Source organism: Dipodomys merriami, unplaced genomic scaffold, assembly GCF_024711535.1.
Source record: "Dipodomys merriami isolate MVZ:Mamm:240054 unplaced genomic scaffold, mDipMer1.0.p SCAF_4, whole genome shotgun sequence".
In the NCBI taxonomy this organism is placed as follows: Eukaryota; Metazoa; Chordata; class Mammalia; order Rodentia; family Heteromyidae; genus Dipodomys; species Dipodomys merriami.
Genome location: NW_027205603.1, coordinates 50,770,497 through 50,895,615, shown reverse-complemented (window position 1 = coordinate 50,895,615; position 125,119 = coordinate 50,770,497). Strand labels below are relative to the sequence as shown.

The window sequence follows — 125,119 nt, the reverse complement described above, 5'->3', positions numbered from 1 at the left end:
CCCTTTGAAAAGCAAGGCCCTGTCTATTTTCCTCTAATCTTTGCCTTTCTCCCAGCCATTCTTAGAAGATAATATCACATAGTATGTGCTCAGCATTTATGGAATTACTAAGATTATAAAAGCATGAACTGAAGGTTTATTAGAGAAATTAGAATTCAATCAACTACAAAAAAATATTTGGAAAGAAAATGTAAGTATTGGGGATTGATATTCTGAACTGTTGTACTAGTAACTGAGGTAGAGATAAAGAGTGTAGGACATTTAAGACCACAGGAAAGATCCAGGTTGGGATATGCTGAATTTGGAATATTGTAAGCAAACCAGGTGAGACTCTTCAGTGCACAGGAGTAATATAGTAGTCCAAAATTCAATGGAAAGGTCTTAATAGAACTGAGCTCAGAATAATAAAGAGGTATTCCTTCTCTTTATTTTCTTTTTTCTTCTCTTGCCCATTATACAGTGGTAAAACACACACATTAAGAAGTCTTACTTGTTAGCAGGACTAAAAATCAAGAAAAGAAATGCCTGATTCCACATGGGCCATAGTGACAAGCATCGTGGAAATATGCCTAATGGGCTCAACTGTCTTATGCAGTTAATTTACTTTTCATTCAATGAGTAATTTATTGTCACTGAAGATTGTGGCAATCACACAGTAATAGCATAATACAAGTTTCACCTATGTTCTTTGCTTATTTTAGTAGTATATTGTTTTTAGAGCTAAATTTAAGAGACATAGTAGACAACAAAATGGAAAGTTTGTTCTCACTAGTAATCAAAGAAAAACAACCACAACTTCAAGAAAGCTGTCTGTTCAATTGCAGGAAATTTATTTAATGGTGTTTGTAGTGCAGTAAATGATCTCAGTGAATTGCTGGTGGAACTGTGTTAGTTTATTTATTTAAGTTATTCTTGTCATTCATGGGCTTGAACCCTGGTCCTGGACACTATCCCTCAGCTCTTCAGCCCAAGGCAAGCGCTCTATCACTTGAGCCACAGCGCCACTTCTGGTTTTCTGATGGTTTATTGGAGATAAGAGTCTCTCAGACTTTCCTGCCCCAGCTGGCTTTGAACTGCGATTCTCAGATCTCAGCCTCCTGAGTAGCTAGGATTGCATGTATGAGCCACCGATGTCCAGCATGAGTTGGTTTATAAATGGGAAGTGGACCTGGCCCTCGTGACTCACTCCACAAATCCTAGTTACTCAGCAGCTGAGATCTGAGGATCATGGTTCAAAGTCAGTCCAGACAGGAAAGTCTGTGAGACCCTTATTGTCACTAAACTACCAACAAAGCCAGAAGTAGAGCTGGTGCTCAAAGTGGTAGAGGACTAGCCTTGAGCAAAAGAAGCTCAGGGACAGTGCCCAGACCCTGGGACCAGTATACACATACATGCATGCACACACACACACACACACACACACACACACACACACACACACACACGGAATGAGGTGGGGAGAATTCAGTCATAATTAAGAAAATTGAGGGAAGGGGTGGGTTGGCAAGATGGAGAAAAATAAAATAACATTTCTGGAGCTAATCTGGCAACATAAACTACTAGCTGCTCCTAATGCTCCCATCCCTCAACCCAGCAATTGCACTTCCACAAACATACAGATATGCATGAGGTGTATAACGATTTGTGACAAAGGATATGCAATATACTTACCATAAATACCTCAACATTCAGTTTCTAGGAATAAATATTTTTTTAATATTGTAAGGCATACAAAAAAGTAAGCTCTTCATGAAGCAATATTGCAATATCACACCATCAGCTGAAACAAGCAGGTTACAAAACTAGCTTTAAATTTATAAGTGAAAAAGTGTTCCTTTGTAGAAGGAATAAATACAGTAGTAGCTATGGTTATCCCTACCTGATGAATTAGGAAAATGTTTTTCTTTTTTGTGAACCTGTTACAAGTATATTTTACTTTGTAATTTTGAGAAGTTGTTTTGCACTAAAAATTATTTTAGCTAATAATTAATATTATATTGCCCACCTTCTGTTTAATTTACAGCAAATTCTTCAACATGTCTCCTGTTAAAGGAAGAAAATGACACCAAAATTACAGTATTGGACTGTGAGCATGTAATAAGCAGAGCTCAGACTGTAACACAGTAATTACTTATAAATGGGTAGAACTTGATATCCAATCTCCTACACTGACTACCAGCATTATCGGTCATCAGCAGTCTCTGTAAAGCTGAACTACAGTGTAAATAATTTCTTAAACTGATATTATAACCTTAATTAATCAAGCCCTTCCATTCACTTTCCCTGTATTATAAATGGCAATGGCAAGGGACTCTCCAGTTTAGAAATGGATTGTATTGTAACTGCATTTTCAAGGAACACATTCAATAAATGGCAATGATTAAACTACTGTGCTTTTTGAGTCTAAAAAATACTGGAAATTCGTATAATGTTTCCAATAGGATAAAACAACTTTGAACTAGTAAGTAAGCATAAATAAAGCAATCGTTTTACTTGGACACAGCGCTTGAGGGAAGCAGTTGAGAGACCAAAGGAAGATGAGCCTTGTAACAACTCTAATGAGGAATTTTAAAGTGAACTAGCCCAAACCCAAAGGCTTGACATCTGCTAAAAACGTATGTCCCTCCCCCACAGTATAACCCCTGCTTTCACTATATTTGATGTCAGTATAACTTGTGGAGGAGATGGGGGAAAACCAGTTGTTTAAGGATACAGGTGGACCTGTTGCAACAATGAGAAGTACAAGTTGTCATGTCCAAAACGAGCTTTACAACGTCGGTGTGGGGGGGGGGGAAGGAGAAGGATTGGGATTGGGGGGAGGGGGGAGGCTGGGAAGGGATGTGAAGGGTAAACAAAGGAGGAGGCTGCAATGCTTGGTAAGAAATGTACGCATTATCCTGCCCATGTAATTGTAACTCCTCTGTACAGTATGTTCACAAATAAAATTAAATTAAATTAAAAAAAAAAGATGAGGAGGATATGAAGGCAAAAAAAAAAAAAACCTCCTAACTCTGATCACCCCATCTACATATGCCAGCCCACCAAATGCGACAGAAATGTGTGTGCCTTAAGGATATACACAAGTGAAGGACGAAGCTTCCCAAATCCTCCCAGGGTCTTCATGTTTACCTCAGCCAGCTGAGGCTGGTGGTCACTGCAACACACACACACACACACACACACACACACACACACACAGGATCATAAGCGTGCCACAGGTGGACTGTAAGTGTGGCAAAGTGTACCTCAGTGTATCTATTCAAAGGAGTAAAGAAGCCCCTTCTCCTTCCTCCCTGTTAAATGTGCTGTTAGGCTGAGTGAGGCCACCCAGCTCTGAAGACTCTGTCTAGAGCACAGAAATGAATTACCTGTCATTCTGTCAATTCTGTGCCTGTGTCTTCAGACCGGCAGTAAGCTAGGCCACAGCCTGAGCAAGAGCTTAGGAGAGGTGCTACGAGGTTGGTCTTTCTGTTTGACCTACCTCTGTTAACCCCTATTCTGGTCCTGGGAATTGAAGTGAGGGCCTCAAGCATGCTAGGTAAGCTCTTTATAACTTTAACCATGCCTGCACCCCTTTTGTTTCTGCTTTAATTTTGAGATGGGGTCTCCCTATCTTTGTCCATACTGCCTCTTCTTCCTGAGCAGCTAGGACTATAGGCATGCACTACCATACCTGGCTTCTTATTTATTCTTATTAGTCAAAGTAAAAGCTACACTTTTGCATAAAAGGAAATAAAATTTCCTATAGTAGCTGGGAGAGAGAAGACAAGAAATATGAATTTTCCTTCAGATGAATTAAATAATGTCTGGTAAAGGAAGAGGAAGAGGAGGAGGAATGGAATGAGGAAGAGGAGGAGGAGGAGGAGGAGGAGGAGGAGGAGGAGGAGGAGGAGGAGGAGGAGGAGGAGGAGGAGGAGGAGGAGGAGGAGGAGGAGGAGGTTACACCAGAATGAAAACTCAAGCAATGAGAGAGCAAAAAGGTGACCAGAGAACAAAGGTGGATGAGTGTGAGTCAGAAAAAAGAAGAGGGCACTCAGTCTGGAGGTTTATAATTCACATCAACAGCCATTTATTCGTTAAACACGTAGTGGCTGGTATATTGTTTAGCAGGAACTTGAAGGAATTCCTTTTATATGTGAACAACTTTCCATTCAAAGTGAGACTTGCATTCTATGTGCTGAAGGATATAACATGTTTAAAACTCATTTTTCAGATTGTTAATTATTAAGGTCTGATATCAGTTACAGGGACAAATATTTATAAGATCTTGCTTGGAATACATTTTAAAAACCTGTTGGTGTTTACCTTTCCGACTTTGATGGCTACAAAATGATTCTTGTTTTTCTCCATTGCCTAGTAGATCAAGTCCTTTCTAAGCTTACCTTCAACTAATTCTAATTAAAATTAGACTTTCATTCTTTACTAATTCTAGACACACTTTAAAATCAGACAGACCTACGTTTAATCTGAATTCCATTTCTTTCCGAGGAGGGACTCTCAGCTGGCATTTCTGAGGTAGGAAGAGCGGCCACCAAGCGGGCCTGTTGGAAGAATGCGGAAAGTTTTAGAACATGCTGGAGAGAGCAGCCCCATCGACTGTGGTGCAAAAAGTAGCAGCAATGGATGCCAAGCAGATGCTGGGGCCTGCCTGCTTTCTGTCCCCAACACCTTGTAATCTGTACACAGTCAAGCATTTAATCCGCAAACATGCCTAACCGTCTCTGTGAGGTCAGCCATGTGTTTCTCCCTGTCAGATGTCTATGCTTCACCCAGTGCCCGCTGGCTACACTTACAGAGATAAAACAGTTCAGTCACAGTCTGGAGCCAAGCAGAGAAATTCTCCTGCAATACTGAGTTACCCATATTCAGACCTCTGTAAGCTTACTCAGTGATGGCAGAATAGATATTTTCATGGTGATACTTTTTTTCTTTTTCTTTTCTTTTTTTTTTTTTTTTTTTTTTTTTTGTTGGTCATGGGGACTGTTCTCTGGGCCTGGGCGCTGTCCCTCAGCTCTTCAGCTCAAGGCTATCATACTCTACCACTTGAGCCACAGCGCCACTTCCAGGTTTTTCTGCTTATATGGTGCTGAGGAATTGAACCCAGGGCCTCATGCATGCAAGGCAAGCACTCTACCACTGATCCACCTTCCCAGCCCTCATGGTGACACATTTTGAACAACACCATCTTGAACAATAAATTGGAGTTTTCCTTATCACCTTTCTGAGTCACTGAGCATACTGGCTCTTTTCTGCTCATGGGAGTGTTCTAAATACTTCCCCCCCCTCCAAACTTTGACATAGGACATGCTCTCCACATTTTCTTCCTGGAGAAGAATCACACCAAAGTTTAGCCAAGCAATTCTCCACTTCCTAGTTATGTGGCCTTTCCAATATATTATGTGTCATTCATGGAAACTCCCAGATTGTTTTATGTGAACTGAAAGTTAAATTGCAATTTCCCACCAAAGAACTCTTGATACTGTGGAAGGACACAAAGAACTAAATGAAGCTGACTTATTCATGATCAGGTATCAAATTATTTTAAATTTTACTTCTATATCCTTTTTGCTTTTGGTTCAACTCTAACCTTTAACTGTATCAAAAGAATGTGTATGTTGATTATGTGTTGTTGAGATATAACAATATGCTATGGACAGCTCTTGTTATTTTCAAGATACAAAATAATCACCATGACTAAAACCATGTATCTTTGTACATGTGCTTTTCATTCGATTGCATAGGGAAGTTTTTGTTTTTTGTTTTTATTGGGGAGGAGTTGTTTTGTTTCTGTTTTCTTTTTATTTGGGGGTCTGGGTGTGTGCAGGTCCTGGGGCTTAAACTCAGGCCTAGGCACTGTCCCTGAGCACTCTACCATGTGCCACAAGCTCAACTTTCCGGCTTTAGGGTAGCTTATTGGAGATGAGTCTTATGAACCATGATCCTCAAATTTCAACCTCCTAAGTAGCTAGTATTACAGGTGTAAGGCACCAGCACCCAGTACAAGGAGTTTTTAACCTTAAAATATCTTAAAGTAAACATTTGAGCAACTTTATTCTACTCTTTTTTTCACTAGTTTTGACTAAAATTGAAGTGTATTCTCTAAGCAAGTCAACTACATTTTGCAACATGAAGTAATAATTCCCTTCCATGCAACCAACACTCAGGACATGTGAACATTTCCATCCTTACATGTGGAATTTCTGAGAAAATGGTGGCAATTAAAACATAAAATGTGTGCTGGCCTTGGCTTCTGCCTACAGAAAGATCTCAGAAACATTTTGGGAATGAAATCCTTTTTCTCAACACTTTGTAATCTATAAACATACAAGCATCTAATCCTCAAATATCACTGGCCATTTCTGGGTGGTGGTCCATGTGCCAAGGACCAGGACATTGGTGACCCTAATTCTTCTCCTGTCTCCTCTATCAACCAGTCCTCCCTAGGAGCCCTAAACTCTGCACATGCTCTGTCTCTTCTCCGTATGTGAGGGACTAGCTCCACAGCACCTGTTCTTTCCTCTTGTCAACTCCTTATCACCTTCAGTCTAGGCCCAATTATCCCCAATTATCCCAGCACCATGTCAAGATATTCTCCACAGGACTCCGCATGGGGCTTCATAGACATCTAACACCTATAAACACACCAAAACCAGTCTTGAAAATAACATTTTTAATTGAATATTTGGAACTCTTTACCCCAGCCAATGAACACTTTATTATCCACTCACAAGGAATGAGGACCTAGAAATTTAATACCTAGCAGCACTTCAGAGAGCAGCCAAACCACACTGACACTCAGCACTCCATTGTACTCCATTCCTTGCACTGGGGTTCCACAGGTCTCCTGCAGGGGTGTTGTTGCCTGACCTCCTGCAGAGTTCACCTCATTGGACTCAAACCTTAGGACGTTTATACCAGAAGGTGCCAGGCAAATCTTCTGCTCCAGATTTTACAGATGAAACCTCAAACCAGCAGAGCTAAGAACACAAGGAGTGACAGAGCATGATAGGAGACAAGGCTCTTTGGCTCCCTACTTATTCTTAGTTCCTTACAACTCTCTCTTGCTTTGTATTACAGATATATAAAGATTTCATGGATGGTGGGTTCTAGGCCTGATCTGTGAAAGAGAGTTTCACCAGAGCTGAAGGAGGGAGAGTTCTCAAACCACCACTGATTCCGGATTTGAGTTCTACCTTTTGGGCTACGTTAATAGTAAGCCACAAGACATGTTTGAAGGTTATCAACCATTGGTCAACAACCTCCACCCTGAGCCCACGCACCTCCCTGCAGTCAGAACTGCTGCAACCTGAGCCAGCAGCTCTTATGCTCCACAGCCTCTAAAGGAAGGCCTTGCCCTGAGCCCACCAGAGCACCCTCAAGTGATACAGACGCACTATGGACAGGGATAGACTGTGTGAGGCTGGGCCTTGAGGGTCAGTCAGCAGAACAGAATGCCTCCTCCATGTTAAACCCCAGCAGACATAGACAGTGGGTAAGACACTCTCCCATCCTGCCTTGAAGCAAGCAGAGCTCCTTCATGGCAGTTTCTCTCCTCTCAAAGACCCCTGTCTCCACAGTCCATACTCACTTCCGGTACCGGTTTCTGAAAACGGATCTTCGCTCCTGCTCTTCCGCTTCAGCAGCCCAGGGACCCCAAGGTTCTTCCTCTTCTCTGTGTCATAATGAGACATGGCTGGGAGTGAGAGCAATCAGTCAAGTAGTTGATCGTTGGCTGTGACTTCAGTGAGTTACAGGCACCCACCTGGTGCAGATTCACAGCAGGACAGCATGGTTAACTCGTGCCATTCATAAGGGGATTTTGTCCTTTCCCACTGGGAACAAATAAGATGAACTTCCACTTCGGATCAGTCTGCAGAGATTCCTTCCAAATTCGGGGCAGGACAGACTTCCAACACTCAGAATATGAGGTAGACGAATAAAAAGGAGAAGAGGGAGCGCATGCACTCAAGAATTCAAGATAGAGCAGACAAAATTAAGAACAAAGAGAGAAGGGGTGAGTAGAGAAGAGATGGGTGAGAACGTTGAATGGGGTGACGCTGATCAAGATGCATTGTATTCATAAACCGCTTTGGTAAGGGACGACTCCTTTGTACAACTACTTAAAGATAATTTTTTAAAACAAATTTAGAAAATGAATGGAAAAGTAGTAGATAAAGGTACATGTGCCTATAGAACACACTTATCCTTGGTCACAGGCCCGGGGAATAAAAAGTTAAATAATTGCAGGAAGTGGATGGTTGCTTGGGAACGTGTAAAATGATACTTTTAAACTCCTCACCTTCTTTAGGGCAAGTTTCTCTCAGGACACCAGTACTACTTCACTCCACGTATTTGTTGCAGCAACTCCTTCACCCAACTATATATAGTTTTCCACATTTTATTGAGTGCATACTAATTGCAGTGTGAGAAGAGGCCATGAGCCAGGGCATACACATGGCCTTTAGAGCTGGAAAAGGCCAGTAAACAGATCCTCCCCTTCCCCCACCCAGAATGCAGTACTATCCATCCCTTGATTTGAGGCCCCTGAGATCCAGTGTATTGGACTTACACCTACAGAAATGTAGGATGGTGGCTCTGCGTCATTTTATGCTGCTTTTTTCAGTAATTGATTTCACACTAGTAGAAAATTAAATACACAATCCAATTTCTAGCCATTCAGAATCCAGACTGAATCTCGCTGAAGTTCCATTTCCTCATGTACAGAAGTAGGAAATAATAAATGCTCATGTAAGAGGAATCTTGCAAGAATACAAAGAAGAATGTGGACACTAGGACAATGCCTCGATCCACTGAAGTAAGGAAAGCTTTTCTCTGAATCAGTTACAGGGTGAGATACTACTGCAGAGTTATCCACCAGTGAAGAAAAGAGCCATTCACTCTGGGACTGTTAACAAGCCACCTCTAGTCTCCTGGACATGCCTAAACAAGATCATTGGTCTTCTACAAATTCCTGGAGAACATAGTAGATCTTCCAGTAGATCTAATCATCTCCCTGTTACCATATCCCTGACTACCTGTACTGAGGAAAACGGGATCACTTGTTTTTCTTTTTTGTTAACTCTCCTATTGTTTGTCACCTGAAGTCTCCCTTTTGTAGTCTGCAGGTTACAGTGGAAGAAGGAAGCAAAAGATGAGGTTTCCCACGACTGCAGACACTGACTCCATTAAAGCATATGGCCGGCTTTCTGGCCTCATTTACAAACAGCGATTCTCCTTCCCCCAAATTTCAATTACTAAAATCCAAACCATTATCAATTTCCCCACAGGAGATAACTGCAGAGAAATTTTGTTGGTGCCACCTTAACATTTGCTATGGGTCTACTCTGCCGCCTAGTGGCAAAGATCAGTAATCTCATCCCATTCTGTAGCCAGAGCCAAAAACTACCAAGGGAGTAGGCAGGAAGCTAGCAATTGAAATTGCTAACGTGTGAGCAAGTGACTGACTGGCTCATTTTATGGGCTTGCCCGACCTAAACAAAATACATTCCAAGAGGATTTCTTAAAAGCATGATAACCTCACTAAAATGCTACACTAGTTAAATCAGAATAGGCATCCCAACTTCTACTCCAATAGCCTAAAATAGAAATATATTTCTTTCATGGAAGAATATTTTAGTGAGCTCCTCCTTTTTTACCTCCATAAGATAAGAACATTGAACACGGAACATCGAACCTTTATCTCAGTTACTTTTGCAGATCTGTGACCAAAATATTTTCTGAGATAACTGGAAGGAGGAAATGTTTTCGCTCATGGTTTTAGAGACTGCAGTCTACAGTCCCAGAGTCTTCGTTGCTTTGGGGCAGGAGCTGAGTCAGAACATCAAGGTGAGGTAGCAGGGGAAGGAAGAGGTTGCTCTCCTCATGGTGTCAGGAAGCAGAGAGTGAGGGAAAGGCTTTGGTCCAGGAACGACCTTCAAATACACACCCCAGTGTCCTATTTCCTCTCCTTGTGCTCTACTTCTTTTTCCGTTTCCACTAAATCCTGAGGTTTTCACCATCTTCCATGTTCCTATCACCTCCCAAAATAGTTCCACCAGGCATTCTACTCTAGCCTGAGAGGAGCAGTTCATATGTAAACCATCATGTCCAGACTATTGCTTTAGCAAGAATGTTTGAGCTTTAAAATATTTTCAGTTAATTCACTGCCATGTTTAACTTCTTTTCCAATAGGGAGCCAGCTATGCTGTGTTGGCATATGCCTGTTTTTAGCAGGTGTTAATAATTCTCTCTCAAAACTAATGTATTACTAATTTCTTTTCCTCACATTCTTGGTTTTGTGTGTGTGTGTGTGTGTGTGTGTGTGTGTGTGTGTGTGTGTGTGTGTGTGTGTGAAAATCTTACTTTTGCTTTGGTTCTATTCCTTTTATTTTCTCCAGCTAATTTTCTAAGAATGGTATATATATAACTTTTATCACCTGATTGAAAGAATAAAATTCTTGTTGATCCCTATCTTCCTTCGGAGGGAAATTTTGATACTCTGAGAGAAGTGTCTTTAGTTGAAGAGTTTTAAAGATAAAGGTGGCTGCTTAGTTAGCCAGAAATAAGATATATTAACATATTACTAAAACTTACAATAGAACCTTCCTAGATTCTCTCTTTATATACATCCTCTTGTTTGGTTGCAATTCACACTAACTGGCTGTTCACCAGTTGTATTCTCCTCTGTTCTTCTCTCTGCAGTGCTAACTCCCTGTCTCTAGACTCTGGCTCTTCCACAGATCATCCTAAGTGAACACTTCAGTTTCAGTCTTCAAAACCAAGTTGAACCTCTTCTTTCCACCTGAATTTGCCCCTGCTCCAGACATTGCTCTTCTCATAAAGAATGCCACACCTGTGCTAGGGGCCAGTGGCTCAGGCTTATAATCCTATTTATGAGACTGAGATCTGAGGGTTGTGGTTCAAAGCCAGCCCAGGCAGGAAAATCTGTGAGACTTTTATTTCCAGTTAACCACCAAAAAAGGTGGCAGTGGAGTTATGGTTCAAGTGGTAGAGCAAAACACTCAGAACCTAAGTTCAAGCCCCAACATTGATGCACGTGTGTGTGTGCACCTCCCCACACACAGAATGCCACCCGCCTCTGCTGCTGAACCACCTGGAATTCCAGGGGACACCTAGAATTTCCTCTCACCTTTGGCCTCTCCCATTTCCCCCTTTCAGTACCTTTGCCATGATGATGCTGTATCCTCTTAGCTGGTCTCCTGATATTCCCTTTTCCATTTTCCAATCTATTCTCTATTTGTGGAACAGACTGAACTTTATAAAATGTAAATAGGTCACCATTCAAAATATTTCATTGGCTGGAAAAGATATATCATGCAAGGAAATTCAAAAAACAAACAGGAGTAGGTACTGATATCAGATGAAGTAGGCTTTAAAAATTTCATAAAGAGCCAAAGAGGGTCATTATATATTAATAAAATGGTCATTTCTACAAGAAAATATAGAAATTGTAAATACATATACCAATACAGAACTTCCACATATATAAAGCAAATATTTGACCTAATACACTAATGCTGAAGAATTTCAATATTCACTTTCTTCAATGGACAGATTATCCACACATAAAATCAACAGAGGAACATCAGAAATGAACCATACTACAGAATAAATGGACCTAACCTACATTTACAGAACATTTCACCCAACAGCTGTATAATATGCATTTGCCACCTTAGTGCTCAGAATATTCTCCAAGTCAATTCTCAATAAATCTAAAAGCATTGAAATCATAGCACATATCTTCTCATACTACAATATATTAACACTCCAAGTTGACAGAAGATAAGAAAGTACACACCAATGTTAAATGGCAGGCTCCTATATGACTAATAAATTAAAAGAAAAATCAAAAAGTCTACAAGTTAACTAACACGGCACCACACTGTTCCAGAATCTGTAGACAATAGCACAGAACAGCAACAAAAAATATATGAAATCACTGTGGACAATAGTGTACTTTAAAAAAAAATTAAAACAAACGACAATGCCCAAATGTATGCAACCTGTCAAAATTGAATCAAAAATGTTTCCAAAAATTAGGTATAGATATATGTTAAAATACTAAAGGGTGTATATGAAAAATTCACAGCCAGTATCATACTGAAGGGGGAAAAGGTGAACACTTTCCTTCTAAGATGAGGAATCAGACAGGCATGCACACTAACTACCACGACTCTCATCTAATTAGTATTAGAAGATGAATGAAGCAAATTGGAAATTATGAAAGTTTAAATTATCTGTGTTTTCTGATTACAAGACTAATATGCCATCAAAATTGTCAGAGCATATGAATTCAGTAAAATAGTCGAAGACAAAAATCAGTATACAAAATCAATAGCACACTAGTTGCAGCAGTTCAAACCTATTATCCTAGCTACTTAGGAGTCAGCAATGAAGGACTGGAGTTGAAGGCCAGGCCAGGAAAAAAGTTCATGGATTCCATCTCAACCACTGTTTAAGCACAGTGGCTCACACCTGTCATCTATGAAGAAGCACACATAGGAAGATCTCAGCCCAGGCTGGTCTAGACATAAAGAGAGACTTTACCACAAAAAACAAACAATTCAAAAAGGGGCTGGGGGCATGGCTCAAGTAGTAGAATGCCTGCCATTCCAGTGCAAAGCCCTGTGTTCAATCCCTAGGGTTGGAGAGTGGGAGAGAAAATAGTAGCATTGTTTTCAAACTGTTTAAAAATCCCACTCATTGGGGCTGGGAAGGTGGCTCAGTGGTAGAGCGCTTGCCTTGCATGCTCAAGGCCCTGGGTTCGATTCCTCAGCACCACATAAGCAAAAAAAAAAAAGCCGGAAGTGGCGCTGTGGCTCAAGTGGTAGAGCGCTAGCCTTGAGCTGAAGACCTGAGGGACAGCGCCCAGGCCCAGAGTTCAGGCCCCACGACCGGACCCAAAAAAAAAAAAAAAAAAAAAAAAAAAAATCCCACTCATTATAGCTACACAAAAATTAACATTTAGAAAGAAGTGATAATTTTTACCATTAATTAAGTAAATTACAATAAACAGAGGAAAGAAATTAGAGAGGACCTACACACTAAAAAAAGAGTAACTTATCCTTTGTTTATGGATTGGAAGAACATTGTCAACATGTCCAAGCTATTTAAGGTGATCTATAATTCAGTGTAGCTCTCTTCAAAACTCTCGTGACATTTTTTTACAGATACTGAAAAATATCTTAATTTACATAAATACAAGCCAGGTACCAGTGGCTCACACCTATAATCCTAGTTACTCATGAGGCTGAAATCTGAAGATCATGGTTTGAAGTCTGTAAGATTCTTATTTCCAATTACGTACCAAAAAGGCAGAAAGTGGCACTATGGCTCAAGTGGTAGAGCGCTAGCTTTGTAAAAGCAGCTCAGGTACAGCACCCAGGCCCTGAATTCAAGCTCCAGGACTGGCACAAAAATAAAATTACGTGAAAACAGGGCTGGGAAGGTGGCTCAGTGGTAGAGCGCTTGCCTCGCCTGCATGAGGCCCTCAGTCCGATTCCTCAGCACCATATAAATAGAAAAAGCCGGAAGTGGCGCTGTGGCTCAAGTGGTAGAGTGCTAGCCTTGAGCTGAAGAGCTGAGGGACAGCGCCCAGGGTTTAAGCCCCATGACTGACAAAAAACAAAACAAAACAAAACAAAAAACAGACATGAAAACACAAAAGATCGGGGCTGGGAAGGTGGCTCAGTGGTAGAGCGCTTGCCTTGCATGCCAGAGGCCCTGAGTTCGATTCCTCAGCACCACATAAGAAAAAAAGAAAAAAAGCCAGAAGTGGCGCTGTGGCTAAGTGGTAGAGCGCTAGCCTTGAGCTGAAGAGCTGATGGACAGCGCCCAGGCCCAGAGTTCAGGCCCCACGACAGGACCCAAAAAAAAATAAAAAATAAAAATAAAACACAAAAGATCCAGAATACTCAAGCCATCCGAAGGTGGAAAAAAATTACAAATGAACAAGCAACGCTAACAAAAAAGAAAGAAAGAAAAAGCTTAGAGGTAGCACAATGCCTGACTTCAGACACATCAAAGGTCTACAGTTATTAAATCAACATGGTAGAGGCCTAAAACTGACTCAACAGGCCAGAACAGAATAGTGAACCCAGAATTAAATCCTCACTCCCATCCTGCCAATAATATACTATAACATGGAGAAAAGATAGTGGTGCTGGCAAAATTGGATCGGTATATGCAGGAGAATAGAACCAGATCCCTTTCTTCCACCACCACCAACAATCAACTCAAAATGGATCAAAGAGACAAAACTTAAAAATGAAACTATACAAGTATTAGCAGAAATCATATCTGAGAGCTTTGTGAAAAATAAACTACATAGAAATTATGAAGCTGGAAAACATAATAATTGAAATGAAAATTTCACTAGAAGGTATGATAAGAGCAGCGAGCAGGCAGAGAAAGAATCAGTGGACTTGAAAATAAGACAAATAAGATTATGTAGTCTACCAAGAAGAAAGACAAAAATGAGCAAAGCCTTAGAGACCTGCATAAGAAATATCAAATACCCCAACATATACATAATATTAGTCCCAGAATGAGAAAGAGAGGGAGGGATAGAAAGAATGACTGAAGCTATAACAGCCAACAACTTCGAAATTTGATGAAAAACATGAATATTACCAACTAAACAACTATTTCTTTCATCTATAAGAAGAATGAACTCAAAGAGACATTATATTCGAAGTATCAAAAGATGGATATGAGAGATGTACAAGACACCATGTTGAAAAACGAACTTTACAATTTAGGTTGGGAGGGGGAGTAGTTATGGAGGAGGGAGGGAAGAGATGGTAAGGGAAAAACAAAGGAGGAGGCAACAATGCTTGATAGGAAATGTGCTCATTACCTTGCTCATGTAACTGTAACCCTTCTGTACAGTATTTTCACAATAAAAATGTATTTTTTAAAAGATGGATGTAATGGAGCTAAATAATAGAGCGTGTCCAGGAGACACAAGGCTCTGAGGTCAACCCCCAGCAAGGAGAACAAAATACTGACAAAGAGAATTTTTAAAGCAGGAGGAATGAAAAGACATCTTGTGCAAGACTTCCTCAATAAAAATTAACCATGAATGAAGGTCCAAGGTCTTGGCATTATTAGCAAGTTGGTGTCTAAGAGAATATTTCACAGTGCCCCCATGTGGCAGAAAAGGGAAGTACTATGTTCTCAAATGTAAGAAGGCAAAAGAGGATAATGGTATGAATACTATGTACTCACATGGCATGAGACTTGGAAGGATAAGGCCGTTCTCCAAGTCTTATTTTAAAGGTGATTAATCCTGTTTACAAGGGCAGATTCCTGATAACATAAGCACTTCCCAAAAGGCCCCAGCATCTCTTAACTATCACCAGAATTAAGTTTAACATGAATTTTGGAGAAAGATACAGACATTCAAATCATAAACACAGCAAGTATTTAATATTGATTATGCAAGTAAGTTTCTATATGTGCTCTCAGTCATTCCCATAGAAGTGATGATTAAAGCTATATTGAAGTAAGATCTACAGAGACTAGAAAAGGGAGGGGGCAAAGAACTAAATCATGGAACATATGGGAAAGATTCATGTTTATGAGGCAAGAGAAAGAAAACAAGATATATATATATATATCATATATCATACACACATGTGTATATTGAATATACAATATTACAGTACTTCTTCTTTATGGGTGGGAAATAGGCTAAGAACCCCAGTGGATACCTGAAAGTGTGGATACAATCAAACCCTATATATTCACACCATTTTTCCTATGCATACCTGCTTGAAATCAGGTTTCATTTTTGTTAGGCTCAATAAAAAATTAGCAATAAGAACTAATAATGAAGTAGAACAATTATAACAATACAACACCCTATAATAAAATCACCATTGCTGCTACTCTTGCCCTTGAGACCATCATGAAGTAAAATAATGGTTATTTGGATAAGAGAACTGTGATGCTGTGACAGTTGGCCTTAATAATTAAGATGACTAGTACAGGTAGGTACAGGTAGCCTCTGTAGCCTGGATACACTGGATAAAGATGATTTATATCCCAAGAGAGACAGAGCAAGATAGCTCTGTTTTATCATGATACTAAGAACAGCATATAAGTTAAATGTTAGGAATGATTTCTGAAATGTTCCCTTTAAGATTTCTGGACTATAGTTGACCTACAGACATAATTGAAGATGTGGAGAGCAAAATCAAAGAGAAGGTGGTGATATACTTCTGTTACAAAAAGAATCAACCACGTACATGCCATCCCTTCCACACTCCACAGAGCCCCAAAACTCAAGTTTTTCTGCTGCAGAGAGGAGACACTTCACCCTCCTGACATAAATAATTGAATGACATACTAGAAACAATCCAAAGAATCATTCCTAATCAGAACCATGTCTATTTGTGCAGTATTTGTACATCTCTCTCTCTCTTTTAAATAAAACTTGGTCGCTTCGTCCTTCTTAACTCTTTAATGTATACTGTCTTTTTCTTCTGAAAAAATAGCTCCTGTCTTTTACATAGTGTAAGCAAGCTTTTAGTAAGCCAAGAAACAAGTGATATAAAGGGAAGCTGAAAGTGGCCACAGATTTTTTAGCTACTTAAAAAAAACACTTTCTCCAACAGAAAGATTAATGCCTACCCCTCTGTACACTATTTTTACAATAAAAAAATAAAAAAGGAAAGCAAAAAAAGAAACATTAATGCCTGTCTTAAATTAAGTAATTAGGAGAAAGAAAGTGAAGCGATGGGATAGAAATTGACTAACATTTCATCAATTCATCTCCTAGGGCTGTAGTATAATGGTACCAAACCAAGTTATCTTTATTAGCCTGTCTTATTTTGAGTCCCCTTCCTTTTTTTTCTTTGTACGGACTTGCTAATTTTGATTCATTATCCCATTTGTTTACTAAAACTCATACCCTGCTGATCTATAAACTATTTCCAGCTCCTATTTTAACTAAAGAAGTCAGTGCTAAAACTCTGTTTGACAAGAAGGAAACAATGTTGCAGTGAGGATTAAATATTCTCAGCTATTGAGTGGACATCGATATTTTTCATTGATGGGTGAGGTTTTAGGCGAACATCTTTTGTTGGCTCTTCATTAGGTAGGATCACCTTGATTTCAGCACTTTAAGTCCCTTCCCTTCCTGCTTTTCTTTAGGAGGGTCTAAATGGCTCGGTAGATACATGAGCCAACTTTTTATTTCGTTTCATCTATAGTACAAAATTACTTTCTAATGTTTTAGCATACTTCATACATTATCTGCACCCTCCTTGATAATGAGGAGTTTGTCCAGGATTAATCAGCATAATTGTAAATAATCATGTGAGTGATTTCTCAATAGCTATCTGTTTAAAAAGAAAAATGAAACCTGAGATAAATCTCCAATCATACATTTTATTTAACAAAGTACATCTAAATTGTATTCCAATATGTAACCAATATCAAATTACTAATGAGGTATTATACATTCTTTTTATTGTACTAAGTCATTGAAATCTAAAGTGTATTTTATGCTTAGATACATACATCAGATGTAAATTTGCTCTAGAAATCTTGATCCAGGACTGGGTGTAATGGTTCATGTTTGTAACTCCACCGCTTGGGAGGCTGACACAGTAGGATCATGAGTTCAAAAACACCCTGGGCCTACATAGTTCCCCATCTCAAAAACATCACAAAACAATAAAAAGTCTTGGCTCATACATAGATTTCATAAATTTTACGGGAGCAAAAGCAGATTCGCATACCCACATTGTTCAAATAATAAGGTTTTCTAGTAAATGAATCAAGACCCAATTTTTAAAACAGCATTTTGAAATTAAAAGAATGCAATCCTCCGATTTATACTTCCTGTGTAGCTGGGATAACAGCTACATGGTCACCACGTTCAGCCTTTATTGCTTGATAGGGAGTCTCATGAACTGTTCTACCAGGGCTAACTTCAAATCATATTTCTCCTGAGTAGCTACGATTACAGGCATGACCCACTATACTCGACTTGAGAGGGTATCAAAAACGAAAATTTATTTAGCACAGTTAGAAGCTGAGAAGCCCAAGTTCAAGGCAGCAGCAGATTGGTGAGGGCGCACTCGCTATTTCACATTCAGCACCTTCAGCTGTGAGCACGGTCTCTTGGCCTCATTTGTGTGGGGGGTGTGTGTGGGGGTGAGTGTGTGTGAGTGTGTGTGTGTGCGTGCGAGCGCGCGCTTGAATGCGTGCAATCCTCAGACCTCAGCCTCCTGAATAGCTAGGATTACAGACATGATCCCCTCAGAGCCCAGCTGAGCCTAAATTTTATAAGGAAATATCTGCATTCCTGAAAGATCTGCCTTCCTGACGTTAATACTTTTGGAAAGGCCCCACCTCCTAATGCCATCATCCTGGGAATCAGGATTACAATGCATTCATTTGTGCAACCCAAAGCTCCAGGTCATAGCTCACGCTTCCCACCCCCCCCCACACACACACCCCACCCCCGCAAAGCTACCTCCTCTGCAGGACTTCTGCCTCCAACTTTCCGCAACTCAGCAAGCAAACGGGGCCATCTGGGTTCCCCTTCCCTACGAAGACAGAGCCAGGCACCGACAGCGCTCACGCCATTGATTTCCTTCGCTTAGGAATCACCATGCAGTCATTATCATCGAATATCTGAAAACGGTTGTTTTATATCAACTTTGTCCGGTTTCTGGTTATTTAAGAGCAGAGGTAAGTCTAATTCCAATTAGTCCGTCAGAGTCCAAAAGATATAAAATTTAATTGTGGTTCATTTAATAAATATGGATTGAATGCCTGCTGTACCTGAAAAATGGCAGAGAACTAGGAATGAACTATTGAACTACAAAATAAATGGTGTCTGCCCTCAGGTTACTGCAGCCTAGCAGAGAAAAACAACAATAGTTAAGTAATTGCTCAAGTGAATATGTAATATAAATCATGAAAAATGGTCTGAGAGGGAGCAGAGTGCTGTGAATAAAATATATAGTGGGGATATAATATATAATGGGAAGACATAACTTAGACCGGGAATCAAGAAAAGTTTCCCAAGAAAAAAGGCGTTTGAACCAGGATCTAAGGAATTAGAAAGCTGTGGAATTAGTGATTTGTAGGGCAGGAAGATTCCCAAGAAAACAAAACGGCATATGCAAACCACCTAATGGAATCATTAGAGGGTCATCAAGTCCACTCCTTATACTGTGCAGTACTAAGACCAGCACTCAGGGAGTTTATGGCATTGTGCAAGTGGCAAGACAGGGACTGGAACCCAGGACTCTCAGACTGAAACCTTTGGGACTAGTAGTCTTTGTATTCCACTATCACTAAATAAATGGATAGAATACCTGAATATTTTATATAACAACATTTGTAATTGTATGCTCATACATTATAGAGGGTAAGTCATTTTATAATTTATTTTCCTTGAAAAAATAATCATGGCCAAAATTTTAAGATAAATGTTTAATTGCCAATCATTTTATATACATTACAGTGTGTATTCTGTGAAGTATTAAAAAATGTACAAGAGAACACAAAATAGTAGAGAATGAACAGGCACGATGAAGCCAAAACAGCATCATAATGGCCTCAAAGTGGCAATACAGCTCCTAAGTGGCTCAATTACCCCCAGGAGAGTCTCACTCAGCGGTGGAAACCATTAGAGCTTTCAGACATTTTGGGAAGTGCATCTATTGCCCCATTCCAAGCTTAATTGGCATAATAAATGTCAATTAGAGCTGCTTTAAGATTTTAAACAGCAAAACTCAAGTGAAGCTATGTATGTATAGACTCATACAAGACTTCTATACAAGAAGCCTCTTCTAAGAGAGGCTAAAGAGTCTGTTCCCGGGGTATTTACATTACCTGGGGTGATAGGGACGCACTTGGCAAACTTACCTTCACATAGAAATTTTCCCAGCTATCCTTAAAGTATGCTGCATAAATGGCTTATAAATTGCTATATGTCTAATATATCAGCAGAATTAAATTCCTTTGCACAAATATATACAGAATATCAACTATGGACCAAAACCAGAAATTCCAAACACCCTGCCCCCCATCCGCATAAAAGGCTCCTCTCCCATCCTACTAGGAAGTCCTTTCCTAACTTTTCCTTCTGAAGCTTAAAAAACAATATTCACCGAGGATGAATATAAAATAAAGTCACTGTTTACTTTTAAATTTGGCAAAACTAAACAACATTTTTTTATGAATAATTGGTTCATTTTGGCATCCAAAGGAGAAGAAAAAAAATCCATTGTAGTTTAAGTAGCCCAAGCTGCCAACTGTTTGAACTCATCATCGTCTTCTTCTGCTCTCCTAGACGAGGCTGAAACATAAAAGTGATGTTTAAAAATTAGTCATTAGTATCACTCATAGTTTCACCATGAAAAAAAGCAGGTACGAATTACATACAAAAATACATTTATGAAAGCTGGCACCAGTGCCTCACACCTGTAATCCTAGGTATTCATGAAGCTGAGACCTGAGGATTGAGGTTCAAAGCCATTCTAGGCAGGAAAGTCTATAAGATTCTTATCTCCAATCAGCCAGCAAAAAGCTGGCTAGAGATGTGGCTCAAGTGGTAGAATGCTAGCCTTGAACATAATAGCTCAGAGACAGCACCCAGGCCCTGAATCAAGCCCCAATACCTGCACCAAAACAAATTTATTTAGTAAGTCAAATATAAGTAAAGTGATGGGCTTGGTTATATTGAAGGAATTATGGGAACCTAGGTAATGGTGCTGGGGAGCAGACCTGCTCGGGATGATGGATGTGCAGAGGAGGGCATACTGTGCTTTCTAGCTGGCTGTGCTGGAAGAGAAGAGGAAGGCACATTTGGAAGCTGGATATTTGTCATCTTCTGATTTAATTCCTCTTGCTCCAATTCTTCAAGCTCTGCCATCAACTCATCCTGAACACAGGAGAAAGAAAGAATTACAGAGCTAACGTTTCAAGAAGTGGGTTTCCCTAAACACAATAATGAGAACATCTGCTACCCAATTGATATGTGAGAACCCAGTGAAATGGAATATTTATTTTAAAACTAAGTCTTTGTTGCAACACTGAGCAATGATTAAAAATGAATATTTGAGGTTGTGCAAATTTGTTGTAGTTAATCTTATAATACTTCAGTAAACAGCCATTCAAGTAATTTGTGCTAGCTGAATATATAATCTCCTCAGTTTCTGAGAAATTTACACCTTGCCTGTCATTATTGCATTACATTCTTTTCTCTTCTCCTGATGAGAACCCATGAAACTAATTGGAGAAAATAAATATTTTTATTGGATTAATACTACTAAAATTAAAAAAACATCCAAGCACAGCAAAACTATGATGCATACAAAAAAAGATTCAGAGATATTGTGGTTCCTTTGTAAATCATCAAAGTCAATATAAATTGTACTTGTTTGGGTTCATCAAACACTTCTTTAGTTTCATAAATTGTGTTTGTTTGGGTTCATCAAGCTCATCTTTCCAACAATGATCCCAGGGTTTAACCTTAAACAATTCCCTATACAAACACAGTATCCAAACAACAGTCACTTGAGAACTTCCAATACCAGGTCTGAGCTAATGTAAGCAGTTCATATCTACTGAGCTCTGTAAGCCCTTGGGTGGAGATCAACTCCCCTCAGAAGGAGATTGGGTATCAAAACTGAATTGACTGTAGATGGATCATAACAAAGAAAAATTACTTGGCCTTACAGGCCATACAAAAACAAGCCACGAAGCCAGGCCCTGGATCATGCCTGTGATCCTAGCTCCTCAGGAGGCTGAGATCTGAAGATCACTGTTCAAAGCCAACCTGGGCAGGAAAGTCTGTGATACTCTTATCTCCAATTAACTACCCTCCAACAAAGCCAGAAGTGGAGTACTGGCTCAAGTGGTAGATCCTTATTCTTAAGCAAAAGAAGCTTAGGGACAGCTCCCAGCCCCTAAGTTCAAGCCCCAGGACCACTGCATGCACACACACACACACACACACACACACACACACACACACACACACACACACACACACACACACACACACACACACACACACACACACACACACACACACACACCAAAAATGAAGAAAAGAAAAAAAAACTGGCCATAGGATGATTTGGCTGACACATTCTATTTTTGCCAAACTCTGGTCCATACCATTTTACATAGATGATAACTGTCATTTTGTAGGATTACATGGAGTCACACTTTATTTGCTGGATGTATTGTGTTTACTATCACATAAAAGCAGAAACTTGGATTCTTTGCTGTGTTACTGGAACATTTGGAAAGGTTTCTAAACATGTCCTGCTCCTACTCATGTGTGCTTTGAGTACCAGTGAAATTCACAGTGCAAACACCACCATTTAATTACAGTCTGCCTGTACTATTAGACTGATTAATCTAAATGGAATATGTGTGTTAATAATAACACTCCAAGCCTATCTTGTTTCACAGTCTGCATAATAAACAGAGGCAGTCTACCCTCTAATTTAGCAGACACAGAGCATAATATGTCTATTCCTTGCAGTGACACAGCCTGCTTTCCTTGTCCAGATGTGTGAACACAAGATGCCTCATAATGGGGCCATTTACACTCTAAACACTAAAAGTCACTAACTTCATATAGTCACATGCTGGGTTTTTTTCTTAATAGCTGAAAACTTAATTAGAAGGCTGTTTACCAAACTCTATTAATCTTTTCTTTAAATCAGAGCTATCCCTCCTATGGGAAGTTTGTTTTCAACAAATAGCATTCATGCTAGAAGTAATTAAGAGACCTGCCTATTGTATAGGACAGGAGCAAGCTACCCTTTATTGCAAGGACAATACTTCCTGAGAGATACTGTCCCTTTTATATCATCACCCACCTCATCAAAGCCATCGTCAAATTGAACCCGTTCTGAGAATGCTTCTGAGATTTCTTGGGCAATATCCTGTTGCTCAGTGATGTCTTGCATCAAGTCATCTATTTTGTTCAGATCCCTAGGAAATAATAGTTTTTGAAAATGTTTTAGAATTTTCATGTACAATAATGAATCTAGATATAATGTCATAAAAAAAGAATCATCTTAACATAATCACTGAGTGATTTCTGTACCACAACAAAAAATCTTGATAATAGTATTTATCAACTTTGATTATAATTTGCATTTCAAAAAACTTAACCCTGAATATGCACACATATTTTAAATATTAAGTAAGTACCTATTACCTTTGAGAGTCACTCTCTACATGATAAATTATTTTTTCATATTCATAGACTCACTTGAAATTTTGTCTAGTAGAACATAAGTAAAATTTAGATATATTCTGCTGTACATCAACTCTGCAGGGGATTTGCCTGGATCTCTAAGGACCACCATGACTCATGACTAAGATTAACTTTTTGGGGGGGTGTTAGTCATGGGACTTGAACTCAGGACCTAGGCACTTGTCCCTGAGCTCTTTTGCTCAAGGCTAACACGCTACCCCTTTGAGCTACGGCATCACTTCCTTTGACTGCACTCAAAAAAGCAGCAACTTCAGCAAAAGATGCAGGTAGCCACACAGCCAGGATAGACAGCTTCTTCAAAGTCCATTTCTAAGCCGACCTCTGAACTGTTTCTTTAATAACCTGAATCATTCCTTCAACTCTGGACCGAAGTGATTGCGTTTTTTAAAAACGGACTATGTCCCTTGTTATTAAATGATCTAATGATTGAAAAACCTGAGCCTAGTAGAACTAAAATTTTATAACCTCAGACTATATAAACTAGAGAAGCTTAGTACTTTAACAAATTTTTATGTGCTAATAAGAAATAATGCTTTGGCTGGGCACTATTGGCTCATGCCTGTAATCCTAGCTACTCAGGAGGCTCAAATCTAAAGGGTTTAATGCCAACTCAAGCAAAAAGTTCCTGAGATTCTTACCTCTAATTAATCAGCACAAAGGCAGAAATAGAGCCATGTCTCATGTGGTAGAATGTTAGCCATGAGCAAAAAAGCTCCCAGATAGTGCCCAGGTACTGAGCTGAGTTCAAGCCACAAGATAAGCACACATATAAAATAATAATAAAAATGCTTTTACCATTCTCCACTACACTCTATCTCCAATCCTTATTATGTTATAATAAATACATTTATTACAAAAAGCATAGGACATTTGTGTAAAAAAATGTTTGTAGCTGGAAGTGCCAAAGGAACACAATGATATGATGTTACTATGCTATGGGAAAGGCTGGCCTGGCAATACATTTTGGTACCCAGTTTACAGTCACAAGAGAAGATTTTGAGTTTGATAATGAATCTAATGATCTCTCAGCTGCCCAAATGGCAGCTGATTATTAGTGAGCTACCAAGGCAAGAAAATGTTATCAAGTTTGCTTTCACTGCCCATCTTTTTCCATCCTACAATAAAATTTGCCACCCATGCCTCAGGCATCACTCTTGTGTTCCCTTGGTCAGGATTCCATGATCAATATCCGTATCAGGAAGGACCAGTCCCAGGCATTTATTTCCCATTGCAAAAGTAAGCCAAACTACTGCCAATTCCACTACCTCAAGGAATATTGATTATTGAGTGATTACCTTTTGTTCCAGGAACAAAGTGAGAAATCAATAATCAAAGTTTCAAAGCTATCAGCACAACTATGTTTATTGCATCATTATTCACCATAGCTAAGATATGGAACCAATCCAGATGCCCCTCAGTAGATGAATGGATCAAGAAAATGTATACACACACACACAATGGAATTCTATGCCTCCATCAGAAAGAATGATACCACCCCATTTGTTAGGAAGTAGAAAGACTTGGAAAAAAGTATAGTAAGTTAAGTGAGCCAGACTGAAAGAAACATAGGTCCCATGGTTTCCCTTACTTGCAATAACTAGTATACATCTAGGATAATCTTACCAGACAAGCAGGAAAAGTCAAAAGCTATGTATAATACATATGACCATATAAGATGATACTAAGTGAAATGAACCCCAAGATAGGGACATAAGAGGTGTTTTTCTTTGTCACTGTTGTTTTTTTATGAACTATGTGATTTTTTTTTTTTGCTTCTTTTATATGTTCTTCCCCCATGTTTTCACTGTATTTGATTCCTGTGTCCTACATCATATAATACATCTTTCTAATATGGGGAGAAAGGGAAATAACAAAATGCTGAAACAAGGTACAGGTTGACTCATTTTAACAATGAGACCTACAAGACATTATGTTGAAAAAGAACTTTGCAATTTTGCCGGGGAGAGGAGGCAGGGAGGAGTTGGGGAGGGATAGTAGGAGAAAAACAAAGGCGGGGAAAATAATGCTTTATAGAAAATGTACCTTACTCATGTAACTGTAACCTTCTGTACAGTATCTTTACAAAAAATATTTTAAAAAAGTAATCAAAGAATCTCAATCATTATCTCGATTATCTCCATATGAACTTAAGTACCACTTGTTATTTCCAAGTTATAAACAGAGAAACCAAATCAGGGTAAGCAATTTATCCAGGGTATAATCAGCTGTGCAACTAAGATTATAAACTAAAAAACAAAAATATTCTTACTGGAGGCTAACGGGAGGAAATAGGAAAGTAGACAAATGAAGGGAGGAAGGGGGAAAATGCAGCCATAATGAAGTAAGGAGGTCAGGTCTGGCACCATATTGGCCACATGGTGGATGATAGGGTCTGGCACCTTGTCTTCAAGCTGGGGGAAGGAAACACCCCACCCATCACCTGCCTCCCAGGTGATGGGCATGCCCAGATCCCTGGAGGCAGGGGCAGGCACTTGTTTGATAGGTTACTGACTCTGTCAATCTAGTGTCTGGGACTGGGAATTTCCTGTGGACCTGCTTCCTATAATGACCTATTTAGGCCCAGACCAGCACAGGTGCCATTATGCCATGCCACATGTGTCTCCATGATCATGTGCTGTGTCCCTTCTCTTGGCTGGTCTTCAGTCATCATGGTGCCCCAGTTCAGCTCTCCATCAGAGCTGAATTGGTTTGTTGGTATTGTTTTTGTTCTTTCTTTCTCTCTAACCTGTTTCTGAGCTGTGTGATGTGTATTTGGGGACTGCAGGCCTTTGTAATAATAGCTGCCTGCGGCCTGCTAACTGTATAATAAGACTCCAATATTCCATCTTCCAAAACGTGGCTTCTGGGATAATTCACCTTACAACAATAACATTCAATATATATCCTGTGAATATCCTGTGAAACTAGGAAAGTGAGGGGAAGAACTGAGTTGGGAGAGATGGGGAAAATGATGAAAGGGGTAATATCAATTAAGATGCATTGTACTTATAAACTGATTTGTTGAATGATAGCCACTTTGTACAACTACTTAAAGATAATATAAATATAATTTTAAAAGCTATGAAATATAATTCTTATAATTATTATTTTGTGTAAGTGGTTCACACATATTAGCTAGAATGGGCTAGGGAACTTAGTTAAGAAAACAAAACTGGTTAAGAGTTTGACTCAAGAGGTAGAATGCTTGCCCTGGGTTCAATCCTTAGTACCAGAAGAAAAAAAAGGAACACTTGCCTAAAAACAAAAAGTACAAGCCTTATTTTTTAAATTTAATTAAATTATTATTATTATTATTTTTGTCTGTCGTGGGGCTTGAACTCTGGGCCTTGTCCCTCAGCTCCTCAGCTCAAGGCGAGAACTCTACCACTTGAGCCATAGCATCACTTCCAGTTTTCTGAGTGGTTATTTGGAGATAAGAGTCTCACAGACTTTCCTGTCCCATCTGGCTTTGAACCTCAATCCTCAGATCTCAGCCTCCTTAATAGCTAGGATTACAACGTGAGCCACCGGCGCCTAGCCAAACCATATTCTTTTTTTTTCTTTTTTTTTTTTATTGTGAAAATATTGTACAGAGGGGTTACAATTACATGGGCAAGATAATGAGTATGTTTCTTACCAAGCATTGTAGCCTCCTCCTTTGTTTCCCCTTCCCATCCCTTCCCATCCTCCCTCTACCCCCTCACCCAATCCTCCCCCCCCCACAAAGCTGTAAAATTCGTTTTCAACATAACAACTTGCACATCTCATTGTTGCAATGGGTCCACCTGCATCCCTATTTAAACAATTTGTTTTTTCCCTTCCCCTCCACAAATTATACTGACATCAAATACAGAGAAAGCAGGCCAAACCCTATTCTTGAGCAAGGAATCTGGGCATCTACATTCCCTTTGGCATCTCTCTAGATGATTCTAAAAAGTCTACCGATGTTCTCTGGCTCCAAAATCCTCCCAGATGTTGGCATTAAAGTCATTAAAATTATAGAATTAAATTATTTACAAATAGAGTTCAGACAATCATAAGGGAATTGAAGGCAAAAATGAACACATTTTCATTTCCCGGTTTTTCTTCCTCTCTCCCATATTCTTCCCTCCACTTTCTCTCCCTTCCTTCTTTCTTGCTTTTTGTCACTTTCCATCAATAGATTTTTTTTTAAAAGCCTCAAGTAAGTGAGACATGTCTTGCCCAAACCACCACATAATTTCAGTCTCTTCCCCATACTGCTGGCAGCCACCAGTCAAAGGAGAGCGGCTATCACTCACATGTTTTCATGAACTGCCTTCATGGCTTTTGCTGCATAGCTCATGTTCCTCAGCACCTCGGTGTTGGTGTGGGAGTTTTCCAGGGCTTCTCTCTGGAACTCAATGGTGGACAAGGTGCCATCAAGCTGAGTGAGCTGCTTCTCAAACCTCTTCTTTCTCTTCAGTGCCTGTAATGCAGCTAAATAAGGAAGAGGCCACATTTGTAACAGAAAAAGATCAAGACTCTTACTTGAGAGACATTTACTCAAACTAACCAGGGATTGGAATTGCTATGTCTTAAGACAAAGCAAAGGGTCCATTAACCCTGAGAAACAACTCTCACCTCTCATCACAACACTAAATGTTCCCTTAAATATTTTGTTATTCCCACATTCAAAGATCTGGCAGCTATAAGAAGAATGGGAAGTTACTTTTCATATTCCACAAAATATGCCACAGAAGATAGTTCTGTGCATACTTAATTTTGGAAAAAGAATAGGTATAAAAAAGGAGTAAAAACTATGCAAAACAAAAATAAATATGCACAGGAGGGCAGTACCTTCATGGCCTGTTACCTTAAAGGCAAGTTTAATGAAACCCAGGCCATTGCAGTAGCTTATTTAAAGTTAGGCAGCTAGTGGCAGCCATAAGCAGAACCTAGAGTTCTGAGCTGTATGTCTTCATCTGAAATGCTTATAAAATGACCATTAAGGTTAAATACAACGATAAGGTCCCTGAGCCCCAATTCATCTGAAGTCACACTTAAGAACTACATGGTACATGGTAAAAAGAGCATCACCTTTAGAGCAAGAAGATCCATATAATTCTCACATTCATTTTAACATGATAACCTTACTTGCTTCCCTCTGAAGGCACAGAACTACTAAGAAAGTCCCTTGGAAGGCATTCCTCCACAAAAAAAAAAAAAAATACCTAAAATGTCCATTTTAACAAAGCTTTAGGAAAAGTGCAAGTAAGCACAGCAGCAGAAGGATGCAAGCATAATGACAAGTAATAACTGAATGGATTTGGCAAAAGAACTCAGATGGTTTATAGATTCAGGAGGAAAATTGCCCCAAGAGATTTCTGAGAGCTGTCTCCTTCTTACTCTAAATTATTTATATTATTTCTAACTAACTCATTAATCCCAATGATTTTCATTGGTATACCAAGACCCATAACTATTGTATGTTGTGGGTGGATTTTACTAGTAATCAAGATAGCTCTTTATCCTCCCTCACTGACTACCAGAGAATTGGCCACCATCATGAGCAACATGGTAATAATCTAGACTAGGAAGCACACGACCTACAGAATTCCTGCAGAGGAAATGACCCGAGGTTAGGAGGACACTGTCTCAGTGGTTTTCAGCAGTGAGTATGTCAAAAGTTTAAAAGAAGTATTCTCACATCTTTGTAGATAATCTGTTCTGTTTCTCCTCTAGAAATATTTAAGATTTTGGGTTTTTTGCCTTCAAGTTAGGAAATTTCACTAGGACATGTATCTTTTTTTTTTTTTTTTTTGCCTTTATTCAACTAAACACTGAGTGAGTACTTTTATCCTGAAGATTCAAGTTCCTTTAACCTGGGAAAATAACATTCGATTACTTATTCTATTCTTTCTCCATTATTTCTTTTTTTCTCTTTTAAAACATTTTATTGTAAAGGTCATGTACAGAGGCGTTATAGTTACGTAAGTGAAGTAATAAGTACATTTCTTATAAAGTGTCACCCTTCCCGATTTTCTCCTAGTTTTTCTCCTCCTGACCTCCTTCTTCCTCAAGTTCTATAGTTCATTTACAACACAGTGTCTAGTGAATGTCACTGCTGAGTTGGTTCACCCTTTGCCCCACCATTTCTGTGCTTCTCCTTCCCCTCCCCAAACAAGAAAAATGTATATACAAGACAAAGGGTACAGAAATCAAAAACAGTGACAAAAGGGAATATAAATTGAAGGGGGAAAATAACTGCAAACAGTGCAATAATATACCTCTTGCTTCCATTTCTTAGAGTTTATTTGATCAGCATCATTTCATATGCTCACATGCACATAGCTGCTGTTTCTCCATTATTTCTGTTTACCTTCTTTCAAAATCCCTATTTGTGTTTATTTAACTATCCATACCAAAACCCTCTCCATAACCATCTTTTCTGTTTTCTTTCATCTAAAAAATCCCCATATGACCTAGGGAGTGAGGATGAAAGATGAATGGAGAGGATGAATGAGAATGAATAAATTTAAAGTGTTGTATATACATATTCAAAACAAAACAATAAAACTAGCTGAAGTTGTTTTAAGAAGAAAAGATAAGAAGCCTGATCAAGGGGTGAAGTAGATGGCTACACTGTCCATGTGAATGGAAATGTTACAAGAAATCTCCCTTGCATAACTAATGTATGCTAATAAAAAATCCTTATAAGATAGACAATTATCTATTGAGGGGGCTCTATCTTCTATTAATTTATTTCTGTCATTTTGATCTCTGCTCTGAAAGAATATCTTAACTTCATTTTCTAGATCACTAATTCAGTCTTCAACTATGTTCATGGAATTGTTTCTTACCCTGTACATGATTTTTGAGATTATGGCGTTAATGTGTAAGAACTTTCTCCTGAGTTCTAGTTACTGCATTTTATGGCAGGATTCTTATCTCACAAATGTAATAGTCTTTAATCTCCCACAGCTGCTAGCATGGTTCATTTTTAATATGGTTTACTTCTGACATTCTCTGCTATTGGGTTCCACTATTTCACTTGTCGTGATGTTTCTTTTCCTTGCAATTGCCTTTCTTCAAAGTTCTTCTGACCTTCTATGATAGGTTCATTGCTATAAATGAGAGTAGCTATTGTAAGTAACTTGGTATCCTGTTGTTATATGGGCCAGTTTCCACTGAAGCTTTCCTCCTGGCATAGAGGGCTGCTGCATCTGGCTCTGTGTGAGAAGTAGAGTCAAATCCCAATAGACAGGCTTTCTTCCATGAGAGCCAGTACATCACTGGTCATTCCCACACCTGCTGAACAGGCTTTCCCTTGGATATGGAATAATTTCACCTCCCTTGTGAATGATGATCCTCACCCACTTGGAAATGCAGAGTTACCTCAGATGCTGATCTCCATCTCTCTTTAGATACAATTTGAGTCTTTGTTTAAAAATATTCATATTTTAATTATGCAATAGTTTTTGTTTGTTTAACTAAATGTGATTCTTTTCTTGAGAAAGAGATCAAAGCATTTTTTAATCAACTGGTTCCAAGTCTTTTTGACAATATCACCTTCAAGGGATGCGCACCACATTAATGACGGAAGTATAGAGGATTCCTTCACCACAGAGGGAGAAGGGTCAGCTTGCTCTCCATGCTGTTTCTCTTCCTGTGAATCCATAGCTACTGTTATATCTGTCACATTATGCTGTACCTACTATAAAATCCATTCCAACACACATCTCTTGTGCCTAATCGCAAGTCCTTTAAGCAAAGATGAAGTATCTTACAGCCCAGTTTCCTCATCACCCTGGTCCAGTTCCTGGCACATACCCAACAAGATACATTTTTAAAGCCCTAGCATTTATTAAGCATCTTCTACAAGTTAAATTATGAATGTTTTATGTATTCCATGCATTATGTGATTTATGTCATTAAGCTCTCACAGAAACCTAGATACTATCAGTTATTGTACAGAGGAGGAAATGAATGAATGAATATTAAACCAATAAATGTACGTATTATAATATGCACAGAAAATATACATAGTATATAGATATAACAGCACAGTACAATAGAAAGAGTAGGTATGATCTACAAGGCCAGAGTACAAGCCATTCTTCTAAGACTTACTAGATGGGTGGTGCTCTTAGGCAAGTCACTCCCTTGCTTTGAGTTTCAGTTCACTGCTCTGGAAAAGGGGATTATAACAAATTGAGGGGGGAGTATTAAAATTAGTGACAATTTATGAAGATTTTTATATAGTCTCTACATTTTATTTTAACAAGTATCATAAATAACAATTTTTAGCAAGTATCATCAATAACAGAAACATATAGCATTCTGAGTGAGACTGCATATTTTATTTTGGACAACAAACAAAAACAAATTATCCATTTTTCCAGTGATAGATCTTCATCAATGTACCCAAAAATGTATTATCAGTTGTAGCGCCTCACTATTTTACCAGTCAGGTTCAGTGTATGTAATTATTTAGCATGCAGCAGTACTCACTGACCCAAAAGCATTGTTTTTCTTCAAGAATTTTAAGTTTTCCAGTGAGAAATATATTTCCTAGTAGAAGTTAAGTAAAGACTACTTTTTTGAAAATCAAGAAATACAGCTTGTTATAAAAGAAGCTTCAAAACCTAGACCTATATTTAATCCTACAACCTAATAACCTTGGCATGTAATAACTTTTGATGTATGACTTATTTATTCTTCCTGGTTTTCTCTCACCTGAAAAAAAATAACCACCACACCCAGAAGACAATAGAACATTGTTCTCTGGAGTTGTTTCTTTTCAAACCTGGGCTTTGCAGCCTGGAAAATGGGAGTAAAACATGTTTGAAGTATAAAGGGTGGTGTCTGGCACATCCTAAGTGAAATGGAATATTAGTGACTTTCATTATTGTTGTTTCCATTATAGGTTATCAGAACCCCAAGAAGAGAATGACAAGATGTAACATCAGGCTGATGAATGTTATCAGTAAGTTCTGGTTTGGACCCAGTTCTGAATGCCTATATTAACACATGGTTTCTACCTTCCAAAATATTTGAAATGTAAAAATTCACCAACCACTTGTTTGTGGATCACATTATAATTCCCATTTTGCAAAACTGTCTGCCAAGCAGGTTACAAAGGTCAGTGAAGCAGAGAGATGATCAGGGAAAAGATCTTCTCTGTTTTCTCTCATGAGTTGGACAGAAATGTTTCTCTACAATAACAATAAAGAAAGAAAAGAGAAGAAGGCCAAGGTAACAAGAAATGGCCTCAGTCTCAGGGAGAGAATGAAATAGGGCCAGTGACCCAGGAGCATAAGTCTAAGCTCATGGAAGCAACATCATAGGCTCAAGTGAACAACTACTAGCAGACCTGCAGGCCCAAGCTCCTGGGTGTCTGTCTTTGAAAGAAAAAAAGAATCTGGATTTGTATGCAAAAGGCCCCAGTTTATTTTTCTTTCCTTTTTCTTATGAGAGTAAAACCAATGACTTCTGCACAGCTGAATCTGACCCTAAGACACATGACATTTGCTGTGAGTTCCTGGCATATCAAGCTTCTCTCAAAGATTAAAACAATGCTCTCTCATTCTAAATCAACAAGAAGTATGCACATGTCTCTGTAGCTGTTTCTTACATGGGACAATGATGCCACTGACAGACCTTGTGCTGGCTGCCCCTTGACTTTGTTTCCTAGTGAATAATTTTGGAGAGGAGCAGCTGTATTTCTCACATACAAACCACAAATGCTGAAAATCAAGCATTGCTCCTGATTTGGCAAGCCGAAGCACTTTTAGAACCAGGAAACTGAACCTATTTAGAAGGTCTAATTCAATTTTCCAAACTCCTGCCAATTCTTTTAAGCACTGGTGAGACTTGGACAACCTCCTTCCTAAAACAAAGAATACTATTGTATCCTTTTCAGGTGGAGAAACAGGGAGGGTTTTTGTCTCCTGCCATAATAGTATGTTCTTTCAGCAATGGAGTTACAGGAACACCATCCTTTATATGGCCCTGTTAACAGGATAGGTGAAGAGACCTTACTGCAGGCTATTGAGGATTGAGACTGAAGTGCAAGAACTTTTCACTCAACCTTAAATTAAACTCCAGTATGCTGTCAAAGGAAGAAAGCTTTCCACCATCTACACCAAATATCTTAACTTTAAGATATCAGAAAAGAGTTGCAGCTTCATTGCTCATATAATATGTAGAATATCTTGTTTTTTAATGTCATTCTGTTGCTCTTCACTCATCCAAGGTATGTTAATGTATGCATTGTTAATCCATGAGTTGACAAACAGGAAGAACTCTTAAAGAACCATCACATCGGGCTGGGAAGGTGGCTCAGTGGTAGAGCGCTTGCCTTGCATGCATGAAGCCCTGGGTTCAATTCCTAAGCAAAAAGAAACAAGCAGGAAGTGGTGCTGTGGCTCAAGTGGTAGAGCGCTAGCCTTGAGCTGAAGAGCTGAGGGACAGCACCCAGGCCCAGAGTTCAGGCCCTATGACTGGACCCAAAAAAAAAAAAAAAAACAACCATCACATCTAGTGAATATAGATGTGAAGTACGAAATTGAATACCACAGTTCTCCTCAAAAATGGATGACCACTAGACAAGGACTTCATGATGAAGCCCTGGGAACAAAGCCTGGTTATAAGAATGATTAAGAGATGAATGCCATACATAATTGATTGTGTCATCTTTTGCTTTTAACTGGGAAGTCTTGAATCATGTGTTATTGGAAGAACTTCAGTGGAAACCTTGCTCTTAGTCATATACAGATCACCTCATGAAGTAATACCTTCTGTTGTAGCACATGGTTTTAATATCAGAAGGCACAATCTAAACAAGCATCTTTATAAGCATTTCATAAATAGTTTCGTTCAAAGTCACGGGTTATATTGGAAACAGCTGAAGAAAAAAGCAGTTACAGTCATCTTGGGCTAGGTCATCCCATTCTGAATGTCCCTGGACTTCTACACTCACCAAACATATTCTTTATTTGATCGTGTCACTCATTTAACAAGTATATACTGAAGAGCTACCATATGTCCAGTATTAGAAACAAAGTGACACTCTCAGAAAGGCAAAACATGAAGTCAACATTCAATTGCATATGCATCATTGCACAAATATTAATTAGGACCAGAGGTTTGGCTCAGTGGTAAAGGGCTTGCTACACATGCTTGAGTTCCTGGGTTTGAGTCCCAGCACTCCCAAAATAAAAATGTTTTATAAGTACCTATTATGTTATCAGCATTTTTGCCCAGGGATATTAATAGGCATAAAATATATCTTCATCTCAGATAATAGAGGAGATGTATTGGAGAATAATAAGAGGAACACAAAAAGTATGGGGAATATTCAGAGAAATGTTAAAGTTCTCTGGAGGGTAAGGAAAGCTTCCCAAGTCAGGCAATGTCAATAGAACCTAGTGACTATCTACACATACATTCAACACACCAATCAATAAAATATACCACCTTTCCCTACTGCAAATCTCATACCCACATGAAGTTTCTGGCTGAGATATATTAGCAACCAGAAACTATAAACCTCAAGAAAAACAGAGCAAATCATACCAGCTTGCTATACCAGTTGGGCTTTATATATAACCTCCATATTTTCAAGGGTCTTACCAATATTAAATGTCAGAAGGAGGGTAAACAGGAAGCTAAAAAAAGACTAGAACACAACAGTGATATACGAGATATATAGGTGGCCAGACAGATGCCTGAGAAAACAGTAAAGGGAAAAGAGCCTGGAGAAAGTAAATAGGTGTTCTGAGAAAAGAGCTTTTGGAGGTGGGATACTGCTATAAGCCAGTCAGAATGAATTTTACGTTTAGAACACTTTGCTTTGTGTTCAGTTAATACTGTAAAGAAGAAAAAGACAAGGTGACCAGAGCCCTTTCCCTTCCTGGAAGAGACTGCAAAAAGGCACAGGAAATTAAGGTTAATTTCCTGATTTTCCCATCCTCATTCTCTCTTCTGAAGAGCTGGCTATTGCTTTTGAAGATGAGTAAGTTTTTCCTTCCAGGGTAGCATGCAAGGGAATATTAGATGAGATAAATCTAAAAGAGGAAGTTCATGACCCCAACATGCTATCAAGCTTGAATTATCAAAAAGGAAGAAATATTAGCACAGACTTATTTAAGTACCAGTGAAATTCTCATCCCCTGCAATTAATTGCTTCAGAGGTCAATTTCTAAGTAAGTGGAAGTAATCTGCTATTAGAACAACATACCAATATGTTAATTAAAATCTACTTGATATTCTTTGTAAAAACTCAATTAATTGTTTGACACAGAGCAGAATGCATAATGGATTGAACAAATGAGTTGTCTCACTTGCTACTGATGTTATCCATAACCACAAATTAGTAGCCTTTTTGGATGTACTATCATTTAGAATGTCGGAGAAAGTGAAAATGAAACCAACAAATATTAACAGAAACAGCTGGCTAGACCTAATTTTAAATGGAAGACATGTACTTAGAGTGTGTTTGATATGTATTTTATACATATATATATATATACCTATCTGGTATGGTTTTATTTTCTACTTGTAAAAATATATTTTTTTATAAAAGGCAACAATATTTGGTTTTAAATTTTTATTTTTGGGGGGCTGGTCTTGGGGCTTGAACTCTGGACCTACACACTGTCCCTCAGCTCTTCAGCTCAAGGCTAGTACTCTACCACTTGAGCCACAGCACCACTTCTGGTTTCTGATGGTTTATGGGAGATAAGAGTCTCCTGGACGTTCCTGCCTGGGCTGGCTTTGAACTACAATCCTCAGATCTCAGCCTCCTGAGTAGCCAGGGTTACAGGCATGAGCCACTAGCTAATTTTTATTATATTTAAGCATTTGTACAAAGGCATTTCACTTCAATATGTCAATTTATGAGTACAATGTATCTTGATCAATGTCATTTTTTCCCATCATTTTCTCCCTTCTCTCCCAACCTCACTCATCCCTTCAAGTTTCCTGGTTACATTTTCACATATGTATTCTGAATACTTTGACTGTATTTGTACCCTTCCAAGGCAATATCTGGTAGTCGTATGTTTGGGACATGCTGATGTCTCACCGTCTGAAGTTATGGACCAACAAACTATACCCCTAAAAACCCTTCCGGTATTATTTCCCATGATTCTATGACTATTTGCTTAAGAACTTATGGTAAACAAATCTTGAAATGACTCAAGATAACTATTAATATTTGACACTCTTTAGAACTAAGTTACTTTGAAATTGATGACACACTATATTTTTTCTTTAGAGTAGCTTTCATAAATAACAATTTTCAAGCTGCTCACAGCATGCTAAAAATGTGTATTCTTGCTTACATCCTCTTTTAAATCATGTTCAAATTAGGATCACGTATGTAGAGCTTTCTTGTTTTCCTTTTTTCTTCAATTAACACAATAGGACTGAGTTAGGATAACCTTTCTGTTCAAGATCTCAGGTTCCATTTACTCTCCCTCTATATGTATTAAAAGCCCAGAGAGAACTGGGAATGTCAATAGCACTAATCATTGAGCAAAGTCTGCTGAACAACATTACTGCTGCAGCAAATAAGACACACCTATTATAACTACAGAGCAGACAGCATTTGGGGGAAAACCACACACACACATACACACACACACACACACACACACACACACACACACACACACACACACACTGCACTAGGTATTATTTAAATATAACATAAAATATCCAAATTGCTTACCAAATACTTGCTTCATAACTTTCTTCCTCTAAATTTCTGTATAAGTCTAAATGTGCATATTTTATTTCACTTAAATTAATGATTGATAATAAATTTTAATTTTTAAATTGAGAGCTTTACTTCTAACTCAGGATTGCTGACTTTTCATAGAAAAAGATAGATCTGCTTCTCTTTGCTTGTAATTTTCAACTAACAGTTCTTGCTTGCCTGCTTGCATCTCTGGGTGTGTTTTCTTTGTGGGGAGTGATTACTATGTTGTGTTGGTATTTTAAGTCTCTAGATTGCTAGATGGAGAAAGAGATGAGGGAGGATGGCAGCAGGAGTTTCTGCCATCCTCACAAGATTATCCGTCTTCTCACCAGACATACCCACAAGTTAGGAATGCCAGAAAAGAGCTTAGCTGCAGCTGACAGAGTTAATAACACATTACAGAAACTCCTATTGCCTTAAAGCATGACCTTATCCGCATCTGAAGAGGTCCCAGATACTTCTTGACAGGCAATTCTATATGTACATCAGTTGTCTGACAAAAGGAATCAAATACCTATTACAAGAAAATTCATTATTGAGTAAATAGCTTACCATAGCCTATCCATTGCATTTAACCAGACTCTTGCTTTGTTTCTTCTCCTTCTTCAACTGTTTGAACCAACTGTGTGCTTAACCAAATTATGCACAGAATAAGTAGAAGAAAAAATACCAATGTGTAAGCATACAGTTAAAGTACTAAGCTGGTTAAGGATTTTCTAAATGAGAAAGTGAAAAGGAATCTTCAATATTATTTATTATTTTAAGTATCTATAATAATTTTGCCCTTGGGGCTGGGAAGGTGGCTCAGTGGTAGAATGCTTGTCCTGCATGCATAAGGCCCTGGGTTCGATTCCTCAGCACCTCATAAGCAGAAAAAGCCAGAAGTGGTGCTATGGCTCACATGGTAGAGCGCTAGCCTTGAGCCAAAGAGTTGAAGGACAGCACCCAGGCCCAGAGTTCGGGCCCTATGACTGTCAAAATAATAATAATAATAATAATAACAATAATAATAATTTTGCCCTTAAAGTACTACATACACATGTACTTAAGCTTGTTATAAAATGAGCACTAAAACTGAAACATACATGGAAGTCAGAAAAGTGACCTCCAAAGCAAAGAAACTCTAAATACTATTAGATAACTTTGCCCTATGTATCATTAGCTAAGTCATATATACTTTTCTGTTCTATTGAAGATCATCTGAAGTAAACAGTTCTAAATGCTGTGAAACACACTAAACACACTAAAACTACCAAATACACGGAGTCAACTAACAGTACTCTTCTGTACAGTTTCTCAAAAGCATACAAATCCTGTAACTTTGTGACGGTCATGGTATCAGTAGTGTTCTACTTTTACCTTAATTTGGCTGATTCAATAAACCACAAAATAGTACCAATCAAGGAAAATTAATTTATTTTCTTAAAGTTAGTATTTCCCAAAATTCAGAGCTTTCTAATGTTTGTGAATTTAAATGAACAATGGTAATAATGGATGTTCCAGTATTTATAACATTGATCCAAATTCATGAAGATGGGGAAACAAAAGGTAAGTGTAGTGTTATATGACATAAGAAACTTCTACAAGTAGCCAGAGCACATAAGTAAGGTATCAAAATCTGTGCCATACATATCTGAAAGAATGATTCTAGACTAGAAATATTCTATACTCTGAGTTTGTTTCTGAGATGTTAGAAAAAATGATGATTACTAGAGATCAACATGAGTTTCCAAAGAGAAAATACCACACTAATGTCATATGCTTCTTTTATTTGAATGTAGACTCAAAGAAAATTCATAAACCATCTACTTAAGGTACAGTAAAATCATCTAGAAAGATCTAAGTGTACCATCTTGAAATTTAGCCTCAATTTCTTTTAACAGAATCTCCCAGTGTGGTATGTCCATCTGACAATACTAGCAGTTCTTAAGCCTGCATTCTTGAAGCCATGAACGCCAGGCATGAGAACACAATTTGATTTAAGGAATATGATTCACAATGTACAGGGGGCATTCTTGATGCAGAGAGGAAAAAATGAATAATTAATATGATGTGGGTTAGAAATGTAGGTTAGGTATACTCATAGATGATGAATAACTAGACTCATTGAGTGTATTGAGTGCCAGTCTGTCAAACTGGAGGTCATGCCTTCGCTGAACCCTAGATGAAGCATTGTTGCTGTCATGCAAAGGCTCTCTTGGAATGTATTCTCTAGTGATATGCTGTAAGGCTCTCCCCTTGTTTCTGTCACATTGAATATCTTAACAAATATATCTACAACAGAAATGGCTGATTGTGTCTGATTCAATTTTTTAAACAGCTCATATAACTGGTGGCATTGGTGGCTCACGTCTGTAATCCAAGCTACTCAGGTGGCTGAGACCTGAGGATTTTGATTCAAAGCCAGCCCAGGCAAGAAAGTACATGAGACTCTTATTTTCAAATAATCACTAAAAAGCCAGAAGTTAGGCTGTGGCTCAAGTGGTAAGAGTACTAACCTTCTGAGTTCAAGCCCCAAGACTTACAGAAAGAAAAAAAAAAAAAACAGATAACTTGGAATTAAAAACCTTTAATTCTGTAATTGAAAATAAGATGATGTTCAATGCGAAGAAATAAGTGCTATTTTCAAACTTAACAAACTAGTTTAAATGCAAGAGTGGAACTCAAAAAATTAAATCCCCCAAAAACAAATCCTCAAAGAAACAACTGCCCAATAAATAAGTGGGCTAAAGACTTAAAGAGAAACTTCTCTGAAGAAGAAAGAAGGATGGCCAATAGACACATGAAGAAATGCTCAAACTCCCTAGCCTTAAAAGAAATGCAAATCAAAACAATATTGAGATACCACCTCACCCCAGTTAGAATGGCAAAAATCAAGAACTCTAATAACAACAGATGCTGGAGTGGATGTGGACAGAAGGGAACCTTACTGCATTGTTAGTGGGAGTGTAAACTTGTTCAACCACTTTGGAAAGTAGTATGGAGGTTCCTCAGAAGACTCCACATAGAGCTCCCCTATGACCCAGCAATCCCACTTTTGGGCATTTACCCAAATGTTTACAAACAAGACCGCACTAAAGCTACCAGCACAACTATGTTTATTGCAGCATTATTTACCATAGCTAAGATATGGAACCAACCCAGATGCCCCTCAGTAGATGAATGGATCAAGAAAATGTGGTATATATACACAATGGAATTCTATGCCTCCATCAGAAAGAATGACATTGCCCCATTTGTTAGGAAATGGAAAGACTTGGAAAAAATTATATTAAGTGAAGTAAGCCAAGCCCAAAGAAACATAGGTCCCATGGTTTCCCTTATTTGCAATATCTAGTATATGTATGAGTCAAGCAGAAAAGGTCAGATAAGGTGATGTTAGGAAAATGAACCCTAAGATATGTATTTAAATGTTTTTTTCTTTCATGCATTTGTTTCTAATGCATTTATAAGATTATTTCTTTGTTGCTTTGTATGTCCCTCTCCCACAGTATAACCCCTGCTTTCACTGTATTTGATGTCCGTATAATTTGTGGAGGGGAAGGGGAAAAACAAGTCGTTTAAATAAGGATAAAGGTGGACCCGTTGCAGCAATGAGAAGTCCAAGTTGTCATGTCGAAAATGAACTTTACAACTTTGGTGGAGGGGGGAGGGTTGGTGGGGGGATGGGAGGGGTCTGGGAAGGGATGTGAAGGGTAAACAAAGGAGGAGGCTACAATGCTTGATAGGAAATGTACTCATTATCTTGCCCATGTAATTGTAACCCCTCTGTACAGTATGTTCACAATAAAAAAAAGAAAAGATAATGCTAAGTGAAATAAAAAAATAAATAAAATAAAATATAACTAAAGCAAAAAAGGGCTAGAGGTGAGGTTCAAATGGTAGAGCGTCTGCCTAGTAAGCACAAGGAATTCAAAACCAGTACTGTGAAAAAAAATTAAAATAATAGTTTTCAGAGTAGAATTAGTAGTAAAAATATATATAAATATAAATGTGAGAAAATTAATCTGATTGAGAGTTTTAACTCTAAATGCAGTGAAGAAAAAGTAAGTGATCAAGGCCTGTAAATATTTGTGCACACTGAGGCTGTAGATAACAAAGCCAGGACAGTCTGTGCTTGTCAGTGTGACTGAAGCTGGAAGTTTGCATAGGATCCTTGCCAGGGAACAGAGGGAAAGGAAGGCATAGGAACCTAGAAGTTTCACAGCAACAGCTTAAACCAATGAAGTTCCAGGGCTAATACATAGATTTTAAGCTCCCCTATGGAGGATGAACACCCAAGCAGGGTCTGAGGTAAGGGAAAAGAAACTGGTGGTAAAAGTTGAAAAAAGGATCCTAATTCCATTGATCTATTGCTCCATAGTAGAGTAGAATCTCTCTAGAGTAGAATCTGGCCTAGATAGTGATTAATGTTCCAAGTATAAAATTCATTTCTCTCTCTACACATGAGAATACTAAATATGGCACACAGTAATCAGATCAACAAAGACAAACAGAACAATATATGCTGATGCCTGGTTGTCATCTGAATACCAAATAACTCTGAGCCCCTCTGTAATCAGTGTGAGTTATGAACCTTACAAACAGATACAATTCACAATAGCCAAATAGGGACTCAACCTAGATGCTCATCAGAAGATGAATGAATAAAGAAAATACAGAATATATACTGTGTTGTAAACGTGATAAAATACCTGGGAAAAACTATTTGAAGGAGGAAGGTGTGATTTTGGAGGTTTCAGTTCATAATCTGCAGCCTCCATTATTCTGGGCTTGAGATGAAGCAAGACAGCAAATCAAGTGGATCATGAGGAATAGAGAGTGACTCCTCTCATGGCAGCCAGGAAGAAGAAAGAGGACACTGCAGGCAAGATACAACCCCCAAGATCACATACAAATGGACACACTTCTCCAACTAGGTCCCACTTCCTAAGTTTCCATCATCTTCCAATAGTCCATCAAATTATGAACCCATGAGAGGATTCATCCGTTATGAGTTCGGAGTTCTAAATGACGGACTCACTTTCCCAAAACACTATGTCTGAACAGTGCTTCACTGTACACTAAGTCTTCAATACAAAGATGTTTGGGGATATTGCAGATCACAAGTACAACATATACACACAGCAGTTTTGGTCAGTCATAAATAGCAATAAAAGTCTGTCATTCACAGGAAAATGTGTTGAATTAGAAGACATCATTAAGTGAAGTAAGCTTAAGTTAAATGAAATATTTTCTCTCATATGTGGAAACTAAGAAAGGTGACAAAGAGGCCAGGTGCCTGTAATTCTAGCTCTCAGGAGGCTGAGATCTAAGGTTCAAGGTTCAAAGTCAGCCCAGTCACGAAAGTCTATGAGACTCTTATCTCCAATAAGCAACGCAAAAGAAGGCAGAAGTGGCGCTGTGGCTCAAATGGTACAGCCCCAGCCTTGAGCATAGAAAGGCTCAGGAACAGGGCCCAGTCCCTGAGTTCAAGCCCCAGGACTGGCAAAAAAAAAAAAAAAGAAAGAAAGAAAGGAAGGAAGGAAGGAAGGAAGGAAGGAAGGAAGGAAGGAAGGAAGGAAGGAAGGAAGGAAGGAAGGAAGGAAGGAAGGAAAGGAAAAAAAAGTTGAAGGATCCTGGAAGAAGTAAGAGAAGGGAAGAGTGGACATACATGATATATGCATCTATAAAATTATTGCAATGGAGGGCTGGGAAGGTGGCTCAGTGGTAGAGTGCTTGCCTTGCATGCATGAGGCCCTGGGTTCAATTCCTCAGCACCACATAAGCAAAAAGAAAAAAGCCGGAAGTGGCGCTGTGGCTCAAGTGGTAGAGTGCTAGCCTTGAGCTGAAGAGCTGAGGGACAGTGCCCAGGCCCAGAGTTCAGGCCCCACAACCAGACCCAAAAAAAATTATTGCAATGGAATTCCCTCTTAATAATGTATGGTAACCAATAAATAAAGTTTCAAATAATTAAATAATATGTAGGGGAAATTTTAAAACTCAAGGATACCTCTGTACCTCACCTTGACAATAAAATTTAAAAAAAATTCAAGGACAATTTTGCAAATTAAAAACAAAAGTGTCAATAATAAAATCACAACCCTAAGAACCATACGAACTTCTCCAAAAAAGTAACTCAGGTAAGTTAAGGAATAGGTTCAATCTTCCAGAAGTTCTTCAAATATTTGTTCAGGAATTAACAGAGCACTGTTGATTTGATAGTCCTCAATTGGAAATCTGAATGATGACAGACAGAAAAGGGAGAAATAATGAGAAGGAATAGGGAAGAAAATAGAGATTAGTCTCTCCAATTTAATGGTTTGTTTCATAACGGATCATAGGCTTCAAGTGTAATGGGGTAAGAATCATTGAGCTGCTTGTTCAAAGTTCAGAACTGTGGATCTTGCCACACAACATAGTGATTAGAATAGGCACTTATTAGTGAGCATTTTAATAGCCATTAGAAAGGAATTGTAATGCAGGGGATATGGGAGTCACATTCCATGAAAGTCTTTTCAGAAAGGAGGTCACCAGGTAAGGTGTATACCCCAGGAGACTTCAATCAGGATCCTGCAATTTTTGGTCATCTCATTTTACCTGAGCCATTCATTTGCCCTTACTGGTTTGGCACTCCACCAGCAGTCACTGCTGTAGTTCTTGGGACACAAATGTCCTTCTGAACTGTTCCTGGTGCAAGAGGAGGAATTCAGCTGGGATAACTATGATATAAAGCAAAATCACAAGCCTACAGAGGATCTCCCACCGAAATAAGAGTGGAACTGTGACTGTGCACACAATCTCCCTCCACAGCAGACCATGTTAACATCATGTATTTCTAAAACCAAATTCCTCCCTCTCAACTCTCAGCCTAAGTGTGATGCTTTATTTGTGCAGAGGATGTTCTGCCTTAGAGACTATTCCCCGCAGTCCTGGGTCCCATGTCCAATTCCAACATGGAACCAGGATAGACAGACACCTGATAAAGAGAGAGAATGGTTGTGGTACCAAATTTCACAGAAATCAGGAATAGTAATAACGAGGGGGGCCTTTAGCAAATATGCTTTGTTTCTCTCTGTCAGCTCGCATCACATGTACAACAGGCTGAGGCCCACTTGATAACCCTGATTTGGATTCCCATAATTACATATTTGGAGTTGCTGCTGCAAATTATATGTTTGTATAAGGTCAGCAGCAGGTAGGATGAGGGTGAGGGGAGAAAGAGGCATACAAAGCAGAAAGTATAAGGCAAGTCTCACTGTCAGATCACACAAGTATGTCAAAAGCATCTCACCAGCCTCACAATATGTTAGTGAAATGAGCTCCCTTCCCATAGCTTAGTCCACTTCTTCCCTTCTCCACAGCTTAGCATGGTCCCTTCCTAGGCCCATGTACTAAAGGCAGTAAATAATCAATTTCCAACCCCCTTTACCTTGGGATGGCACTTCTCTGGGGGCAGCTATCACCATATAAGGCAATAAGAGCCCTTTAGAGTGACCTTCAGGTCTGGGCAGTTGCAGGACCCCTTATTTATTATTTGGACAGCAGCCATAAATCCTAGTCCACCATGATGAAGTCCCTGGCCCACACATCCACACCAGGGTCTCCACCTCTTAGCTCCTTCTAGCCCTTCCAAAACCCCCTAAGTTATATAGGTCACCTCAGACAATAGCAGGCGCTTCTTTTCACTTCTCCCTTGTGAGAAGGGGTCTTGTCAGCCCCCTTTCTTTGTTCTCTGTACCTGGATGTCTGCGTGGTTCTCTGGCAAAATCTAATAATCTTTTATTTAATCTTTCACAATGAATTGGTCCCAGGGAGCAAATCTTAGATTTCCTATAAAGGTGTGACAGGGAAAGGTTGAGAAAAGAAAGACCTAAACAAGTGTCTTCCATGAAGTCTTTGTGGGAGAGATGCATCTCATCAATGTAATCCCAGGAAAGCAAAGTTTGGGCCATTTAATAGGCCAATTACAAATCTCTCTCTCTCTCTCTCTCTCTCTCTCTCTCTCTCTCTCTCTCTCTCTCTCTCTCTCTCTCTCTCTCTCTCTCTCTCTCTTTCTCTCTCTCTCTCTGTGTGAATAGATGGATATGCCATGTGTGACTCTTTATAAAACACTAAGTTCTTTTCACAATACTGTCACTCATCTTCACAATGCTGAGGATCTATGTTATCACTTCTATTATACAGATAAGAAAATTGAAAATTAGACAGTCCAAGTGACTGGTCACCAAGCAGCTAAGTGACTCAGAACTAGACATTAGACCTTGAACTGAATCCCAGGCTCTTATATAAGAATTACATTCGAATAGCCATTACAGTAAAATGCTTGTGGCCATCTACCAAAGATATTATTGAGAAAGACCTCAAAACTGTAGCCTCTTAGGCACATTGTCAAACCCATGCAGCAGGAAAGGTTTACAGTGTGCTAAGATATTCTTCAGCGCCTAAGGCCACAAGCCTGGCAAATCAAGAGTCCAACTTTGCATGCAACTAGTAATTGTCCACAGGTCCCATGATGTAAAAAGGGTCAGGAAGCATTGGGAAAGTAAGACAAAAGTAGAAAAAAAACTTAAGTGATGTATAAGCTTACTGCTCCACAAAACAGACAGAATGACCAATAGACACATGAAGAAATGCTCAAGCTCTCTAGCCATAAAAGAAATGCAAATCAAAACAACATTGAGATTCCACCTCACCTCAGTTAGAATGGCTGTAATCAAGAAATCTAATAACAACAGATGCTGAAGGGGATGTGGCCAAAATGGAACCCTACTGCATTGTTAGTGGGAGTGTAAACATGTTCACCCACTTTGGAAAGCAGTACGGAAGTTCCTCAGAAGACTCCACATAGAGCTCCCTTATTACCCAGCAATCCCACTTTTGGTCATTTACCCAAATGATCACAAACAAGGCCATTCAAAAGCTACCAGCAAAACTATGTTTAACAGCATTTTTCACCATAGCTAAGATATGGGAACCAACCCAGATGCCCCTCAGTAGATGAATGGATCAAGAAAATGTGGTGTAGATAGATAGATAGATAGATAGATAGATAGATAGATAGATAGATAGATAGATAGATAGATAGATAGATAGATAGATGCCCCTCAGTAGATAAATGGATCAAGAAAATGTGATATATATATATATATATATATATATATACACACACACATACATACATAATATGACTATGCCCCCATCAGAAAGAATTACACCGCCCCATTTGTTAGAAAATGGAAAGTCTTGAAAAAAATTATATGAAAGTAGGAAGTTACAGTAAATAATGTATATTTAAAACTATCTCTGGGCCAGTTGTCAGTGGCTCATGCTGTAATCCTAGCTATTCAGGAGGCTGAGATCTGAGGATCCTGGTTCAAAGCCAGCCTGGGCAAGAAGATCCATAAGATTCTTATCTCCAATTAACCACCAGAAGTGGCACTATGGCTCAAGTGGGTTGAGTGAGTGCTTGTTTTGAGCTGAAGAGCTGAGACAGCACCCAGGCCCAGAGTTCAAGTCCCATGAACAACAAAAATAAAAATAAAAATAACTATCTCTGGTCTCCCTAAATTTTTAACTAAATTATAAACCTTGTTGCAACTATTTCTTTTTTTAATATCAAAAGGGCCCTGAACATCAAAATAACAGCTGTTGGAAAGCCAGTTTGTTTGTGTAAACTAGCATTCTCTTTGATAGAAGATAACTATAACCCATTAAGAAGCTTAAGGTAAGAATTAGCTACTTCCGTAAGACTTGACTACAAATAATAATGTACCCAAGTTTCAGACTAAATTCTGCAGTCACATTATGAAACCAATACACAATGGCAAACAGGTACAACAACTTGCCAATCTGTTATATGGGATCAACAACATTCCAGCTCTATGCCTTTCAGATGATCCACTATACCTTTGAAAGGCTGAGGCAGACAGGACATTCTAGAGTATCGGCTGTCCTACAGGAGGTGTGCTCAGTTAGCAATCTATCTGAACCAATGACCAAACACAGCAATGATAACAAACTTCAGATGCCAGGCTAATGTTAAATTAGTTATGTATCTAGTAGGTGTTTTATTTAAATCATCTATTCATACATGGGAGGTAAGAACTTTTCATTAAACTATGTCAGCTAATTCCATGTGTTTAATTCCAACGAGAGCCAGGCGCTGATGGCTACTTGAGATTGAGATCTGAGGATCACAGTTCAAAGCTAGCCTGGGCAAGAAAGTCTGTGAGATGCTTTTCTCCAATTAACCACCAGAAAACTGGAAGTGGCACTGTGTCTCAAATGGTAGAGTGCTAGCCTTGAGCTGAAGAGCTGAGGAACAGGGCCCAGGCTGAGTTCAAGCCTCACGAGCCTCCAATGAAATCCATCTTTTAACATTTATGCTCATTTTAAAGTAACATATCTTACCAGTAGAATGTCTTTTGAAGGTGTAGAATGTTGTGAAAACTTCTGTTATTGTACAGAAACAGATCATTGAAGAACGTAGTTTGCAGGGTACACCTTTCGATGTTATGTCAGCTATCCTTAACCAGTATTCCTGACAACATGTGAGCTGACCAACTAAACCTTTAACTGCATGTGTATATTGTGTCATACTGGTGATAATGTATATTATAACAATTTCTAGCAATGGCATTGTATACCATTGGAACAATTTAGTAAGGAGAACATTGGGCTTCATTTTAATACTTGTATGAAAATATTCTCAGTGGCTAATGGAAGACATTAACTTAAGTGTATATGAAGTTATCTGGTATATATAATTATATTGCAAGCAATGTAGGGGCCTGTGACTGAATCCTTCACGTAGTTTATATTATAGATGGCCTCACGCTACCCAGCCTCTGCTCACTACCCAGGCTACTTGAATACCAAGCTTGAACTAACACACAGTGAAGCTCCCCAAAATACATAACAAAGAATGAATGGCTTTTCTAACACCAGTTAGTTATTTGTTCTTGATACTTGCATCAATAACTTCCCTGATTTAAGGAAGTTAGTATTGTCTGTCTTTAAGTTTTTAATCTTTAAAAAGTCAGCTTGGTATATACTTACATGCACTGCCAACTGAAGAACATGTCTGAAATAAAACCCCATATAACTTTACATTTTATTCATGAAGGAAAAAAATCTAAAGTTTTACCAGCTCCTAAAGCAGATGTTCAACTTTATTCATATTTTTGAACCAATATGAGCTCAGACAAAGCTGTATGTACATCCAAATAAATGCAAAAGGGAAATGTTTGACAGACCCTAAGCAAACGTCAGCATGTCCAACCTAAGCGGGAGAACAGTGAAGAATGGCCAGCGACTTTTTCACAAGCCACAGTAGCATAGTCTTTGTTTAAAAATTGCCTTTTAATGACCTCCCAAAATATTTTTGGACATAAAAGTAAAAATAGAAAGCAGTACTTAGCTTTAAAACAGACTAAAATGTAGCCAAAAGTTATGTGCAATTACAGAGAAAAATAAAACTTAGCCTTTCCATTGCCAGTGTTTACTACTGACAAAGATTTAAGGCTTTCAAGGTCAACTCCATAAGACATGATTCCTCTTTTGCAGGAAATAATGACAGCCTCTTTTAGGATGAGCTAAATCTTCTTAAGCTTCATTGTGACTAAAGAAGCTGGACTTGAAGGTGAAAATGTTCAGGGTTTGGTGGTCAGGAGAATCCTGTGCTGCCACTTCTATTTCTGGGTCTGTCATTGACCTGGTATTACAAGAGCAAATCACCTCATTTTCTCACTGGGTTTTTATATATGCTATGGGTGTCCTTTGGATCTGTTTCTATAAATGGAGTAATATGCTGAAGAAACCAAGTAACTCTAGCAAAGAATAAAGAGTTCAAGGTGCAGCAGAAGCACCAAGAATCATTACTGACTCAAAGTCCCTCATGTGTGCTAAAAGCCAGTGATAAGCAACTTAATATTTAATTCCTTATTTTTGATTTTAAAGAACTTCAACTGCACAATCAACAACTAAACAGCCAAGGAACAAGATACCAAAAAAAAGATGACTATATTAGCATATTCTACACAGGGAATTCACATGCAAGGTAATTGTGTGATTTGGCACATAAACATACAAAAAAAAATTCATGGTTAGTGCCAGGATCAAGAGGATGAACTATGATCCAGGAGCAAACTCTAGAAAACTCAGTAATTAAGAAAAATTCCATCTACTGGACTATTTTTAGAATTCAAAATAAATGGAAAACTAAATCCATGACGGCCCAAATACATCACATTTACAAAGAATCTAAATAAACAAATTCCCTCTAGAGCCAGAGACTAAAAAATAAAATAAAATAAAATCAGTAATGCTGATTCTGCCTGCATTTGAAATCTCGATGTGGGATTTTCATCATGGATTTCTCAAAACCATTTTGAGTCGTTTAAATACTACATGAAAAGAATGCCCATCTTTATGATTGACCTTTTGGGGACTGCCTTTTATCTTGCCAGCCCGGGGAAGGAAGTTCCTGGTTCAGCTCACCCCAATCACCCAGGCCTGGGGAGGGGTCAACGGGCTCCCAGGGGCCAACCTGGCTGCCTGGCTGCGTGCCAGGGTCCCCTCGCAAGGCCTGGGGAGGTGGGTGACAAGCCCGTCTGGGGCTTCGGCCCAGCCTACCTCGCTTGTCCTTCGTGCCGTGCTTTTTGGCCAGGGCCAGTTCTCTCTGGATTCGAGTCTCCAGGTACTCTTGTTTCTTCCCCAGCATCTCCTCCGTTTCCCGAAGCCGGGCCAGGGCCTCCTGGGGGCTGAGAGCAGTTCGGCTCTTGGAGGAGCCTCTCCCTTTAAACAACTTGCCCAACTTGCTCATGGCTGTGAAGTTGGGGTGTACGGCGCAGAGGGGGCGGGAAGAGGGCGATGCGCCCCCGGAGACCCTGCTCCGGAACTCTGCAGGCCACAGGTGAGCAGAGGAGCGAGAGACTCGGTGGCCGGCTCAGACCCAAGAAGAAGCGCTCCTGGGAATCAACAAGTTGGCGGGTACAGGTGACACAGTCCCCTGGGCATTTCCTGGCCGCCTCCCGGCCCCGCCCCTCGGCGCGGCTCCCCGGCCACCCCGCCACCCCGCGGGGCGGGCACCCCACGGTCCGCCCGGGGCCAGCCGGCGCCACGCGCCCCTCCGGGAATTCAGGGCGCCGAGAAAAGTTGCCCCACAGGGCCGTGTCTCCAGTTGCGGCTTGATCCCTACTGGGGATGAAGCCCTCTTTGTGAGAAGCTCAGAGACAAGCAAACCAATACTCCAGGGGCCTTTGGAAGTGTTCTTGCCTACCTGGATATATCCAGGGGTGGTGTGTGTGTGTGTGTGTGTGTGTGTGTGTGTGTGTGTGTGTGTGTGTGTGTGTGTGTGTGTGTGTGTGTGTGTGTGTGTGTGTGTGTGTGTGTGTGTGTGTGTGTGTGTGAAACCAATATGTGTGTGTGTGTGTGTGTCAAACCAATATGCCTACCTGGATATATCCAGGGTGTGTGTGTGTGTGTGTGTGTGTGTGTGTGTGTGTGTGTGTGTGTGAAGCAAACCAATATTCTAGGAGCCTTTGAAGTGTTCTTGCCTACCGGATATATCCAGGTTTGTGTGTGTGTGTGTGTGTGTGTGTGTGTATGTGTGTGGTGTTTGTGACTTCCGGGACACTTGCTGGCACATGAAGCAGAGTGGACAAGCAAGGAGCTGCTAGCTCAGTCTGCTTGACTGGTCTGGCCCCTGCCTCAGTACATCTAGGCAGGCTGATGTGTGTGTCTGACTGCCTGTTGCTACCAGTGAGTCTAGATCATCTTTATGTGACTCCAAGGAGATGCTAGCCAATCAGAGCTTCTCAGTGTATGTGGTGGCTGGCTTTACTTCTGTAATTACAAATCTGAAACTTTCTGCATGATTGCCAGGGTAAGAAACAAAACAAAACAAAAAAAAATCTTTAGGCTTGGGGGTGTGGCTCAAATGGTGGACTGCCCGCCTAGCAAGTGTAAGGTCCTGAGTCCAAATTTTCATAGGGTGGGGAGAGATAAGAAAATTCAAATGGGTGCTACTCCTGTGTTTGGATCTTTGTCAAATGCCTTTATAGAGACACCTAATTTAACAATGTGGAGAATAATCTTTTTTAAAAAGAAATTCTTTTGATCATGCTCATTATCTCAGTCCTACTCTTAGAGCAGCAAGCCGACTTTGGTCAGGCAAAAGGACAGCAATACATAATGATTATGAATAATGCCACACAACTGAAAACCTTCCCTGAGTGCACCAAAAAGGAGTGACCTGTGCAATTTAGTCTATGGTTCAGTTTACAAAAACTAACATGGTACACTGCACAGCACACCCCTTTTTGGGCAACATTATAACAATATCAGAATCTATTTGTGCTCATTACCAGTCCACTGCCAAAGGGGAAAAGAACATCCATTACCATGATGAATTCATCTTGATATCTAAGATCAATAACCCAATTTTATCTGCTATTATAACAAATTAGCCAGTTTTATCTAACACTGTACATTCAACATCAAATTTCACTAAAGGATTTGAACATTTTCCTAGGAGCTGAGACTCACGAACCATGCATATGAACTTACCATCTCCCAGTAGCCACAACCAGCCATTTCCCATCATTTCCTACTGGTGGTTGCTAGGCTCAGTGTTAGAATTCTTGGTCCCAGATAGTGGAGCTATTCAGGGAGGTTTTAGAAACTATAGAACATGGAGGCATGGAGGCAGTAAGTCACCAGGGCTGGTTTTTTAGAGGTGTCTGGTCCTCCCCTGTCACCATCATTGATTCGTGGCAGCCATACTACCAATACTATATTCTACCACAGGCCCAATTGCATGGGGCCCACCAACCAGCCCTCTGAAACCATAACTAGAATAATTCTGCCTCCCTTACATTACTTATGTCAAGGCATTTGAGTCACAGCAACAATAAAACTGACTAATATAGCCACCCAAAGCACAAATGGTCTGCAACACATGCTTTGCTCTTACTTTGTGAATAGTAGCATTTTAAAAAATGATTATTATCTAAAAATTTCATGGATTTATTTGGGGACTTGTTTTCTTAATTGCATTTTATCCTGCTACAGTTCCTCTTGCTGGCAATCGATGTAAACTTTATGGAGTGTGCTCTATGTATAAAGGGCTAGACATGGAATCATCTTCTGTCCTCTAGGGGCTTTCTTTCTAGGGATAGTAGTTACAGTTGGAATCTTTTGAATGTCCACCGTGTGGCAAGCATGCTGTCTGCATCATCAACAATCTCTACATGAACTCTACAAAATTGGTGTTTTTATTTTTTTTATTTCAATGGATTTTATTTTTGTGCTGATAAAATTCTGATTAACTAAGTTATAATTACATAAAGACACCTATGTAAAAACATTTCTAGATTACACTTTTCTGGATAAATGATATTTCTATTCTAATTTGACCAACCAAGTATCAATTAGTAATTCTGTCATATTCACACAGGCAGTGAAAATGGAAGATATTTCTATTTTAAAGTCTGTGGTCTTGATGAGCATGATGATACATGCCTGGAATCTTAGCAACTGGTGCAAAAGAATCATGAATTCAAGGCCAGCCTAGACTACATAGGGAGACCCTGACTCAGTAAAGGAACCTGGCTCAAACAATCAACAACAAAAACCTTACTATTTACACTATTTACTTACTTATTACACTAGGTTGAGAAGAAATTCATTAAATATTTGTTGAATTGAATCATTTGGGGTAAAGGGATTATAATGATGCATTAAATTTAGGAGATCTACAAGTATTACTGAATTTGTGATGGAGTATATTTAACTTGTCCATTATGTTAAAACTGTCTTTTGTACTTTGGTAATTTACACTTTTTTGAAGGATGGGGAGTACTTTGAACAAGAGAAGTGGAAGTTGAAATAAGTAGCTGTGGAACCATTCTTTCAGCTATGTATTCATTTATCATATTCTTATTTTTTAGGGGGGTGGTCTGGTCTTGGGGCCTGAACTCTGGGCCTGGGTGCTGTCCCTCAGCTCTTCAGCTCAAGGCTAGCGCTCTACCACTTGAGCCACAGTGCCACTTCCAGCTTTTTTCTTTTTGCTTATTGGTGCTGAGGAAATCGAACCCAGGGCCTCTGGCATGCAAGGCAAGCGCTCTACCACTGAGCCACCTTCCCAGCCCCTCATATTCTTATTTCTGTCCCCAGCACTGAGGGTAGTAAGAGAGGATATGATTTAGAAGATTGAAATAGTTCTCTATTTCAACAGGACTTAAGCTTTGTGGAGAACTTACAAGTTAAATCAATTATTTCTAAAACAATGGGTTTTTGTAAGTTGAAATTCTAATAAGTTTTAAAAATAAATATGGGAACTCTTAAGAATAAAATTGGGGAACCTAGTCTTATCTTGTGATCAAAGAAGACTAGCCTGAAAAAAATATTAAAGTGCCATTTAAGTTGTAATTTGAACAATAAGTAGAAGTTAACAAAGTCTACAGAAAAGAAATTTGTGTTTTGATGTGAGAAAGTGTGCATTCCTTCCTTTATGAATTTATTTATCATTATCTGAGTAAATTTTATATAGTCAACATGGCTCTAAAAATGTGGAGATTTAATAGCAGGTAGATAATAATCCATGTATTTTTGAAGTCTACTTTCTAGTTAAGGGAAGACACTTAAGAAAGTAATGTACTAAATGTGCTGTGTGGAGAATGTTTGACTTTTCATATTATGAAAAATAAGTTCAATCCTGAGCATAAGTGTTGGAGTTTGAAGAAAAGCCATTATGGCTGGGACCTGGATATAGAAGAGGAGGAGGAGAAGGAGGAGGAGGAAGAAGAAGAAAAGGTGATTATATTCAAAAGTAAGCAGAGTCCAGATCATACAGGGGCCATAGGGCCATACAATGCCAAGAATCCCTTACATAAAAATAAATCAGCAGTTAAAATAGTCTACCCACTAATTCATAATTCAATGGGAAAAATATTTTACCCAAGTTAGTAGGCAGCATTTTTAGAACCACATAAAGTATGCAAAGGGAGATTCATCTGAAATTAAAAATCATTTCGTTCTGTTAATGCATAAAATCAATTGGGAAAGGATAATGCTTGCAAGCAAGTAAACCATCCAAATATATATTAGTTTTTAATCCAGCAGTAGGATGTAGAAAATAAAATTTTAAATCAATGATTTAGAAGATGAAAATAACACATTAATCTTCATTCAATATACATTTCAAAACCGTGGTTTCATAAGAGTTCTCAGTGTCTAGTGTATTTTTCATTTTCTAGTCTCAATTGATCTTGGCTAATAAGGAGGCTGTTGTTCAAAAGAATGATCTTGTTCTGGGTGATTTAGCATGGTTAAGATGGCAAAGGAAATTGGAAATTTATAGATCTGTTAAGAAGACCTCGATGTCAAACTAATTGATACATTTTGGCCACCCTTTGAAATTGCATCCATTTTTAGAATGCCAAATGAGCTCTCCAAAGCAACAGAAGAAAAATTGTCCTTTAAACATACTGCAGAATAATCATCAAATAGTTATTTATTAAGCTGCTCAACAAGCATGTACACATTCTTTCCATCCTTACAAACAAATATAGAACACTTGATAACGATAATGAGTACAAAAGTAGTCATTTAAAAAAATAATCTTGCAAAAATAAAAATTCTCCCTGACACACAATGAGAATATACAGTACCTGTGGCTGAGTTTTGTTTGGATAGTTCTTTACCCATATTTCTCATTCCTTTGTCTAATCCTAATCAGAAGAAATGAAAGAACCTGTGGTGTGTTTTGTTTTGTTTTGTTTTGTTTACTGAAAATGTTTTCCTCTCCACTCATTTAATGGATATAGAATGAGATGTATCCTTCTACCTCAATGTCACTGTTATTACACAGCATGCTTGAAGGTGATGTTTTATACCTTCTTTTAGAATTCTGTTATACATGAGTATAATCTATCTAATCAAGAAACACAGAAACACTCTTCATTCCTGCTCCTCTCCTCCTCATACCTCATTTATCTCAGTAAAAAATCCTTATAGTCCTCTTGGTCCCACATCCTAGCTACCTGCAAATCCCAGGAGTTTTCTATTAAAGAATTCTAACTGCTACAGCCAGTACTATTAACTATGTTTTGAGTGACAGTCATCTCTCAACTAGATTTCTTCCAGTGGATGTCTACAAACATCTTTACCTTGCCACATTCATTTCATAAAACAGCCAAGGTCAAAACCCTGCAATGACTTCCTACCTCCTTCCAGTTAGAAGCCAATATTTAGAGCCAAGTATGGGAGCACACATCTAAAATATCTGATGCTTGGGAGGCAAAGGTAGGAAGATTGTGGTCTGGGACTGCCCTGGGCAAAAGGCCATTATCCAACCTTAAAAAAATACCCTAAACTTAAAAGCTCAGGGAGTGTGTTTCAAGTAGTAGAGCATTGGCTTGCAAATGAGACCCTGAGTTCAGTTCCCATTATTGCAATAAATGTTTTAAAAAGTGCTTTGTCATAAATGTATTTATGCTCCTACCTGCTGTCATGCCTTCTTTTGTCAGTACCTTTATTTCACAGTATGTCCCTGTCCATACATCCTGTCATTTCCTGCCCACCCCCTTTTGCCCTCACCCCTCTGCCTTTGGCCAGCACACTCTCTCTGCAGTCTTTGCCCACACTTCCCTCACTGGACTCCTGTTCCTGGGTACCCACTGTGCTCACTCCCCAGCTTGATTACTGCCTTTTCACCTGGCCCTTCTGTATTTAAAAGAGCAATCCTGTCCTTGAGCACCTAAACACCTACAGAGCTCCTAGCTCCTTCCAGCATTATTTTCCTCCATGACATGGCTACCATTTATTATATAGCAGGTTTGGTGGGTTGGTTTTTTTGTTGTTATTGTTTTTTACTGTGCTGATTTTACCTCCCCTCTGCATCCAAATGCTCTTCAGGACAGCAGAGATTGTGCTTGCTTTGTTCACTAATGTATTCTCATTCCAGGGCAAAGCCTTACACACAGTAAGCACTCTATCAATAGTTGTTGAGGCAAAGAAGGACAAATGAACAAACAAATGAAGAAATAGAACACAGATGATAATATCTCTAAGTGATAGTACCACATTAAAAATATTTTTGGCGACACAGATCTGTATCATCATCCTGGCAATGCTGAAGTGGTACCTAGAGTTCTACTCATCATCAGATCAGTTTACAAAAGTTCTCACAAATATCTGACCCACCTTAACTAGGCCAAAGGAACACTTTGGCTATCCATTGCACCCAATACTAGAGAAAGAAGCTGACATTTTCTCGTATTGAAAATATTATCTCTAGAAAATAATTCATATTTGTAAATATTTCATTCCTTTTCTTTGGTACAAATTTTAAGGAATAATGTTAGAAGCAGCTGTTATTGCATCATCTAAGTTTTCTGTAATTACCCTAATTATAATGAATATATAGCTCATGCCAAAATGCAATTGAAGACATCACTTCAAAATAATTTTATGTATGCTTATCATGACTACTAAAATGGTAGTCATGATAAGTCATGTTCTTTGTTCTGAAGATAATCTTTTTACTAATCTTCATCCATAGCCTAACAGCTTTGCAGGTGGCTGTTTGTCAATGTTGACTTGGTCATTCACCAATTTAGTACACAAATATGTTGTGCCCAAGTCGCAGGACCCCACCAAGAAGACCACCGAGAGTCAGACTTTGCAGCTGTTTTAAGGTTTTATTTAGACGGGCTGCGGCCCGGGCCTAGTCCTACACTCCAACACAGAGGAGCCTAGGAGGAAAGCCCCAAGCTAAGGATTTAAAGGGCTTATAAAGGCACATAACCAGGTGTTTGGATTACCACCAGGTGTTGCTCTGCTAGCTGAGATAAACAAGCAACAAATGGTCACTGTCTTAAAATGGAATTAACCCTTCAGACACATTTTGAAACTTTGACCAGTTGTCAGACACTGTTGGATAAGCTATATATATCATGAGTAAGACACAGTCTTTATCCTCAAGTTGTCCAGAGAAGACAGATATTAATAATCAAGCAAATATACATTTAGATATCAAGACGAATATTATAAGGAAAACCGAGAATGTATATTGTCTTTGAAGGTGTGATTAAGACTCATAAGATGGGTTGATTTCCCTGAAATATCCATGTGTGTGAATGTAATCATCATAAGGATCCTTGAAAAACAACAGTGGAAAGGTTACAACCAGAGAAGGAAATGTGGCAGAAAGAGAATCTGGAGGAATGCAGAGAGGAAGAGAGATTTGTGGGTGCTTCTTTGCTAGTCTTAAAGATAAAAGAAGGAGTTGGAAGCAAAGAAATACAAAAGGCCTTCACAAGCTAGAAAATACAGGGAATTGGATTCATCCCTAGAGTCTTCAGAAGGAATGCAATCCTGTCAATACATAAGATGTATTGGCCCACAGAACTTGAAGATGATAATTTTATGATGTTGTTAAGCCATTACCTTTCTTTTAACTTTTAAGAACAACAGAAAAACAATACATGAAGCAAAAGAGCTGATTTAATCTGCAGCAGATCCTAAGAGCCTCTCTTGAGAAGCGAAAGATGAGGAAGGAGCAATGTATTTGAAGCTAATGGACTGGTCCATAAGGCTGGGAAAGACAGTAGTAGTTGGTAACTATATGAATGATAAGACCAGTGGGGGCTGAAGGAGAAGAGTAGCTTTAGATGCTGACAGGTATTCAGCCATTTTTATAATCCAGTCTATTTCAATATTGTTTAAGGAGTAAATGAAATAAAATATCTAGCTGGGCACATACTGACTAACCAGAGCATTATTAAAGTTTGCATTTGATATTTCAAGAATTGTTAAGACAACTCAGTAGTACTCACTCAGTAAACACTTTATTGAAAATGAACACTACAACTTTGTAGGTGAAGATGGGAGGGGAAAACTGGGAGAGAGCAAGGGAAAGGGTGACATTGTCCAAAAAGAAACGTGTTCATTACCTGACTTATGTAACTGTAACTCTTCAGGACATCACCTTTATAATAACATTTTATAAATAAAATAAAAAGGAGTTGTTACTGGGCCTGACAGGTAAAATAAACTGATAGAAGAAATAATTTTTTTGTCATGCAAATTTTGGGAGCATCTCACTTTTGTGAATTATTCAGCTATCAGTATGGTGATGCTGTGTAACAAAACACCCTCAAAATCCAGAATTTGGTCAATAATATTATATATGAATACTCACATACCTACAGCTAGATTTGTCTGGCTGGGGTAGAAAGGGATTGATGGGTAGCTCTTCTTCAGGTTCTAAGTGGCTTTGAGGTCTGTCATAGATGTGTTAATTTAGGGCCTACACTGAAAAGCAATAATTTCACGGCTCACTTTCTTCTCTTAGTGGCTCTCAAGAGAACAAGTCAAACCACAGAAGCACATTTATGACTGTATGTGAACCAAACCTTTCAACATTCTAGTAGGTCAAGGCAATTCACATAACTATATCCAGAATTTATGAGGTGACAAATTACACCCCGCCCTCAGTGAGTGGGAAAAGAAGTAAATATTTGCCAAACAATAATTCAAACTGTTACACCTGCTGGTTCATGACAAATTGTAAAATTTTATATAACAACAAAATAAAAGAATTCAATTAAGAAGAAATTAAGAAATAGCTTCAATCAATAACTGATCCTATTTTATCCACATTTGTTAATGTGTTATAGAACATAAAATTTGGATATTTACCTGAGTGTAGTATGAATTGTTTTTCAATGAGGGGCATCAACCTCTTGGTTTTGCACATTCTACACAGCTGATCACTGAGCTACATCCTCAGCCTTTGGTGTTCTGAGACAGGGTCTCACTATGAAGCTCAGGCTGGCTTTGAACTCTTTAATCTCCATGACCTTGCCTCTCAAGTACATGGGTTTACAGGCACACACCAGATATTATAATATAGAATTTTAGAAATAAAAAATATATTGGATTCTCTTCAAATAATGGCAATAATTTAGGCATTTTTCATTTCATTTAAAGTGTGAATGTTATTAAGCAATCTTAATATTAAATAATCATATTACTAAATTTGTGGATTTTTTTTTGTTGTGGGGCTTAAACTCAGACCTTCAAACTCTCCCTTAGCTCTCTTGCTCCTGATTGGAACTCTACAACTTGTGACACACTGTTTTTGCTGGTTAATTGGACCTGGAGTCTCAAACTTTTCTGCACAGGCTGGCTTGAACCACAATGCTTCAGATCTCAGCCTCCTAAGTAGTTAGAATTACAGATATGACCCACTGGCACCTGGCTAAGTTTATATTCTATTGATGTTACCAGATAAATGCAAGCCAGAATTAATTACTGTTTTAACCAATTAAAAATAAAATAGACTGGGGATTTGGCTCAGTGGTATAGTCCTTGTCTTGTATGAGAAAGGCCCTAGGTTCAATGCTCAGGAACACACACACATACTAAGAGAGTAGCTTTCAATGTAGTTATATATCATTCTCTTCTCCTTTGTCTAAATATACCAAACCCTTAACTAGAATAATTTTCCATTATCTAGCATATTATTTTTTAAAAATTCTTACTACAACACATAACCATCTACAGAAAAGTGGATAAATATACAATGACAGTTAATAGCGTTTTACAGAGAACATGAGTATAATTACAGCCTGAGTCTTAAAAATGGGTCTGGAAAAGCCCACACTGCCACCTTCTGTGCCTTCCACCAAACCCCTTCCTTGCCTCCACAGGTACTGACTGACACCATTGTTCACCAATTCCTAAATAATTTAGCAATGACAATTTGAGCCTACGGGATTTTTATGGAAATATAGAGCGCCTGCCTTATGTTTTTCCACATCTTGTTTTATTTTGTTTCATTTATGTTCTTTATTGAAGGTAGAGTCAGGATGATTTCCCTTTGGTAAAGGATGACATTGTTTGTCTCATGATTTGTTTATCTTTACTGCTGTTATGTTGGTGAACATTTGGCTTATTTTCAGTTTGAGCTATAGAAAATAGTGCTGATCTGAGTATTTTTTGCATTTCTCCCCTGAATTTAATTCTGTCCTGTATATAGTCACATTACTCTTTTAGATAGTTAGATTATGGTCACTTCTCCATTGTAAACCCTGAGAAAAATTACTGTCTTCATTGGAAGTGAAAATAAATGTAAACTCAGTTAATTCGTAGACTTATCAATAATCAACAGCTTACTATTCGCCTTAATGACACTATAACAGATTGACAGAATTATCATAATGCATATAACATCAACCATCAGGCCATAATTACATATGTATGTAATATATGTGTGTATATATAATATATATATTATACATATATATAATATATATATTATACATATATATATGTATGTACTACCTAGTCCAGTAAGGGAGGAAATATGCATAAGACTAGTTATAATAATATTATTCAAAAATAACTAAGCTTATGAAAGTTGTATAGATAAAACATAATTGTGGCCCAGAAAAAAGAGTGACACCTTTAAAGTGGGACAAATGAAAGTAAGCCTTGGAGAAATTATGCCATTTAAATCTGACTCTCAAGGATGTGTAAGAATTGATTTGTAAAACTGGGTGAGAAGTCACCAAAGCAGAGCACCAATGCAGACAGAGGTAAGGCAACTAGGGGCAGGTATAGAAAACCTGTACTAATTCAAATTGGCAAATGCATGAGGATTAAAAGTAGTCTTTTTAATCATTTATTAAGCAAAGATTTATTTATTTCACTAACTTAACACAAACTCAGAGCAATAATAATACAAAAGACACAGGAGCTCTTGTCTTCTTAAATCATACAACTTAGAAGGGGAAGACAAACAAGTTAATAATTGGGTAAACACAACATCAAGACTGGTATAAACTTGAAAAGACGGAATGTAATAGCATCAGGACTTGATTGCCCTATGAGAAAGAACAAGAAAAAAGTTATCTTAAGAAGAATTTTATATAAAAGTGGAATTATACGTAGCTGGTACTGGGTTTGAACCCAGGGCCTCTTCTTGGGCAGTACCTACTTGAGTCATGCCCTTGCCCAAATCATTTAGCTTTCATTATCAAGTTTTTTCAACATGGCTCTAGGTCTGCCAAGGCACAAAAATTTGTGAGGCTACATCTCAAGCAACAATTGGGAGCATAGTGGACATCTGTTACCCCAGCAATGGGGAGAACCACAATAGCCTGGCACAGTGGCAAGCTTGTTGTCCCCAGAGACTTGGGAAAGCACAAATAGAAGAAAGGCAGCCCAGACCAAAGGGAAATAAAGTGAGAACCTATCTAGAAAATAACCAATGTAAAAAGGAGGGCTAGAGGCATGGTTCAAGTGGTAGAGTACCTGTGAGCAAGGTTAAATTCAGTCTCCAGTATGGGAGTTGAGCGGGGGGAGCTAAAGAGTCCGGAATATCTATCTTAGCTTGCAAAACCTAAAGTTTCTCCAGATATCCAAGTCAATTCTTTCTTGAAAATCTTCAAAGGACTTGTTCAAGAGCACATCCTGAGATAATTCTTTCTTCTCAATCCCATCCTTCCTCCTTCCTCAACAAATCCTGTTTTAGGACTCCCAAAACGCACATAGGTGTTGGATACCTCTTCAGCTCCTGTCATGAGTATAGCTGATTGCCACTTGTCCACTCTAGGGTGGTGTCTGGTGTCACAATTCCATTCCTTTATCCCCTACATTCCGGAAGCCTGGCTCTTCTAGCCTACCACAGCCTCCCATCAACCCCTGAAGCCCTGCAAACTAAATTTCAGACAGTGTTCCCTAAACGGAGGGGCCCCCTGGGCTTGGTACACACCCGAGACCCCAAGAGGCTTTGGATTTTCTTTTTCTTACATGCTGAAGAACCCTCCATAGCTCACCAGGGCGTTAACTACCATCGAGACACCGTGGTCTGGGATTAGTCTGGAACTGCGTTACCCAGGCCTCTCTTTCCCTGCATCCCAGTAACACCTGGCGCTACAGTCTCTGACTTATAAAAAGCTCCAAAGACATAGAACGGAGGAGAGGAGGGAGGGAAGGAGAGCGGGATGGGAGGGGGAGGGAGGGAAAGAGGGAAAGAGAGAAAGAGAGAGAAGGGGGATTCATAAGAAACCGATGAGAGACGTTCGGTTTTGGAAAATGAGACATAGTTCTCAGCAACTGCAACCCCAGCACTTACGCCCAGCTTCCGGCGTGGCCACGCCCCCGCCGGCAGGCTCCGCCCCCCGGCGCGAGTTGCGTGCGCAGGCTTGCCCCGCCCCTTGGGCTCCGCCCCGCCCTTTCCAGCGCCAGAAAGATGGCGGAGTTGGACATTGGGCAGCACTGTCAGGTGGAGCACTGCCGGCAGCGAGGTGATCCCTGTTCCCACCCCCGCGCCCCCCCCTCATCCTCCCCTTCTCCAGCCTCGGGGTTCGGCCGTGACGTCAGAGATGATGAAGGCTGTGGCTGGGGAGGGCCGGTCTGTGGAGCGGGGGTGTCCGTGCTTTTGGTGGTTGCTCCTGAGTATTAAGGGGAAGAGCAAAAACAAAACACACGTGGTCTCCTTAGTCTCCGAGCCGTTCCGGGAGACGCCGCGGCCGGGCTCCCCGCGGCTCCTGCGGGGAACCACCCGCGCGCTCGCTCCACCCGGGTGACTGGCGGGAGAGGGGGCGGGGCCAGGGGCTGTGGGCGGGGCCAGGGCTTGTGGGCGGGGCCAGGGCTCGAGGGCGGGGCCAGGGGCTCGAGGGGGCTGACCTCCAGGGACCGCAGCTCCACGCTGGCCGGGGCCACCGCGCACACCGCGGACAAGCTGCGTTCTCAGGCCTGCTCCTTCTTTATCCGACAGGTGAAGGAGTTGGGGAGATCGGGCTCCTCCGGCGATGAGCGAGCGTGTGGGAGAAGGCTTTCATATCAGATTCCCAAAAGGCTACTGATTCTAAAATTACTCCTATTACCAGGATATTATTATTAGTATCTTCTTCCCCACCTAGCCATTTTTTTTCATTCGTAATTATCGGTGGAGCTGCTGTTTCCCGAGCCTTGATTTGGTGTTGGGTACATGTGGGCTAGTGCTAACACTGAAGAGTTTTTAGAGTACTAAGTGTTAATACGGTGATGGTCTCTGTTGGACAGGTGGACACAGATAACGCACTGGCAGTGTGTCAGGGGCTTCAGGATGCCCCTCACACTCCTGGAACCAGGAATTGTTGAAGCATTAGCGGACATGGGCAGCTCAGACTTTGGTACTCCAGATATGTATGCACATAGGTTGACAGACTCCCCCTGCAGTTTCTGTTCTTGGTAGCAAGTTTCTGAATGGCTCTGTTGAGAGTCCCGGGTAGCCCTCAGATTTAACGTAAGTGCCACAATTTATTAATGATAACCTGCTGTGGTGACACTATCCCTGTTAGGTTCTTGTTACTTACAGCACTCTGAATTTGTAACTTCCATCATTGGCTTTAAAACCAGCCACTTAGCAGGCAAGAACTTGTTTTCTGCCTCTTATTTCTTAGTTTGTGTGTGTGTGTGTGTGTGTGAGAGAGAGAGAGAGAGAGACAGACAGACAGACAGACAGACAGACAGACAGAGATGGGGGGGATTAGGGCTTGAACTCAGGGTCTGGGCACTGCCCCTGAACTGCTTATGCTCAAGGCTAGCACTCAGCACTCTACCATTTGGGCCACAGGGCCACTTCCAGCTTTTTCCGAGTGGTTTATTGGAGTTACAAGTATCATGGACTTTTCTTCCTGGGCTGACTTGGAACCACAATCCTCAGAGCTCAGCCTTTTAAATAGTTAGGATTACAGGTGTAAGCCACCAGGACATGGTTCTGTAGTCCTTTCTTATGGAATTTTAGCCATCCCAGTTTTGACTGTGCTGCATCTGGTGTGTCTGATTTCTCTAGTGAGTCTAAAAATACCATCTAGCCTCTGTCTGTGATATAATTCATTGTCCTTTCCAACTTCACACATCTTTAGTGTCATTAGTTGAGATGAGACAGGGCCTATCTAAGACTGCAAAAGGGCTAAAATTTAGAGTAACTTAAGAGGGGGTATCAAGTTATTTTAATTCTTCTTCTTGGGCCCTCCTGGCTTGCATCTAGTATTTAATTTTGTACCAGAAATCTCAAAATGGCATATATGTATGATTTTTCCATATTGAAAATACATAAAAGTTTGCTGAATGTTGCATGCTTCTGTTTCTTTCATGTACTGACACTTGTATCTTTAATTACTTGGTATGAAAAGGAAGCTCATAATAACAGCAGTGACAGTTCACCATATGTTTCTACCAATGTAATTATATAGCAGTCTCTTTTGGTTGCTTACCAACTCTTGCTTTTATTTTGGATTAAAATACCCACCCTGTAGGAGGCAATTATAAAATGCTTTATTATTATTTTCTTTTAAAGAATAGGTTGCCTAAAACATTTTCTAGTACTTAGTTTCTAGTATTTAATTTCACAAGTTTTCTCAGATATGCTATTAGGATTATAAATACAAGTTAATTCTGACTTGAGGGGCTGCTTGATTAGCTGTTCTGTTTTGTTTTGGAAAGCTGTTTTCTTTCATTTTGGAATTATATTCTTCATGACAACCTTCAGAGAATGATCACTGGAGTTTCATTATTAAGTACCATATTTAACATTATCAAGCAGTGGAATCAGAATTAAAACCCAGGTTTTTCACTCCAAATGCAGAATTTTTGCAGTGTATATTCTAGAAAATAACAATTAATAAATCTTAGAAGCAAAACAGAAAAAGGAAAGTAATACCAAAATCTTTTTCTAATTTAACAAAGCTACTACAAGTAACATCTTGTTCATTCAGCTACGTTTTGCCAATTACTGACGTGACCAAAAAATATACATGTTGACTTCTTACATTGAAATATTAGTCAGAAAGTGTTGTCCTGTTTATGTGACCCAGAACTTTTAAGGTGTTCTTTGTTTTCTTCTGTTTTATTTTGCTTAAAATAACTAAATGAAAAAAATCACATACTGACCAGTACCTACCACATTTTCCCCTGATTTTAGATTTTCTTCCATTCGTTTGTGATGGTTGTTCAGGAATCTTCTGGTAAGTTGTTTTTTATACAGGATTTGAAATTACTTCTGGTGTTTGTAATACAGGGTTAATTTCTGAAAAGAATAGTGATTTGGAGTAATTCTAATTTAGCCATGGACATTTACTATTCAATAAAGTAATCAAGAAAAAGGCAAAGTGACTTGTCATAGGTTCTGATCATACATATATGTGACTATCACATACATGTATGTGTCCTTTATTACAAGGAGAAAATATTTACAATGTAAAAATATGGTAAAAGAATCAGGCTATGATTACTATTGTTTAGCATCAGTAAATGAAAAGAGCCCAACATATATGTTAAGAGGATTTGAACACCATGCAAAGTAAAATCTGGACCCTAACAAAGCATTTGGAGAAACTTATTTTCTTTACATTTAGCATTTCACTTATTAAACTAGACACAGAAAAAATATCTTTCAGAATATAATTGAGGAAGATACATTAGAAGTAAATAAAAGTAATGTATTTTTAAAATCACTTAAGATTGAAACACTCCTTGATGTTTTACTACTGATAATTTTATTGATTCTTTAAAGAATAATGGGGATTGAAAGACTTATTTGTACTTTTATACACTTGAAATGACTCAAAGCAGAGGTAATTAAGAGTGGTGAATTGCTTTTACTCATACTGAAGTTGAATATTTGTGTTTCAATTCTGAAGATGTGCATACTCCATCTTTAACATATCTGGCCTTTTAGCTCATTCTTGCATAAACAGTAGTGTGAGTGTAATGTTTCTTGAGGATGCCAGTCATTAAAAAGCTCAAATTGTTCAGCTTATCTTTAAGTGCTTTGTTTAATTGCATTTAAATAAACACTTTTTTAAAAATTATTCAAGCCTTGAACACAGAAGCAAGGACTCTCATGGTTGTCCTGAGGTATGTTTATTTTTTCTTATCTGATAAAATGTTTGTGTTCATGTAATTTGATTCAGAATTTGATTAGAAATAAAACTAGTCAGTGCACCAGAGGAGGTGGGGCTGTGGCTCTAAGTGATAGAGTGCTAGTCCTGAGCATAAGAGCTCAGGGATGGCACCCAAGCCTTGAGTTCAAGCCCCATGACCGACCAAAAAAAAAAAAATGTTGGCACCCTAAACTAATTGTACAAAGAGGCTTTTGGTTTGCTTACATTATTTATTTCTATTTTAAAGAAAAAATTGTCTACTTTAGTATTTACAGATTTTATCCTTAGGTTTGAATTAGGCTGTGGCTGCTGTCCCTGAGCTTTCTTGCTCAATGCTAGAGCTCTGTAACTTGAACTCCACTTCCATCTTTTTAGTGGTTAATTAGAGATAAGAGTCTCAAGGACTTTTCTGCCCAGATTGGCTTAGAACCTCAATTCTCAGACCTCAGTCTCCTGAATAGCTAGGATTACACTGATACCCTGCTCTATCCTCAGAATTCTTATTCCTTAGCATTTCTCTTTAGGAGGTCCACTAATAGCATTAAGCTATCTGTTTACAAATACACATGCACAAAAGGGCTGAGAAAATGGCTCAAGTTGTGGACTAATTGCTTAACATACACTAGGCCCTGGTTTCAATCCCTAGTTTCATTAAAAAAAAAAAGTTGTTGTTTTTTTTGTTGTTTAGTTTTTTTGGTCGGTCGCAGGGCTTGAACTCTGGGCTTAGGCGCTGTCCCTCAGCTCTTCAGCTCAAGGCAAGCACTCTACTACTTGATCCACAGCACCACTTTCTAGTGGTTTATTGGAGGGAGAAGTCTCATGGTCTTTCCTGCATGGGCTGGCTTTGAACTGTGATCCTCAGATCTCAGCCTCCTGAGTAGCTAGGATTACAGGCACGAGCCACTGGCACCCGGCTAAAAAAAAAGTTTTTAAAGCAAAGAATAAACCTGGCTGATGGTTTATGGCTGTAATCCCAACACTCAGGAGGCTGAGGCAGGAGTTTTGTGAGTTTGAGACCAACCTGGGATATATATATATATATATATATATATATATGGGATATATATATATATATCCATATATATAAATATATATGTATATATGTGTATATATATACATATATATACACACACATACATACACACATACATATATATAATAAGTAGTTGTTTTAATTTAGAAGATCAATATAGCATATTAGGAAGATTATAAAAATGTAGAACAGTCAGCAGAATAATTCCCACAAGCATTATAATTTTTTTCCTTCTAGTAATAGGGCTTGAACTCAGGACCTTGAGCCCATTTGGTTTCCTTGCTCACAGATGGTACTCTACTACTTAAGTCTGGCCCCCACCTCTATAATTTTTTATAAGAGTTTATAACTTGATCTAGTAAGTTCAAACAAATGTGAAAGGAATGGTAGCTTCCTAAATGGATTAGTATATTTGCTTTAAATATGAATATAATAGCATATTCCTCCTTTTTACATTTTCAGGTAACTATAATCAATGAGAGAGTTCAGACAAATACACATAAATCTTACCCGTGTTCCTACAAGGACTGTACTGAGAAGGAGCTTGTGGCAGTCATATGTCCATTCTGTGAGAAGAATTTTTGCTTAAGGTTATCTCTTAGACCATTCAGCTTTGTATCTCTATTTGAATTGTGTACAAACGCATGAATTTTATTGTCACTTTCCTGTTGGTTGTAGACATCGTCATCAGTCAGATCATGAGTGTGAAAAACTGGAAATCGCAAAGCCTCGTATGGCTGCCACTCAGAAACTTGTTAAGGACATTATTGGTAAGCCACCAGAAAACGTCTTTTGTTATCTTATTGCTGTATATTCTGTTAATTCCAGGGCCCTTGCCTCTTATATCTGTTTACCAATTATAGGTGTCATTAACATACTCAGTGACAGTAGCTTGCATTTTAAATTCATTGTTGTGGTATTCCTCATAAGGCCTATCTTAGCTATGAAAACTTAGAAATACATGGAAGTATCCAACCAGATGGTTTCGTTTGCTGTGATAAGACTGATAGATTGGACTGTTTTCTGTAAACATTATATATGTTGGGGGGAGGGTGATAACAGGGTGATACACAAATGGAGAGAGGAAGGGTGAACAAATACATTCATTATTCTATGTATATTTTTCACAAATGATACCATTTAATTTGAGGACATGGATGGTATGGGGAAATAGGAGAGAGGAATATGTAAGGGTGACATTGATCAAGATACAGTGTACTCATAACCTGCCTTGTGAAGTTGAAACCCCTTTGTACAACTACTTAATAAAAAGAAATAAACAAAAAAGAATGAACGAAGTGTAATAAGCCTATTCAGCTATACTATGAATACTACGACTGATAAGAGTTACCAGACAACAATATTATCTGTGACTTAGATTAGTCTTTCTGCCAGTTATTCTCTATTAAGGAAAGTGCCTTCATTAAAATCTTCCTAACTAAATCCTGAAGTTTTTCTTGCAGAAACATTAGTAGCCACTTTAGATTAAATAGGCTTAAGTTGTAAGGGGCACATAACAGTGAATTTTTAATGTGGAGATTGCTTAGATCAACCTCAATTACATTTTTCCATTAGTCTGTGAACATGATACTTACAAAAATCAATGTGGTTTATGTACATCTCTAGTGTGTGTAATGTTCCAGGACTTTATTCTATAAATGTTTTATAATATAATGTAATGTATAAGTGCTTACATGCTTATACTTATTTCTTAGATTCCAAGACAGGAGAGATAGCAAATAAACGACGGAAGGGTGCCAAAAATAGTGAGACAGCCGCAAAGGTTGCATTGATGAAATTAAAGATGCATGCTGATGGGGATAAGTCATTGCCACAGGTTGGTCTGAGACATTTTGAAAAACAAAATAATTTCCATGGTTGATTCTTCCTCCATCTCATCAAATAACAGTTAACACAAACTTGGTATGTATCATTCCTAGCAACACGTGGTATATGGTCTTCACGAATAACAAACTTTTGTGGTGCTTTTTTTTTTTTTTACTTTACACAGATGATAGTGATTACATATATCCTCTATCATACCTTTTTCCCTATCTTGGCATTTTTCCATGCCAGTACTTTTTATCTAGTTTATTCAATTGCTCTTTCCTTTTCTACTTGTTATTCTTTTGCTTCTCTCTTTCCTATCATCTTTTTCATTTGAATTTTGTTATTTCTTTTCATCCTACTGATTTAGATAACATTGATTATAGTTTTCTTATTTTAGTAATTATCCTTAATATTTCCCTTTTTAAAATTTCATTAGCTGTTTTTATAATTGCCAAGGCTTCAATATAGTTTTAAAAGCTGCATTAGAAAACAAAAATCTCCAGTGCCAGGCTCTGGTGGTTTACGCCTATAATCCTAGCTACTCAGAAGGCTGAGATCTGAGAATTGAGGTTTGAAGCCAACCAGGGGAAGGCTCTTATCTCCAGTTAAACATCAAAAACCGGAAGTTGAGCTATGGCTCAAAGTGGTAGAGTGCTAGCCTGGCGCAAAAGAGCTCAGGGACAGTGCCCAGGCTCTGAGTTCAAGCCCCATAATCACCACCCCAACAACAAATAAAACACCTCCAAACATACCTTCATATGTACCACACCCATTTCCCTCTCCAGCAGTGATTCTCAACTGCAGGTGATTGTTACAGCTGGGGCTGGAGTGCTACTGAGATCTAATGCATAGAGGTCAAGGATACTCTAAACATCATACAAAGTGGAGGACAGTGCTGGCATCAGAGTTTTCTGGTCCAAAAATGTCCAACTAGACTGGTTGTATAACTCAATGGTAGAGTATTTGCCTACCACTTGAGGCCCTGGGTTCAGTTCCCAACAATGCCCCCCCCCCAAAAGATGTTAGCACTGAACAAGTCAAGAACACTTAACCTTAAAGCATCTAATGTTGTTTGCATTATTAATTTTTATAGCACCTACGTTCTAGCAGCCCTCTAATGCATTTCATCCTTGCAACAGACTGAGGTCTGTACTGTTGCAGATGAGAAAACTGAGGCACAAAAAACTGAGTAACTTCATAGCAGCATAGCTGGTAAGGGGAAAACCAAGCAGTTCTACTTTAAAGACCATTTTCTGAATATGCTTGAGAGTGTATGAAACACTGTACAAGTCTATAAATAAAACCTATTCCCCTTATCATAATTGCTTGTCTGTGTTATGCAAATAGATTTGTTGGGGATATGCATTTGTATGTGTACATGCATATATATTCACATTCCTAGGTAATAGGTATATATACACATGCACACATAAAATGCATGCACATATTCATGTCTGTGTATATACGTGTGTGTATGTATATAGGTCTTGTATATAATGCAGGCTTCCTCAAACTCGTGATCCTCCTACTCAGCTTCCCATAAGGGAGGATTACACAGTTGTGCTACTGTGCCCAGTTTTCATCATGTTCTTCAAAAGCTGGATCATATTCTATGATGTATGTAGCTGGACTGTTACTTATTTACTTCGTTTTACTTATTTTGTGGTTCTATATTTTTTTTAATGTCATTTAATTCTCTTCTATGTTGTAAGTATAGCATGATGGTGGTGCAACTGTGTTTCAGAGAAAGCTTCTCTCATGGCAACTGAGAAGCAGGGGTGGAGTGGGAAGGACCATAGTAGAGGATTTCAGTTACTGTCTGTCCCACATACCAGTCATCTCTGGAGATGACAGACAGATCCAGATAAAGAGCTTTCCTAATCCTGGAGGAGTCTCTCACTCTGATCAAGTTGTCAATTAAGATTAAACCATGCATATCTTTTGATATCATTTGAGTTATCTTTTTATTTGCATGGTCAACTTATAGAAACAGACTACAACAGGTAGTAAGCCTTTATAATCAATCTGCTTTAGAAACGTCCTTTAAAATTGATCAAAAGTTATCAAATGTATTGATTTTGCTTACGTTTCTCATTGACCTATCAATGTTCTCAATTTTTCTAAAATCATTTAATTCCTATTTTGGTTTTCACCAGAATTTTTAAAACTTTTTCAGTTTTCATTAATCTATCAGGATTTTCCCCCCTCTGTTAGGGTTTGAATTCAGTTAGTGAGCTTGCTCAGCTCACTAACTGCACTTTAGCACTTGAGCCACACCCCCAACTCAGCTTTTTGATGGTTATTTTGGAGATAGAATATTAGGGACTTTTCTGCCTAGGGTGGCTTTAAGTCAACATCCTCCATATCTCAATCTCATAACTGGCTAGGATTATAGACTTGAGTAACCAGTACCCAGCAAAGTTGATGGGTTTTTTTCTTCAGAACTAGAGTTTGAACTCAGGGCTTCTAGGAAGGTACTTTACCACTGAGCCATGCCTCTAGTCCTTGGATTTTTATTTTTATATTTGAACTGGACTAATCTTAGTTTTTTCTATCACTGATGGTTAAATAAATCATCATTGCTCAGTTGAATTGCTCAACTGAATTGAAATATCAAAATATTATATATGGACTTGATTTTAAAATATCCTATTCTGTTTCACCTCCCAGTTGTTTTTTTAAGTCATATATTAATACCAAATGGATTTGTACAGTCACTTTTTTTTTGCAGTACTGGGACTTGAACTCTGGGCCTAGGCTCTGTCCCTAAGATTTTTTTGCTCAAGGCTAATACTCTAGCCACAGTGCCACTTCCAGCTTTTTCTGAGTAGTTTATTGGAGATAAGAATCTCAAGAACTTTCCTGCCCAGGCTGTCTTTGAACCATCATCCTCAGATCTCAGCCTCTTGGGGTGCTAGGATTCCAGGCATGAGGCACTGGTGCCCAGCTTGTTAAATGTTCCTTTTCTAATAATATAATTATTGGATAGGACATTCTATCTTTCTATCCCTCTCCTTGCACATCAGTTCTTTTCTACCTATTTTATGTTTTTCCCCCTGGCCCACTCACCCAGAGCATCTACTTCAAATTAAAACTTGAGGTTTAAAGTTTGTGCTTCTGCTCTACAGAGATTTTTCAGATTATGATAGATGCATTTACTAAGCTGAAGAGCCTTGGCTTAGTTCACTCTCAGGATTCTATCTATGCTTTTCTGCTTTCTTGAAAATTAACTTACATGGACCTAAGTCACCATTCAGTAGCCACTTCTTTAATCGCCTTTCCTAGAGCTTCTCTTTATAAGCAGTGAGTCTGTTGAGAAAGTGTCCCCTTCCCTCTGTGCTAATGATGTTAGTTCCCACTCACCCATGGTCCGATCTATGGAATCCTTTTCTGGCACCAGATAACCTTATATTCTTTTTTGAGAGAGAACTTCTGTAGTCCAAGCTGGTCTCAGAGTCATGATTCCCCTGTATTTTCATTTTTGATCCTCAGATACATTTATCATTTTTAAAGATAATACTATATCTTTCTAAATTTCTCTTTTTATATTTATACCCTTACTACTTTGTTTTTTGAACAAGGGCTGATAGAATTGGCCCAGAGTGGGTTTTTCCAATTTTGTTCTCTCACTTTCTCTCTTTTTCTGTCTCTCTCTCTCATTAGTCATGGTGACTTCTTTTCTCACCTTCCTTCCTTCCTTCCTTCCTTCCCTTTTTTTCTTTCTTTTGTGCCTATGTACTGGTTATTTACAGTAACACACTTCACTGACCTCCTTAGTCTCTCTTCTGAGACAGAAATTAATGTTGAGTCTAAAATAATTGTGATCACTTGACAATGCAGAAAGATGCCTTGGTTGTATCCATTTTTTTTTAATTGTGGTGGGAACTGATCTGAAAGCAACACTAGTTTCTTTGATCCCCAAATTTCTGCTATCAGCTAAGCACCTGTTGGCTCAGGCCTATAATCCTAGCTACTCACTTTCTGACCATAAAATCTTAGCAAAAGACCCTGATTGGCCTGACTGGTCACATTCCAGTCTTTGTACAGATCACCTTCCCCAGGGCTTGGGTTTTATGCCCATTTAGGTGGATATTGGGCTTGTAAAAGTGGTCTTCCCAATAAAAGATGCATCATTAATGTCTTGAAGAATAGAGGAAGAGATATTACCAAACAAATATCTAACAGCATATATATAAATCAGTGTTTTAACTTTCTTTTTTGCAGACAGAAAGAGTTTACTTTCAAGTTTTCTTACCAAAGGGGAGGAAAGAGAAGAGCAAACCCATGTTCTTTTGCCACCGGTGGAGTGTAGGGAAGGTTGTAGACTCTGCAGCTTCCTTAGCCAATCTTAAAAATGACAATAACAAGTTAACAGCTAAGGTAACATCAAGTTATAATATTTTTCCCTCAAAGTTTTAGGACACTCTTAAGTAAGCGTGTTTATTATGGTATGATATATTTCTCTCTCAACAGAAATTAAGATTATGTCACAGTACTTCAGGAGAAGCCTTACCCTTGGATGATACATTGGAAATGTGGATTACTAAAGAGGATTGTCCTTTATATAATGGTGGAAATATTATTTTGGAATATCTTGATGCTGAAGAACAGTCTTTAAAAAATATTGAATCTTACTTGGAATAGTCATTGAAGGATTCAAGCCGGAATCACACACACACAAAAATTCTATATACATGTTTAAATGTTTAAGACAGTTACTTTTACTAGAGATGCTGTTTTTGTTTTTGCTCTTTTTATATGCCGATATAGGGGCTTGAACACAGGGTCTTGCAGTCTTGCTTGGCTTTTTCCCTCAAGGCTTGCACCATCACTTGAATCATACACTTCTGGCTTTTTGCTGGTTGATTAGGGATAACAATCTCTCAGCTTTGTTTGCTTGAGCTGGCCTCGAACCAGGAACTTCAGATCTCAACTTTCTGAGTAGATAGGATTCCTACTATGAACTACCAGTGCCTGTTTTTGTTTTTACTTTCTAAAGTTGCTTTTTATTTTCATTATGTCTTTTATGTTTTTTACTAAGTTGTAATTTTTGTGTTTTAAAGTTTAACTGTATATTGATACCTAATTATTAGAAAATTCTTATATTCACCCAGTTTTCATTAGATTCTGCTTTAAAACTAAGACATGTTTCCCTGTTGATGGGTATCAGCTTTTCTTGGCTGTGGTACTTTTTATTGTCATCTTTATCCCTCCTTTCTGTGACTTTGTAGTTTTTATGGCAGAGGGAGAAGGAGATGGCAGATGGCAGTTTGCTCTCAAAAGATATATTTGTAACTTTTGCTATTAGCAGGTCCCATGGTCAAGCTTAATATTAATGGACCAGAGTGTATAGCCTATATCACAATGTATAAATTGATAAATGAGCTGTACAAATTTAGAGATCATCTCATAGAGTCCCCCCTCCCCTCCCTCCCCCCCACCCCAGGATGTGTTTTGTTACAGCATGTACCAGGCTTTGCTGCCTGGCCCTGAGCATTAGCAGCCATTGACGATGTCTGCTTGCAACTCTGTTGATGTATACAAGACTCCCTCTCATTCATTCTTATAATTTTTTTTCTGTCCCAATGCCCATCTCAACACCTCCAGTCTCCTAAATTTTTGGATAAGCAATCACAGGCCTATAAAGGGAAAATTACTTTCTTGGTGTAACATAGCTATGCTGAGGTATACTTCTGACAAAAATAATTCCCTCCATTAAGACTCATCTTTTAAAAAATTTATATGAATCTATTATAAATAAGAAAGATGGTATAGATCAACTTCATGATAGCAAAATACGCTAAAAATAAGCACATTTTACCAGTAAAGTGAAACTAGTGCTCCTGACTAATATTTTCTGTTTATACCTATCAAAGTACTATTATATGAATGGAATAGAAATTATTTCTGTTCTTTGTATTGTACTAATATTATGGACATACAATTGTTGTAATTAAAAGAATAAATTCATTATGTCTATTTTGTCAATTTCAGCTCTTTTTTTGTTGTTATTGGTCGTAGGGCTTTGAACTCTCTCCTTGTGCTCTTCAGCTCAAGGCTATTGCTCTACCACTTTGAGCCACAGTGCCACTTCTGGTTTTCTGGTGGTTAATTGGAAATAAGAGTCTCACAGACATTCTTCCCCTGCTGGCTTTGAACAGCTATCCTCAGATCTCAGCCTCATGAGTTGCTAGGATAACAGGCATAAACCACTGGTGCCCAGCTTATTTCAGCTCTTTCTTTGTGTTTTTATGTATTGAACAAGGTCATATACCTGTGCCCAGGGATAAGAAAATACATCAGAGCATTTTTAGACTTCTACAAACAATTGTGGTTTTTTTTCCAATCATGGGTAGGAAGTTCTGAACCATGCATCAAAATGAAACAACAAAACCCCAAAATACCACCACTGTCTACTACTGGGCCTGCATTCTACTTGTCAGTCATTAGTCTCTTAACATGTGACCTTACCAAGTGACAATTTCAGCAGATCCTACAGTAATCATGATGAAATCTGAAAAACATTTATGTTGAGTACTATAGATAATTGCTTCTTAAATTCTGTCAAAATAATTTTTATCAGATATTTTGACAAGTTTTAACCAAATGGTATTTATACAATTATGTTGTTTAAATAATTTATGCAATTATATTCTTTTTATAGACTTAAGGTCCCATACTTTTGTTTCTATGTAGGACAATAAGAAAAATAAGACACATTGTACTAATGGTGAGGGAATGGAGCTAATCTGTGTCAGTTAATTTTCAAGGGAACTTCCTTTGACCACGATGCCAATCACTTACTTTTCTAATGTTCCTAAATTATGTGGTCACAATCTAGCCATTATTTTCCTATGTAGGGACATGAAAAATAGAATCAATCACACTAGAGTTGTAGGAAAACTTGTTAGCAATCTAAGGATACTACTGAGGCCAGTGTAAGGACTCTATGGTTTTCTTAATGGCAATAGCCATGCAGCCTGACAATGCTGGCCACCTGAATAAATTCCAAGAAAGCAAACATGGTGTCTGGCTTGATCACCATGTTATAACTTGCTCCAGCAAGCAAATATGCAGTAAGTTTTGACTCAAAATATGTCGTTGATTCCCAAAGTCTCCTCAAAGTCTGTGTTAGATTTCTTATACTGCTACTTTTAGTGTAAGTTTTCCTAAGCATGGAAAAGAACCAAAAAAATGACACCGGAATCAAGATGCATTATATACATAAATTTCTTTGTCAAATGGCAAAAATTCAATACATAAACTAAAAACTAAGAAAATTCAATACATAAACTAAAAACTAAGAAAAGTGAGAAAAGAGGTGGGTAAGAATGTTAAAAGGGTGGGCTGGGAAGGTAGCTCAGTGGTAGAGTGCTTGCCTTGTATGCATGAGGCCCTGGGTTCGATTCCTCAGCACCACATAAGCAGAAAAAGTTGGAAGTGGTACTGTAGCTCAAGTGGTAGAGTGCTAGCCTTGAGTTGAAGAGCTAAGGGACAGCACCCAGGCCCAGAGTTCAGGCCCCATGACCGACAAAAAACAAAAAAAACAACAAAAAAAAGAATGTTAAAAGGGGTTACATTGGTAAAGAGACATTGTATTCATAAACTCTTTTGTTAAATGGTAAATCCTTTGTACAACTACATAAAGAAAATAAAAATATTTAAAAAGCAACAGTGAACAGTTTAAAAAAAAAAAGTCAGGTGCTAGTGGCTCATGCCTATATTCTTGGCTACTCGTGGCTGAGATCTGAGGATGGTGGTTCTTTCCTGCCAGCCCAGGCAGGGAAGTCCGTAAGACCCGTCTCCAATTACCACCAGAAAAGTGGAAGTAGCACTGTACCTCTAGTGGTAAAGTACGAGTCCAGCAAAAGAGCTCAGGGACAGCACCCAGACCTGGAGTTCAAGCCCCATGATCAACAAAACAAAAAAGACACTAGGCAGTTAGGTGCTGCATGCCACTAATCCCTCTACTTGAAAGGCTGAGGCAGGAGTATTGTGAATTCTAGACCAATCTTGGCCACACTGTAGACCCTATCAAAAACAATACAAAACAACCACCAAGCCTGGGAATGTGGCTTAGTGGTAGAGCGCTAGCCTAGCATGCATGAGACCCTGGGTTAAATTCCTCAGTAATACATAAACAGAAAAAGGCAGAAGTGGTGCTGTACCTCAAGTGGTAGAGTGCTAGCCTTGAGCAAAAAAAGCCGAGGGACAGGGCCCAAGCCCTGAGTTAAAGCCCCAGCACTGGCAAAGAAAACAACAAAAAAACCCAACAACAACAAAAAACACCACCAACATTTTAAGTTCAGGTAAATGGGCTGTTTTTCATTAGCAGGAAGAAAAAGACTAGGCTCTGTTGGTGAGGAATTGAACCTGTTAAATGGCATAACTTTTGTTTCAGCTACAGGTTAAACAAGTTATGTCACTCTAGATAGTTTTGTATTCGTTTGAAAAGTACAGCAGCCCCTCCTACTGGACCTTGAACCGACAATAGTCACTTAACAGCTTTACAGAGTCAGTAAGGGGGGGAAAAACCCAAACAATCTCGTACATTCACCATTTATTTGAGCATTCAAAATGACTAGAATATTTTTCATGATCTTCTTTTTGTTTGTGAGTCTGGGAGAAGCCAAGAAGTCATTTCTCAGTTTTCTGGATATAAAGATGGAGATACTTTTTTTTGAAAAGACTGAAGAAACAGTCATCATCAGATCAAATTATAAAGATAAACAACCTAACTCCAGCTACCTTTTTGTGAAATTACAAGACCCCAAAGTGCTCCAAGTGGTGAATGTGACCAAGATGACATCGGATGTTACAAACTTTACCATAAACCTACTGATACATCAAGAAGGAGAGACAAATCTGACCCTTCAACTCTGGGACTCTGAAGGTAGGCAAAAAAGACTAATTGAAGAAATAAAGAATGTCAGAGTCAAAGTGCAGAAACTGAGCAAAGAGAGATCTGTCCAGGCTCCGGTGCATGTTAATAGAAATATCCTAATGCTGATTCTACCCATGATCCTGTTAAATAAGTGTGCTTTTGGTTGCAAGATTGAATTCCAGGTGCTTCAGTCAGTATGGCGGAGACCTTTACCAGTAATTATAGGGGCAGTTACACAGTTTTTTCTTATGCCATTTTGTGGCTTTCTTTTGTCTCAGATTTTGGCATTGCCTGAGGCACAAGCTTTTGGGTTTATTATGACCTGTACATGCCCAGGAGGGGGTGGTGGTTATCTCTTTGCTCTGCTTCTAGAGGGAGATGTCACTGTGGCCATTTTGATGACTTGCACATCAACATCAATGGCCCTGATAATGATGCCTATCAATTCTTATATATACAGTAGGCTACTAGGTTTATCAGGTATATTTCATATTCCTGTCTTCAAAATTGTGTCAACACTTCTGTTCATACTTATACCAGTATCGGTGGGAATAATCATCAAGAGGAGGGCACCTGCAAAAGCAAATCTTTTAGAGAGAATCATCCGACCACTGAGTTTTCTTTTAATGTTGATAGGGATTTGCTTGACTTTCCAGATGGGATCTGTGCTGCTAAAATCAGCTCACCTAGAAGTGCTTCTTTTGGGTCTTTTAGTTCCTGCCTTAGGCTTGTTGCTTGGGTATTCCTTCTCTAACTTGTGCATGCTGCCCCTTCCTGTCTGTAAGACTGTTGCCTTTGAAAGTGGAATGCAAAATAGCTTCCTAGCCCTTGCCATTATACAGTTCTCTTTTTCACAGCCCGAGGCAAACTTTGCTTCTGTGGCTCCTTTTACTATAGCCATGTGTTCTGGCTGTGAAATGTTACTCATCCTTCTGATCTACAGGGCTAAGAAAAGAGGTATCTTTGTCATAGAAAATCAAAATTTTCCCTCAGTCTAAAATTTAAAGCACAGTTACTTGAATCCCTCTCTAGATGAGGTATCGTGGAAGATGACATTGAGTAAAATGCATTGTACTCAAAAACTGACATATTGAATTGAATCCCCTTTTAAATCACTTACAGATAATAACATTTAAAAATTAAAATATGAAATAATACGTGATCTCAAAGCCACTTACGATCTGGTTAAAATTTTCATATGAGAGTAGATCATACATGCTAAAGCACCCAGAGTAAAATGAGTTCAGAAGGAGATACCTTTTAACTGTATTAATTGGAGAACATTTTATAGAGTAGGATGTAAATAGGATACTTGATCTTGATCTGTTAAATGAGAAAACATATAAAAATAGGTAGTAATTTTAACATATGTTAAGTATTTAAGGAAGGGATGTTTGCTAGTAGACACTTGGCAAATGCTCACTCAGTGAATGAGTAAAGAAATTCCTATTTAGCACTCTCATTAGTTGGTCAGAAGCATTATGTCTTAACCTACATGAAGTACCTCTGCTTTCATAGCTATACACACATCTTGCTGTCTACTCCCCACCCCCCATTACCCTGGAGCAGTTCTCTCTTCTTTTCTCTTTTTATTTTAGTAACTTAATTATACCCCAAATTTCCTATAATACTGTCTTTCCCAGCCTCCTCCTCCTCCTTCTCCTCCTCCTCCTCCTCCTCCTCCTTCTCCTCCTCCTCCTCCTCCTCCTCCTCCTCCTCCTCCTCCTCCTCCTCCTCCTCCTCCTCCCCCCCCCTTTTGTATTGCTTCTTTCCTAGCCTACCTTTCTAATCCCTGTCAAATTAATCAAGAAATCTGATTTTTGTCTTATCTATCCTTCAAGGAAGACTTTTTGTCTTCTATTCCTTAGTGGGACACTTTCATTCTCTTCTCTCTGACCTTGATCAAGGAATCTAGTTTTCTACTTTAGCCTCCAACTTTTTTTTTTTTTTAACACAGTCTTCCTATGTAGCCCAGACTGGCCTGTGAGGTCCCGCCCCCACCTCTCAAGTGTTGTTGTTACAGGGGTGTGTCACTGGGCCTAGCTGCTCTTATTTCTTTTTAACAAGACCTTGCTCCAACCAAGCAGATGATTTAGGATCTCACAAATATGCTTTTGTTTGTGTAAACTGACCTGTCTTGTTTTACAGCTATCTCTCTTCCTGTTTTATTCTTATTTGCTGTAAATCCTTGAGCATGAGAATTGCATTCTCTGCAAGATCTACCACAACATTTCTTCTGTGCTATGTGCTTATTCAAATAGATCTTGAAGCACTAAGTAGGACCAAAATGAAGATATTTATATCACTATTTGGGTAGGGATTGTGGCTCAATGATAGAGTGTTTGCCTGGCATACTTGAAGCTGGGGATTCAATCCTCAACACTGAAAAAAATAAATAACCTGACATTTTCATGGGAAACTTTTAATATCCAAGCCCAGTCTATTCTCCACAGAAAATGTAGCTATCAAGAATAGGAAATATCAGGCCAGCTGTATTCCCAACTATTTGGGAGGTAGATGGATCATGGTCTAAGGCTGGCCTTAAACTCAAGGCTTTGTGCCCTCACTTGGCTTTTTTCACTCAAGGCTGGGCTGGAACTTGAGCCACAGCTCCAGTGCTAGCTTTTTGCTGGTTAAGTGGTGACCTCCCAAACTTTTTTCCTGGGATGGAACTTTGAACTGCAAACCTCAGATCTCAGCCTCCTGAGTAGCTAAGGTTTAATATCATTACCAACTGTAAGTCTGATTCTGGCATAAAACTAGCATCTCATTTGATGTCATAGGACCTGATTTCAGGGACAGCATGTATGGATAAAATGAAGAAGCTTAAAAACAGTGGCATGAGCCATCAGCACCTGGCCAGAATAACTTTTAACATGTACTATTGTAACTCTTGTGGTAGTCTCTCTCTCTCTCTCTCTCTCTCTCTCTCTCTCTCTCTCTCTCTCTCTCTCTCTCTCTCTCTCTCTCTCTTTCTCTCTCTCTCTCTCTCTCTCTTTCTCTTTGTGTTAGTATATGGGCTTGAACTCAAGGAGTGAGTATTGTCCTTCAGATTTTTTCCTTCAAGGCTGGTGCTCTACCACTTGAGTCACAGCCCCACTTCAGTCAATTTTTAGTAGTTAATTGGAAATAAGAGTTTCTTGGACTTGTCTGCCTGGTCTGGCTTAGAAGCATGATCCTCAGATCTCAGCCTCCTGAGTAGCTAGGATTATAGGAGTGAGCCATCAAGTGCTGGGCTGGTATCTGTTCTTATACCTGGACTTCTCACTAGGGGCATGTGAGAAGCCTTAATCAATATTTGCAACTCTAACTTATGTCATTAAAACACAGACTCTTTGGAGATAATATGTAGGCTTCATCTTTGAACAGGTGCATATTGTATATGTAAGCTTGAATATTTTAAATCTTATTTAATAGTTAACTTTTAAAGGACTTTGACAGACTTCAAAGATTTGAGCATGAGTTTCGGAGTGGAGTGGTTGCTGTTGTTTTGCTTTGTTACTTCTCTCTCAGCAAGTTGAACACTATGGTGAACTGAGTACATCTGTTTGCAATGGCTGCAATGAAATTTAAACACCAGACTCACTACGCTCATTCCCCACTTCACTCTAAAGAGCACTTAGAAGCAGAGTCTTCACTTTGGACTGAAAAAAAAAAAAAAAGAATTACTTGAGAATAATTGTTAAGTAGCAGCCTCAGCTTCTTAAAAATTAATCAATAAATAAACTAGACTTTTGATATAGGGAGCTTACAATGGTTTTATTTTAATTTTATTTTTAAGTAAAGGAGTAAAATATGTGAGACCTTTCCTTATTTGAAATCACTTAAACTGATTTTAGCAGTTTGCCAAATCAGTGGACCATTTTCTCTTATAAAAAGTTCAAAGATGTCTCTTAAAATGTTTCTGTAAATGTCTGGAAATTTTCACTTAGTTACAAATCAATACTTGTCAAGACATTAATTTTATTGTGATTGACAATGAAGAACCAAAAAATTAGTTCCTGGAGCTGGGAAGGTGGCTCAGTGGTAGAGTGCTTGCCTTGCATGCATGAGGCCCTGGGTTCCATTCCTTAGCACCACATACACAGAAAAAAATGGAAGTGGTACTGTGGCTCATGTGGTAGAGGGCTAACCTTGAGCTGAAGAGCTGAGGGCCAGAGCCCAGGCCCAGAGCTCAGGTCTCATGACTGACCAAAAAGAAAAAAATTAGTTCCCGAGGGTTTTTTTTTTTTTCATCAGTCATGGGGCTTGAACTCTGGGCCTGGGCACTGTCCCTCAGCTCTTCAGCTCAAGGCTAACGCTCTGCTATGTAAGCCACAGCGCCACTTCTAGTTTTCTGAGTAGTTTATTGGTGATAAGAGTCTCATGGACTTTCCTGCCCAGGCTGGCCTTGAACCACGATCCTCAGATCTCAGCCTCCTGAGTAGCTAGGGTTACAGGTGTGAGCCACAGGCATCCAGCTTACTGAGACTTTTTAAAAATAAGAAATGAAGAAACCAAAAGTATCATTTGATAAGGGAATGCTTCCAAATCATTCTTGAGTCATCATTCTTCAGAAGAAAAAGAATTGAGTCCACTGTTCACACCAATCATTTTTTATTGTTGTTTTGGAGCTTTCATGTTTTGTTTTGTTTTTGTTGTTGTTTGTGCCATACCAGGGCTTAAACTTAAGGTCTCAAGGCTTTCTTGCTTATGGCAGGAGTTTTGCCATTTGAGCCATGCATACAGCCCAAGTTTTGCTGGTTATTTTGGAAATCAAATTTCATACTTTTCTGCTGACTGTATTCAAACTAAGATCCTTTGTTTCTCAGCCTCTTGAGTAATTAGGATTATCTGAGTATGACATGCAAACCCAGCACCATTCATGTTTGGAATATGTTTTACATTGGCAATAACATTTGTCTCCTGATTGAATTGTGGAAACAATCACTTAGAAGCAAAGACTCAACCTACTTTCTGATCCTGTTGTGGCTAGGACAAGTGTGCAATGCTTTTGGCATTGGGAGAGAAGGAATTGTTTTAAGGACAATAGACTTGTACTAAATGGGATGCAATCTGTTGCAGCCTGTGTCTTTCCTGCCTGTGTACTTTGAAGTCAGGGTATGCCACTCTCTGCTCCTGTTATGTGATCTGGGGACAAACCACTTAACATCATCTCTCTAGGTTATCATTTCTTCATTTATATAAAGAGAATCACACCTGTATGGAACTGTTGCAACGTTTCAGTTAAACACTGCAAATAAAAATACAGCAATTGTCTGGTGTGAAGGTGTAAAACCTGTAATCCCAGCACTTTGGAGAGAAAGGAGGAAGATCAGGAGTTTCAACCCAGCCTGAGCTACATAGTGGGATTTTGTCTCAAAAAAGCAAACAAAGGAACAAAAAAACCCCAAAAAACCAGTGTTGGGGATCCTGCTTAATGGTCAGGTGCTTGCCTTGCACATGCCAAGTACAACTGCCCGAAGTACATTTTAGTCTTCAATAAATGGCATCTAAATGAATTATTGAGAATAGACAGTAGTTTCTGGTAACCAGTAATTTTTTTAAATCTATATTTACCTAGAATAGGATTAGCAACTAAGAGCTGCTCAACTGGAACCACAGCCCCAATATTATGTTCTGTCAAAGACAAGGACAGAAGTAAGAGAATAGAAGGAAGAAAGGGAACTGGGAAAACATGAACGGATGGAAGACAAAAGAAGTCGTCAGCAAAATAAAAAAAGGTGATTCTTAAAGAAGAAAAGGCCAGCGGGAGAAAGGAAGTTAGAAGAACTAGAGAAGGTGTCATGCCCCAGGTCTGGCCAGCAAAAGGAGCCAGGCTGCAACGCACGCCCCGAGGCGGAACTCCAGCGAAGGGGGCGTGACCATGCCCAATAGAGCCACGCCCCATAGCCGCGCCCCTCGAGGGAAGACCTTTGTGGAGGCGGGACTTCCTGTCCCGGCGTCCCGTTACCTCCGGAAGAGCGAATCCTCACTTACCGCCGGCAACTGACCGAGCTTGCGAGCGAGCGAGCGAGCAGGATCCGAACCCTCGAACCCGAGGTGAGAACCATTTTCCTCCCTCATTCCTGCGGCCCTCGGGCGCGCAGGTTGGGCGCGGAGGCCTGGGCGGCGCGGGTGGGCGCGGTGGGCGGCGCAAGGCCAGAGCCGAGGCCGGGGCCGCGGTTGGGTGCCCTCTCCCTGCCCTGCGACTCCAGAAACCAGCGGTTTCACCCACCAGCCTGCAGCATCCTGCGGCGGTCTCCGTGGAATTGCCCCGTCTGCCTTCACCGGGGTCGGAGAGGCCGGGCTGAGCCCTGGGCCCGCGCCGTCGGGGCGGGTGAGGACTGCAGCGGCCCCGCGGCCCCCATCCGAAGGCCGGTCGGTGTGGAGGGAGACCGGCTGGAAAAGTCAGCGATACTTACCGTTGGGGAGAAGTGCAGGTGAAAAGGATATGGCCGCAGTTAAAGAGAGAAAACAAAATGTCCCGAAATAAAAGCATTTATTGAGCCATTTAAGAGCTATACTAGACAGGAAAAGGACCAGGTCCCGGAGTAAGTTTACGAAAACCACCAGCAGCAAAGCTAAGCACTAGTTGAAAAACAATGCCCCTGGGGCCTAGAGTATCTTTAAACAGTCTTTTTGTTGGTTTCACACCTTGGGGTGCAGGGGGGGGGCGGGGGGATGCGGGGAAGCTGATTAGTTTTCTTAATCCTTTTCCTCTTCTAGGCCTGTCATACTTGTAACAGCTAAGAATTTCCCTTTGTTTTTGTTTCACAAAAACAAATACCCTCTCACTGGTTGAGAAGATAAAGCATTCACACAAATGACTAAACCGTAAGGAAGGCATTACTGAGTGTCATAAAAATGATAATGTTCTTCCAGGAGTCATTCACATTCAGACTCCATTGCTACCTATTTAAATATGCTTACATATTTATATCAGCAGGAATACCTGTCTCCAAGCTTGGAATCAATATATATTCAGTTGTCTAATTGACATTTTATTTTGATTTCACAAAACTGCCTGCTCTTGATCTTCTTCTATCCAAACTTTACCCCTTTGTTCCTCCCTTTTTCAGAAGGTATGGTCATTATCCTTGCCAGTGCCAAAGTGAGGGATGTGGGCATCAACGAACTCATTCTCTTGCCTCAAGTCTGATTTGCTACCAAGTTTCCCTACTTTACTCCCTAATATTCTCAATCTCTCTGCCTAAGCTTCCCCCCTCCTCACCCTCTAGGTTTAAGTCACCCATTGGGTCTCTGTGAACTTCTGCATACCAAATCTAAATTTTCTAATTTTTGTTCTTCCATTCTATAGCCACAATAAAATGACTCCCCATTGTTCTCAAATCAAAGTCTTACCTCTAGGGCTTAGGAACACACTTGCCTAGCAAGAAGGCCCTTAGGCCTTTAAAATATTGGCCTCAGTATCTTCTCTAGCCTTATCCCTTTCCATTTCTCATTCTCTGAGGTGTCCTGCTTGGGTCTTTTAAGTTCCTCTTTTTCTTTAGTTCTGCAATTTGGTTAATGACTTTTTACTTATTCTTTGCAATGTAATTTAATCATATCCTCAGAGAAACATCCAGTACGTAGGTCTGGTCATAGCTCTGGTCACAATGCTTCTCGCTGCTTTTTAGCCTTTACTACATTTTTTTTTTTATATAAAGTGTTTTTTTTTCTGTGTGTGTGTGTGTGTGTGTGTGTGTGTGTGTGTGTGTGTGTGTGTGTGTGTGTGTGTGTGTTTGTTTCCTTTTTTTTTTTTCTTTCTTTTTTTTTTTTAACTAATTCAGTTTTCCACATGGTAGTGCTGTGTCTAGCATGTAATAAGTATCAGCAAATACTTTTTGAGTGATAAACAGCTTCTGGCTAGAAGGTCTCTAGAAATGGAGAGCTTCTGAAATGGGCCTTGATGAAATAGTAGGAGTTTGTATTGTACTCTCAGAAAGTAGAGAGTAGGTAGCTTAAGCAAAGCATCTAGTAAGAAAGCAAACACAATCTAAGAACACTACTTGAGAGTGAAAAAGAGTAGAAGCAGAAATGGAAAAACTTTGGAAACTTCTGGAAGAGCACCGAAGATTTATGAAGAGTAGCCTCCTGTTAAAATTTGTTTAAATGCTTATTTCAAGAAGAGAAAGTGCCCAGCATGCTGGTACACACTTGTAATCCAAGCACTTGGTTGGTTAGGTAGGAGGATCCCAAGTTTCACACTAGACTAAACAGTTTAAAGAAACAACAATAATAATAACAAAAACTACCAAGGAGAAAGAAAAGCCCCAGCAGAAATTCACTTCATTCATCCTTTGCCCTCTCCCCTGATCTTGTGAGCAATAAGATCAGGATTTCTTAATATTCTATAAGACAAAAATGTCAGTTATTGGAAGTGTATAGGATAAAGAATTAGGTTGCTTTATGAAAAATGTCAGTTTTCAGAGCATGACAGCTTCATTTGTTTCCCTGTGCTGGGCACAGACTGGAGTGTGGTCAAACCAGCAGTGAGGCTTCAGAAGTTAATGGAAAGTTCTGACGAGGCAGAGGAAGAGCACAAAACTATGTTGTATTTTTCCCCTCTTTGAAATTCAGGAAGTAAATTTCATCTTTGCTTTCTTATTCTGTTTTTATACTTCAAATTTTTTTCCTCAGAATATTATATAGAGAGATAAATGGACTTGAAAATCAGAATTTTAAAATTTGGACTGTCATCTGTTTATACAGTATGTAAATTATTTCTTATCTTTCAGTCTGAAATTTTTCATCTTTACAAATTTACTTTAAAAAATCACATGTACTAAAAAAAAATCACATGTACTAAGCATTAAATAATTTGTACATGCTCTTTTGCCCTTTTTAAATGGAAGTTTCCTTTATTTTAAAATGTCCAGGGTTAGTATGTTCACAAAAAAAATAAAAAAAAATAAAAAAAATAAAATGTCCAGGGTTCTTTCTCCTATCTACACTTTGTTCTCCACTCAGCAATACACCTATGTTTAAAATACTACTTGTCTTGGTATGGACATCTTGGGTGACATTTTTATAGAATTTTTCTGTTACAGAATGTTTTATAATAGAAGTAAGGTATTAGGTGCAAAATGATTTTTTACTAGGTCACCAAGAAAATCAGGAGTACAGGAAAGAATTGAACTCTGTATTAGGGAAAGGGTGATTCCTGGAGTAAAAGTCTGTTGATAATTGAGATGCTTTTGTGAACTGACTATTCTGTAATAAACATTTTGATGAATCTGTAAATACCTTGTACTTAAAAATATGAAATAGATTCAGAAGATGGCTGATCCTTGGCAAGAATGCATGGACTTTGCAGTAACCCTGGCAAGACAAGCTGGAGAGGTATGAACTAAAATTTCCTTGGCTATAATGTGGTAGGTGTAGATAGTGCCATTTTAAATACAGTGAAAATCCCTTTGTTTTTATTTATTTTTATTATCATTTTGATACTGGGGAGTAGATCCTAGTGCCTCACATATGCTAGGCAACCACTTTTTTTTTTTTTTTTTTAAAGCAGCTTAAGGACTCAATCAAGAATGTTTTATTTTTATTTTTTTGCTTATGTGGTGCTGAGGAATCGAACCCAGGGCCTCTGGCATGCAAGGCAAGCGCTCTACCACTGAGCCACCTTCCCAGCCCCTAGGCAACCACTTTTATAACTGAACTGTGCACCCAAGCTCCTTATTTCAACTTTATATTAAACTCTAATGACAGCTATGGATCTAAAATAGAATATAGGATTATATAATTTGTGCCCAGAAGATCATAAGCACTAAATGTCTTATTATAGGGAGAGTTTTGCAAGAAAATTTTAAGCATATCATATAAGACAGATTGAATATTTTAAGCCATTTGTATTATTCTTTTTGTTTGATTTAAAATTACTTATGCCTTTTCTATTTGTTTACCTCCTCCCCCCACCCCCCAAAAATTATCTTTTTAGGTGATTTGTGAAGCTCTAAAACATGAAATGAATGTTATGATTAAAAGTTCTCCAGCTGATTTGGTAACTGCTACGGATCAAAAAGTTGAAAAAATGCTTCTGTCTTCTATAAAGGAAAAATACCCATCTCATAGGTATTTTTTATATCCATTTCCAGGGATAAGATGAACTCTAGGTCAGTGTATTAGGCACCAAACCTATACAATTTGAATTTATTGTGAGCGTATTAGAAAGCTCAGATCAAGACCATGCGAGGGAAGAACTCAAACCTATTGGAGGATGGCAAAGTACAGGCTAATCTCTACAAAGTTGGCACGATGCTATCTCAGAACAAAGTACAAAAGGGCTCGAGGTATGGCTCATGTAGTCAGAAAACTTGACTACCTTGTAAGAGGCCTGAGTTCAATCCTCAATAATGTTTTCAAAAATTAAGTTAAAAAAGCCATGGCTGTAGTGGTAAAGTACTAGCTGAGAAAACTTCAAGCCCTAGTACCATTAAAAAAAAAAAAAAAAAAAAAAGGAATGTTTGGTAGACATGATTAGAAAACTCAGTTATGTTCTGTTTTGCTGCTGTCTTTGTATGGTAAAGAAGTAGTAGCTTTAGTGAATCTGACAGAAAATCTTAAATATTATGCTCTCATAGGCACAGAAATTTAACAGAAACATTGTCATCAGCAGGGGTTGGTTGGACATATCTCTAATTCCAGCATTTAGGAGATAGAGGCAGGAAAATAGGAAGGTTAATTCAGACCTGGGTTACATAGCTAGACCAAAAAGAAAAAAAAATAGAAAAGTATTGTTATTGTATTTAAAAGTCTTTTCTCTGTCATTCAATACTTTCTAGTCAGCCATTGGCCATTGCCAGTTTTTTAGTTATTGAGAAATAAAAATATTTAAAACTATGGCTAGATAGAAAGCTAAAAAGACATAACTAAGAGAAAAAGATGGAAAATAAAACCACAAAAAATTATAATTAGGATGGTTCAGTGGTGAATAATGTAAAATACAAAATAAGACTAGGAAAATAGAAAAGCCAGTAAGCTCAGATACCATATACACAGCAATTTTGTTGTAGGTGATTTGCATTTCCATTACTTATTTAATATTCTCTGTATTGGTTATCTATTACTGCAAAGCAGATTTTTCCTAAAAGCTTAGAGCTCTGTCAACGAACTTTTATTACTTCAGTTTTACTGGAATTAGGAATATGAGGTTTTAGCCAAAGTATTGTTCAGGGCTTCAGTCATGTCAAGGCTCAACTAGAGCTGAAGGATTCATTTATTTCTGTGATGGTTGGCAGACTTCAGTTGCTTGTGGGTTGTTTGCTGGTAGTCTCCCCAAGCTGCAGTGTCAACATCGAAAACACCAGGCCATTTGGTGAACTGGTCTCTAAAACCGTACACTGTCAAAGCCTCTTTATTTTGTTGCTTAGAAACAAGACAATTTGCTGAGCTCACCAGGGTCCATGAGGAACTACATCTTGAAAGGAAGAATATTAGAAAATTTGTGGTTTTACCTAGAATTATATTTTCTTGATCATTTCTCTTATAACCAATGCCCTTTTCAGATGCATCTGGATAGGCCTGTGGAGAGCTCTGCTCAGGGAAGTATAAGTTTAGACAAAATTGTGTACATGTGTGTGGCATTACTTAATGCTCCTGTTCCCATTTTGAATTTTGAATTCTGTTACGTTGTTCATATCTGTGCTGTGGGGAAAATAAAGCCATTTTTAATCAGTTTTTGCAGGAAGCAGCAACAAAAATTGTAGACTTTGTCTATGTTTTATAGGAAAGTATAAGGAAGTATTGTACCTTGAAAATTGTCAGAAGCAATTTAGAGATTTTGTGCTTCTTTTAGTTTCATTGGTGAAGAATCTGTGGCAGCTGGGGAAAAAAGTGTCTTAACCGACAACCCCACTTGGATCATTGACCCAATTGATGGCACAACTAACTTTGTACACAGGTATGCTTTTAGATGTTTGACAGAATTACTGCTTGTGAATCAACTGGATGGGCCTTTGGAGAGCTCTGTTCAGGGAAGTATAAGTTTAGACAATAGTGTGCTTTTGATGCTTCTTTATTCTAAGAAAATGTGCATAAAACATAATAGAATTAAATATGTTATGCAGATCTTTGATCAGGTATGGAGGAAAGATGAGAGAGAATACTGTTATGGACTTGACCTAAGACACAAAGTTCATCACATAAAAATGTAAAAGAGCAGCAGTAATGCTTTGAGATTAGTAAATTAAAATATCACTATTAGAGTGTTGTCTATAGAACGAACTCAGTACAAGAAAGAAAACTGGTAGGAAGGGCTTGGGTTTTAGGTTCAACAGTTACAGAATTGAGTCTGCTGGGGCTTTTTATTGGCTGTTGGACTTTGAACAATTAGTTAATCTTTATAAAGGGCTATTTTAATAGCACCTGCCCCATAAAATAGTTTCTTATCGGACTCCCTGACTAGTATATTTGTGTGAGAACTTGGTATAGTGCCTACCACAGACTAAGTTTATTATAACTCAGTATTTTCACTAGATGAAAGCCTGGTGGAATTGCAGGGAGAGTTAAAATGCATGCCTAGTTTTGTGGGATTGTTTAGAAATGTTAATTTAAAGTCGTCATGCTGCTTACCCTTTCTGGACTACATTTATATTTACTGTGGCCTGTAAAGCTAAGTTATACAATCTTTAACCCACAAAATGTGTCTTAAATGTAGAAAGCTATTAGTGATCTGTTGAAACATAGTTATGTGTAGCTTGATCCTGTTTTTTTGCTAAATGAAAACCCAATGTTAAATATTACAAAGTTTTAATTTTTAGTAGTTATGCTTGAACCTGCTTTGTATCTTTGATCATGGTTCTCTTGTGAGTCAGAAATTATGAGTTCTGTGCTCAAACTGTTGTGCAGTCTAGAAATCACTGACTCTTAATAGTTTACCTTTCACATGTGAAGTTATGAGTTTGGTGTTGGAATAGTCAACAGTCACCAACTTATTTATCACAGGTCCAGATTGTAGGAGGATAAAAAGTCTTTTCATGAATAACCATGCTTGGGTTTTTTTTTTTTTTTTTTTGGCTGTGCTGGGGAGTTTGACAGGACCTTGTACTTGTGAGGTTGGCAAGATAACTCTGAGCCATGCCTCTAGCCCTGTTTTTTACTAGCTTCTGTTTTTAGCACAGGGTTCACTTCTGACCTGGCTCCTGCCTGAGCCACCATCTGCCTACTTTTAGGCTTTCATAGGTGCATGCTACCATGTCTGTGGAGACAGAGTCTCACAGACATATCTGGCTAGACTGACCTGGCATTAGGATATCAGGCCAATCTCAGCCTCCCATGTAGATTGGGATAGATATGCGCAGCTATAGGTTAAGGAGTCTTGTTAACTTTTCTGCCTAGGTTAGCCTTGAATTAGATCCTCTCAATCTCTATATCTCAACTACCAACAATGATAATTTTAAGAATTTATCAATTTATTTTATGTAAAAATCTTTACAGATTTATTATATTCAGTGTTTTACACTCAAAAGAAGTAAAATGGCATGCATTGCAATTTATCTACCTAGCATTTATTCCCCTTACAATGGATGTATTTCTGAAAGGGACAGTAGTTTCCAGTTTCTTACAAATCCTCAGATCTTTTTCATGCTATAGAAGCATCTGTTAAGGGGCACATGTGTTAGTGGTGGGTACCATCTCCTGCCCCCTGGCAATACTGTATATTTTGTTGCATCCTACTTTTGGGAGGGAGGAAGGGTGAGACTGAAAATTTTATAAGCACTTATGAGAAAATGAGTTTTATTAAAAATAAGTTCTGTCTTGGTAAATTTGTGGGTTTTGTCTCTCTTTTTTTAAAGATTTCCTTTTGTAGCTGTTTCGATTGGCTTTGTTGTAAATAAAAAGGTATGTTGTAAATGTATGGTTCATAAAATGTCTTGGTTGTTTTCTGACAAAGATGAAACAAGTCTCCCAAATAATTTCAGATGTCTCTGTAGTTACATAACTGCATTATTTTAAATAGAAGACAATAAATACTGTTATAATTTTCATGATGTATTTCCAGTGAAGGAAATTTCATGTTTTCTTAGAAGCAAGAGTTGCAAGAAAAATAATTAAATAATCACCAGTAAAAAGGAAAACTCATTCTCTACTATATGTAGAGTTAACCATGACAGGAGTTGATCTGACCTAAAATGGTTCAAGGAGAGCTAGATATGGTGGTGCATACCCATAATCCCAGCTTTTTGGAATGCAGAGAGAGGTCAACTCAAGCAAAAATTAGCAAGACTGTCTCAAAAACCATCTGTGTGTGATGGTACACACTATTATTCATAATAGAGCCAACCCAAAGTAGGTTAAAAGATAGTAGTTTGAGGCCAGCCCAGAAGAAGTTTGCATGAGACCAGGTCTGGAAAAATAACTAATAAAAGGCCTGGGGTATAAAACACTTGCCTAGCAAGCATTTATTAATAATAAAAGTTAACATGGAAAAGATGGGATTTGAGCTAGAAATGCTTTAGTAAGTTGTCAGTGAAGAGAGACAGTCAAAGATATAAAAGTGTCAGAGAGAACATAGCTGGAAAGTACAGAATTTATTTGGAACCTAAACATAATCAAATTTTTATATCTAAAGCTCAAAAACTTCAAATCCATAACTGTTACATTACCTTGCTTTGGTTATTTGGCTGGCCAAGTAGTGTAGGATGTTCACTAGCACGTGGGCATCTTTTTTTTTTCCTCAACACTGGAGATTGAATCAGGGTCTTACACTTGCTAACCAAGTTGATTACTAACATCTACATACTTGTCTTCAAGGAATTTGTGAAATATCTGATCAGCCAGTTTATATTTTTGAAAATATAAACACAAAATTAAGGCTGGGGGTTTCACTCAGTAGTAGAGTTCAATCTCCAAGAAAACAAGTGAAACACAATTAGTACAAATGAAAGCTCACTGATTAAATTATATTAATCAGTGAGACTATCCAAACTGAGCTAATGAGCATTTAGCATATAACTAGCTCTAGGCTGTATGCTACCATCGACATTGAACTCAGTTACATATGTGAGCATGTAAAGAAATGTAATGGATGGGTTGAGGGTGTCTCTCAAGTGGTAGAGCAATTGTATAGCAAGCTCAAAGCACTGAGTTCAAACCTAATACTAGAAAAAAAAAATTAGCAAGCTGAAGACACTGAGTTCAAAGCCCAGTATCCTGCAAAAAGAAAAGAATATGTAGTGGAACCATTACAAATGTGAAAGACAGAAGAGAATATAAACAATTCTCTTAATAGAAGAGGTCTTAGGAGTTGGATAAAGCACAAACAGTGGGAGGCATAGCACAAGCGGTAGAGTTCCTGCTAAGTAAGCCATGTCACACTGGGTTCCAAGCCCAGTACCAGTAAAAAATAAAAATAAAACATTGAAGAAGGGGGCTGGGAAGGTGGCTCAGTGGTAGAGCGCTTGCCTTGCATGCCTGAGGCCCTGGGTTCGAGTCCTCAGCACCACATAAGCAAAAAGAAAAAAAGCCAGAAGTGGCGCTGTGGCTCAAGTGGTAGAGCGCTAGCCTTGAGCTGAAGAGCTGAGGGACAGCACCCAGGCCCAGAGTTCAGGCCCCACGACTGGACTCAAAAAAAAAAAAAAAATTCAAGAAGTACTTTTCACCTCTTTGAGGTTTTTACAACCTTAGTTCTAAAGCACTAGTTCTTTTTCTGTTTTTTGGGCTGGTCCTGGAGTTTGAACTTTTATTTGGAGAGGAGGAGGGGAGAAAAGAGTCTCACTGGCTTTTCTGCCTGGTCTTTGAACCATGATCTTTAGATTTCTGCCTCCTGAGTAGCTAGGATTACATGTATGAGCCACTAGTGCCCAATGATCAAAGTGCTGTTTTTTTTTACCTGTGATGGTGAGATTGATGGGAGCCAAAATTACTTACAGTAGTTAAGGACCAACTTGTAAGAGTTTTGGAGCACAAAAAGAAATGAAAACAATGGTGGAAGGAGGAAAAAGATCCTAAGGTACTCAACTATGAAGAGCTAGACAAGGAAATGAGATGGATTCTTAAGTGAGGCACAACTGAGCAAGTCTGTCAGAAACATGGAAGTATCAAATTAAGTACTATGTAAGTATTGATGGTGGCCAATGGTTTCCTTCTAAATCATTGTCACTAAGAGATCATTGTTCATTGATACTCTTCCTGGGAGTTACAGCAGAATGTGAGTGATCAGGGAAGAACCCAAATTGTAACATACTCATAGGAGAGGAGGTGATGCCAAGTTAGGCTACTCCTTGACAGAAGGGAAAGAAATGTTGTGTCATTGTGCTACTTCAGCAGAATACCTAAGACTTGGTAATTTATAATGAATAGAAATGTTTGACTTTAAGGCAGCTGTAGTTCCTTGTGTTGTGAAGCTGATCTCCAAGTGGCACCTTGCAAGCTGTGTCTTCCAGAGGGAAAGAAAGCTGAATCTTTACATGACAAAAACTCTGTTTTTTTTGTTGTTGTTTTTAGGCAGTAAACCCATCCTTTGAGGGTGAAGAGTCCTCATAGCCCAATTAATTAACCTTTTAAAGGCCTCATTTCCCAATACTATTACTGTGGCAGTTAAATTTCAATAAGAATTTTAGAAGGGTCAGTCATTCAAACCATACCAGTAGGGAAAAGGGAGACATTGGTGGAAAAGTACCAGAAGAGAAGTCTTAAGAGAAGATGGATGCAGCAGTAGGACTTACAACAAAGGAGAACATGGTCATCTTAGAAAACATGAATGTGCTATCTCTAACCTAGGCTAAGAGAGGCAAGTTGGGTACTGTCAGGTTAGATGTGTGGGAGGAGAGTGAAGGATATCAGGTGAAATGTTCTCTGTTAAGGCTGGAGGTTCACATTTTGAGTCATAGCTCTCTAAATATTATTAGTATTAGTAATATAGTATTAGTACACAATTTTCTTACTTTGTCTGAAAAGTATTGTTTAATGAAGAAAAGTACTCAGGTTGGCTATAAGAAGCTTGTTTTCCCTCTGCAGATGGAATTTGGTGTTGTATACAGTTGTGTGGAAGATAAGATGTATACTGGCAGGAAAGGCAAAGGTGCCTTTTGTAATGGCCAAAAACTACAGGTTTCGCAGCAAGAAGGTAGGTTTGTCCGTAAGTCGTTGGTGCAGTATGGTTTTGTAGTATTAATCTATGGAGTCATAAATTGTGTTCATTTGCTTTTTACATTTATATGTTGGCCTTAGTTTGGAATGTAGTATTGGAAGCAGGGAAATAGAACTGAGCAGACACTTCAGGCCCAGTGTTGTACTAAGTGATGGAGTGAGGAAACTATAGATACATAGCTATATTTCTACTCTCATGGAATATCTCATTTAGTGTTATAGCCACTGCACTCCAGCTTCTTCTTCGTGTTCTGATTTTACGTCACCACACTAATTATTAAGAAATGCATTAAAGATAAAGCATATGAAAAGTATATGTGGAAAATTGGTTCAGTATCCCTTGCTGATACAGCAATCCACATTTGCTGAACTAAATACCTTAGAGAAGTTGTTGCTGTATTTGCATGGAACCTACCTATATACCCCTATACAGGATGATTTATTAAATCATCTGTGCACTCAATGGAAATGTTATGTAAATAGTTGTTATACTTTATTGCTTAGAGTATAATAACAAGGAGGAAAAGGTCTGCAGATGTTCAATAAGGTGCAATTTTGGGGCATAGTGTTTTCAAGCTGAGATGGGTTGAGGCTAAGGACCCTGTACATACAGAACCCAGATGTGCGTGTGTGTGTGTGTGTGTATGTGAGGAGAGAGAGAGAGAGAGAGAGAGAGAGAGAGAGAGAGAGAGAGAGACCTAGATGGCTGACATTTTATTTCCTTGTGATGAAGTTTTGATTGAAGTTCTTATTGAAGTTTTGAGTCACCTTTCATAAACCACATCCAACACTTTTGATTTTGTACTTTCAGATTATTTTTATGTAGCAGGAACTTGCTAACAGTCTGAATTTGGAGTCCTAGACATACTTTTTCCTTAACTAAAGACTTGAGAGCAAATTTTTGATTTATTTCCTTTTTTTAGTGAACTCTTAAGACTCCAAACTGATGTCTTTAAGGTTCCAAAGACTGGATAACTTCGAGATACTGACATAAAAATGTACATCTTAGAGCTGGAGAAATGTGATCGCTTTTCATAGAGACAATTCTCTGCCTTCGCATGATCATTTTTTCATGTTTCATAGTGTAGGTAGCAATTAAAAGTAGCACAACTGTTACAAAGAGCTGGGGACAAGCAGCTGGTCAGTGTGTTTCTCAGCTGATGGGTACTGTTGAAGGTGTCAGGAACTTCAGTCATGGTATTGGAGAGAGAATGGAAAGTATTAGACAGTCTGTCAGCTTAGTAGATAAGAGGACAGAGACCTACCACTTTAACTTGTTTTATTCCAAACCTGCATAAACTCCTGATTTAATTTAATTTGTTACTTTTTTTAGTTTGTTTTTGGTTTTTGATTTGTATGCGTATGTGTTTTTGGTGTGTGTGTGTATGCACGTGCATGCGTGCGTACTGGTCCTGGGGCCTGAACTCAGGGCCCTGGGTACTGTCTCTGAGCTTTTTTGCTCAAGGCTAGTACTCTACCACTTGAACCACAGTTCCACTTCCATTTCTTCTATATTTGAAATACTTGATATTTGCTTATTTTCCACTGAAAGTATCATGCACCCAGACAGCCTGATTATGTTGTACACCTTTTGGGTAATATTCTGAGAAGCTGGACTATTTAATACTTATAAAAATAATCACTTTAAGACCATGCTTATCAATTAAAAATAATAATCACTTGAAGGCCAAGTGTGGTGGTGCACTTGTGTAATCACAGCATTTGGAAGCTTGAGATAAGATCACAGGTTTGGGACCAGACTATATGACACATTGAATTCAAGGCCAGCCTTGGCTATATCATGAAGCTGTGTCTCAAATAAATAAAAATTTTACTTGAGTATTATAAGTTCATTACTTTTCGTTCGTTTTTGAGACAGAATTTGTGGCCCCGGCTGAACTCACAACCTGCTAGACTGCTGGCTAGTTTGTCAGTTTTTAACGTTTAAGGCTTAGAAAGAAACAAATTTGATAAACTAGAAAAAGGGGTTATTTTGTTCTGAATTACATCATTTCCCCCCACAATTCTTAATAAAAGTTAGTGATTATTTAAAACATTTTCTCTTCAGATATAACCAAATCACTATTGGTGACAGAATTAGGTTCTTCCAGAACACCAGAGACTGTAAGAATTGTTCTCTCTAACATGGAAAAGCTTTTCTCCATTCCCATTCATGGGTAAGTTTTTTCATTTCCTACCTAAAGTTCCAGATAATTCACGTTTTGTTTTCTTTTGAATGAGACTTTTATTAACAGACTGTAATTCTAATTTTGTAATACACTTGTGAAAACCTTCTTTTTTGGTACTAGAGTTTGAACTCAGACTTTGTATTTGCTAGGCAGTGTTTTACCATTTGAAACATGCCTCCCGTCCTTCCTTGAAAACTGTATAGACATAAAACTCAAACTGAAGATAAGCAGAAGTTAAGGAGGAATACTTTATTTACTCTCAGGATTATTATTTCTGGTCCTATTCTTCATGCTAGAATCCGGAGTGTTGGAACAGCAGCTGTTAACATGTGCCTGGTGGCAACTGGAGGGGCGGATGCATATTATGAAATGGGAATTCACTGCTGGGACATGGCAGGAGCTGGCATTATTGTCACTGAAGCTGGAGGAGTCCTTATGGATGTAACCGGTAAAGTCACTGGGGAGTAAAGCATTGCTTTCTCCCTATCTGTGAGACTTGTCTCTCTGTGTTGTGTTGGGTTTTTTTTTTTGTTTGTTTTTTTAATTGACATAGCTTCAACTTCTAAAGCAAAAGCAAGGTTTAAAAGTTTCTCTGAATCAGAACAAGCATTAGGAGATAGGGAAGAATAAGAGCTACTGGTAAAATTCAGGACTAACAATGAAAAACTGCTAAGCTTTCTCACATGTATCTGGGACTCCTGAGAGGTTACAGGAAAGATCTGTCATGAATAGGAAATGTCTGGTCCACACCATTTAAGGCCCAGCCTCTGAAATCATTTGGCTCATGATAGGAGACAGATGATGCTTATAACCAGAGCGCACAAAAGAAAAAGCAAAAAGGAAAATGATGTCTCTCACCTGGTGTGAGAGCACCACTTCGGTATTTACTGAAAAAAGCTGCTTAGTACCTCAGATGGATACTACCAAAGCTTAAACACTGGGATTATGTGACAGGTATTTTCTGACTTCTGAAGAAAACCAAATATAGTTAAATGTTTGACCATAAATGACCATAATGATTGTTTTTCTTTTCAAAACTATGTTTATACTGTATATAACTGCTTTGCATATTTGATTTGATTTTAGGCGGACCATTTGATTTGATGTCACGAAGAATAATTGCTGCAAATAGCAAAGTGTTAGCTGAAAGGATAGCCAAAGAGATTCAGGTTGTACCTTTACAAAGAGATGATGAAGATTAATAGCATGGCTTCAGAGTCAACTACAGTTATGGTTCCTGTGTTCAGACTCGTTGATATCAGTCCTCGGTGGATGACACAGGACTGGGATATAGTTCAGAGCTGGAACACTTGCCTAGCATGCACAAGGCCCTGAGTTCCAACCCTGAGATCACAAAAAAAGAAAAAGAAAAAACCAGATGTATGATATGATTGATTTAGATTGTCTTTGATGTCCTAATTTAAAACAAATCTTTTTCTATGTTTTTTCTACTGTGTTAGAATAAGTATTCGTTTATTGTAAAAAGTTTTTGCTTCTAAGTGTATGCTTGGGGAAAAAATATACAGGAAATGTATTCCTTTGCTATATATTGAAATAGTCAAATTCACATTTTGTGTTTCTAAGTATATATGATTCTCTGAACTTTTGTGTTACTATTTATATACAAAAGAACTCTATTAGAACGTTACCTTTTTTGGGGAAATTTTTTTTTCTAAAAGCCATATTTTAATTAAGTTTGTAAGTATATAATAAATATTTCTTAGATTAATAAAACTTTTGCTTTTTAGCAGAAAACTTTGTTTTACTCATCACTGTACATATAGCACAGTATCTGTCAAATAGTCTATCGAAAATAATCACTTAAGAATGAAAATTTTAGCTGGAGTCGGTGCCTCACATCTATAATCATAGCTACTCAGGACACTGAGACCTGAGGGTGGCATTTCAGAGCCAGCCTGGGCAGAAAAAGTTGGCTAGACTCTCATCTCCAGTTAACCAAATGGTAGAGTACCAGCCATGAGCCAAAAAGCAAAGGCCCTGAGTTGAAGATTTTCAAGGTGCAGTTCCTAGTTCTAATTAATACATAAAGTAATGAGCTTACTCTTAATGTATTTTTGCTTCAAGTTTTGAAAAATTATCTCATTGTCCTTTTTTTGTTTCTTATTAACATAGCATTTCATATATCAGAGAGTGTTGCTTATCATTGACATTTCTGCAGTTAGGATGTTTCCAGAGGATGTGTTTCGGGGTAAAATTCCCTTATTAAAGAAGAGGAATTTCATCAAGTATTTTTATCAGTTACTTAGCTAGAAGTAGTATAACATTGTACTAAATTCAGTGGTCACATTGTAAAAATGTCACACAGATTTGTTGTGCTATCAAATATATTGTTGCTAATATTGAGCTATTTGATTTCTTCCCATACTCCTTATTTAACTTCATTGCTGCTGCCTTTTTATATTGTTTAATAGCCTTGGTGTATTAAGCCCCAAAAGAAAATTATAATAATTCAGAGACATTTTAAAGGATTAATTTTGGTAATGTTTGTCCTTTGATGTATGAGCAGATAAACTTGGATATAGGCATGTAAGAGCCTATTGGATAAAGCCTTGTATTTGAAAAGTGCTCATATACTTCTCAAGGGGCTATTTTATTGTATATGTAATACATTAAATATAAGATACTGAGATTTGGGTACTACAGTTACCGAATTTGTACTGTTAATTACATACACTTGAAACATACTGTAATTCTGACACTAAGTCTGGTGGATTTTTCCAATTTATTTTAATTAAGTCTGTCATAAATAAATTTTTTTTAAAAGCATTATTGATATTTACATTATTAGAACTAATGGTCTAAAATGTGTTTAGTCATTTGTGATGCATTTAAAATATTGATACTTAACATTTGTGATAGAAAGTATACTCTGCTGTTTTCATGTTGTTTTCCTAGTTTAACACTTTATATTTTTTCCTGTAAGTAGCTTTTATATCTTTTTATTGTAAGTACAATTTGGATGTTTTGTGAAATTTCTTTAGATATTGAAAAAGATTACTTGACAAGTGAACTGTCCAACAATAATTTGAAATGCTTGTTCTGAGTAAGATAGACTTAGTCTTTCTTTTTATATCTTTATCTTCAAAGCCATCTAATAACTTATTAAAACACCCTGTTTTTGTTCACTGATATTTATTTCATTGATATTCCAGTGTTTATTTTGTTATATTTTATTTGGCAGTGCTGGGACTTGAACTCATAGTCTTGATCTTGTTAAACAGGGCAGTCTACCACTTACTTGAGCCACACCCCCAGTCCCCAGTCTCTAATTTTACCTTGTTCCTTGTATTTTCCCTTTCAGTCTCCTCAATTTCCTGAGTTATTGTTTGTTTTCCATAGTCTCTTTCACTTTTGACCGTCCTCAGCTATCTGATGATTCTGTGTTTGAAAATATACTAAAATTCCTATGATGTAAGTTATGGGTTTGCTTATAAGGATATCATTAACCTTAAATAAAGGTCAGGGAAACAAAGTAGAAGGGTTGATTGGCACAACTAAAATTTAACTCAGGGCTGGGAATGTGGCTTAGTGGTAGAGTGCTTGCCTTGCATTCATAAAGCCCTGGGTTCGATTCATCAGTACCACATAAATACAAAAAGCCAGAAGTGGTATTGTGACTTAAGTGATACAATGCTAGCCTTGAGCAAAAGAAGCTCAGGGGCAGTGCCCAGGCCCTGAGTTCAAGCCCCAGGACTGGCATAAAGTAAAATAAAGGAAAACTAACCCAAAGTCTACTAAAGAATCTAATCTATAAAAGAATTAGTAATATGACTAGAGATAAGGTTAATGCAGCTATGTTTATCTAAACAGTAGTACATCAGATAGTATTTAGTGCAGATGCTATTTACAGTATATAAAAAACATACTGAAGGGACCTATTTTAATGAAAGATATACAAGAGTTGGGCACCAAAAAGAACCCTGTAAGACATTCCTGAAAAAAGTTTAAAAGGTTTTAATGTAACATATTTGTGCTTGGCAATAGTCAATATTGCTCACGTGTCAGTTTTTACTAAATTGACATAGATTTAATATATTCCCAGCCAGAATTTCAATAGTTTGCGGGAAGTGTTTGTTTTTCTAACAAAATACCTATGATAATTTATAAAAGGATAAGGCTTATTTCGGTGTGCAATTTTAGAGGCTCTCATCCATGGTTGGGTGGCACTGCTACTCTGGGCTTGTGGCAGAGCAGCAACAGAGTGCAAAGAATGTAGTAGAGCATTAAGGCAACTTCCACGACCCCCTTCAAGGCATAACCTCCTCCCACTATGCCACACCTATAACGGCTTCCACCACCTCAATTGTGAACCAGTGGACCTGTGTGCCTGCTGGCCTTCTTCCCTCCCTCCTTTTTCCTTACCCCTCCCATCATTCTCCTTCATGTTGTGGTTGTTTCATTTTTTTATATGTTTTTTATTGTAAAAATACTGTACAGAGGGGTTACAGTTACATGAGTAATGAGTACATTTCCTATCCAGCATTGTTACCTCCTCCTTTGTTTTTCCTCTGCCATCCCTTCATTTTGGTTTTCCTAAGACAGATTTTCAGTCTAACCCAGGCTGGTCTCCAGCTTGCAATCCAGGTACCGAGATTGCTGCTGTGTGTCGCCACCACTGGCTGGGACCACATGGGCCTTTCAAGAGCACTCAGCTTTCACACTACAGCAGGAGGTTAGCTGAGAGGGTTGATAACAAATATGGAACGATAGAGTCAAAAACAACTGAAACCACCTGAAAGTAGAAGACAAATTTAGAAGATTTCCACCTGAAGTCCATCTTGAAGCCATGCTACTGATACAGGGCTAGACAACCTTCCTTTAGGAAAGAGGCCATTATACTGCAGTAAGTAAGCAGTTGGTCTTTTCAGAAATTGGATGTCCAAATTAAAGAGGAACGATATTGATTGCATCGTGTGGTGTATAAAAGGCAGTGCAGTGTGTTCCTAGCAGCAGTCTAAATGTAAAACAGATCAAAAGTCTGTCAGCAACAAAATAATGCAAAACTAAGGAATGGCCTTACAGTGCTTATGCAGCATTGAAAAAAAAAAGCACTGAAAAATATGGAAAAATCCATCTACACAAATGTGGATGATTTCTAGTCTGGCACATCCTATTTTTCTAATGTTTCTATACTTTTTTTTGGAGTCATCTGTGATATCCTAATTCACACAAGCGAAGCATTTTCTGACTATCTTGTTCAACCTGCAGCTCATTCTCATTTTCTGTTCTTTGATTTCAAAATCATACTTTGGAATTTTCACTTGTCAGTTTCTTTTATTCACTGACTTTGGTACAGACACGGTTCCTAGAGTGGGGTGGTTAGCTGGAGATTAGAGGCTCAAGGACTTTCCTGCCCCAGCTCACTTGAAAGTGCTATCCTCAGATCTCAGCCTTCTGAGTAGGGAGGATTACAGGCATGAGCCTCTGCTGCCCAGCACATCCTTAATGCCTTTAGTTTTTATGACCTCCCTTTTAAAATCTCACCCTGACTTTCCACCTCTTTCCTGGATGCTCCTTTCTGAAAGTCCTTGAGTCAGCTTGGCATGTCTCAAGCAAAATTTAATTTTCTACTCTTACACATTCTCTTCCTCTGTCTTTTCAAATTAGAACATGTCATTTGATGTTTACCTTTTCCTATTCTGCCAGGAATGTATCATAGGTTTTTTTTGTTTTTTTTTTTTTTTTTAATATAAAATCCACTGAACTTTCCTACTGAACACTCCAACCAGACTTACAGGCCAGCTCTTCAACAGACTCCTCTGAGCTTTATGGGATGTTGTCTGCCCAGAATAGTATATAGTGACAATAGATCTTTTCCTCCCAATAATTGTAAAGATATTTATAAGTCATGACCAGCCTAGCACACGGATACATCTACTGTCACCACACTTGTAAATGGTATGCCTGTGCCTCGATTGATTCACAGGTGACATTAAACCCAAGCAAGATAAGTGAAATGTCTCCTGAGAAATTGGGAATTGGGTATCCATAACAGACATTTGGAATAATGGGAAAATAACCAGGCCTTAAAGTGCTTTATGTCAGCACTGGATAAGAAAATGTAGGCTGGGTGTTTGGCTTGTGTCAAGCCCTAAATTCAATTTCTAATATATCCCCATTTTCCCCCATCCTACCCCCCCCCAAAAAAAAAAGGAAAAGAAAGGAGAAAGCCACATAGCCAGGTGTGGTGAATTAGGGCAACAGAGATCAGCCTGTGCTGCTACAGTGTAGAGGGGAAGAGGCTAAGAGTTTTAACACATTCTTTTTTTCTTTGTTTGCTTTTGACAGTACAAGGGCATGAACGCAGAGCCTTGGACTTGCTAGGCAGGCAATACTACTTCATATAGGGCCCCAGGCCCTATATGTTCTAATTTCTAATATTTAAATGTTCATATCCCTTAAATAATTTTTCCTTTTAAATACCTCAAAATATATTCCATCACAATGGATACTTGTTAATGATTTGGGCATTTCTTGAGCACAATGTAGCGTGCAATACTCTGAGTACTTGATATTCCTGATCATATTTGATCCCTATATTAAACAAGGAGCAGTTCATCATCTTCCTTTTGCTGAGGTTCATAGGTGTTATTAATAGATTAAGTTTTTGCTGGTACAAGAGTTTGGCTTTCCATGTGCTCAGGTCCCACCTCTGCCATTCTGGATTGGTGCCTCGCCATTTGTATTTCTAAAATGTTCCAGGAACACTTTAGTTGGTAACTGGAACTGAAAAACATTTCATTTTCAAGAATTAAACAATCTCTTACAAGTAACCAACTCATTCCTCCACTCACCCACCTCCACAAATCTCAGAATTTTGAGGTACAGAGGGGTTACATAACTAACGTAATCTGTACAGTTCTTTTTTTTGGAGGGTGGCGGATCCGGTCATGGGGCCTAAACTCTGGGCCTGGGCGCTGTCCCTCAGCTCTTCAGCTCAAGGCTAGCGCTCTACCACTTGAGCCACAGCGCCACTTCCGGCGCTGAGGAATTGAACCCAGGGCCTCATGCATGCAAGGCAAGCGCTCCACCACTGAGCCACCTTCCCAGCCCATTATGTACAGTTCTTATCAAACTTGTTACCCCTTCCCTCACTTTTCTCCCACTTTCCCTTCCTCCCTAATCCCCCCCCCAAGTTGTACAAATTATTTCCAATATATTGTCTTGTGGATATCGCTGTTACATTGGTTCCCCCCATGTCCTTTGTCTCACAATTCTTTTGTTCCCCTTCCCTTCCCTAATTCTGATAAACGTATATATAATACCAGGGTACCAAAATCAAATACAGTGACAGTAGGGGAAATCTCAGATTTGTATAGTACAATTTGATTTGTGTGTGTGTGTGCGCTGGCTCTGGGACTTGAACTCAGGTCCTGGGCACTGTCCCTGAGCCTTTTGGTCACAGCTAGTAACTACCACTTAAGCCAGAGCTCCACTTTTGACTTTTTGGTGGTTAATTGGAAGGACTTTCCTACGTAGGTTGGCTTTGAACCATGATCCTGAGATCTCAGCTTCCTTAGTAGCTAGGTTTACAGGCATGAATCACTAGTGCTCGGCTTACAATTTGATTTAAAAATATTGTTATTTTGAATCAGCCCTTTGCCACTGGATGAGCATGATGAGAAAATACTACCCATTTTTAGTTCCCAAACTGAACACTAGATGGCAAACAGCACATAGAGAATCATGTTAAGTATGCTTATTTCCAAACATTTTACTTTTTCTTCAATAAACTTTTTAGTCAATATTTGAATTTAATAATCTAGTATAGATAATAATAGAATATTAAAAGCAGGGGTTGTTGAGTATGTAACTCAGAGTTAGAGCATTTGTTTAGAATGTACAAGGACGTAGGTTTGGTCCACTACAAAAAAATTAAAACCAAGGAGTGCCAAGCCCAGGGGCATATGTCTGTAGTTCCAGGAGGTTGAGACCAGAGGATTATAAGTAAGAGGCCAGCCTGGCTAAATAGTGAGATCTTGTTTCAAAAACCAAACCAAAACACACACACACACACACACACACACACACACACACACACACACACACACATACACACACACACACACACACACACACAGAATTCATCATAGACTGTATTGTGGATTAACTCATAAGCAGAGCCATAGGTGCCCAGAATGTGTATCTAACAGATTTTAGCTGCCTTCCAGCTTCTGCTTCTTAAAGTGGTTCACTAATCATAGAACATAGAAAATTGAGAATATTTTTCCACTGATACATTTCAGTACTTCTGCAAAAAATGGACCCACTACTAAAAACATATGCAAATACCCTACACACACTACTGTTTGCCCACCTTTTCTCTAGAAAGAGTGAACCGTGGAGTCAGTGTGGTCTGTGAGGAGAGATCCAAGGGAGGGACATACTGCTTGTTATACATGGAGCAATACTAGGGAAACATTATATTGACTTGGCCACTGCTGGCAAGGGGCCTCACATCTGGACCTCTGAGGGCGACTGTTGAAGGCACCTGAACTAGCAGAGCTCAAGGCTGGCAGGATTGTAGTACCTAAAGAGCTGCTTGGGATTTTCCAAGCAGCAAGGAGGTCTCCAAATCCCTCCTTTCCCCTCCCCTCCTCTCTTCTCCTCTCCCTTTCTCTTATATACCTCTGCTCTATGGAAGCATGACTAGGAATTCCTTGAGAACAGTTCTTCCTCTCTCATCTGGCCAGGGTTAGGCAGACAGCAAATCTTCTGTAAATCTTGGTAAGTGAGTGACTGAGTTCTTAATATAATTCATAAAACCTCTCAAGCCACTTATACCAGGATTTGAGAGCAAGAACTTTGTGATTGCCTACAAATAAATTGTCTAGAACCATTTCACATCATCCTGCAAAAGGATAAGACCACCTAGGACTGACTTAAGAAAAATCAAAAGAAAAAATAAGTGATGCAAAAATACAATAAAATCCAAGTTTCTTCTGCTATTGAATTGAATGGAGCTACATGATAGAATAATGTTCATGTCTACTGAGAACTTTCCTGTACTGAGAACTTGGGATGATTTTGGCTGAAAACAGTCTCATCTTCCTAGACAACAGTTTGCATCCATCCCAGCTCCAAGGCATCATCCTTCCACCCTAATTCAAGACTAGGGGAGGAATCCATTTTAAAGGATAAGATTAACTAGATAACATTCCTCCAAAACCAAAGTCTAAAGAAGCCTGCTGGTCTGTTTACTAAGAAGTTTGCTAAAAGGTTCTTAATTTTCTGCTTGGTAGATAGTTCTTCTAACTGAAGCCAAACTGATGAAACTTGAGTTTCTGGGAAATATGGATTTTGCCCTTGTCTCTGTTTTCACCAAATCTCAACATAATACATTCCAAATAGCTTTAAATAGTTTTTAAACTGCTGGGTGCCCGTGGTTCACACCTGTAATCCTAGCTACTCAGGAGGCTGAGATCTAAGGATCACAGTTCAAAGCCAGCTGGGGCAGTAAAGTCTGTGAAACTCTTATCCCCAATTAAACACCAGAAAACCAGAAGTGGTTCCATGGTTCAAGTGGTAGAGTGCTCACCTTGAGCTGAAGAGCTCAGGGACAACACCACAGTTAAAACACCATGACTGACAAAAAAATAAATTATTATTATAAAGGCATGTACAGATACATAAGTTAGGTAAAGAGTACATTTATTTTTAGGTAATAGGTTTTATAATCTGGAAGGTTACTATAAGTGATAGAATGTGGAGCTCTGAAACTTGAATTTCTGTAAGAGATTTTTCTATCTTACAAACTCTTGCTTCTTGGAAAGCCCTCTTTGATTTTAATATTAAAAATAATGATCATTGGCAAGGCACAATGCTATGTATGGTAATGCCAGTTACACAGGAGACTTGAGGCCAAAGGATCACAAATCTGAGGACAGCCTAGACAAAGTAAATGAAAGCCGCATAAAACATAAGACTGGGGCTGTAGTTCAGTGATTGAGCACTTGCCTAATTAAAATTTGAAAGGTCCAATGTCCAATATTGCAGAGAACAAGGCAAATCAACCAAACAACACCCTCCAAAATAGCAGTCATATTCTGATCCCGAGTGCTTTCTTTGCTTTTGTCTCAGAGATCCGTAGGAACTTGCTCAATGGTAAACTCTACATTCTCACCTTAGATTTACAGTTTGAGATTCTATAGTTGGGCCTAGTGACTAATTTTATTAGCTCTTCCACTAATTCAGATTGGAAATCCTTTTCATAGATGGAAATTATGGAAGTGAGTGGGCTTCTAGTCTGATTCAGTCAGAAGTAAACGGGAAAATCTGTGGTGACTAGCAGGGATCTGTAGGCATTAGGCTTTGCCACTCTTCCAGCTCCTGTCTTTTTTCTTGTTTGATTTTGTATCTTCTTGGACACCTCCCCACTACATCTAATTTAAATTCTTGTCACATATCCACACAGATTATCTTAGTCCTTTTTATAACATGGCAAGATGCAGGTAGATAATGAGACGAATATGTGAGTAATTGTTGCCCTCAGCTTCTGTAGACAAAAAGTATTGGCAATTGGTGCAGAGTGAAAACCTGTGTGGCTGACTCTGTGTGTGTGTGTGTGTGTGTGTGTGTGTGTGTGTGTGTTTATGTGAACAATGAGATTTTTAGGATTAAGATGGTGAATGTGATTAGAGAGCTATTCTCATTTATTGGAGAGAAACTATTTTTCTATCTAAAAGCAATTTTACTTTTATATTTCCCTTCATTACCCTCAGATCCCTATGGCAGCTGAAAGATTCCTTAGAAAACAGCTATGTTTGGCTCTTTTGTACTCTTTCTCCATTTATTCCTGTCTTGTCCATTGCTTGCAGGCTAATATCCACAACAGCATAGGGGCTATAGATTGTGATTGTTGGTAATAAACAAGGCCCTAGATTTTTCTGATACATTCCCAAAGGCGCAATTTCCTTTCTGCCCTTTCTGCCCTTCTGTGGGTACTATGTCTGCCCTGCCTGTGAGAGCAGGGTTAATTAAACCTGCAGACATACTGCTGTCCTGTGTTGCTGGAAAAACCAGGTTTCCCCACCTTGTTTTCCTCTTCCTAGTCATTCTCAGAGTACCTTTCAGTGAGACGACCTTGGCAAATCTCAGTAAGACCTCAAGAAGCTATAAGGAGTTGCAGCTCAAGGCAACTCTTCCTGTTAGGAACCAGATCTGAGGCTCAGTGGTGTCACTAAGTTGTCTGGGTTTTCTCTTTTAGGGTAGTTGCTTGTCACACGTGTCTACCTGACCTGAAACCTAAGTCATGTCTAGTCTTATAATAATTAACTAGCAATGGGCCATTTTAGTCCACCAAGGAGTCCCAGAGCCTGATAAATAATCATTACATTGGAGCTGGACATACTTTTTACCATCTGTAATTCCAGCTTCTCAAGAGGAAGAAGCAAGAAGATTATGAGTTCAAGCCAGCCTGGACAAAGTTATGGACCTGATATCAAAAACAAACAAATCACAATATAGATGGAGGTATGGCTCAAATAGTCAAGTATATGCCTAGCATATGTGAAGCCCTGAGTTCAGTTCCCAGTACTACAACCAAACAAACAATACCTACGCTGGAACATTGAAACCTGGACATGTTAGTTCCTATAATACTAAATATCCTACAGTGGAGTAATACACACTTGTAATCTCAGCTTCCTAGGAAACAGAGGCAGAAGGCTCTCAAGCTTTGTTTCCAGGCAGGCCTGGGCTACATAATGAGACACGGCCAAAAATGAACGGCTTCCATCTGGGAGTGGGATAATGGGGAGGAGGTATCTGTGCACTGTTGCTTCTGATGATAGGGTTAACAGTATGGAAACTTTACACACTAAACTTGCTTAAGTGTGTCTCCGTCCACTTGAAAATGAAAATAGCGATGAAGAAATTAGAATCTTGACCTCTCTAGATAATTATCAGTGATGACAATTATGATTTGTGGAGGAAAAACAATCTGGATACTAGAAAGTACTGTGCAGAGGCCCACAGTTGGCCTAAAGGAAGAGACAGGAGGATCAAGGTTTAAGATCAGCCCCAAGGAAAGTTAGCAAAACCCTATCTGATAAACTAAAAGCAAAAGGACTGGGATAAGGGTCAAGTAATTGAACACTTACCTAGCAAATCAGGAGACTGAGTTCTATCCCCTGTACAAAACCAACCAACCAAACAAAATGTGCATAAAACCAACCAGCAAACTTATTTTACAGAACTCTTCAAATATAAAAGACTTAAGAAGCAGGAAGTATTTGTATAAAATGAATTACCTGAATAATTCAGGTAATTATTCAGGTATTAGAAATAATTGAAAAACATGAAAGTTCAAATAGATTAAAAAAAACCCTGCTTAAATTATTGCTGCAAAAGTCTATCAGTTCAGTAATGAGCAACAAACATATTTTTTCTATGACCAGATAAAACTTCTCAAAAAGCTAGATCAAATAGAGCAGCTGGCCATCCAATGATTTCCTCCTAGAAAGAGTTGTAGGAAACCATTCAACCATTTCCCCCATTTTGAAAGGAGGAATTGTGTTTACAGCAAAGAAACTTTGCTAAGACATTAATATTCTTTTGAGTATCAGTGTCTATAGGGCTTTAAATCTTTTGGCTTTTACCCACTCCTAATTCTTCTACCTTTGTGAATGGGTCATTCCAGTATTAAATAGTTGACTTGTTCTTATCAAAAATATTGCCTATGGTGCTATTTTCTCTCTCTCTCTCTCTCTCTCTCTCTCTCTCTCTCTCTCTCTCTCTCTCTCTCTCTCTCTCTCTCTCTCTCTCTCTCCACACACACACACATATATACCTACATCCCTTGAGCTATTTTATATAAATATTATTTATTTAAACATAGTCTTGCTTAGGTTATTATGCTGAGTTCTAGTCCCTATTGCTGACTCTCTGAGCTTTATCCAATTATATCATACACCATAGCTGTCTCAAACCTATTAAGCTTAATACATCATTTTCATTACCACCAGAACCCTCATTCTCTGCCTCTCTAAAAAAAAGCTTTCTCTTCCTAATATAATATTTTATGATGTTAAGCAACTGTTAAGCAACTCAGATCAAAACCCAAGAATAACTGGGCTTGGATGTTAATACTTGTAGAATAAAGACTGAGCATCTAAAGTTTGAATTCAAGTCTTATGGGAGTGAACAAATGGCACTATATAAAAATGTACTGCATAAAGGGTGTTAAGATGGTATAGTGCTCAGCTAACAAGCAGAAAGACCTGGGTTCAATCCCCAGCAACAAAGTAAGTAAAAGTGTAAAGGCTGCTAAGTACTATTTTTTTAACTACTTAATGAAATTGAATTAAGTCCGGAAGAAGGCTATGTTTGTTTGAATATTATTGAAAAACTTCTCCTAACCAGTTTTCAATTAAGAATTAATTACATTTGGCAGTCGTTGTTGTTTTAAACAGTACTGGAGTTTGAACTTGGACTGTTGCCTTTGCTAGGCAGACATTCTACCACGTGAGCCACACATCCAGCAGTAGCACAAATCCCAGAATTTTCAAAGCAGTTCTTACGTTAGAGCAAACAAAAAAAAAACCCAAAGTACAGAAAAAAGGGCAAATAAGTTTAATAGCAAAAAGGGAAAGGCCACCGGATGGCCACATCCCTTCCTTCTCATTAATATCCCCAAGCCCCAGAACCTTTCCACCCTCCTAAGTTCGAATAGAGTCCCAGCTGGTTTGGTCAAAAACTGATTTTAGGAAACATCCCTCAAAGATGTTGATTACTCTTGAAAAAGAGATAATAAAACTCAGCCCCTTTTTCATTTAAGAAAACGACAAAACAAAATGAACTAAGCAACTCAATGGCAGCGATGGGAGGGAGGGAACAAGTGGAAAAGAGGGAACAGCTGATGCTATGCAAAACAAAAGAAATGTACATACCACCCAATATGGAAGAAATAGCTATCACAGAGCTCATAGAACTCATAAATGTTATAGACTATGATAGACAATTTGTCCTATGAAGGTCAGAATGTGTTTGTGACTTTAACTAAGCTTCACTATCCCACAATACTGTGGAATTTGGGAAATTATGTAACCACTTGATGACAATAAAAAATTTGAAACAAAAAAGTATTTTTGTCCAGAAAAAAAATAGAAAATGACAAAACATAAAAAAAAACCTGGTAAGAAAAAACTAAAATATTCTTATAGCTGCCTGGAGAGCAGATTTTAATCTCACAGTCTGAACAGATGACCTCAGATCCACAAGGCCCATTTGGACTAAAACCAAATGGAATCTGTTACTCAGTCCCTCTCCAGCTCGTCTTGTGGCTTTTCTTGCACCTTTCAGGAGACATTGAGTGGCTCCTATGTCTGTGACTATGGTGACAACCAGGGGATTTGGAGCAGGATCTGTGTGTGGAACCTGGGGACCTGCTTGGGTGCTGTCTTGGACTCTTGTTCCCATGCCTTTCTTGGTGGGGGCGGGGTTTCTTCTTTGGTGTGACTGATTCTAATTTCTGGATGACGCCACAAAGCTTGTCCAGGCCTGGCAGCGATCAGGTGGTGGCACTCTTTCCAGTTTCTTCTTCTTCCTCCTTTTCACTGGACTCCACACCATCCATGTCTTCTAGAAAACTCACTCGAGGTTCCCGTGGCTCAGCCTCCTCTAGCACACAGCGTTTCTGTAGTTGAGCAAGAATGATCTCACAGACTCACCTACTGGGCACTAGTTCATCAATGAACTCATCCACACGCATCAGTGAACACTCTCCATTTCAGTTCTGGCTCTGGATTTTTTGATAGCCGTTGTACAAAGGCTTCAGATACTTGTAGCAATCAATTACAGTACCCATCAGCCTCATGTCAAGTGCCCCCAACATGGATGTACTTGAAATCTGTATTTTTAATAAATTCAGCAAGGACAACCCTCTCAGGTTGAATTTGAAGCATCTGTAAGCCCAAAGCACTCTTCTTTCCAGTACTGATGCTTGTGAATTTGCATCCCAATGATCTTCTCTTCCAGATATTGAGGATTGATGTCAAGCATGCTATGTGCATCCTTCATCCTTCATTTTCTGAACTATGGTTTTATCCAAGTGTAGATGACAATCCTCTCATGATAGTCAGTAAACTCTACTTGTTTATTTTTTAAACTATATCAATAACCAGTGTATGTCTAAGTTAAGCAGAAAAGGTCAGATAAGTTGATGTTAGGGAAATGAACCCCAAGATAAGTATTCAAATTATTTTCTTTAATGCAATTGTTTCTAACATATTTATAAGATGATTTCTTTGTTGCTTTGTATGGTCCTCCCCCACGGTATAATCCCTGCTTTCACTGTATTTGATGATGGTATAATTAGTGGAGGGGAAGGGAAAAAACAAATCGTTTAAATAGGGATACAGGTGGACCCATTGCAACAATGAGATGTACAAGTCGTTATGTCGAAAAAGGAACTTTACAACTTTGGTGGGGGGAGAGGATTGGGTGGGGGGGTGGGGAGGTGGGAAGGGATGGGAAGGGGAAACAAAGGAGGAAGCAACAGTGCTTGGTAAGAAATGTACTCGATATCTTGCCCATGTAATTGTAACCCCTCTGTACAGTATTTTCACAAAAAAAAGTAATCTCATGTGACTCTTATGATGACTAGATGGGTTAGTATATGAAGCAAGCCTGGATATAATAAATGTTGGATAAAAAATAAAAAATCTATAGCAGTTATCCTGAAATAACCTCTTTTGAGCTTTCCTTTTATGGCTTGTGTAAGAGAAATACACACTGGCATTTCCCTTTAAGAATAATAAACAGCCGGGCGCTGGTGGCTCAAGCCTGTAATCCTAGCTACTCAGGAGGCTGAGATCTGAGGATCGCGGTTCAAAGCCAGCCCAGGCAGGAAAGACCATGAGACTCTTATCTCCAATAAACCACCAGAAAACCGGAAGTGGCGCTGTAGCTCAAGTGGTAGAGCGCTCGCCTTGAGCTGAAGAGCTGAGGGACAGCGCCCAGGCCCAGAGTTCAAGCCCCACGACCGACAAAAAAAAAAAAAAAGAATAATAAACAAACAAAAAAACTAAGACAAGTTGAGAGATGCCCAGTAGAACCTACTCTGCATCTAGTAATTTTTCTTGCGTATTCTGTCCCAACAAAGGCAAACGATCCTGCCTTATTACCTGGTAATTACCTGGGCAGTGCTGCAGCCTAAGCAAGCACTTACCCAGCCAGAAGTACTTCACATGATAAGATTATTCTTTGAATATTTACTATTCTACAACTGGCAACATAGGTTAGAACACCCTTAATCGCTTTCAAGCACACACAGAAAGGTTAATAGATGTGGGCAATGGTGCTCCCATTCCTAAATCACTTGGTGGATGGCAAATAGTGGTATTGGGCAGATAATGACTAAGGAAATAAGTATTGTAAAGCAGATGGAAGAACTCTGGAAAATAACTGACCCTCCCAAGTATCAGTATTAGACTCTGCCCCTTGCACAATCTGTAACACAAAGGGTTGCCAGCCTTAATACCCTCAAATAATCAATAACCCTCTAAGGTGAGTCCTTGAAACACAATGAAGGCCACTATGACTCTCCCCTGTTTCCTCTGGTGGTGAAACTTAGGAAAGATGGAAAATGAGACTTTGTTCAAAGGCGTAGAGTCTCAATAAGATTTTGTTTTGGACTAATTGTAGAATTAAGCTACTCTTAAGTCTAAGAGGGGCTTGAACTCTGGGCCTGGGCGCTGTCCCTCAGCTCCTCAGCTCAAGGCTAGCGCTCTACCACTTGAGCCACAGCACCATTTCAGGTTTTCTGAGTGGTTTATTGGAGATAAGAGTTATCATGGCCTTTCCTGCCTGGGCTGGCTTTGAATCGAGATCCTCAGATCTCAGCCTCCTGAGTAGCTAGGATTACAGGCATGAGCCACCGGCACCCGGTTTAAGCTACCCTTTAAGAAGAAGAACCTACAGTTTTAAACTAATTCCTTGAGCCAACAATTCTGGTCTTCCTTCCTCTACAGCCACCTGTGGAGGCTGTAGAGTACACTGATGAGGGGGACTTTGGCATCAAATAGTCCTGAGTTCAATTCTCCACTCATGTGTTTTATTTTTGACCCAGTCATTTGGTAAAGTGTATCGGGAAAGACAGCAATAGAAGGCTTTGACTATTGAGGTTGCAGAAAAGAACAAGATGACCCATCCCTGGTCTCATGAAGAAAGTATTTGAATTGGAGGACAACACAGATAGCTGGGGCAGGGGAAGGGTAGATGTGGGAGAGGTATAATGACAAAAATCAAAACAGGCCTCCAAGGTACCAAGTTACTGGAGAACAGCAATTGGGCAGTTGGCAAGCTCTGAGACAGTCTCATCTCTCACTGTCTTCACCCATATAAAGTTGTTGGGATGATTCAGAGAAATAATAATTACAATGGTTAATGCTTATAAGCCCGACTACTTTGAAGGAGGAGATAGGAGGATCATGGTCTGAGGGTGGCTCAGGAAAAAAGCATAAAATCTTTTCTGAAAAATAAAAGCAAAAGGGCTGAAGATCTGGTTGAAGTGGTAGAGTGTCTGCCCAGCAAGCACAAGGCCCAGAGTTCAAACCTCAGTACTGAAAAGAAAACATTAATATTAATTGTGAATCTCTAAGCACACAGTCTGGCTGGTAGAAAACACCTCATGATGGATTATCTGGCACTATTTCAAGTGTCTTCATGGCAGGATTTTAAATTATTTTGTTTAATCATTGTTGTGTCATTGATACCTCCAGCCATATCTGACATATGATAGAGTTTAAATATTTGTTGGCTGAAAGGCTTCAATGGCAAAAAAAATCAGCACAGGAAAAAATACAGTAGTGAAGAAAATTACAAAGAAAAATCAGAATGGTAGAATTTTAGTAAATTAAATATAACTGAGTATAACATTTCAGGAGGGACATCTCTCCCCTTCTTAGAAATTGAAAGCATAATTAATTCTGAGGGAATCATATCATTTCTTTTCTCTTTGTCCACTAGAGGGAGTATATACTCAACATTCAGCCCTTCACAAGCTCATCTGACTCTAAGCCCCTTAAACTAAGTGTGTATGTGCTCATACATGTGGCTTCGAAACAAGGTCTTGCTATGTATCTCAAGCCTGTCGTTAAACTTTTGATCCTCCTACTTCAGCCTCTCTAGTGCTGATATTATAGGCATATACCATGATGCCTAGTCCTATCTTCTATAGTTTGATTTAAATGCTTGGTTTTAAAAAAGTGACCACAACCTCCCATATACCCACATACAAGGGCATAAGCCTTTGTATGTGATCAAGATAACTAAAATATAGTTTACAAAGGACTGACACTCCATCAAGCAAACCTTTGGGACAATTAAGAGGTTAATAAAAGGAGCGGGGTACTGGTGGCTCATACCTGTAATACTAGTAACCCAGGATGCTAAGATCTGAGGGTTGCAGTTCAAAGCAAGCTTGGGCAGGAAATTCCATGAGATTTTTTTCCCCATTTGTGCACTAATTTATTTGTTCATTAAAATGACTTCAAGTCATCTCTAGTTTATTTTTTATTTATGTATTTATGTATTTTAAAATAAGTTTTTATTGTGAAAATACTGTACAGAGGGGTTACAGTTACATGAGCAAGGTAATGAGTACATTTCTTATCCAGCATTGTTGCCTCCTCCTTTGTTTTTCTCCTACATCCCTTCCCTCCCACTTCCACAACTACACTCCCCTCCTCCCCGCCCAAATTGTAAAGTTTGTTTTTCAACATAGTGTCTTCTACATTCCATGAGATTCTTATCTCCAATAAACTACCAAAAAAAAAAAACTCTGAAAGTGGAGCTGTGGCTCTTTTTCACTTGTACTCTTTTGCTCAATCTTAAGCAAAACAGGCTGGGGGACAGACAGTGCCCAGGCCCTAAGTTCAGGCTCCAGGACCTGCATATGTATGCATTGCCCCCCCCCACATGAACATACACATAAGCTTAATCAAATGAATATCAGGAAACTAAAGCAAGTTTGAATGGAGAGGAATAGATTAATGAAAAAAGAACAGTGGATGAATACAGTCATAATATTTAATGTATATAATATGAAAAAAAGGGAAACGATGTGACTATGGGGGAGGGGTAGGTGAGTGGAGAATGATGGAAGGGCTGACTGATCAAGGTGCACTGGACATATAAATGGACTTATTAAATTGTCATCTCCCCTTGTACAACAAGTTGGAGGCAAAAAATAAAACAAATAGGTAGCAGGCAAAAGAAATTATCAAAATGTGTATCTGATAGCCTTTCAAATTTGTAAGAGAAAAATGAAAAAGCAATTAACTTTTTACTGAGAGAAAATGTCAAAATCTGTCACACATATTTCTGTTTAATCTTTTGCCACTCAAATTAGAATGTTCTAAAATTGGCTATGGTGATATTATTACTTAATTGTTTTAAAAATGCCAGTTTGCCAATGTTCATTTCTAGCATTTTTTTGCATATTTGATTCAGTTTGAGAATCATAATATTTTGTTCCACATTAAAAATGTCTGCTTTCTGCCTTGTCTTCTGAGGCCAAGGCTATAAACAGGCCCTGGTAGTGGCCTGGAGGGAGCGTTCGTGAGGTGATGAGACATGGCGTCTGTAGCGCACTAATCCTCTCAGAGCCTGGAGAAGCTGACAGGCTGCATTTGTCAGGGTAAGTGCTGCCACCACATAATATGCAGATTCAAATGCCAGGTCCTTCCACAAGCAACTTCCCTCCCATGTGGCTTCCTGGAACTCTCAGGTATGACACACTATTGTGCAAGTACAGATTATTTGATCATAATTAGTACAAGTTTAGAAATGCCTTTTAACTTGATTACATAGACATAATGTGTGGGATTTTTCTTTTTTTGAGGTTGTATAGAAATCAGAAGCTCAGCAAATGTGAACTGGAATCTTTCTGTGGTTCAAATAGTGAATTTAAGGTAGTAACCGTGTTTCAAGCAGTTAGCTACACCCTGAAGGACTAACTCAGAAAAACCACTGAACGCAGGTGCTTTTCTCAGGGCATGGGATGGCTGCTCACAGAGAAAAGAGAAGGTCAAAAGTCTTCGAAATTATAGTTTGTAGCTTGGTATGGTGGTACATGCCTATAATTTCAGCACTCAGAAGCTGAGGTAGAAGAATTCTAAGTTCCAGGCCAGTCTGGGCTCCATAAAATGAGATTCTGTCTCAAAATAAAGAAAGAAAACAAACAACACCCTCCCAAAGCCCTCCTGCATTTTCCAGGGAACAAGACATTCTGTTCCTAGTAATCGAGGAACCAAAGGAACCAGGTCTTCCAGGAACACCAACAGCCTGGGAAGCAAAATGGGGCAGACAGCAGGTGAAGGACACGTGAGTATGCCAGCCGCACTGCAGAGAAGGTGACCTCACCACAGCTGGCCTTTGAGGGGAAGCCAGGAGCCAAATGCGCAGGTCCAAAAGTACACGGGAAAGGGCTGGCCTCATCCAAAGATGCAGTAAGCCTGAGTCTCAGGAAAGGAAAAGGCCAAGCTGCGTAGACAGCCTGAAGCAGAAAGAAGCTTCCATAAGGGATCTGGAGGAAGGATGGTGAACTCTGAATCTAAACCCTCTTTGCCTGTGTACAAACACTTGCAGATGTTGGCAACTCTCTGCATGATACGGACAGGGTGGCTCTAAAGCCTTGGTGAAGAGAGGCATGGAAAAAAATGGCTGGACCACCCAGGGTCCCTGTCTCCATTTTTTTTTTTTTTTGGTGGGTCATGGAGCTTGAACTCTGGGGCCTGGGTGCTATCCTTGAGCTGAAGAGCTCAAGGTGAGCACTCTACCATTTGAGCCACAGTGCCACTTCTGGTTTTCTGGTGATTAATTGGAGATAAGAGTCTTACTGACTTTCCTGCCTGGGCTGGCTTTGAAACATGGTCCTCAGATCTCAGCCTCCTGAGTAGCTAGGATTACAGGCATGAGCCACCAGCGCCCAGCTTCAAAATTTAATTTTTTTTAAATGATGTACTTGTCTAGCATAAGGAATGTCCTGGATTCTATTTCTAGTATAAACAAAAAAAAAGAGGAAGAGAAAGAATGAGGAGGAGAAGGAAAACTAGAAAAGAAAAGAAAAGAGTAAAGAAAGAAGGAATCATTAAAAATGAGCAAGTTGAGCACAAACTGAAGTGCTTTACTTGGAAAGAGCACTATTATAGTACCATTGTATCACATAACAAACTGACCTGGCCTTCATAATGACCATATTTACTTTACATGAGGAGCATGTTTTTGTGGGGGGTTTTGTTGCTGTTGTTTTTCTGGTGCTGCTTTTAGCCAACCTTTGTGGGCACCATAGCAGTCCCATCCACCATATTGGTTCAAATTTTCCCTAAATCCTGTGTGTGTGTGTGGGGGGGGGGGGGGGGATTTGAACTCAGAATCTGGATTCTGTGTCTGAGCCTTTTTGCCAAAGGCTAGCACTCTACCTCTTGAGCCACAGGTTTACTTGGAGCATTTTTGGTCGTTAATTGGAAAGAAGAGTCTCATGGACTTTTCTGCATGGGCTAGCTTTCACATAATCCTCAGATTTCAGCCTCTTGAATAGCTAGGATTCTAGGCATGAGCCATCAGTGCCCAGCTATAGATAATCATATTTGCATAAGATCATAATCTGTATTCATTTCCTACGGCTGTTGGAGCAAATTATTACAAACTAGTGACTTACATACAGATATTTTTCTCTCACATTGTTCCCGAAGCCAGAAATCTAAATTTGATTACTGCTGGATTTAAATGAAACAACTAATAAGGAAGTGCTCTCTGGTAGGTCTAGGGGAAAATCCATCCCTTACCTGTTATTGCTTCCACTCACTTCTGCCAGTATTCCTGGCTTTGGTCATTATCACTCCAATCTCTGACTCTATCCTTACACAGTCTCTGTTCTGTAGGGTAAACATCATTCTCCTTCTAACTCTTTTCTTTCTTTCACTAGTGGGGTTTGAACCACTTGAGTCATTTCCTAGACCTTTCACTTTTTCAGTTTGTTTTTCGAATTGGACATTCCTTGCTGACCTTAAATCTCAATCCTTCTACCTCTGCCTCCCAGGTAGCTGAGATTATAAGTGTGCGCCAACATGTTTGTTTTCCCTCTGGCTTCGTCTTATAAGGAGGCTTGTGATGGCCTTTAGAAACTCATTTAAATAATCCTAGCGAGTTTCCTAATCTGAAGATTCTGAATTAGTGGATTAATTAATTGAGAAACAGGGTCTCAGTACATAGCTCTGACTGACCTTAAACTCAAGATCCTGCTGTCTCTGCCTCCAGCATGCTGGCATCAGAGTTATACATGACCGTGTCAAACAAGAACTTAATCACATCCGCAGACCTTTTTTCTCTGAAGTGTGTGTGTGTGTGTGTGTGTGTGTGTGTGTGTGTGTGTGTGTGTGTGTGTGTGTCCGCGCATGCGCACATTCACACACTTGCAGATGTGCAGATGTATGTGTTGAGGAGTATTGAGGAGTATCTTATGCCATTTAGTGAATGTATAGTTGACTAAATTCTTGAAGGAGACGTACTTTGTAGAAATGAAGAATAACAATACTTAGCAATCATACTGTGTGGAGACTTCTGGCCACATGTGTGTTTCAGTCTACCACCTCAAGCCTGTGGGCCTGTCACTCATGTCTCTCGCTCTGTGTGGCCATCACCTGTTTGGTGATCCTGAAATCATAGCTCTCATTGTTTACTTTCATATTAGAAACCAAACCAAAAATGATCAGTTGTGCAAATTTCAAAATATACAGCAGCACTGAGCCAAGCCCCATGTGTCCCTTGTTGTTGTCTGGGGATGCCCCTGGTTGCTGGACCTTTGACCTCTGAGGTACTCCAGGGCCAGGAAGTCTGCAGTGATGGGATTTCAGGAACCTTGATCCAGAAGCTGAGCCTGTTATCTGGCAGGATGGCTGTTCTATCAGCCAGAACTTGTAATAACCTTGCTCAGAGGAAATAGCCATTCATCTGTCAGACCCAGCGAAAGTTACTGAGCTGTGTTAAAGTTGCAAAAATCAGTAGCTGGGAACTCTGCAGCTTGGCCTTCAGATTACTACTATGACAAAAGGCTTAAATTCTATTGAAGACACCTGCAGAATGCATTCTCTTGGAAAAGTACTCAGCTTAAGGTACAGTTCTGGCAGGGAAAGGGCAGGCCTGTACATAACGTCTTTCTTTGGTGAGCCTAGACATGTATAACTTCTAAAGCAATGAAGAGGGTAAATAGTGAATGCAACTAAGACACTCTGAATTCAGTGGGTAATGAATTTAGTGGGCTGGCTAATGGTAGAGGGTGTGGTTGGATAGAAGGAATAACTCCTCATGTTCTATGGCACATTTGGAAAACTATGATTGAAGGTAATTATCTATTGCAAAATAGCTATGGGGGAGATTTTGAAGGTTCCCAGCATGAAGAAATGATAAATGTTGGAGGCAATAGATGTATCAGTTACCCTGATCTAAAAATTGTACATTTCATTCAGATATTGAAATATCACACTGTACCCCATAACTATGTAAGATTACTTTGCATTGATCACAACTTTAAAAAAGATTGCCCTTCTAGACTTTCTGTTACTTAAAGCGACTGATTTTTCATTCCTTGTTTGCTTTCTAGCAAATGATTTGTATATCACTATATGAATGACATGACATTATGGTGAAATATCATACAATGATGGCATTGATAAAAAATGTTTATTTTATAATGAAAAATATACATGCTAAGTGGCTATTTGGTCTTATTTGAGAGAAGGTCTGAAAGTCTTGCTTCTGCATCCTCCCCTGTGGAATAGTTGGGATGACAGGACAGGGTTTTGTCATCGTGCCTAGCCAGAGTAGCTATTTTGAAGGGGGAATAGTCTTCAAAAGATGATGATACCTTAGAGACAATTTAAAGGAGAGTATACTGATTTTAGAGTTGATTGTTGTTCTTATTGGTTTGCTTACATAGTTCCTACTTACCAGAACTCACCCCCATTTACTTTGCTATTTGGTATGGGAGGGATGGTGTACATAGTATAGGATGGAATGGTGTAGTATGGTGTGGGTATGGCATGGAGTGGCATGGTATGATCTGGTGTGGCATAGTGTAGTATAGTGTGCTATGCTAAAGTATGGTGTGATATTATGGTATGGGATGGTACCATACAGTGTGTGATAGGGTATAATATTGTCTGGTGTGATATGATCTGGGATGGTATGGTATGGTATGATGTAGTATGTTATTGTATCAATTTTTTTCTTTTCCTAGGGATTGTTTCCTTCTCTCCTGTTTTAGTAATGAACCTTCAGTCATTTAGGTCAGAGGATACCTACTGCTAGCCAGGAAGTTAATTATTCATTGCTGAAGGAGAGATCTTCTCACATAAAATTAAAGTCATAAATCTACTGAGATAACTATTTCCTCAGTGTTGCACTGGGAAACACTTTAGGCTGAAAGAGTACTTTTTAAGAAAATGAAATAAATTGTGGTCAGACATCACAATAGAAATTTGAACTGAGGTATCAGACTTTACTTTTTAAATTAAATTAATCCTTGTCTCCAAAAAATGCCTATTTATATGCAGTATGAATTGCAGTGACTATCATATTCTTTATTTCTTAGTTTTCTACAGACTACTTGAAATAAGAATCTTTAAAAGAAGACTTTTGTAATTATTAAAAGAAAAGATTGGTTGAAATGAAAGCTTTCACTTGTGTGTAATCACAGAATGGTTAACAAGGATCTAGCACAAAATTCATGCTGAAGAATTATTTGTTGATTTATGTTTTTAGTATATAAACCAGAATTTTCCAAAATATATATTGCTTATACTTAGGCTGTCAAAATAGACTTATAAGATAGTAGTTCCATAGTCAAATGAATTTGAAAGATTACCTGTTACATATTGAATATTTACAGTTTCTGTAACCATATTAAATTAGCATGTTGTTTACAAACATGCATTTAACCTGATGCTTCCTGAGTGAATTAGATCATTGGGTCATATTTTACTATCATACAAATCAACCTCCCATAGGGTTATTGGGAAATCTAGTAAAAAATAAACTAAGAATTCCATTTTCTAGTCTCAGCACTAAGTCTATCACTTAGGACTGTGCTTCTAACTTGAATGAAAGTTAAAAGTAGTTTGTGGCTGGGTGCTGGTGGCTTATACCTGTAATCCTAGCTACTCAGGAGGCTGAGATCTGAGGATCACGGTTCAAAGCCAGCATGGGCAGGAAAGTCAGTGAGACTCTTATCTCCAATAAACCAGCAGAAAATCGGAAGTGGCACTGTGGCTCAAATGGTAGAGTACAAGCTTTGAGCTAAAGAGCTGAGGGACAGCGCCCAAGCCCAGAGTTCAAGCCCCACGACCGACAAAAAAAAAAAAAAAAAAAAAAAGTGCTTTGTGAAGAAATCAAGATTGAGAATTAAAACACAAAATTTTTAGTTTTTCCTATTTCCTGTTCTAGTTCAGAGATGGTAGATACAGTCGATTGTGTCCTTATGAGACTTCCAAGACAAATAGGAAGTTGCCTAAAAGACAACAGGAAGTAAACATTCAAATTGGAGTTATCCTGCAAAGTGTAGAGTAAATAAGTTAACCATGTTGCTTCATACTTGTCAGCTGTCTCAATGAATTCAAAGCAATAACTTTAAATTACCCTAACATTTTTGGTGTTGATGTTTACAAAGACTAGAATGTAGAAAAATAGTTATGGTCATTTGAAAAAGGGTTGGGATCAAGTGTAGCCCCTGCCAAATGATATTAGCTATAAGCTAATAGAGACAAAAATTAATTTTTTGTCTCTAAAAAGAAATCATTCTTCATAAAATATAAGCTTGGGTATTTGAGAAAATATCAAATCATTACCTAGAGTGAATAATTTTAAGACTGACATGGGGCTGCTGACATTTTTTGAGTGGGTACTGGGACTTGAACTCAGAGCTTTGTGCTCACTAAAGAGGTACTCTGTCATGGGGCCACATCTTCAATTTTTATTTTCTACACTTGTTATTTTGAGGTTAAAGTCCTGATGTTTGCCCAGGTTTATGCCAGGACCTTAGGCTTCCTCTTTTACACTTCCCAGTACTTGGGATGACAAGTGTGTATCACTATGACCTAACTGTTTTATTGAGATGAAGTGAGCTTTCACTAGAACCATGATTATCCCAATTTCAGCCTCTCTAGTAGCTAGGATTACAAGTTTGAGCCATTGCTAATTCCTTCCTTTCTTCCTCTTCTCTCCCTCCTTCCCTCCCCCCTCCTCCTCTTCCACCTCTTCCACCTCTTCCACCTCTTCCTCCTCTTCCTCCTCCTTCTCTTTTCCTCATCCTCCTTCCAATCAAGGATTAAAACAGTCTATTTAAACTCAAAGCTCCTTGGTATGAATGTCTCCTTCTGAGTGAGGTACCACAGTGGAATGGTTCCTTCAATTCTGAAGAGGACTCTGCTTGCAAATTTGTTTCCTCACTGTGACCTCTTATTATGCTGATGGTCACAGATCCAAAGAGGTGGAAACTCAGTTTTTGCTCTTTGCACACTAAGTTCACACCAAGAGGAAGTAAAGGCAGAATTGCCAAGCCTCCTGCTTTCTCCAGAACCCAGCAGAGTCAGACTGCTCTTGCTCTGTGAGCAGCACCTGTGGCCTCCCTGGCTGGGGCTGAATCTGACTGAGTCTCACACTCAGCCAGCAGGTGAAAAACCCACCCTTGATTAACCACGCTTGGTTTCTACCAAAAGCCTCTTTTGTTCAATAGGTTTTCTTTTGCAACATCAATGTTTTAGAGCTATATCCACAATAAATACCAATAGATAGAAAAAATAATTAACAAAACTTTTTTGGGGGAAGGGCAGTGACATCGTTTCAACTTTTAGAATTTAAGCTGGGGCCAGCTTAGCATGTAAATTATCCTCCCACATACCTAATTATTTGTGTGTAATCTCAGGAAGAGAGGCAAATAATTATTCTACCTTGGAGATTGGGAACTGAGAGCCATATGTTGCTTAAGATTTCACAAAGACCAGGGCTGGGAGTGTGGCTGAGTGGTAGAATGCTTGCCTAGCACTGGGTTTGATTCCTCAGTACTACTTAAACAGAAAAAGTCGAAAGTGGCGCTGTGGCTCAAGTGGTAGAGCACTAGCCTTGAGCACATTGAGGCTCAGGGAGAGCCCAGGCCCTGAGTTCAAGCCCCAGGACTGGCAAAAAAGACACAAAGACTAAAAGTGACATAAAGTAGCATAAATTTCTGCAAATATTCTTGCTTATAAAGGCTAGGGAAGGATACACAAGCAGTCTCAGGGCTGAAGAGACTTGTGTGGTGGGAAGGGCGGTAGGACCCCTTTGCTACCTCTCAGCACAGTGACACCCGAAGCAACTGATACCCCACAGTGTCAATTCAACAAGGATTGTTTCCATTCTTTTCCTCTTAGCTTACAGAAAAGCAATAAGAATTAAGAGCATAGATTTTAGCAAGGCAAGGTAATCCTAAATACTTAGTAAGTAGGGATCAGAAAGATCATAACTCAATATCAGCCTGGGCATAAAAAATTGGCAAGATCGCCATCTCAACCAACAAGCTGGGTATAGTAGTGTGAATTTGTAATCCTAGCTATGTAGTATGAAGATTACAGTCCAAGGTTAACCCTGAGGGGGGACAAATAAAACCATGGGACACTATCTGATAAAAAGCAGAAGAGGCTGGGAATGTGGCTTAATGGTAAAGTGCTTGCCTAGCATGTATGAAGCCCTGGGTTCGAATCCTCACTACCACATAAACAAAAAAGCTAGAAGTGGCACTGTGGCTCAAGTGGTAGACTGTTAGCCTTGAGCATAGACAGGCTCAGGGACAGTGCCCAGGCCCTGAATTCAGGCCCCAGGACTAGCAAAAATAAAAAGCAAAAGAATGTGATCTGTGATCTCTAATTTCACCATATCATTCATGCTTAAACCCTGCCTAGCTGTGTGCTCTTAGAAGAACTCACTAATTCTAACTGTGCCAAAGGAGGTGACCATAGTTCTATACTAGGGTTATTGAAGAGGAGCAAGATCATGGCCTTAACACCTGACATCCAGGGTTTCTGTAAAGCTCCTAAGGAATGAGGAAGAGATAGAAAATGAAACAAAAGAAGTTTGTAATGTGCTGCATGTATGATTTAGACTTTGACAAGTTG

General features: G+C 38.9%; 4 protein-coding genes and 1 pseudogene across 6 annotated transcripts; 3 read left to right on the top strand and 2 right to left on the bottom strand.

Moving 5' to 3' along the window:
• Nucleotides 1-18,524: 18,524 nt before the first annotated feature.
• Chmp4c (charged multivesicular body protein 4C) lies at nt 18,525-50,000 on the bottom strand. 2 transcript variants are annotated; one of them, XM_069990988.1, is made up of 5 exons: nt 49,632-50,000; nt 27,571-27,748; nt 22,887-23,001; nt 20,812-20,932; nt 18,525-20,347 (listed from the first exon to the last, which is right to left on the bottom strand). In XM_069990988.1, the coding sequence occupies exons 1-5, from the start codon at nt 49,819-49,821 to the stop codon at nt 20,283-20,285; spliced, it is 669 nt and encodes a 222-aa protein (XP_069847089.1). In that variant the 5' UTR covers nt 49,822-50,000; the 3' UTR covers nt 18,525-20,282. The 2 variants fall into 2 exon arrangements, with proteins under 2 accessions (XP_069847089.1, XP_069847088.1); XM_069990987.1 differs by having other exon boundaries at nt 18,527-20,347; nt 20,776-20,932.
• A 12,246-nt stretch (nt 50,001-62,246) lies between these two features.
• Nucleotides 62,247-74,748, top strand: Zfand1 (zinc finger AN1-type containing 1). Of its 2 annotated transcripts, XM_069990985.1 has the most exons (8): nt 62,247-62,317; nt 64,981-65,023; nt 65,876-65,915; nt 67,437-67,564; nt 67,653-67,744; nt 68,690-68,811; nt 73,029-73,184; nt 73,278-74,748. In XM_069990985.1, exons 1-8 carry the CDS (start codon nt 62,263-62,265, stop codon nt 73,446-73,448), a joined length of 807 nt encoding a protein of 268 aa, XP_069847086.1. In that variant the 5' UTR covers nt 62,247-62,262; the 3' UTR covers nt 73,449-74,748. The 2 variants fall into 2 exon arrangements, with proteins under 2 accessions (XP_069847086.1, XP_069847087.1); XM_069990986.1 differs by lacking the exon at nt 67,437-67,564.
• Nucleotides 74,749-77,343: 2,595 nt separating this feature from the next.
• On the top strand, nt 77,344-79,370 carry Slc10a5 (solute carrier family 10 member 5). The gene has a single exon (XM_069990982.1). The coding sequence runs from the start codon at nt 77,382-77,384 to the stop codon at nt 78,684-78,686; it is 1,305 nt and encodes a 434-aa protein (XP_069847083.1). The 5' UTR covers nt 77,344-77,381; the 3' UTR covers nt 78,687-79,370.
• A 2,679-nt stretch (nt 79,371-82,049) lies between these two features.
• Nucleotides 82,050-99,740, top strand: Impa1 (inositol monophosphatase 1). Its single transcript, XM_069990984.1, has 9 exons — nt 82,050-83,730; nt 86,941-87,012; nt 87,614-87,747; nt 89,471-89,575; nt 91,470-91,515; nt 94,633-94,741; nt 96,833-96,941; nt 97,250-97,401; nt 98,040-99,740. The coding sequence occupies exons 2-9, from the start codon at nt 86,950-86,952 to the stop codon at nt 98,153-98,155; spliced, it is 834 nt and encodes a 277-aa protein (XP_069847085.1). The 5' UTR covers nt 82,050-83,730; nt 86,941-86,949; the 3' UTR covers nt 98,156-99,740.
• An 11,443-nt stretch (nt 99,741-111,183) lies between these two features.
• Nucleotides 111,184-111,992, bottom strand: LOC138806273 (pre-mRNA-splicing factor 38A pseudogene; annotated as a pseudogene).
• Between the last annotated feature and the right edge of the window lie 13,127 nt (nt 111,993-125,119).

Coding starts and splice junctions, on each gene's coding strand:
- Chmp4c (XM_069990987.1), bottom strand. CDS start 49,821: ATGAGCAAGTTGGGCAAGTTGTTTAAAGGGAGAGGCTCCTCCAAGAGC. Junction 23,002..27,570: donor AAGGCAGTTCATGAAAACAT/GTGAGTGATAGC, acceptor ATTATTTCCTAG/GGATCTGAACAAAATAGATG. Junction 20,933..22,886: donor TTGACGATGGCTTTGATGAG/GTGGGTGATGAT, acceptor TCCTGTGTTCAG/GATGAGTTGATGGCAGAGCT.
- Zfand1 (XM_069990985.1), top strand. CDS start 62,263: ATGGCGGAGTTGGACATTGGGCAGCACTGTCAGGTGGAGCACTGCCGG. Junction 67,745..68,689: donor ACTTGTTAAGGACATTATTG/GTAAGCCACCAG, acceptor CTTATTTCTTAG/ATTCCAAGACAGGAGAGATA. Junction 73,185..73,277: donor ATAACAAGTTAACAGCTAAG/GTAACATCAAGT, acceptor CTCTCTCAACAG/AAATTAAGATTATGTCACAG.
- Slc10a5 (XM_069990982.1), top strand. CDS start 77,382: ATGACTAGAATATTTTTCATGATCTTCTTTTTGTTTGTGAGTCTGGGA.
- Impa1 (XM_069990984.1), top strand. CDS start 86,950: ATGGCTGATCCTTGGCAAGAATGCATGGACTTTGCAGTAACCCTGGCA. Junction 89,576..91,469: donor ACAACTAACTTTGTACACAG/GTATGCTTTTAG, acceptor CTTTTTTTAAAG/ATTTCCTTTTGTAGCTGTTT. Junction 94,742..96,832: donor ACAGGTTTCGCAGCAAGAAG/GTAGGTTTGTCC, acceptor TTTTCTCTTCAG/ATATAACCAAATCACTATTG.